The sequence below is a fragment of the Triticum urartu genome, chromosome 3A (assembly GCF_056163025.1).
Source record: "Triticum urartu cultivar PI428250 chromosome 3A, HENAU_Tu73, whole genome shotgun sequence".
Taxonomy (NCBI): domain Eukaryota; kingdom Viridiplantae; phylum Streptophyta; class Magnoliopsida; order Poales; family Poaceae; genus Triticum; species Triticum urartu.
Genome location: NC_141875.1, coordinates 47,240,027 through 47,384,205, shown reverse-complemented (window position 1 = coordinate 47,384,205; position 144,179 = coordinate 47,240,027). Strand labels below are relative to the sequence as shown.

General features: G+C 48.2%; 1 pseudogene; it reads left to right on the top strand.

The window, feature by feature from the left end:
* Positions 1-75,205: 75,205 nt before the first annotated feature.
* On the top strand, positions 75,206-111,386 carry LOC147978397 (uncharacterized; annotated as a pseudogene).
* Positions 111,387-144,179: the final 32,793 nt, after the last annotated feature.

The following is a 144,179-nucleotide window of genomic DNA, read 5'->3' as shown; positions in this document are numbered from 1 at the left end:
AAGATGGCAACGGGGACGAAACCCATCGGGTTTTGCCTTCCCAAACCCATCCCCACGAGAAAATCGTAAACCCGTCCCCATCCCCATCACCATGCGCGGGGTTAGTTTTCCGCCCGTCCCCTAAACCCATCAGGTTTCGGGGAACCCACGGTGAACCCACAGGAAAATCAAAATATTTAAACAAACATAGTGGCGGCAAAGAATAACATTTCAGCAGCAAAACAAGCACATTTCAGCAGCATAACTTGAGCAAATTTCAACAAAAAACAATAGTAGATGATTCAACAGCAATATAGAGTGTATTTCAGCAGCATGAAACCACATTTCAGTAACAAAAATGATCAGATTTTAGCAAGAAAGATGATAAGCCATACATGGTTCAACAAGATGTGCAATTACATAAGTTTTAAAATAGAATTCTTGGTTTGGCCTTCGACGTTGGGGGGTGGGGGCTCGGTCGCTCAGGCTCGATAGCTTTGGTTTGGGCCGCACCGGATCAGTGCTTGGTAAAAATGTATTTTGCCGGGTTTCGGGTTCGGGGACTGCCGAAACGGGTGCAAACCCACGAAACATGTCTGGTTGTATAATGTGCCCAACAATAGCCCCACAGGGATGAAAATACGCCCATCCTCGTCCTCTAATAGGGTAAAAACCCGCGGGGACACGGGTTTCGGGGCCCCATTGCCATCTTGAATCATATATCCAATGTTGTCTACTAGACCTGATGTGTGCCTTGCTATTAGTTTAGCAGGGAGGTACCAAAGTAATCCAGGAGTGGATCACTGGACAACGGTTAAGAACATCTTGAAATACCTGAAAAGGACTAAGGATATGTCTCTCGTTTATGGAGGTGACAAAGAGCTCGTCGTAAACGGTTACATCGATGCAAGCTTTGACACTGATCCGAATGACTCTAAGTCACAAAGCGGATACATATTTTTATTAAATGGTGGAGTTGTCAGTTGGTGCAGTTCTAAGCAGAGTGTCGTGCGGGATCTACGTGTGAAGCGGAATACATAGCTGCTTCGGAAGTAGAAAATGAAGGAGTCTGGATGAAGGAGTTCATATCCGATCTAGGTGTCATACCTAGTTCATCGGGTCCAATGAAAATCTTTTGTGACAATACAGGTGCAATTGCCTTGGCAAAGAAATCCAGATTTCACAAGAGAACCAAGCACATCAAGAGACGCTTCAATTCCATCCGTGATCAACTCAAGGAGGGACACATAGAGATTTACAAGATACATATAGATCTGAACGTTGCAGACCCGTTGACTAAGACTCTCTCACGAGCAAAACATGATCAACACCAAGACTCCATGGCTGTTATAATCATTACTATGTAATCTAGATTATTGACTCTAGTGCAAGTGGGAGACTGAAGGAAATATGCCCTAGAGGCAATAATAAAGTTGTTATTTATATTTCCTTATATCATGATAAATGTTTATTATTCATGCTAGAATTATATTAACCGGAAACTTAGTACATGTGTGCATACATAGACAAACAGAGTGTCCCTAGTATGACTCTACTTGACTAGCTCGTTAATCCAGGATGGTTAAGTTTCCTAGCCATGGACATGTGTTGTCATTTGATGAACGGGATCACATCATTAGAGAATGATGAGATGGACAAGACCCATCCGTTAGCTTAGCACTATGATCGTTTAGTTTATTGCTATTACTTTCTTCATGACTTATAAATGTTCCTAGGACTATGAGATTATGCAACTCCCGAATACAGGAGGAACACCTTGTGTGCTAACAAACATCACAACGTAACTGGGTGATTATAAAGATGCTCTACAGGTGTCTCTGAAGGTGTTTGTTGGGTTGGCATAGATCAAGATTAGGATTTGTCACTCCGTGTATCGGAGAGGTATCTTTGGGCCCTCTCGGAGAGGATTTGTCACATCGTTTTGGATAAGTTTCGGAGTACCGGGGGTTACCGGACCCCCCCCTCGAAGTTATTGGGCCTGATGGGCCTAATGGTGGAAGAGAGGAGGCAGGCCAAGGTGTGGCGTGCGCCCCCTTAGTCCAAACTGAATTGGACTAGGGCTAGGGGACGCCCCCCCCTTTCCTTCTCTTCCTCCTCTCCTTCCTTCTTCTCCTGGTAGGACTAGGAAAGGGGGGAACGTACTCCTACTAGGATTAGGATTCCCTCCCTTGGGCGCGCCCCTTGTGGCCGGCCCTCCTCCTCCTCCCCTCCTTTATATACAGGGGAGGGGCACCCCATAGACACACAAGTTGATCTTTAGCCGTGTGCGGTGCCCCCCTCCACAGTTTTACACCTCGGTCATATTGTCGTAGTGCTTAGGTGAAGCCCTGCATCGGTAAATTCATCATCACCGTCACCATGCCATCGTGCTAATGAAACTCTCCCTCGGGCTCAACTGGATCAAGAGTTTTAGGGACGTCACCGAGATGAACGTGTGCAGATCGCAGATGTGCCACGCATTCGGTACTTGATCAGTTGGATCGGGAAGCGTACGACTACATCAACCACGTTACTAAACGCTGCTGCTTTCGGTCTACGAGGGTACGTAGACACACTCTCCCCCTCTCGTTGATATGCATCTCCTAGATAGATCTTGCGTGATCGTAGGAAATTTTTTCAAATACTGCGTTCCCCAACAGGATTATGGTATCCCATTCAAAATATAGATATGACAATAGGTATAAATATTGTAATATACTCCCTCCATCCCAAAATAATTGAGAGCTAAAACCAGGTCATTTATTTTGGGACGGAGGGAGTAGTTTCCAGTTTTAACGGAGGATTGCCGTCTTCCAAAGAATTACGGATCATATAGTATATGATTCAACTATATATAGAGATGCCAATCTATATAAATATTATGCAACACTCACTATTATCTTTCTCTAAGAGAATACCATATTTAAATCAGCCTACACAAAGTACTAGTTTCTTCCAAAGTTTTAATGTAATGAAATTAAAAGTTACATACTCTCTTCGTTTCATCGTAGATGTGCAAGGGAATACCTAGACAGAATCAAGCATGTTTAGGGCGTCTTGTGCTTTCCACCAACTAATAAGATAACATATGCCTTGTTTTGTCAAACCATTGCGCTTGTTGGGAAGGTATGCCACACAAATATAGTGAAACACATGTATTACTATGCATTATCAACCATGATATGCAAACATAGAGTGTCAACCGTAGCAACAATTTTAATTGTATCATCGGATTTGTCAAGAAAAAGGGTTCATGATTAAAAAAACTAAATTTCTTGCATGTTAATCTGAACTTTTTTTGGGGCGGGTGTTCATATGAACGTTAACCGTACAATTTACTCACTGGAGGTTGTCACGGTTAAAAAATCTAGCTGAACATAATATTAATTCCACAAATAAGATTGTCCTTTCAGATATTAAAATCAAGACCCAACATACGAATAGAGAAAACAACTTGAAGCTTTGATGGCATACTATGTAAAAAAATTAATCCTCTAGGTAGTGCTGCATTTCATATGGGTGGCATGGTGAAGCCGGCAGGGACTCGCGTAGGAGGGGCCGTCGGATCGTCATTGTACGCCTTCTCCATCGTCTTGTCATCCTTGCTCACTTCCGGCAAGCTAGCCGACAAGCAGGTCTCTTTTCATCATGCACGACGGATCTGAGGGAACGTGGTAGCCCTGATCTAGCTAAGATTTGAGATTCCATTCTGTTTCATTTTGATCTTGTTATGAGGAGGTAGGTGAGGCGGGGCTAAGAAAAGATACAGGACATCTTCTTGCCAGCCGTTCACAAGGCCAGCCAAATCGTGCTTCTGTTCCATCGGGAGGCTCTCCCACCTCGCTATAGAGCTCGCAGTCATGGCCAAGGTAGTTAGAGTCGGGATTTGGAGTCGGATCAATTTTCCTCAGACAGAATCGAGTCGTAAGATCCAGTCGTGGAATCGAGGATTCTACTAGATTTACTCAGATAAGATATTTTGTATGCACACAAGAAATTTATATGGATTCTATAGAGTTTTGACAATAAATATGGAGCAAAGATTGTACACATCAATGCTGGTTGTATTCCACTTCTTTTTACAGCTAACCTACCATCTAGCTCGTATGTATGGAACATATATGAGAGGGAAATATATAGAACATTTAAACCTTCAATGCACGAAATTTACTTAGGTTCTTTTTAGAGTGCGTGAATAGTTGATCACTTGTCTATCTGACCTGTAGTGCTAAACCATGAAGGGTCTTATTCTCCTTCTCCGATCAATCTTGAAGCATCCTCCTTTTCACGCCAATTCCATCTGTTGACAAGCTTGATCCTCAATTTTGATCTAGGGTTTCCGAGAGCTAGATCAAAGGTGTCGGCGGCTGGGCGTTTGGGCTTGGGAGGGGAATAAAGGTCCATGAGGTATATGAAAAGGGGTTTGGATGATGGCATACTATTCTACTACAACTAAATAAACGGCTTAGATAAATTAGTAGAATTGTACATAGTCCATAGCATAGTCGGGATTGTACAGTTTTGAACAGGATTCTATGATTTGGATCGCGACTCAACATGGATTCTACCTGATCCGGATTCATAGTGGGATTTGGATCGACATGCTTCCGTAGGGTCGTGAAGTCGTAGGATTCTAGCAGTCGAGTCGGGATTCTTACTACCTTGGTCATGGCAGAGGTGGTGCACGGAGGAGCAAAGGAAGCAGACCTGAAGCTGTGCGGCGTGGCCACGTATAAATAGCGGGCGCCGGCTAGGCCAAGCGACGGATCGTGTCAATGCGAGCGCCAGATATGGTTTCTCGGCCGATGTGCCTATTTAATGCCGGCAGGCGGACGAGCGAATAACCTTTCAATGTTTGTGAAGCCATCCCGTCCATCCCACTCACACCTCTCCGACAGTGAATAGGCATGGAGACCAGGACACGGCACGGGCGATGCTCTTGGTTGGCGTGCCGCTAAAGCCGGCTTGAGTGACCAGTTGCGGCCGCTCTGGATAAGCAAGAATGAGGTGCTCTTGACCAGCATGAATGCAACACGAAAATCGGATCAGGTGCGTTGTGACAGTGTGCGGAGCGAGAGGTATTTTGGGGATGGACTTGGAAGAAATATGCCCTAAAGGCAATAATATAGTTGTTATTTTATATTTCCTTATTCATGATAAACTTTTATTATTCATGCTAGAATTGTATTGAATGAAAACCTAAATACATGTGTGAATACATAAACAAATATCATGTCCCTAGTAAGCCTCTACTAGACTAGCTCGTTGATCAAAGATGGTAATGTTTTCCTAACCATAGACATGTGTTGTCTTTTCATAACGGGATCACATCATTAGGAGAATGATGTGATGCACAAGACCCATCTATTAGCTTAGCATAATGATCGTTCAGTTTTATTGCTATTTCTTTCTTCATGTCAAATACATATTCCTTCCACTATGAGATTATGCAACTCCCGGATACCGGAGGAATACCTTGTGTGTTATCAAATGTCACAACGTAACTAGGTGATCATAAAGATGCTCTGCAGGCATCTCGTAAGGTGTTTGTTGAGTTGGCATAGATGGAGATTAGGATTTGTCACTCCGAGTATCGGAGAGGTATCTCTGGGCCCTCTCGGTAATACACATCATAAGCTTGCAAGCAAATGACTAAGGAGTTAGTCACGAGGTGATGTATTACAGAACAAGTAAAGAGACTTGCCAATAACAAGATTGAACTAGGTATGATGATGCCGATGATCGAATCTTAGGCAAGTAACATACCGATAGACAAAGGGGATTACATATGTTGTCATAACGGTTCGACCGATAAAGATCTTTGTAGAATATGTAGGAGCCAATATGGGCATCCAGGTTCCGCTATTGGTTATTGACCGGAGAGGTGTCTCAGTCAGGTCTACATAGTTCTCGAACCCATAGGGTCCGCACGCTTAACGTTCGTTGACGACATAGTGTTATATGAATTACGATTTGGTGACCAGATGTTGTTTGGAGTTCCGGATGAGATCACAGACATGATGAGGAGTCTCGAAATGGTCGAGAGGTAAAGATTGATATATAGGACGATGTTATTTGGTCACCGGAAGTGTTTCGGGTCGTACTGGAAAGGGGTCCAGCCCCCCCCCCCGACCCGCAAGTTATGGGCCTTATGGGCCAAAGGAGGGGACAGACCAGCCCACAAGGGGGCTGATGCGCCTCCTCCCTTGTTTGGCCAGCCCCAGGAAAGGAAAAAGGGGAGGGCTAGCCCCTCCCGCCTTTCCCTCTCATGAGAGAAAGGAAAAGGGGGGGGGCACCATCCCCTTCCTTTCCCCGCACTCAAAATAAGGAAAGGGGGCGCGGCTTGCGAGGGACCTCAAGTAGGATTCCTTCTACTTGGGTGCCTTCTTTGGATGCTCCTCCCTCCCTCTCACCTATATATATGTGGAAGGGGCGCCTAGCACACAACAGACATTTGCCTAGCCGTGTGCGGCGCCCCCCTCCATCGTTTACACCCCCGGTCATATTTTCATAGTGCTTAGGCGAAGCCCTGCGGAGATCACTCCACCATCACCGTCATCATGCTATCGTGATGTCGGAACTCATCTACTATATCGCCGTCTTACTAGATCAAGAAGGCGGAGGACGTCACCGAGTTGAACGTGTGCAGAACGTGGAGGTGTCGTGCATTCAGTACTTGACCGGTTGGAGCGCGAAGAAGTTCGACTACATCAACCGTGTTATTTAACGCTTCCTGAGGGAGTCCTGGATTAGGGGGTCTCCGGACAGCCGGACTATCTCCATTGGCCGAACTGTTAGACTATGAAGATACAAGATTGAAGACTTCGTCTCGTGTCCGGATGTGACTCTACTTGGCGTGGAAGGCAAGCTAGGCAATACGTATATGGATATCTCCTCCTTTGTAACCGTCCTTGTGTAACCCTAACCCTCTCCGGTGTCTATATAAACCGAAGGGTTTTAGTCCGTAGGACAACAATCACAACATACAATCATACCATAGGCTAGCTTCTAGGGTTTAGCCTCTCTGATCTCGTGGTAGATCTACTCTTCTAACACCCATATCATCAATATCAATCAAGCAGGACCTAGGGTTTTACCTCCATCAAGAGGGCCCGAACCTGGGTAAAACATCGTGTCCCTTGCCTCCTGTTACCATCCGGCCTAGACGCACAGTTCGGGACCCCCTACCCGAGATCCGCGGGTTTTGACACCGACATTGGTGCTTTCATTGAGAGTTCCTCTGTGTCATCGCCGTTAGGCTTGATGGCTCCTACTATCATCGATAGCGATGCGGTCTAGGGTGAGACTTTTCTTCCCGGACAGGTCTTCATATTCGGCGGCTTTGCACTGCGGGCTAATTCGCTTGGCCATCTGGAGCAGATTGAAAGCTACGCCCCTGGCCATCAGGTCAGATTTGGAAGTTTGAATTACACGGCCAACATCCGTGGGGAATTGATCTTCGACGGATTCGAGCCACAGCCGAGCGCCCCGCACTGTCACGATGGGTATGACCTAGCTCTGCCACCGGACGGTACTCCAGAGGCCGCGCTCGGAGCCAGCTGCGCCAATCGAGGACCGGGTGGCAAGACACCGCCTCAGGGGCTGCAGTCTCAATGGAGATCGAGCCGAACACCAGCATAATCCTATGCGCAGCCCGTGACTCCAAGGTGCCGGACTCCTTTTCTGACTCCGAAACGCCCGCGCCCCCGCCAACCGAATCCGATTGGGCACCGATCATGGAATTCACCGCCGCAGATACCTTTCAGCACTCGCCCTCTGGCGACATTCTGAATTCACTAAGGTCTCTCTCTTTGTCTGGAGAGCCCTGGCCGGATTGGGGCCAACAGGATTGGGATGCGGACGACGAAGAAATTCGACGCCCACCCACCACCCGCTTTGTAGCCACTGTCTATGATTTAACCGACATGCTCGAGTTCGACTCCGCAGACATCGACGGTATGGACAACGATACGGGAGCTGAAGATAAACCACCGCCCATAGGGTGTTGGACGTCCACTTCATCATATGATGTATACATGGTGGACACACCAAAAGAAGACGACAACGAGGAACGGAAGGACGCACCGAAGGCTTCTTCCCTCGAGAAGCAGTCAAAGCGGTGGCGCAAGCACCACCCCAAATCCTGCCTCGCCAGAAATAACGATCACACAGACCCAGCGTTGGAGCAGGGAGAACCACTGTCGTACCACAGCAATACGGAGAATCAAACCGAACAAACCAATTCTGTCAAAGATAATAGTCCGGACAACACAACGCCGGACAGGCACCCGGAGCAGCATAATGCCCGTCAAAGGCTTGTTGCCACCACGAGGAGTCTAAAAAAGCAGAAGCAAAGGCTCAAGGCTGCGCAGGACACACTCCAAATCAGATGGAGTAAAGTATGCAACACAGCAGTGAAGTACGGCGACAATCGCCCCAGCAAGAGCTACCCAAAGCGGAAGTTGCTACCTGAATTCGATGAGGAGGCCTCAGACCCCTCACAACCAAAAATCAAAACGGCCACCTGGCCGGATAGACGACCTCACGGCCAACATCAAGCGGCAAACAACGCCACTCACAAGCCAATATGCGATCCACGCGAGGGCTCGCACCAAAAGGACGGCGCAACCAGATCCATCTATGGACCACGCAAGCGCGCCCCAGCTTACAATGTACCACAACAAACATCCGAACAATGCGGCACACCCAGATACAGGGGTGCAGCACACCCCCTATGTTTCACCGATGAGGTGATGGACCATGAATTTCCAGAGGGATTCAAACCCGTAAACATAGAGGCATACGACGGAACAACAGACCCTGGGGTCTGGATTGAGGATTATATCCTCCATATCCATATGGCTTGAGGAGATGACCTCCACACCATCAAGTACTTACCCCTCAAGCTCAAAGGGCCAGCCCGCCACTGGCTTAAAGGCCTCCCTAAAAACTCCATTGGAAGTTGGGAAGAGCTTGAAGATGCTTTTCGGGCAAATTTTCAAGGAACTTATGTCCGACCTCCGGACGCGGATGATTTGAGCCATATAACTCAACAGCCCGGAGAGTCAGCCCGAAAACTTTGGAACAGGCTCCTTACTAAAAACAACCAAATTTTCGACTATCCGGACGCCGAAGCCTTGGTAGCATTTAAACATAGCGTCCGTGACGAATGGCTCGCCAGACACCTCGCCCAAGAAAATTCGAGAACGATGGCAGCATTAACAAGCCTCATGACCCGCTTTTGCGCGGGTGGGGACAGCTGGCTAGCCAGATGCAGCACCAGTGACCCCAGTACATCTGAAGTTAGAGATGGAAACGGGAAATCACGGCGTAACAGCAATAACAAACGCCGGAACAAAGGAGACAACACGAAGAGCACGACAGTAAACGCCGGATTCAAAAGCTCTCGGCCAGGTCAGAAGCCACCCTCTAAAGGTGCCAGAGATGAACTGTCCATCCTGAACAAAATTCTGGACCAAATATGTCAGGTCCATAGCATCCCTGGCAAACCAGCCAATCATACCCACAGAGAATGTTGGGTCTTCAAGGAGTCCAGAAAGCTCAACGACGTACACAAGGGGGAGGATACACCAAGCGAAGATGAGGATGAGCCTCTCAAGGGAGATGCTGGGGAACAAAAGAAATTTCCACTAGAAGTCAAAACAGTAAACGTGTTACACGTGATCAATGGAAGAAACAAAACGACACTCCCAGAAAAATACGCCCGAAGGCCTATCACCGCGGAGTCCTGCCACTGGTCGTCTCAACCGATCACTTTCGACCATCATGATTACTCAGCAAGTATCTGGCGTGCAGGATGGGCTGCCCTGGTATTAGACCCAATAATTGACGGATACCGCTTCGCACGAGTCCTGATGGACGGTGGCAGCAGTCTAAATCTGATATAGCAGGATACAATCCGCGAAATGGGGATAAATCCAACAAAAATTCACCATAGCAATATTACCTTTAAAGGAGTAACGCCAGGCCTTGGGGCTCGTTGCATGGGCTCCCTGCTACTAAAAGTTATATTCGGCCTCCCCGATAACTTCCATAGCGAACATCTAACCTTCCACATCGCTCCGTTCCAAAGTGGCTATCAAGCACTACTCGGACGCGAAGCTTTCGCTCGCCTTAATGCAATACCACACTAAACTTCCCTCACACTCAAGATGCCCGGTCCACGTGGCATCATTACAGTGAACGGAAGTATTAAGCGATCTCTACGCGCCGAAGAGCGTGCGGCTGCCCTGGCAGCCGCACACTAAAAATTGCCTCACCAGCTAAAGCATTTAGCAGGTCGTCACGACCTAGGACACGGCTAGACGAGTACGGCGCAGCCATATGCAATTTATACCGGATCAATGATCACACCCCTATTACAAATACAAGGGGCTCGACGTGCGCAGACAAGTGCCAATTCTTACTTACCTTGAATTATACATGATTTCTCTAAAAACCTATCCTTTTGCATGACAACTTTTTTCACCTAAGCTCCTCTCTTTTACACATAATCTTCATGCTACACCCGTCCAGGATACGACACAACGGAGACACAGGCGCATACGTGCAGCAGGGACCCGCTCCAAGGATTCTTTTTAGATTAAGACCCTGCGTAAACCTTTTTTTACTGTCTCTTGTTGATACATATCCACCGAATTCTCAACACAGTTGAGAAGGATACTGACGTCTTGGCATGTGGCCATGCCAGAATAATGCACGTACCTGGACACAAGGGGCTTTTTACAAAGGGCACTATTTAGGCCTGGTTTATACCATAAGGACCGAATACCTTAGGGAGTGTTCGACGTCGCGAGTTTGGCCTTATATGCATCAGCTCCGAATCATTGTCTTTGGTCAAATGTTGGGTTTTCCCGGCTCTTGTGTTTTGGTGCCTTACGTTCCGCTTTATTGGCTAAGGTAGCACCAGGAGAACTACTGCGATTGTGCCCTGGTTCATCCGGACGAGCACCTCAGTAGAGAAAGCCGAAAACTGACTGTCATGATATAGCGTGAGACTGGTCAACCACTCGATGACCTATCGGAATGTTAGAATTCCTCCGCCTTAACAAAGGGCCTTTTCCTGGCCAGGCATGTACGCACCCCGCGAGCGGGAGAGTGCGCAGCCACCAGGGGCTATCTAGTAGCCCCACTGTCAAACTCCTATGGCTAAGCGAAAGTGTTAAAGCATTATAGTCTGGTTGCCTCGTTCACTAAGCTGTCACCTCCTTAATAGGACCAAGACGTTGGGTTAAGTGTGAACACGTGTTTTTTGCGAGCACCTCCGCATTATATGCGTGGGGGTCGAAGCCGATGGCTGCAATGTTTCAGGTTATACACATGTATACATAAACGGCCGCACAGGAGGCATCATACTACTTTCAGGCAAAAGTATAAACATAGCCTTATAAAAACTTCATAAAAGCATTGTGTTTACAATGAGAATACATATCACTCAAACATAATATTTTTCGAGCACTGGACCTCTATCAAACGAGCACCCTCGAGAACCTCCTCGAAATAATGCTCGGCAGCCACTCGACCTATGGCCGAACCCTGCGCCGTAACAGTGGTAGCGTCCATCTCCGCCCAGTATGCTTTAACACGGGCAAGGGCCATCTGCGAGCCTTCTATGCACACCGACCTCTTCATCGCATCAATGCATAGCACCGCACCAAGGACCTGCTGCACTAAGCTAAAATAGCTATCCGGCTTTGGCCTTTCCAGCCATAGCTGATCCACGACAGACCTCATGGCGAGTCCGGACAATCTATTTAGTTCGGCCCATTCGGCTAGCTGATTAGTCAAAGGAAGCGGATGCTCTGGAACGTTGAATTGCGACCAGAACAGCTTGTCCACCCCACGATCTGCTTGACCTTGGAAGTATTTAGCCACACCGGCAGCGCTCGCCACCAAGTCCATATATGCATCTGCCGAACTCCACAGCTGATCCAGAGGGGCATACCGTGGATCTCCGAACTTCCTCCGTAGCATGAAGGGCTTCCCAGCTGCAATATCCCTGGCTTCCCGCAGCTCCTCCTTCTTCGCTCTCATAGCAGAGCGGGTGTCTTTGTCTGCCATCGTGGCCTTCTCAAGGTTCGTTGCCTTCGCTCTGTTTTCTTTTTCAAGAAGCCGGCAACGGTCGGCAGTGTCTTTTAATTCTACGGCCATCTTGGCCGTCTTCTCTTTGCTCTCGCCATGTGCGGCCTTCTCGGCTTTCAAATCTTCGGCCGCCTTCAAAGCAGCCGCATTACTAATCCTCGCTTGTTCCTTGGCTCGGGCAAGTTCCGCCCGCAAGGCTTCCACGGTGGCAGCTCCATCTGCAGTCACAACTTATTAAAGATACTGGCATTATGCTGCTCTTACTATGTGGCGTTCACCGGATAATAACACTTACCCTGTGCCTCGTCAAGCCTCTTGTTAACAAGCTCGATGTCGGCGTCTGCCGCATCCAGTTGCCGTTTTAATTGGGCAAACTCCCTAGTCCGGCTAGCCACCGGAGCTCCCACCACCTGCACACAAAGGCAAATTGGTTATTGCCTGGGAATTTGATCCTCTGTTCGCCATCGTTCTCGACGACAACCAGAGTCTCAGGGGCTACTATAACATGTGCAGTACTATCACATATTATCTCACATACCTCAAAGCCTGTCAATAGACTCATAAAGGCTTCATGTAATCCGCTTTCAGCGGACGAGATTCTCTCCATCACTGTACCCATCAGCGTACGGTGCTCTTATGAGATGGCCGCTCGCCCCATCAACTCCCTCAGAACGTCCGACCGCACACCAGACGGTGCCGGACTCTTTCGTATGCTCTCTTTGGGAGCCGGAAACTGGGGACCTTGGGGGTCTATAGGATTATCTTCTGGCCTCACCGGATCCGGAGAGGCCCTCCGCGACGACACTTCGGGGTTGCCTGCTTCTGGAGCGGAGGAGTCCGGGGGAGGCGTTTCGCTCTCCATCATCTCTGGAAGAAGATCCCCCGAAGACGAGCTCATTTGAGAGGGGCTGAGGCCCGAACTGCAAGATAGATGCGGTGGTTATTTTCTCAGAGGAAAAAGATAGCATACCCTTACTACTAAAATATTTTGGATCACTTACGACTCATTGGAGGGCTGATCCCCCCGCGGACTCTGCGCGGCAAAAACACCCCCCAAGGCAGGACCCTCAGTGGGAGACCTCTTCTCCCGTTTGGAGGCTTCGGCTTCCGGATCCTCGGAAGCAGTCCTTTTCCTCCCCCGATCATCCTCCTTCGTGGAGACGCTCGTTCCCTCGGTTGGAGCGGATAGCAATGGGGGCCCGCGTCCGCCCGTATTATCCAAGGGGCTCCTGACAAGGTGTGACCTCGAGCATCTTCTCCAATACCGGATTTTCCAAACCCTCAGGGAGGGGATCATCTGCGCCTTTGTTAGCCAGTCCTGGTCAAAAAGCAGACTCTTAGAAATAACTTCGAATAAAAGACAGCATGTTCGGCGAGGGGATTTCTTACTTGTTCGGCGGCGCGGTTACTGCTCAGGCCCGCGTCCTCGGTAATATCCGGACATTCCACTTGGGGTCCGAAGAATGACTTGTACATCTCATGCGTCAGGCCGAGGAAACTTTGAATGGCACGTGGCCCCTCTGGGTTGAACTCCCACAAACGCAGGGGCCGGCGTTTGCAAGGCTGGACTTGGCGAACCAACATAACTTGTATTACCGCAACCAAATTGAAATCTCCCTCGAAGAGATCTCGGATGCGGCTTTGCAGTATAGGAACATCCTTGGCTGGACCCAACTCAGACTCCTGCTAATCCATGACATCAGTTGTGGTGGGGGGCCCGAGCGGAAAGCGGGGGCAGCCGCCCACTTGGTACTTCTGGGAGCCGTGACATAAAACCACTCCCGTTGCCATAATTCGGGCACCTCTGGAAAGGAACCTCTCGGCCATGGAGCTCCAGCCATCTTGCCTATTGATGCACCTCCGCACGTTGATTGTTTCCCCTCGATCATCTTCGGCCTTACTTCAAAAGTCTTGAGCCACAGGCCAAAGTGAGGGGTAACACGGAGAAAGGCCTCACACACGACAATAAATGTCATGATGTGGAGAAAGGAGTCCGGGGCTAGATCATGGAAATCTAACCCGTAATAGAACATCAAGCCCCTAACGAAAGGATCCAGAGTGAGGCCTAGACCTCGGAGGAAGTGGGAGACGAACACAACATTCTCGTTGGGTTCGGGAGTAGGGATGACCTGCCCTCTAGCAGGCAGCCAATGCGAAACCTCCGCGGTCAGATATCTGGGCTCCCTCAACTTCTTAATGTCCTCTTCCGTAACGGAAGAGGGCGTCCATCGGCCTTGAAGGCTGGATCCGGACATGGTTGAAGGTCCGAAGCACCTAACCTGAGTTTGGGTGTTAGAACTCGAGGCGGGGGGAGGGTTTGGTTGAGCACAGGAGGGAAAAAGCAAAAACCATGTCCCCTAATAAAGAGGGTGAATATCAAGCGTCCTCTCCGTAGCCGTTTAGGACTTACCTATAATCTAGGAGACCTAGACACGGTTGGGTTACCCACGAACCATATTAATGAGAATCCCGTAACTAGGGGAACACAATCTCCATTTTGGTAAGACGTGTCAAGAAACCGCCTTGCATTATGTGTGGAGTGGGTTAAGAGAAACGGTTCGAATAATCACCGGGCCATGACATGACGTCATGTTACCAAAACAAGCTAGCGGATTAGATCTGCGGAGACATTTTTCTCTCTACGGTGAAATGTGGAACTTATTTTGCAGGGTCGGACACTATCCTCGTATTCAAATTCTTCTGTGATGTATTCGGAGAAGGAACCCGCCTTGCAATGCCGAAGACAGCTGCGCGCCGGACTCATCGTCATTGAAGCCTGGTTCAGGGGCTACTGAGGGAGTCCTGGATTAGGCGGTCTCCGGACAGCTAGACTATCTCCATTGGCCGGACTCTTAGACTATGAAGATACAATATTGAAGACTTCATGTCATGTCCGGATGTGACTCTACTTGGCGTGGAAGGCAAGCTAGGAAATACGTATATGGATATCTCCTCCTTTGTAATCGTCCTTGTGTAACCCTAACCCTCTCCGGTGTCTATATAAACCGAAGGGTTTTAGTCCGTAGGACAACAATCACAACATACAATCATACCATAGGCTAGCTTGTAGGGTTTAGCCTCTCTTGTCTCGTGGTAGATCTACTCTTGTAACACCCATATCATCAATATCAATCAAGCAGGACGTAGGGTTTTACCTCCATCAAGAGGGCCCGAACCTGGGTAAAACTTCGTGTCCCTTGCCTCCTGTTACCATCCGGCCTAGACACACAGTTCGGGACCCCCTACCCGAGATCCGCCGGTTTTGACACCGACACTTCCGCTTGCTGGATTTTAGTCTATTTTGGGCAGCCCAATAACTATTCAAAAATTCCTAATAAATCCTAGAGGCCCACTTAGCCCATTTGTGCAAGGCAAGGGTACTACTAAAGTTTAGTCCCACATTGCTAGTTTAGTGGGAGTTGGACCTCCTTATAAGGGAGGTTCTTTCCCCACTTGTATGAGCATGAGAACAAGAGGGATATCCACGCGCGCTCCTCCTCCGCCGCCCGCCTCGCCACGCCACGCCACGCCACGCCATGCCTCGACACGACACGACGCGACGCGACGCGACGCGGGTTGCGGGAATGAGCTGAGCCGATATCTAAATTTTTGCCACGCACTACTGGTATACGAAAGATCACACGGAAGCTGAAAAGATTATTGTAAAAGTGGAGTTCGAATGCGAATGGTGCAGCCCTTCGGCTGCTGGCTGTTCGCTTCATCTCCGTCTCTTCGTTTCGCCTCCCGTTCCTGCCCTCTCACCTCCTTCTCTTGCGCCTATAAAAGGGAGGTCACTCCTCCCAGAGAGACGCACCAGAACTTCTCCTTCCCTCTCCATCGGTTCCATCTCTGAGCTGCTGTTGTCTTCCTCATCCCGGCTTGCGGCGTACACCGCACGTTGGAGCAGCAGGCCTCCGAGACCGCACCTTTTGAGTCCTGTACGGGAGAAGGTTGATAAGGTTTTTCGGGAGCGCTCAGCGTGACTACTTGCTGCTTCATCACGGACGATCCGGTTGCCGACGACTACTTTCCCGATGACGACTTCTTTCCTGACGTCCACGACCTCCTCGACGAGATGGCATGTGAGGACACCGACCCCAAGTCCAGCGCTTCTGCTGCTGCTGTGCCGTACGTGTTCTCGTTTCTGTTAGAAGTCCTGCTACAGTTCTTGGCTCTAGTTTCTGTCCTACATATGTTAGGTTCTATGTCGTATAAGCAACTTCGTCTAGTGTCTGTTCTACATGTGTTTAGCTCAAGTTCATATATGCAGACGATGTTTACCTTCTCTCTGTCAGATTGCATGACTTGCTTTATATTTGCTATATTAGTCATGCTTTATTTTGTATTTCTGTTAGCAAAATTATTTGGTAAATTGCTCATATTTCTACGGTTTACGATGGTACGTAGACACACTCCCCTTTCGTTACTATGCATCTTCATGGATAGATATGCGTAGATTTTTTTTGTTTTCCATGTAACGATTTTCAATAGGACTAGAATGTCGGACACATATATGGCAATATATAGCAGTGGTGCGGGTGCGAGAGGTATTTTTGGGATGGACTGGGATGTTGGACATATATGTAGGGATGGTTCAGACGCCCGTAAAGTTTACCCTAATTTTCATCTTGTTTGCATGATTTTGGACAACCGGATTTGTCTGTTGACAAATGAGAAACCACGTTGAATGACAAAGCGTTTTGAGAGCCCTGGCACACCTCGCACCCTCCACAACTTTCTTTGTGCACAGCTAAGAAAAGTCATCGATTCCCTTCACTTTCCCTATGAACAATCTTGACGTACCACTGCCGTCGTCTTCTCAATGTTCATTTGGCGATCTTCCAGTTCCAAACAAAGAAAATTCAACAATTCACTTCGTCCACTTAATCGATATATTACACACATAGGATAAATAGCCAGTATTTCTAAATAGAAAATTGGGAAATATGTGACAGGAAGGGCATGCGGTTGTACTAGAGTACTGTATCCGTATTATACATCGGGCGTAGATTCCCTCTGTCACATGGGCTATTTGGTCTTCGTCTGCCAATCATAGTCGACATTGATTTATTTAGCGTTAAGAGATCCAACGTTTGCTTCCTGTGCGGATATTCGTGTCTTTTTCTGTGTATAAGATGCCAATTTGTTTTCTCAGATGAGCACATAAATACAAAAGAGAGGGACCCACAATAGCAATTTTTTGTAACAAGTGACAGTGTGAGAAAGGAGAGAAGCGCTGCATGCAAACAAGATTCCCTGTCCAACTAAAGATTTACATTTTATTTTTGATATATCATTTTGAATGGCTCATAACTTTTCAACCAAAAAAACATTTTAAAAACATTTTACATATTTGAATTCATGGCAAGAGACCTTTGAAACAAGACGGACCTTGAATATATTTCAAAGGAGTTTAAAAAAATGATTTAATTTATGTCCAAAAAATGATTTCACTCATTTCAATAAACTGATTTCACACATTTGAAACAAACCATTTCAATAATTTTCCAAAACAGATTTTGCATGTGTGAAAATAGATTTCAAGCATTTCAAAAATATTGATTTCACTCATTTCAGAAAATGATTTCACAAATTTATAAACTTATTTCAAATAACTGATTTCCCACAATTCAAAAAATAAATTCACTCATTTCGAAAACGGATTTGACTCATTTGAAAAAAAGCACCTTTCAAAAAAGCACTGAAATACAATTTTAAAATAATCTAGTTCATATAATTGAATTGATCAGTTTCACCCGCAACAGATTTCACTTGTGTCAAATAATAACATCTTTTACTCGGTTCTTTATAAAATATTTCACTCATTTCAAAAAAGATTTCATAATAACATATTTCACTATTTCCATTATATCATATTTCACTCATTTCATAATAACATATTTCACTCATTTAAAAAGGATATAATACCATACTTCACTCATTTCTTACAAAAGTTTCACTCATTTCAAAACTGATTTCACTCATTCGAACCAGATTTCACCATTTGAAACAAACCTTTTCAGTAATTTCCCAAAGTAGTTTTCGCACGTCTCAAAAAAATATTTCACAGTCACATATTTCACTCATTTCGTAATAACATATTTCAATTAATTTATAATAACAAATTTCAGTCATTTCATTATAACATATATAACTGATTTCAGCGTATTTCTAAACACCTTGACGCAAGGAGTCCAAGTATATAAAAAAGTTCCAAAATTGAGTTTATAGTTTAAAAGATACTAGTGATTTAAATTTTGTAAGATAAAATAAAGTCTATGGATTTGTTTGGGAGATAAGAGAGGATAGATGTCGGAGTAACGTACTACACTGACATAAAGTAGTACTATGTACCCCACCAAACTGGAATTATTTTTTCAAATAAACCAGACACTATTCATTAGAGATAACCAATAAATTGTTTATGAGAATAGTTACAATTTCATTCAAGAGGTCCTCAAACCAATTAGAGGTCAAAGAAAATCTAGCTAACCTAGCGAGCTCACGAGCAACTTTATTTACTTCTCTATTACAGTGTTCGAACCTAGTATTAATGAATCACAAGCATAATGAAAATAATCATCTAAAATTGCCACCGATGCACCCGTCGATCGCCCTCCATCCTTCATGGTATCAATCCCCTCCAGATTGTCCGAGTTAATAATAAGGAAATTGCATCCTGACCTTTGCACCAGCAATGGACCGAATTTGAGGGACAAAGCTTCAGCCATCAAGACATATCCGCAGTAGTCTATCTTCCCATTCCCCCGGCGATAAATCTTCCTTTGTCATCTATAAGGACTGCCCGCATCATGCCCCTAAGAATGTCATGGTCAAAAGAATCATCAACATTGAATTTCACAAAGCCCACTGAATGAAAAGACTAGCCCCCCTTTTCATATAGGCCTTTGGAGATGTGGCAGTAACAAAGTTTACCGTAAGAGCTAGTATCCCCATAAAGATATGATATGCATTCTGAGTTGTCTCCTTGTGTGTTCTGCCCTTCCCACCATAGATACCCGGCTGAGAAAGCAATCATTTCACACCCATTATAATGAGCCATAATCCACAAATCTTGGTCTGGTAGAAAAAATAAATACTCCAACACTGCCTCTCCAGCACAAACAACCTCATTGGTTTTATCAATAATATCATCCATCCTCAACCTTTTCCAAACGTCCTTTGCTTTATTATAGAGGAATATCATGTGCTTAGTATCTTCTGGACGAGCAGAGCAATTGGGACAAGTAGGCGATAATTCATATGTTTGTTTGCAAGCGTAACACGACATGTGGGTGTGCCATGTAGCTTTCACTAGATAAATATATTTTAACCTTTGTTGGACAAGATAATTTCCATGCCTGATATATGCTGCAATACGCATCTACATATCTGTGGTGGGCCTCACAATGCATGAATCTCAAAGAATATGGACAGTCTCAGATGTATAGGCAGGTACCGTTTACGCTCAGAATGACTTTGTGGCACATCATAGTAAAAGTGCCCTTCTGATCCTGAGCTCATATGCTCTCTCACAAACATTAAAAAAAATCTGAATTTGTTTCATGATGAACATTGATAAATGTTTTAAATGCGTGCAAATTTTTGTGAAGAAAAGCCTAGACATCCATGTATATCTTTTCGTCACAAAAGTTTACACGCGGATAAAACATTCATCAATGCTTATTGCAAAAAATAAGATTATTTTATATTTTACCCTTCATCAGAGAGCATGTGAGCTTGGGTTCAAAAACTCCATATGAGCATCTAAAGCCGAGCGCCTCGAACCCGCCTAAAACGCTCGGGTGGCCCGCCCGATCACTGACGGGTCACGAAATATCGACCCAGACGAACGCCTCAAACAGCACTCAAACGCCCTGGCTGACCGGCACCCCTCATATCTAGCCCAAATATGGGGCGGATATGGGGTGCCCGGGCGCATCCGTCACGTCGGACCCGGCGATGCTGGCCCACCCGACCCCGCATATATTCATCCCCATTCGCTCACTAGACCAAACCGTAGCCACTTCACAGTCCACTCCCTTCCACTCCTCCCGCCACCCAAGCTCACCTTCGGCGATTTCCGGCTATCTCCAGCATGGTGGGCAGCGGATCTGACTCTGACCTGTCCGGATCCGTCGACTGGGACACTAGTGCAGAACCGGGCTTTAGCGCCAGTTCGTAAGGGCCTTTAGTGCCAGTTCCACAACCGGCACTAAAGAGTGGGGACTAAAGCCCCCCCCCTTTAGTACCGGTTCATCACGAACTATCGATAAAGTGCCACCACGTGGCACGAGCTAGGCCCGGGTGCGTGCAGGACATTAGTACCGGTTGGTAACACCAACCAGTACTAAATGTTTGGGGTTGTTTTGGTACTATTTTGTATTTTTCCTTTAATTTTGTGTTTTCAATTTAATTTAGTGATCATTTTGGTTGTTAAATCATTAGGTGAAAGTACCGCAGATTAGTTTTGACTAGATGCATGTGGATCCTAGCTAAGTGATCAAGTATATGGCATATACTTGATCACTTAGCTAGGATCCATCCAGCTGAAACTAATCTGCGATTTCTTTCATAAATGATATAATAAGTCATCATCATCATATTAATATAAAAACTCTTGCATCATATGATCAACAATAGTATATTAGCTAGCTAAAAGTCATCATAGTCGTCATTACCATTGTTTAATCATCATAGTTATTACTGCTATCTAATCACCACCAACACTAGCTTAATGAAAAAATATTCACTTGTACCAGAAGCAAAGATATCATCGAGTTCAACATGGTCATGATATTATAAGCGTTCATAACGCCAAAAAAGCAAATCACCCTTTGAGATTAAGTTCAGGACGAAGAACACGGACATGAGAGGACAAAAGTACTAAGAGCATGAACTAGCTAAATAACTCATGCTGCTCTCTCAGGTAAAATAGCGTAGAACATGTATAGCTCTCCTAATTCATCATACTGGAGCATGCAGATGAACCTGTCTCCAAATCGTGGGCTGCGCTTCTCATTATTGCTGACCCCTAGTACTTCTCTGGGATCGTTAACAATTTTGCTCCAATCTTTCACTATTAAGCATTCATCGCTTTTAGAAATCCTGAATGCACTCATGTGCAATGTAGGATATCTTGGCCGTAAGCTAACCATTGACATGTGACCTTTAGTCTTGATCCACTGAGGCAGAACTGTCATCGGGAGTCCCTGTTGAAGAACATCGTATAGTAATTAATATACTTAGCAATGAAAGTTTACCAAAAAATAATGTATGCAAAATATGCACTGGGGACAAATAGTAAAAATCTTACCATCTTTCATAAATAGATGTGACCGTAGTTCAATACGATCACTATTGGTTGCACCTTTTGAGTACTAACATTTCTAAGTGCAGGAAGAAAATTTGTCTTGACAGTATGAAGATCCTCAAGCCATGAAACATAATGACTTATGTCCTCGCAATTTAGTTCAGCTCCGGGACAGTAGTAGGTCCTGTCTACCAAGCGCCGGACATGTTTGCTTGAATGGAAATAAGCTGTCAATAGAAATTAGTTGTCAACTATTTTTGAATAAACAATATAAAAGACATAAATATGGTTGAGAATGGTAGAACTGGAGGCGTCTACACATCGACCCAGATGTCTCTATTACCTTCAATATCATCTTCCGGACGAATATCAAAAGTGATAACCATATCAGGCTCAAATGCATAAGCCTTGCATAGTGTTTGCCAAGTTTTGCATTCAAAATAGGTGTACGTGTCTGTGTTGTATAATTTGACGTTGAAAGTATAACCATGCTCGGTCTTCAGGTAAACTCTCTTTACCTTCATAGTTTCCATAGCACTGAAACCTATCTTATCCAAGACAAAAATTCTTGCATGACAGGGGATGCGCTAGTAGAATAGTGAAAATTTAAAATTATAAGTTGAAGCAAATGAAGCATATATAAGTCATGCTTAATTATGAAAAAAATACTTGTCGTTGTGACTTACTGTATCCACTTCGAAGGTCTCATCCAGCTTGATGCTGAAGCGCCTATCATCAACAAGGAAATTTCTGTCGCACAGGTCGCGCTGGTCTTCACAGTATTCACACTTAATGAAATCTTTTTTGTCGTCAGATGACATTTCCTATGTTCATATAGGTGAAACATTAAACACTTACTAGTTCTATTAATTCAACAAATTCAACTACTTCTATTAATTCAACTAGTTCTATTAATTCAACTAATTCAACTAAGAATTTAATAAAAATAAACTTGTTTTATTAATTTTCTTACTAAAATAAAGTAGCTAGTTCTATATAATAATATTTTAATTAGATCATCAAATCTCAGATATCTAAATTTTCTTACTAAAAATAAACTAGTTTTATTAATTCAACTAATTCAACTAAGAATTTACTAAAAATAAACTAGTTCTATTGATTTTCTTACTAAAATATATAAAGTAGCTATATATAGTAATATTTTAATTAGATCATCCAATCTTATATTCCTAAATTTTCTTACTAAAAATAAACTAGTTCTACTAATTCAACTAAGCATTTACTAAAAATAACCTAGTTATATTAATTCAACTAGTTCAAATAATCCCATATACCTAAATTTTCTTACTAAAATTAAACTTGTTATATTAAGTTTCATACTAAAAATAAACTAGTTATATTAATTCAACTAGTTCAAATCTCATATATATACCTAATTAATATCTAGCTAATTCATCTAAAATTGACATTAATATTTAACATCTTTTCCATATAATTCATCTAACATTAACATTCTAACATTCTTATCTACGTAATTTATCTAACATTAATCTAAACAACAGAAAACAGAAAATAAGTAAAAACAATATGTGTGTGTGTACGAGCGGGGGGCGGCGGCGTATGGGCGGCGGCGCGAGACGGCGATGCGACGGGGACGGCGCGATGACGAGCGGCGGGCCGAGGGCGACGGCGCGATCGAGACGGCGACGTAGTACGCGGCGGCGGGGGCGACGGCGGTGACGGCGACGACGGGCGGCGAGGGCGACGGCGCGCAGTGGAGGCGGCGAGGGCGGCGCGCGATGGGCGACGGCAGCGGCGATGTCGCGCGAAGAAGTTGGAGAAGAAGTGGTGGTCGATGAAACTGAATTTTTCGTAAGTGCCATATATATAGGAGGGGCCTTTAGTACCAGTTGGAGCCACCAACCGGTACTAAAGGCCAATTTTTGCCAGGCCAAGGGGCAGGAAACGGCTCCTTTACTATCGGTTCGTGTCACGAACTAGTACTAAAGGTCAACTCATTAGTACCGGTTGGAGCCACCAACCGGTACTAATGGTTGTGCCTTGCCACCGGCGGTGCATAATGTTTAGTACCACCTCGCCGAGCGAAGGGCAGCCGCACTGTTTTATAAACCCAGCAGCGGCTGCTCCTTCGAACTTCTTTATATAGCAGGCTTTTGGGCCTAACTATAGCGCGCTGCCCTATGAGCCTGCTGGCCCTTTTGGGCCTAAATTTGCACACCCTAGGTCTGGCAGGCCCACTGGGCAGCGCCCCAACAAAATTTATATTTATTTTTTTTCTTTTCTGCATATTTATTTTCTTCTATTTATTTTTGAGTAATTTTTTATATAGTTTTTGTCTTTTCTGTTTTATTTATTTTCTTCTATTTATTTTTAAGTAGTTTTTTTGCTCTATTTAGTTTCTTTGTGAATATTTTTGCTTTTCTCGTCCGAAACCCTGATACTCCCACACAAATGATGTCAGAACGTGTTGGAAATTGATGACATCGCTTTGAATGCTGCATACTGAACGCAAAAATAGGCTGGAGTTCAAATAAGTTTAAAAAACATTGAAGTGCCCGTGTAACAGATGAGTTCTCGTCCGAAACTGTGATACTCCGGAGGAGATTGTCCAGTTTGTACACGAGGTGCGTCTAGTTTTCGCCGTGACCCTCTCTACTCTTTTGCACATGCTATGCGGGTGAAATGATGATACCATGCGAAGTTCCAACATTTTCAGAGTTCATTTTGTAGTGATTTTCAATTTCACGGTCATTTAGCTCTCTAAACAAATCGGTAAATGACTGAATAACAGCAAATGATGTCAGAACGTGTTGAAAATTGATGACGTCGCTTTGAATGCTGCATACTGAACGCAAAAATAGGCTGGAGTTCAAATAAGTTTAAAAAACATTGAAGTGCCCGTGTAACACATGAGTTCTCGTCCGAAACCCTGATACTCCGGAAGAGATTGTCCAGTTTGTAGACGAGGTGCATCCAGTTTTCGCCGTGACCCTCTCTACTCTTTTGCAAATGCTATGAGGGTGGAATGATGATACCATGCCGAGTTCCAACATTTTCAGAGTTCATTTTGTAGTGATTTTCCATTTCACGGTCATTTAGCTCTCTAAACAAATCGGTAAATGACTGAAAAACAACAAATGATGCCAGAACGTGTTGGAAATTGATGATGTCGCTTTGAATTCTGCATATTGAACGCAAAAATAGGCTTGAGTTCCAATAAGTTTAAAAAACATTGAAGTGCTCGTGTAACAGATGAGTTCCTGCCCGAAACCCTAATACTTCGGAAGAGATTGTCCAGTTTGTACACGAGGTGCGTCCAGTTTTCTCCGTGACCCTCTCTACTCTTTTGCACATGCTATGCGGGTGAAATGATGATACCATGCCATGTTTCAACATTTTCAGAGTTCATTTTGTAGTGATTTTCAATTTCACGGTCATTTAGCTCCCAAAACAAATCGGTAAATGAATGAAAAATAGCAAATGATGTCAGAAAGGGTTCAAAATTGATGACGTGGCATAGAATGGTGTGTACTGAATGCAAAAAATTCTGGAGTTGTAATAAGTTTTAAAAAAAGAAGTGCCGGTGTAACAGATGAGTTTTCGTCCGAAACCGGCCGTGATACTTCGAAAGAGATTGTCCAGTTTGTAAAGGAAATGCATACAGTTTTTGCCGAACACACAAGAAGTCTGGAGTTATAATAAGTTATTAAAAATAAAAAAGAGGCGCAATGCTCGTTAATTAGCTTCAAGCCTTTTCGAATAGTGTAGACTGCACTGCACATAGCTCCGTGCAATCTATGTTATTCTAGAAGGCTTGAAGCTAAGCAACCTGCAGGTGAGCATTGCGCCTCTCCTTCATCGTCTCTGCACTCACGGCTTATAAACCGCTCCTAATGCCTCTCTCTTCGTGAGGTGGGACTAAAAATCAGCTTACTAAGAAACTCTAGTACCGGTTCATGCCATGAACAGGTAGTAAAGGTGTTCGTGGGGCCCCAGCCTGACCACAGCCTCACACAACCTCATTAGTACCGGTTCGTGGCATGAACCGGTACTAAAGGTTTCCCACGAACCGGTACTAATGATGTCCGCCCGCCTAGCCATTGGAACTGGCACTAATAGACACATTAGTGCCGGTTAGTGTTGGCTCAAAATCAAACCGGCACTACTGTGCTTCACATTTGACGCTTTTTCTACTAACGGGATGTCATCTCGTGCGGGTTAGAGGAGACAATGGCGGTCCGCATTGCACTCCACCGCTCCCGGGAGGACAGCGCCCAGCCGACGGAAGTATCTATCCGGCACGACTCCATAGCATCGGCTCAACAGGCGCTCGGGTCCTCTGGGCTTGGATCATCGCAGTCTTGGCAGTCGAAAAATATGTGCTTCCCCATGATCTGTCGGGCAGACCATGAGCCATTAGCTGTTTCCTTCCTGAAACTTTTTTCACGCCATAGTGGCTGAGGACGAAATATTTTTGAGGTGGGACGGATCTAAGGCATAAAATATCGATGCAAAACTAGTGTGGCCGATATGTACTAAAATGCACACCAATAGTTTTTCCATGTAGAAGTGTTACTTACATATATGCACGCAGAAATGTGACCAATCAATAAATACTTAAACAGTCTGAAAGTCGCATGGCACAATGTAAAATCATCGCTAATTTTACAATATTAAGCCGGAAAACATTTTGGGCAGATCTATTATATGCAAAAAAAGGAAAAAAGAAACTTTACTTTGCAAGTGTAAGAAAAGATGTATACCATTCCATAACCAATACTAACCCTTGGTAGTGCATACTAAACCCTTATTGGCATACAACAAAACGCAACTACGGAATCGCGCACTTACTATCGCAGTCTCTGTTTACTCTATCCATGGGGATGGGAAATCGTTCCATGCATGTCAATCACTTGCTGATCTAGAGCAATAGCATATGGCATATGAACGCAGTCACTAGTAGAAAAACCCCATTCGTCTCGGTTGATAAGGGCCTTTTGTCCCGGTTTGTGAACCGGGACTAAAGGGTCGTTACTAATGCCCTAACCCTTTAGTCCCGGTTCTTACACGAACCGGGACGGATGGGCCTTCACGTGGCCGGTGCACCGAGCACAGGCAGGAGGGCCTTTGATCCCGGTTGGTGGCACCAACCGGGACCAATAGGCATCCACGCGTCAGCATTTCAGGGGCTGGGGTTTTTGTTTTTTTAAAGGGGGGGGGGGGGTTGGGGGTTTTGGGGGTTTAATTTAGGTGTTTCATTTATTGTGTTAGCTAGCTAATTAATAGAGAGAAGTGTCCTCTCTTATGTACATGCTTGGACGATGCTATATATACGTATATATAGAGAGGACTAGACACGCTAGCTAGTAAGCAAATAAAGGAAACAGAAGATCGTCATGAACATATGCATACAGAGAGAAGTGATATCGACCGCCTCTCCTTCTCTGAGAGATTGGTCGAACAACAAGTTCTCGTATATCTATCCGACAGTACAGGCTACATATATACAATAATTATCTCTTACAATACAATCTCCTAATTATATATGAACACAGGGTCCACATAGTATTCTCCGTCTTCAGCGATCACGTGGTCAAGGAAGAATGCCGCTAATTCCTCTTGAATTGCTTGCATACGATCTGGTGCTAGGAGTTCATCCCGCATCCGAAACATCTAATTTGAACAAGGGGGTCAATACATACATACATACATATATATATAAATATATATATATATGTGAATAAATGAAACTCAACACAAATGATGGTAATAAAATAAAATTGTGAATATTATTGCTTACGCACTTCATATTGTTCCTCAGAGTACCCTCGTTCACATGTCGTGCGGCGGAAGGACTTGCAAATGTAGTATCCACAGAAATCATTCCCTTATTCCTGCCACAACCACTTTACAAGAAATAGAGGTTAATCAAACTGATAAGCAGGCATGCCAAATGGTATTGATGAAACTAGCGCTTGAATCACTAGGAGATGCGCGGAACATGTTACTATAGTACTTACTTTAGGGTGTCTAAATTGCAGCTTCTTCGGCAGTCCCGAAGCTTTTTTGGTGAATTTTCTCCAAACCCTGCCAGACAAAGAAACCAATTACTTGATATATCAGGAAATGAACAAAGTTGCTGATATGGTGGATAATGATCGATTTAACTTACTTCTCGAGCATTTGAGTCATGTCCGCATAGTCCTGGGGATCTTTTCGTCTCGAGTCTAAGACGGTTACTAGTCCCTGCTCAAGCTTAATCTCTAGGAGAATATAGTGGAAATTGCACACGCATGCATAACTCATCAATTACATTACTATAACCTGGACTAATAAGGGAAAGCGAATATGCACAAGACAGTAACACTCACTTGAAGTTGTAAGGAAAGAGTATTATATCTGTTTTTTCATTTATTACCAACGATCGTAGCAAGTTGGAAAAAAAACAAGCATATAATATATGAAAAAATAAGGACAGGGGAGGGGCACCGGCCGGACCAAGATGAGGAGGGGCAGGCGTGTGGGTTCGGCGGTGAGGACGGCGATGGGGCAGGGGGCGCGCGCTCAGGGCAAGGGCGATGGCCGGCGAGGAAGGGGGCGGGGCAGGGCGACAGCGACGACGGGGTGGGCCGGGGCGACACACATTGGGCAGGGCGGCGACGGCATTAGGCGAGGGCACGGCCGGGCAACGGCGTTAGGGCAGGGCTCGTCAGCGACGGCGTCGGGCAAGGGCGTGGGCGATGGCGTCGGGGCAGGGCTTGGCGGCGACGGCGACGAGGAGCAGGGTGGGGCGTCGGAGCAAAGAACAAGTGAATTTTGGAGAAACTGCTAAGTGTTTGCTTATATAGAAAAGGCTTTGGTCCCTGTTCGTGGCATCAATCGGGACCAATGTGACCCTTTAGTCCCGGTTGGTGCCACCAACCGGGACCAAAGGTCTCTTTTCAGCAGCCCAAAAGGCGGGAAGCGGCGGCCTTTGCTCCCGGTTGGTGGCACCAGCCGGGACTAAAGGGTGGCATTGGTCTCGGTTGCATTGGTCCCGGTTGGTGCCACCAACCGGGACCAAAGGCCTTGTGCTGCCCCGCGTCAAAAGTTTAGTACCACCTCCCTAGCTGAGAGAGCTCGAGAGTGGTTTATAAGCGCTGCTGTGCCCACCCTCTCGAGATCCTCTCAATTGTAGGCTTTCGGGCTTAACCGTACACTGTGTGCCTGTGGGCTTACTGGGCCTCCTGCGGGCCTGAATCCTGGCCCGTGGTAGGGTTTCTAGTCGTATTCAGGCCGTGGGGCCCCGGTAGGTGGCACTTTTTTCTTTGTTGCTTTATTTTTTATTTTGTTTCTACTTACAACAAAATACTTATTGTTACTATTTTTATTTATTTTATTAAAGTTTATTTTTAATTATTTTTCTTTTAGGTCACAAATAGTATAAACTTTCTGTTAGTGCCATTAGTTTTCAAATTTGTTTTTTTGTTGCTTTATTCTTTTATTTTTTCTACTTACAACAAAATACTTATTGTTTTTATTTTTATTTATTTTATTAAAGTTTATTTTTAATTATTTTTGTTTTAGGTCCGAAAAATTATAAACTTTCTGTTAGTGCCATTAGTTTTCAAATTTGTTTTTTGTTTTCTTTATTGCTTTATTTATTTTATATTGTTTCTACTTACAACAAAATAATTATTGTTGCTATTTTTATATATTTTATTAAATTTTATTTTTAATTCTTTTTTGCTTTTAGGTCAGAAAAATTATAAACTTTCTGTTAGTGCCATTAGTTTTCAAATTTGAATAGTTAAAATTTGAATTCTTTGAAATTTCTGTGAATCACAAGTTTGTGATTAACTTTACTATAAAAATAGTTTTTTTATTTTTTGTTTTGTTTTTTCATTATTTATTTTCTTTTATTTTTTGCTTTATTTTTTTAATTCCTTTTGATTTTAGGTCAGAAAAATTATAAACTTTCTGTTAGTGCCATTAGTTTTAGAAAAATTATAAACTTTCTGTTAATGCCATTAGTTTTCAAATTTGAATAGTTAAAATTTGAATTCTTTGAAATTTGTGTGAATCACAAGTTTATGATTAACTTACTAAAAAAATGAGCATAGATGCGCTTATACAAAAAATTCAACCTAAATTCATAGTAAATTTCTACGAATTTCAAAGAAATTCACTCTCAATTTAGGTTAAATTTCCTGTATAAGGGCATCTATTTTCATTTTGAGAGGAGCTCAACAAGGCAGAGAGGGAAGGGCTTATAAACTGGTTTGAGCCCCCTTCGGTTGGCGAGGTGGGACTAAACTCTGAGGACCAACCCTTTAGTCCTTGTTTGTGGCACAAATTGGGACTAATGCTCATGGGCCAGGGGAGAGGAGCATTGGTCCCGATTGGTGCCACGAACCGGGATGAATGACCCCTTTAGTCCCGGTTGGTGGTACCAACCGAGACCAAAGGCCTTGTGCTGCCCCGTGTCAAAAGTTTAGTGCCACCTCGATAGCTGAGAGAGCTCGAGAGTGGTTTATAAGCGCTGCTGCGCCCACCCTCTCGAGCTCCTCTCAATTGTAGGTTTTCGGGCCTAACCATACGCTGTGTGCTTGTGGGCCTATTGGGCCACCCGCGGGCCTGAATCGTGGCCCATGGTAGGGTTTCTAGTCGTATTCAGGCAGTGGGGGCCCATTAGGTGGCACTTTTTTTGTTTTCTTTGTTGCTTTATTTATTTTATTTTGTTTCTACTTACAACAAAATACTTATTGTTTTTATTTTTATTTATTTTATTAAAGTTTATTTTTAATTATTTTTCTTTTAGGTCACAAAATCACAAACTTTCTGTTAGTGCCATTAGTTTTCAAATTTTAATAGTTAAAATTTGAATTCTTTGATATTTGTGGGAATCACAAGTTTGTGATTAATTTTACTATAAAAATAGTTTTTTTCCAGTTTTTTGTTTTGTTTTTTGCATTATTTATTTTCTTTTATTTTTTGCTTTATTTTTTAATACTTTTTGCTTTTAGGTCAGAAAATTTATAAACTTTCTGTTAGTGCCATTAGTTTTAGAAAAATTATAAACTTTCTGTTAGTGCCATTAGTTTTCAAATTTGAGTAGTTAAAATTTGAATTCTTTGAAATTTGTGTGAATCACAAGTTTGTGATTAACTTTACTATAAAAATAGTTTTTTTGTTTTGTTTTTTGCATTATTTATTTTCTTTTGTGTTTTGCTTTATTTTTTATTTTATTTTTGCTTTTAGGTCCGAAAAAATATAAACTTTCTGTTAGTGCCATTAGTTTTAGAAAAATTATAAACTTTCTGTTAGTGCCGTTAGTTTTCAAATTTGAGTAGTTAAAATTTGAATTCTTTGAAATTTGTGTGAATCACAAGTTTGTGATTAACTTTACTATAAAAATAGTTTTTTTCTAGTTTTTTTGTTTCATTTTTTGCATTATTTATTTTCTTTTGTTTTTTGCTTTATTTTTTAATTCTTTTTGCTTTTAGGTCAGAAAAATTATAAACTTTCTGTTAGTGCCATTAGTTTTAGAAAAATTATAAACTTTCTGTTAGTGCCATTAGTTTTCAAATTTGAATAATGGTATTACGAGGGCCGAACCATAAGACATTAAAGCATTTCAAATGAACTCTGAAAAAGTTGAAAGTTGGCATGGTATCATAATTTCACCCACATAGCATGTGCATGTACAAAACGGACAATGGTATTATACTCGTCTGTTACAAAGTTGGCATGGTATCATCATAATAGTTGCGGGAGAAAGTCTTCACTTTTTCTTCGCTTGTGTCATTTGCTTATTGCGCCGTAACCATGGATAATCTTCATCGTTTATCAGGATGCTTGGGTCAGCCTTGAGTTTGAAGGGAGGAATTTCATGAAACTTTTCATAATCTTTAGACATGTCTGTCTTGCCCTCCACTCCCACGATGTCCCTTTTTCCTGAAAGAATTATGTGGTGCTTTGGATCATCGTATGATGTATTCGCTTCCTTATCTTTTCTTTTTCTCGGTTTGGTAGACATGTCCTTCACATAGATAACCTGTGCCACATCATTGGCTAGGACGAACGGTTCGTCAGTGTACCCTAGATTTTTCAGATCCATTGTTGTCATTCAGTACTATGGGTCTACCTGTACCCCGCCTCCTGACAGATTGACCCATTTGCACTTAAACAAAGGGACCTTAAAATCATTTCCGTAGGCAAGTTCCCATATGTCCACTATGTAACCATAATATGTGTCCTTTCCCCTCTTAGTTGCTGCATCAAAGCGGACACCGCTGTTTTGGTTGGTTCTCTTTTGATCTTGGGCGATCGTGTAAAATGTATTCCCATTTATCTTGTATCCTTTGTAAGTGAATACAGTCAAAGATGGTCCCCTGGACAACAAGTACAGCTCATCACAAACAGTGTTGTCACCTCTGAGACGTGTTTCCAACCAACTGCTGAAAGTCCTGATGTGTTCACATGTAATCCAGTCGTCGCACTACTCCAGGTGTTTGGTGCGCAGACTGTTCTTGTGTTATCGACATACCAGGTCACCAAGATAGAGTTCTCTGTAGAACTGTGTAGTGTGCTTGAGACCAAGAATATCCGTCCCTGCATATTATTGAGTCCCCTCCCAGCGTGCCTTTTCCAGTCAGTCTCCCCTCATACCGCGATTTAGGAGACCTATCTTCTTAAGGCCAGGAATGAAGTCAACACAAAACCCAATGACATCCTCTGTTTGATGGCCCATGGAGATGCTTCCTTCTGGCCTAGCGTGGTTACAGACATATTTCTTTAGGACTCCCATGAACCTCTCAAAGGGGAACATATTGTGTAGAAATACGGGCCCCAGAATGATAATCTCGTCGACTAAATGAACTAGGACGTGCGTCATGATATTGAAGAAGGATGGTGGGAACACCAGCTCGAAACTGGAAGACATTGCGCCACATCACTCCTTAGCCTTGGTACAATTTCTGGATCGATCACCTTCTGAGAGATTGCATTGAGGAATGCACATAGCTTCACAATGGCTAATCGGACGTTTTCCGGTAGAAGCCCCCTCAATGCAACCGGAAGCAGTTGCGTCATAATCATGTGGCAGTCATGAGACTTTAGGTTCTGGAACTTTTTCTCTGGCATATTTATTATTCCCTTTATATTCCATGAGAAGCCAGTCGTGACCTTCATACTGAGCAGGCATGCAAAGAAGATTTCTTTCTCTTCTTTCGTAAGAGCGTAGCTGGCAGGACCTTCGTACTGCTTCGGAGGCATGCCGTCTTTTTCGTGCAAACGTTGCAGGTCCTCCCGTGCCTCAGGTGTATCTTTTGTCTTCCCATACACGCCCAAGAAGCCTAGCAGGTTCACCCAAAGGTTCTTCGTCACGTGCATCACATCGATTGAAGAGCGGACCTCTAGGTCTTTCCAGTAGGGTAGGTCCCAAAATATAGATTTCTTCTTCCACATGGGTGCGTGTCCCTCAGCGTCATTCGGAACAGCTAGTCCGTCGGGACCCTTTCCAAAGATTACGTGTAACTCATTGACCATAGCAAGTACGTGATCACCGGTACACATGGCGGGCTTCTTCCGGTGATCTGCCTCGCCTTTGAAATGCTTGCCTTTCTTTCGACATTGATGGTTGGTCGGAAGAAATCGACGATGGCTAAGGTACACATTCTTCCTGCATTTGTCCAGGTATATACTTTCAATTTCATCTAAACAGTGCATGCATGCGTGGTATCCCTTGTTTGTCTGTCCTGAAAGGTTACTGAGAGCGGGCCAATCGTTGATGGTTACAAACAGCAATGCGTGAAGGTTAAATTCCTCCTATTTCTGCTCATCCCACGCACGTACACCGTTTCCATTCCACAGCTATAAAAGTTCTTCAACTACTGGCCTTAGGTACACATCAATGTTGTTGCCGGGTTGCTTAGGCCTTGGATGAGAACTGGCATCATAATGAACTTCCTCTTCATGCACATCTGTTGGGGATATGACTAGCAGGTATGACCCGCCCAGGAGGCGCCGGGTCAATTCCAATGACGGGTTACTTAAAAGGAAGCCCGAAGAGTATAGAAGGTGACGGTTTATGATAAGGATTGTAGTAGGCCCAAGCCCAGAGGCGGCTTAAGGCCCGTAAGTATAAACCGCCATGTATGAATAAGTTGTAAGATAAGGCATGTAAGAGTTGTCACCGAGCCGGACACATTGTATGAGCCGGCCGGGACTCTATAGGCCACAGGGCCTCAACCCATGTATATAAGGGGACGACCCGGCGGCGGCTTAGGGCAAGAAACAACAGATCAAGATCCAAGCTAGCGTAGTTTTGCACCTTGGTCATCAAATCCTAGCAATACCACATCAACTGGACTGGGCTTTACGTTCACCGTAAGGGGCCGAACCTGTATAAACCTCTCGTGTCATTTGTTCCGATTAACCCCTTTAAGCTTCCTAGTTGCGATGGCTCCACGACTAAGTCCTTTCACTAGGACATATGCCATGACAATTCCATGATAGTTGGCGCCCACCGTGGGGCCAGCACACGCTGGATTTGAGTTCTTGAAGGGCAACATCGAAGGGCTCAAGGGATACGCTGTGGGTCAGATGACCAAGAGTCGTCGCGGCAAGCTCTACAGCGACGACGCAGGCTAGGGCCTCGACGCCGGCTCAATTGAGTACGAGTACCATGTCCCCTTCGGCGGAATCCACGTCTTCATTGGCCGGATCGGCGAGCCGGGCCCTGAGTCAGACATCTGCACCAACCTCATTGAGACGGCTCAGTGCGAGAGTCCCGCCTGGAGTCAGCCCGCTATGAGGTGTGCCTTTGTGGGTTACATCCATGGAGGGGAGTTTTCTGAAGGATCGGTGGACAAGGTGAGATGACCATCTACTCCGACGGTAAGTCGTCCACAGGTGAGACAAATTCATTGTATCAACTACAAGATGGTGGGCTTGGGGGCTATTCCGATGGCAGCAGTATTCCGAACCCCTTTGAGCCGCTGAACAGAGCGAGGGTCTTCATGACTGGTACGCAGCCCGCTCAAAACACTACGGCTGCGGCAGCAATAACCACCGGGTCGGCAGCGGCCGGGTCAGGAGACCCCGCGCGCCCGCCGGCTCAGGTGTTGATGGATCTCATGGACAGGATGACGACCTTATTGACCACCGTGGTTGAACTGGCGGATAAAGCTCAGCATGATGCGGAGGTGACATGCACAGTTATGCGGGGAGGTAGCACAAGCCAAGGAAAACTTGGCGGCAGAGGACGTCAGGATGGCTGCAGAACGGGCGACTTTGGATGCTCGGGCTCAGCAGCTTCAATCAGAGACCTTTCGGCTCATGATGGATCTGAACGCATCAAACGAGGTCATGAGGAGAAGGCACGAGAAGACTCAATCACCTCTGCCTCTGACTTATGATCCTAGGAACCTCTTCTACACACCCGGGGCTGGTCCCAGTAACCCGCCGGAGGCAAACCAAATTACAACACCCGGGGCTAGGGCGCCGGTTCAACCGCGAGCTATGGAAACCCCTCGTATGAATACTGCTATGCCTCATTATGCACCAACACCACTGGGTCATTTTTCTAACCCTTTGGAGAATGTGATCACTGCATCGGCATGTTTGGTGGTTCTCCCGATGGAAGGCAACTCACCAACAGCTTTCAAAACGCGAAGGGTCACAGAACTTCTTCAGACGGCTCTGGCACAGCAAGATGCATACTCTTATAGTCGAGACAGGATCCATTCGACCCCTTGCCCAAGCCGGAACCCGAGCTATAGCAGGCATATGGATTCAGCGGCCGTGTCAAAGGACAAGCCTGCACAAACTCTTATATAGAGAAAAGCGCTCCCGAGGACACATGGGAATATCATCAAGCTAGTTTTCATCACGCTCATATGATTCGCGTTCGGTACTTTGATAATTTGGTATGTGGGTGGACCGGTGCTTGGGTACTGTCCTTACTTGGACAAGCATCTCACTTATGATTAACCTCTATTGCAAGCATCTGGAACTACAACAAAAGTATTAAGGTAAACCTAACCATAGCATGAAACATATGGATCCAATTCAGCCCCTTACGAAGCAACGCATAAACTAGGGTTTAAGCTTCTGTCACTCTAGCAACCCATCATCTACTTATTACTTCCCAATGCCTTCCTCTAGGCCCAAATAATGGTGAAGTGTCATGTAGTCAACGTTCACATAACACCACTAGAGGGGAGACAACATACATCTCATCAAAATATCGAACGAATACCAAATTCACATGACTACTAATAGCAAGACTTCTCCCATGTCCTCAGGAACAAACGTAACTACTCACAAAGCACAAACATGTTCATAATCAGAGGTGTATTAATATGCATATAGGATTTGAACATAGGATCTTCCACCAAATAAACCAACTAGCATCAACTGCAAGGAGTAATTAACACTACTAGCAACCTACTAGCACCAATCCCGGACTTGGAGACAAGAATTGGATACAAGAGAGGAACTAGGTTTTTGAGAGGAGATGGTGCCGATGAAGATGTTGATGGAAATTGCCCTCTCCCGATGAGAGGAGCGTTAGTGATGACGATGGCGATGATTTCCCCCTCCGAGAGGGGAGTTTCCCCGGCAGAACAGCTCTGCCGGAGCCCTAGATTGGTTCCGCCAAGGTTCCGCCTCGTGGCGGCGGAGTTTCGTCCGAGAACATGGCTTCTTTTTTTCCCATCAAAAGACTTCATATAGCAGAAGATGGCCATCGGAGGGCCACCAGGGGGCCCACGAGGTAGGGGGGGCGCGCCCAGGGGGTAGGGCGCGCCCCCCACCCTCGTGGGCAGGGTATGCCCCCCTAGTGAATTTCTTCCGCTGAGTATTTTGATATATTCTGAAAACGTCTTCGGTGAAGTTTCAGGACTTTTGGAGCTGTGCAGAATAGGTCTCTAATATTTGCTCCTTTTACAGCCCAAAATCCCAGCTGCCGGCATTCTCCCTCTTTATGTAAACCTTGTAAAATAAGAGAGAAAGGCATAATTATTGTGACATAATGTGTAATAACAGCCCATAATGCAATAAATATCGATATAAAAGCATGATGCAAAATGGACGTATCAACTCCCCCAAGCTTAGACCTCGCTTGTCCTCAAGCGTAAGCCGAAATCAAAAAATATGTCCACATGTTTAGAGATAGAGGTGTCGATAAAAATAAATTATGGACATGAGGGCATCATGATCATTCTTAGAATAGCAACTTACATAATTCTTGTCATATGGTTTCTTATGCTAGAGTAATAATTCAATCACAATTTATCATAAACTTTATTGAAAACTAACAAACTATAATCTCAGTCATTGGAGGAATTGCAATTTATCATAACATAGGAAAGAGTCAACATATAAGAGCTTTTCAGCAAGTCCACATACTCAACTATCATATAGTCTTTCACAATTGCTGACACTCACGCAATACTTATGGGTATGGAGTTTTAATCGGGCACAGAGAAAGATAGGGGCTTATAGTTTTGTCTCCCAATGTTTTACCTCAAGGGTAATGTCAACAATAATAGTTCATGAAAACTCACATCCAATTAGCCATATATACCAGGATCTTTCCAACATACTGTGCTTGCCAAAGGATAAAATGTACAAAGGAAGGGTGAAGATCACCATGACTCTTATGCAATGTAGGGGATAAAAGTAAAACATAAGCCCTTCGCAGAGGGAAGCAGAGGTTGTCATGCGCTTTTGTAGTTGGATGCACAAAATCTTAATGCGAAAGAATGTCACTTCATATTTCCACTTGTGATATGGACCTTTATTATGCAGTATGTCGCTTTTATTTCTTCCATATCACACAATCGTATAAAGCTTATTTTCTCCCACACTAATAAGTCATACATATTTAGAGAGCAATTTTTTATTTCTTGCACCGATGACAACTTACTTAGAGGATCTTACTCAATCCGTAGGTAGGTATAGTGGACTCTCATGATAAAGGTCCATATCACAAGTGGAAATATGAAAAAAAAATTCTATGACAAAAAATCATGACAGAAAATGGGCTTTTCGTCCTGGGCGGGCCGGAGATGCAGCTGCATGACATTCTTTGGGCCATCCATGACGGAAAAAACCGTGGTAGAAGCGAGGGGGAGGAAAATTTCAGGGAGTTCCCGGTTACGATGGGAGGTCGGTGGCCGAGCGATGCACGTTTCTCTCGTACACGTACTCGTGTGTGTGCGAGGCATTGGCTCTAACTGAACCCGAGCGATTGCACTGCAGGCTACGCGTTACTGAACCCGAGCGATCGATCGATGGCTGTTAACTCAACCCGATCGAGCGATTCCTTCGCTACTGCTGCTAACTAAAGCCGATCGATGTTGCCTCTGGGATGAACAGCAAGCGTTGCGGGGGGTTTGGATGAACTGTGAGCGGTGGCCTTGCCTCTGGATGAACAGGACCCCGTGGTGTGGTGGAGGGTTGGATGAACAGTAGACGGTGGAGGGGTGCCCGTGGAGGGGTGGTTGAACAGGACCCCGTGGTGTGGAGGGCTGGATGAACAGTAGACGGTGGAGGGGTGCCCGTGGAGGGGTGGTTTAACAGTAGCCGGTGGAGTAGCGCGCGGTGGAGTCTGGATGAACTGGAGCCCGTGGAAACTGGAGGAGGTCGACGGTAGCCCGTGGAGGCTGGAGGAGGTCGACGGTGGAGATGAACAGTATCCCATGGAGTCCCGTTTTGCGGTACGCCACACCCCTCCCGATGAATAGGACCCCCGTTTCGATCGTAGGAGGTCTGTTTCGTCCGTTTTGTAGTACGCCACATCGCTCCCGATCAACAGGACCCTCGTTTCGACCGTAGGAGGTCCGTTTCGTCTGTTTTACTGTACGCCACACCCCTCCCGATCAACAGGACCCCCGTTTCGACCGTAGGAGGTCCTCTTCCTCCGTTTTGTGGTACGCCACAGCCCTCCCGATCAACAGGACCCCGTTTCGAATGTAGGAGGTCCGTTTCCTCCGTTTTGCGATACGCCAGGCCTCCTTTCCATCCCCTGTTCCGTCCAAGCCCTCCCGATGAACACGACCATGCATTTCGTTCCGACCCAGCCAGTTGGCTCCCACGCGTTTCGTTGCCTCCCGATGAACACGACACATTCCGTTGCCTCCCCATGAACACGACGCATTCCGTTGCCTCCCCATGAACACGACGACGATGCTATTTCTCCGTTCCGACCCAGCCATGTACAAGAGCCCTGGCCGTACGTATGCGCGAGTAGGCGTTCGAGACGCCGCCCGTATGTACACATACGTGGCCATATTTTCTTTCTTGCACGCTGGCCGCTGTATGTACGTGTACATGCTACGTGCGCGCCTCTACTACGACACGTGCACACCTCTACATCAACCAGTATGTACGTACACGTTCGCGACCAGAATGACAACGCTACGTACGCTTCGACCAGGTGGGTTCCGACTGTCAGGCACTTCCTTGCCTGCGAAGATGTAGATGGTGGGTCCCAGCAGTCAGGGGGGTGAATCGTTTTTTTTTGCCCAGACGCACTTCCTTGCGTGCGAAGATATATGCGGTGGGTCCCAGCAGTCAGGGGGGCGAATCGTTTTTTTTGCCCGGGCGCAATTCCTTGCGTGCGTAGGTGTAGCTGGTGGGTCCCAGCAGTCAGGGGGGCGAATCTTTGTTTTTGCCCGGACGCACTTCCTCACGTGCGAAGATGAAGCTGGTGGCTCCTAGCAGTTAAGGGGAAACGGTTTTTCTGCGAAATACAGTGGCCCGTCCGGTGGGTCCCAGCTGTCAGGTGGAGGAATCATTATTTTCCACGTAATAAGGAGGCACTTCCTTGCTGCGGCCGTGGACCCAGCTGTCAGCGTCTCCACGTGTAGTCCACATCTGATGGAAGTCGTTCCTTGACCACATTGACCAGGCCGTGCCGAGAGCACCACGGCGGTGGACGACGGCGAGGCCTAGGAAGGGGATGATGCAGAGTCGGGGAAGTCACGGCAGTGGAAGCCCGCGCGGAGAGGAGTACGAGGGTTCACTGGTTCGGCTGCGGTGTGAGGCTGCCGTTGCCGCAGGGCCTGGCTAGCGGTGGGAATAGTAGGGGGCAGTGAGGCCTCCGCGGCAGCACAGCCGGCCATGGGAGGCAGGAGCATGCAGCACGACCGATGCTGCTTTGGGCGGCTGGAGCAAGGAGACCAGAGGTTGAAGAAGCACTACGGCCGTTGGATGGACATCGTACGGTCACTTGAGCTAGAATCGTTCATGTTGACTAAGTTGACAAAGCCCTCAGTCCCCGTGAACTTAGTTGGCCCATAAGTCATCCTCCCACTATGGTGGGTCCCAGCTAGCAGGGGGTATTCATTTTTTGTGCGTAATAAGGAGGCACTTCCTTGGGTGCGAAGATATAGCTGGTGGGTCCGACATGTTAGTGGGGGGAATGTTTTTTTCACAAAATACAGAGGCCCTTACAGGGGTCCCAGCTGTCAGGTGGAGTAATCATTATTTTGCGCGTACAGTTCACGGCCGATGGATGTTGTTCATTGCACACGTTGACTAGGCCGCGCTGAGAGCACCATTGCGGTGGACGACGGCGAGTCCTAGGAAGGGAACGACACCGAGCCGGGGAAGACTCGGCAATGGTTTCCCACGCGGTGGGGAGTACGAGGGTTTACTGGTCCGGCTGCCCTCGCCGGAAAATAACAGGAGGTGTGGGTGAGTAGAGGAATGGCCTGGCCAGCAATGAAGTAGGGTGGGGCGGTGCGGACTGTGCGGCAGCACAGCCGGCCACGGGAGGCGGGAGCAGGCAGTCCCACCGGAGCTGGTTTGGGCGGCTGGAGCAAGAAGATTAAATATTGAAGAAGCAGCACGGCCGTTGGATTAACATCCAACGGTCACTGCTGCTAGAATCGCTTGTTGACTAAGTTGACAAAGCTGAAGTACACGTGAACCTAGTAGACTCACAAGTCAGCCTCCAAATCTGTCCCAAACAGCATACAGCCCGAAATTTCTAGCCAGATTCAAATTAATTTTAAATCTAAATATACCTTAATTTAAATTCAATGAAATTTTACCCGCACAAAAACAATGAAATTTAAAATATCAAAATCCGAAAGAAAATAGTATTTCAGAACTAATTGCCTATTTGCTGTATTTTTTCATTTTACAGCCCATTTATTATTACTTATAGCCCATTTCTTATTACTTATAGCCCATTTTCTAGGCAAAATGCATCCCTCCTCGTCTTGAAAGATTTCCGTCACAACAGGGCGTAGAAAAGCAAGTAGGCCTACGTTGGTTATTCTGCAAAAAACAGAATAGTTGGCTACCCATTTTCAGAAAGGAGAAAAAACTAGGCTGGTCATCTGCTAAACATATGAAATAAAAGCCTGGTCTAGACGGGCCACGGGTCCCACACAACCCTGTTGATACCCTTCTCCGTCCCAAAAAAACAAAATTACTGCGCGCACTGCTGGGTCCCTACTGTCATCCTCACCATGTACAGTCATCTCCTTATTCCTCTCGGTTGTTGACCATGTCGACAACACCGGAGGGTGGTGTCGTGGCGAGCGAACCAAGGCGGAGGACGATGGTGAGGCCTCGGACGGGAACGAACAGGAGCCAGCGCTGGTTTGGCTTTGGCGGCTTCAGGAAGAAGAGACTGAAGAAACGCGACAGATGTTGAATGTCAATCCAACGGTTAAGGTTGGCACAATCATTTGTTGACTAAGCGGAAACCAAGTAGCATACTTTTTTATATATAGGAAGAAAACTGCGAGGAAAATGCGTTCGTCTGCCATCCTCCCCACAGGGAACGTTCGCCACATAAGTGACTAGCACCCTTGGTTTTCAACTGAGAGGTCTTGGGTTCTAGTCCCAGGAACACTCAATTTTGTCCTCCTTCCTTCCTTAGCTGGTTCGAAATCTAAGGAAGAAAATAAAAGACTTGGGAAGGCGTACAGAAAATCTAGTGTACCAGTAAAGAGACGTTGTCGAGTTTTAGAAAAAAGAAAGATGTGCTCCTGTAGCTGGTTCAAATCCAAACCTAGACTATGACTATATATGATGCTATGCTACTCTGCAAGTAATGAAACTGACATATGCAATGTTCGCTTCTCCTCTTCTCTACTTACTCTGCCTAGCATCAGAAGCTCTGGCAGCAGCAACCATGTCCGCTGGCTGCTCGTCCACCTGCTCTTCAGCAGGGAACAACCAGATATGCGCCAAGTCGCCACCCGTACCATCGCCTGTGGGTCTCATCACACCCCCACCGGCACGCGCACCGCAGCCGATTGCTCATCGCAACCCGCTGCCGTTGGTTTGGTGCCACTGCTGCAAATCACGCAGGGTCATCTGTAGTGTCTCAACCACAATCCGCAATCCTGGCCTAGTCTTCTACAAATTCCCGAATCATGGGGTAATAATATGTTTAAGTGTTGTTCTGCTGCTTTCAGTTGTTGATTTTTTTTATAGTTTGGTTGATGATCTTCCAATTTGATTCGTGCAAAAAAGGGAAGATTCGTGTGATTTGTATTTCTGGGAACTTGCTGATGTGGGGGAATACAACTACGCTGATTATTTGGTTAGCCGAGGAATCCCAATACTAGCAGGTTGGGGTGTTGGACAAGTAACTGAAGGAACGACAGAAGAGGAAGATGCAGAGTAGAAGGTCAAAGATGCAGTTCCTCTGATCATGGCCAAGCAACAGCTGCTGAACGGCCTTGACAGCAATGAGGAGATGAAAGAGCTTGTGAAGATAATGGGCAAAATCGATGTGTTATGTCGGATGATTGTCTCTTTATTTGCAGTGTATGTAGCACTCGTGATGTATTCAGTGGCTACGACATGAGCACTTTGCTGAAACTAGTAATGAATGAAACCTGTGTAGCAGGTTGGGCGTAGTGTCTAATGATTTCTATTAACGGAAATCAGGGGGTATCCCCTTTTGCTTATATAAATAAATAGCAGAGGCCCTGTCGGGTCAGCTTTGTTCTCATTCGAAGACGTCGAGCAAATTGCAGTCCAACAGCAAACTATGTCATCAAATTCAAGTTTCACAGCCAAATATGAGTACAACTAAACAACAATGGCATCATGTTTTAGTTGTCATACAATCACCAAACACAAATCAGCATACATAACAAGTGATGTTCTCACAGGAAAATACTAAACAACATGTTCATCAGGTTTCAGTTGTCATAGCAAACACAATTTCACAAAGTAGATAAAAAAACGGCCTCTGTCAGGCAAATACGACAAAAGCAATGTAATCATCATCCGCAGCAGCAGCGTCAACATCTTCGCCATGTGTATCAGTCTAAATCATAATTCCCCACGGTGTCATCTTCTTCTTCGTCCTCAACGTCTTCGAACATTGGCTTCTTCTTGATCAACTCTTGTATGTCCACAGCACGACAGACAATCTTTTCGCCGGCGTCATTGACGTGATGGTTCTCAAAGATATTAGGAACATCTGTGTTATCTTGTACATCAGGAGCAGTGAAGCATCATCTTATTGTGCCACTTCATTAAACGAATTCCTCTGCTCAAACCTTTGCAATACTCTCCAATCATTGCTACGTGCAAATGTGTCTTCCAAGAAAAATATCTGCGTTGCTTGATTTGCCAAAATAAAAGGCTCGTTGGTCTGGTACGCTGCCTTGACATTGATGGATTTGAAATAATCATCAGCTCTAGGTTTTGCGATCCTGGAAAACAGGTTATGCCAACGACAGCACAACAGAACCACACACCGATGATCCTCGAAACTGGAGATATACTGCAACTGAACAATGTCTGTTATGTTAACATACATTTCAGTTGTCTCTTTGTCATACGTATCCGTGCTCATGATGGCACTGTTTTGTGTCTTCCTGCCTTCGTCTCGTGCTGGGGTGTTGTAGTGCACATCTCCAACAACGCAATATTCATAATGTCTTACCCGAGTATCAGGATCCATTGCTAGTGAGTAAAGGGCATCATCAACTACGTGCCCATCCTCCCGCATCTTCTTAACCTATGGTTAGAAAATAGACAAGCTGATCATCTTATGTACTCAATATATTAAAAAAACTGACAGTGCACTTCAAAAGCTTACATGGTTCTTGAACCATTTCGCAAATCCTGCCATAACCAGTTTGTCAATGTTTCTTGGATTTTGCGGCAGTAACTCCTCTTTGATGCTGCACAACATAGTGATCACGTCAAACATCTAAATATATAAGAATGTGCTGCAAGTTCAGTAGATTACGATGTATAAGCTGCAGTAGTGCACTTACTTGATATAAGGTAGTATCTCAGGATAGTTATTCAACACATACCAAACCATTTTGTCCAAATCTTTAGGTTTGTCCTCTTGCGACTCTTCCCTGTAGCTCGAACAGAATAATCGAAAACATTGAGCCCGGGATTGTCTTCACCCACCTCTTTGCTAAGCTGATGAGTTGTTTCAATGTATTTTGAGCAGAATGTCAACGCTTCTGTAGCAATGTAGGCCTCTGCAATGGAACCCTTGGGTCTAGCTCTGTTCCTAACGTAGCCCTTGAAAGTGCCTAGCCGCCTTTCAATAGGGTACATCCAGCCATACTGTACTGGACCTCTAAGTAGTGCCTCATCAGGTAGATGAACAGCCAAATGCACCATCACATCAAAGAAGGCTGGAGGATATATCTTCTCAAGGTCGCATAGGATAGTTGGTATCTTGTCTCTAAGACGCTCCAAAGCATCTATCCTGATATTCCTACTGCAGAGTTCCCTGAAGAATTGTCCCAACTCTGCAACTGCTTTGTATAAGTCAGGGCGGCCCAATCCTCTAAGGATAACAGGTAAAACCCTTTCAAGTAGGACGTGGCAGTCATGAGTTTTCAACCCTTATACCTTGTTTCCATCTTCACTGACTCTCCTTTCAGGGTTGGAAGCAAATCCATGTGGGAATCTCACACGTGACAGGACCTCACAGAATTCTTTTCTTTTTACCTTGTCCAAGACGTACACAGCTGGTGCCATATCCCGTGGTTTGCCTTCATCTTGCACCTGCAAATCCTTTCTGATACCCAGGTGTGTCCAATCAATCCTAGATTTTAAGGTATCTTTCGTCTTGCCTTCAATATTAAGAAGTGTGCCGATAATGCTGTCACATATATTTTTCTCGATGTGCATCACATCAAGATTATGCCGCAGATCCAAATCTTTCCAATACTCCAAGTCCCACAAAGTGGACCTACGGGTAAACAATAATGTCTCTTCTACCCTGCCACGCTTCCTTTTCCCGCTACCATTACCAGGATGGTTTCCTGGTGTAATATGCCTGACCTTCTCTAATTCCACTTTCAACTCATCGGCGGTGATCCTCTTTGGCGCATCACGGTTTTCATGCTTTGCATTGAACACATGTCTTCGGTATTTTCTAGGATGCGGCTTGTCCTTGGCAAGGATACGGCGGTGTCCAATGTAACATATGTTGCTAAGTATTGCGTATGACAGCGGATTCCTGTCACAGTGAACACATGCACCAAATTAAAATCATGGATAATCATGGATGCACCAAATTATAACAACACGCAGAAAGAAATCTGCTGGTGGGCTGCTATATAGGTCTCGAGTGAGAACACCCTTCCATAGCTGTTGAAGTTCCTCCACAAGAGGCTCCATGAACAAATCAAAATCCTTTCCAGGACTTTTTAGACCTGGGATGAGCAAGGCCATCATGTAGTTTGATTCTTTGGTGCAGACATTTGGAGGCATGTTGTAAGGGATAACAAGCACTGGCCACATGCTATATGTGGCGCTCTGGTGGCCAAATGGGTTAAAGTCATCTGAAGCTAAGCCAAGTCTAATGTTTCTCGGGTCTGCAGCAAACTCTTTGTGTTTACCATTGAAGCTTTTCCACTCACTACCATGAGATGGATGCCTCATTACATTCTGATATATGTACTCCTGGTTCCTAGAATGCCACAGTACATCCTCTCTTGTTTCAGCATCATGAAACAACCTCTGCAATCTTGGTGTAATTGGAAAATGTCTCAGAACATTATGAGGAATCCTCTTCACAGCATCGCCATCTTTCCATCTTGATGATTTGCATTTCGGGCATTCACTTAAGTTGGCATAATCCTTCCGGAACAGAACACAATTATTCTTACAAACATGGATCATATCATATCCAATTCCAACTGCACGAAGGAAATTCTTCATTTTACTGTAGGTGTGTGGCAGCTCAGACGCATCTGGGAAAGGTTTGCGAAAAGCAGCCAACATTGCATCGAATGATTTGTTGGTCATCCGCTCAGATGTATTCACCTGAAGAAAGGTGACCATAGCTGAGAATACTGACAGCTTATTTCCTGGGGTGACAGCAACGTTGCATTGTTCCAACATGCGGGCCCACCATTTTTCTTCTGCAGGTGAAAGTTCACGGAATGCACGAGCATTTCGTAGCATTGTTTCAATGTTGTTCAAACTCACTGGCTCCGCCACCACCACCTCCTCCTCCTCTTCCACCTGAGCATCAGGTAGATCAAGATGGTGATCTGCTGCTTCCACGTAGTCAATAACATTGACGTTCACAGCTTCACCATGATGAACCCACCTAGTATATGCAACCGACATCCAACACAAGTGTAGATGATTTTGCATAGTTGACTGGGGTCTTGTAACTGAATTCATACAACTGCTACACGGGCAGAGCACATCTGATTTCGGACCACCGTAGTCAGCTTTGACAAAGTTCATGAAGTTTTCAACCCCCTCGACATATGCAGCGGAGAATCTTCGAGCAGAAGTTATCCAAGTCATGTCCATCTGTTAGACATACAAATTATTTCTTCTACTAAATATTACAGGAAAAACATATATGCTTTTTTATGAAGTCCAGAAAAAAATACCTAGGTCGATGTCTAAAGCTATGGCAAGATATTTGGACGAGCAGATCTAAGTAACGAATTATATGTAAAGCTAATTCAGCAAACAGATTTGAGTGCCAAATTATGGCAGGCTGTTTCAGCAGTCAATGAGGCCGAGCACACAACCATCGAACTACCGAAGGCCATCGCAGCAACAAAGATCGAGTATAAAATGGTGTAGAGCTATTTCACCTAACAGATTGGCTACTAGACCATGGCAATCTACGTCACAATAAATATGTGGCAGGATATTTTAGCAACTAATCGGCCTTGGCATCCCATCTCAGCTAAGCAGATTGAGTGTAGAACAGGGCAAGGAAGCTTCTTAAGCAGAGCATATTGACAGTAAACTACTTCGGCAAACAGTGAGATTAACAGCGTTTATCAGCTAACATTCAACGCTATACCAACATGAACAGGGCCTCAGTCTAGAATGCGTCTAACGTGGGAGAAGCTGACCGCCGTGCATCTCCACACGAACGTCGCCAGCCGTGGCGGCGCTGACCGCCGTGCGCCTCCACAAGAACGTAGCCAGAGGTGGCGGCACGGCTAGAGGACGGCAGTCTACGAGAGCATACTATGGGAGCGAGAGGATCATCGAACCGCGGCGCCGACGTATCAGCGTGGCGGGGAGGGTGGCTTTGGCGGAGCAAATGGAGTGGAGGGGGACAGGGGGGAGGGGGGTTGGGGAATATTATTGGCTAGTTGGTCGAAGGGCGGTTGAATCGGATTTGGGGGAAATTTTTGGGTGTGGGGGGGGGGAGGATTTTCACGCAGTGGGCCGGGGGAGTTTGGCGCATGGTCGGTTTCCCCAAGTGCAGTCCCATGTGTCAGTGAAGAGGCAAGCCGAAGCGCGTTACGTTTGCGTGAGTCGTGTGCAGGATCGAACGTGTGTGTGGTGCAATGTGACCGCGACAGGAGTGCTGTGAGTGTACCGCCTTTTTCCTTTTAAACTAGGTGCTTCACCCCCTCAAAAAAAAATTTTGTTGCTTCGCGCGATCCATTGATAGTACTACTAGTAATCCGGTAATCCCGACTAAAACGGCGCGGCCGGGTGTTTTCCGGCGCGATATGCTGGGAGGTTGGCTTAGTTGGTTTTTTAGGACGAGTAATGCTACACCTACGTAATCCCAATTACGTAATTAACATAATGTGAAATGTGTGAGATGTTGATTGTAGATTGGGGGCAGGGGCCCACCACCAAGAAAATCAGGGGAGGAGAGAGAGAGGCAATTTACGTTAACCCTTTCGTAGGTTCCCGTAGACGTAGAAAGATGTGAAATGCGTGAATGTGTAGTGGACGTACTATTGGAGTGCCGAAGATAATTTGTGTATGTATAGACCCTATGTGTTTATTTTACTTCGCATGTTAGATTTGTCTCGGTTCAATAAAAAGCAGAGTTGGTGATGATGGTGTGCCTGTCATCCTGCAATATAGGCCGTCCGATCTATATCTAACGGATAGGAAGGAAACTATGACAATTTACCCGCACTCCTGTCCACATTTGCATATAAGGCTTTCCCTCGTTCATCCTTTTCTACCACAAGATCTTGATCTTCCGTGCAATGCACAGGCATCTTGCTAGTACTCCTACAATATGTATATTATTGTGAAAGTTCATATACACAGGCCGAGATTAATGCAAACACGGTAGATTTTCATTACATTTTGAACATTTATAGGAAAGAAAAATAAAAGAAACCCGATGCTAAACCTATTCTACGGCGGTGACCGACGTCCTCCATCTGTGATCTCTATGTACGGGGCGGGCTTCAAGACCCGTGGAGTGAAGGTGCGGTCACCGGCGAGGAAGAGTAGAAAACGGGATACGGACCGGCCAGTTGGCACACCATGCCCTGCCGCCTCCCATGCCCTACTCATCCTCGGAGGAGTTCCCGACCTCGGCGGTGCCGGACGTTGGATGGTGGCAAGTAGGACGCGTGGCTGACGGTGCACCCGTCGTCGGCCGCCAGCGTGGCCACCGCTTGTGCAGTCGCGTCCGTGTCCGGCTACGCCGCTATTGCGTCGCGAGAGGCGACTTGAGCGAGGGTGGCAACCTCGAGCTTCATCCCCGAAGACAAGCTCTCCCGCAGAGCGTCCGCATTTGCGGTCATGGCGGATGTGGTGCCAGCTAGAAGGACGATACGCTATGGTGTGGAGGTTAGCTGGGCGTTGACGCTTTAAGTAGCGCATTCCGGTGAGGCCAAGCGTCCGGGTGCGTCATTAAGTCGGCGGAATTGGTTCCTCGGGCACCGAGCCTCTTAACGACGACATACGAACGGACGGCATGAATGCGGGCAGCTGGCGCTGGCTGGGAACGCACCACGCGATGGCGCGAGGGACGAGGGTTTTGGTGTGCCAGGGTAGTTAGCTGCGGTCGTGGCAACGTTGGAGATGCCCTTTGCTCACATGTGATCCCTACATGTCAATGAAAACACAAGACGACCCGGCATGGTCTCAGGTCCAGAGGATGCAGTTGGGCGCGCTACACCACTCGGCAGACGCGTCACGGCGCCCCGTGCATCCTCGACGAGCCGGGTGTTGGGGTGTGTTTGGATTGTGGCCAAAGTGCACCTTACCAAATTTTTGGTCATGACCCAAAGATTGGTCTTTGTTTGGATGCTTGCCAATTTTTCATGCATGCCAATGAACTCTAGCCAACTCTAGTTCATTTTTCTTGCCAATGTTGGCCAAATCATGGGCAACCAATACCTCAACCAAAATTTTGGTCATGACCCAAAGATTAGTCTTTGTTTGGATGGTTGCCATTTCTTTGGCATGCCAATTAACTCTAGCCAACTCTAGTTCATTTTTCTTGCCAATGTCGGCCAAATCATGGGCAACCAATACCTCAACCAAAATTTTGGCTACCCAATGCTTTGATGGGGCAACCTTGGGCACAAACCAAACATACCCTTGGTCGTGCCACAACACTAACGCCACCCTCGGCACACTGAAATCGACCGTGGCTAGCGACGATATGAGCGTGTCGCTCACTGCGGCCGCTGTGTCCACAGGTGGCGCTGGAGCTGCGCCCCGTTGTTGGCCCCAACGACCCACATGAACGGTTGTCGGTGGCGTGGAGGTCGTGGGCCAGCTCCTCCATTGGACTAGTCTGCGCTACGTCGTCCCGACGGGTGTGCCCCACATGTCGGTTTCCCTGTTTTCCCGGCCATATTCGAGCGTCAGTGCTCCGCATTGCGCACTAGGCCTTTCACTATGTAGGCCAAGCGAGACAACGTATTGTTTATTTGAGCAGTTCAAGTATAATCATGAGGCGTTTGCTTATTTCTCATTCCTCTCCAACCCTCTTCTCCATCGATTATGTCGCCCTCCAGTCGAGTCCATCCTCCCGCATGCCTCATTTGAACATTCCGCCGAGTATCATTCGCATGTACCCACCCTAGTCCTCTTTCAATAGATCTGCGGACCACGAGATGAAATTGAGAGGGAAGGAGTGGGGGCATGTGATACCTAAGGCGGATTCAAAATTTTGAACCGGTGATCATAGCATCCGCAAATCATATATAAAGGGTATTCAATGTTTGTTTCATTTTTGAACGTACAATATACTCCCTCCTATCCTTTCTAGTTTACATATAAGTTTTATTGTAGTCAACGTATCTCTACTTGATCAAAAAGTTATCAACAATCAACAACGCCCAATCAATATTGTTAGATTCGTACGTACTCCTAGATTTGTACTCGAGATGGTTTCCAATTTGACTATTGATAAGATTAATAGTACATGAGATGTATAATGTGAAAATTATATCATTGGAAACTCCTTTCACATACGAATTTGACCGTATGCTTTGTGTAAGTCGCATGCCATATATTATTACTCTAACATTTGGTCAAAGTTAGCCTTGCAAAACGCATTAGACCCTGTATGCTTTGTGTAAGTTGCATGTCATATATTATTACTCTAACATTTGTGTAAGTTGCATGTCATCTATTATTACTCTAACATTTGGTCGAATTAGTATAGTGGATGTGGATCCTCTGACGTAGGTATCCATGCCTTACCCTCCCTTTCGGTCACTTACTGGCGGACCCCATGCTTGCTACGCCCCACATGTCAGTTACTCAATGGGTTCGGCCACGTCAGGGGATCCTCATCCGTGGTATACTCCCTCTGTTTTTATTTACTCCGCATAAAACTGACGAAGTGGTGGTATAATAAATGACGCAGGCGGGGGAGGGGGAGGGACGTCGGTTTGCTCTCAACTGCGGTCCCACAAGTGAGCGAAAATGCAAGACGAAGCGCGTTCCATTCGGTGAGTGACATGGAGGGTCCAGCGTGCTGGGCTGCCACGCGAACGCGACAAGAGCGACGTACAGTCAAAACCGATTGATCGGTCATCACCGGAACCACTATTCACACCAGAACCTTCGCTGCTCGGCCTACGCCAGCCACTGCCCTAAAACCACACCAAATCTCCAGCCCATTCCCCCACCTTTCGATCCCCTAGCCTGCATCAAGCGTCCCCTTGTTCGCCGGGAAGCCATGGTTCGCCCCAAGATCACTTACTACAAGATGCTGACACCGGAGCGCCGTGCAGAAATCGCGGCGGCAGTCGGTGCCACAGACCTCCGTTCCCAAGCTCACTTTGCGGCGGGCCAATCCCCGAGTTCTCTGGAGCCAAGCTACGAGGAGGAGGAAGCCAATGCAATGTTCATGGCGGAGGTCGCGGCGCAGAAGGCCGCCGATGGGTATGAGACAATGGACATCGACTTCGTGCCGGCATCCGAGTCCCCCATGGTGCAGGCGGACCAGCGGTTCAACATGGCGATACTAAAGGAGGACCGGGAGGCAGAGGCTCAACTCGACGCGGAGCGCACGCATGCCGCTGCCATCGAGGCTCTCCTACAGGCGGAACCGGATGTCGTGGATGCGAACTGGGCGGCGGAGGCTCAACTTGAGGCGGAGCGCGCGGATGCCACTGCCATCGAGGCCCTCCTGCTGGCGGAACCGGACGTCCTGGACTTGAACCGGGTGGCAGAGGCTCGACTCGACACAGAGCACACGGATGCCACTCTCATCGACGCCCTCCTGCAGGAGGAACCGGACGTCCTGGACTTGAACCGAGTGGTGGAGGCTCGACTCGACGCAGAGCGAGCGGATGCCGCTGCGATCGGGGCCTTCCTGCAGGCGGAACCGGACGTCCTCGACTTGAACCGGGCTGTGCTCTTGTCCGTGCAGAGTGCCCGCACGCTCCGCTTGAACGAGTTGCTGGAGGCCAGGGACAACCACGGTGCGGAGACACACGTCGGCAGCGACGGCTGGTTCACGCCGGCAGCCAAAGACGACGAGGCCGTCTCTTTTCCGCGAGCAGTGATAGTTTTTCTTTATGTTGTTGTTTTTATGGATCTTTTGCTGTGTAAAAACATATATTTGTTATGCAAGTCGCCTGACTTGGGTCAGTCTACCATTTTAGGAGGTTGGATGAATATCCTACGTCTCCTAACCCTTCTTTCCTTCGTCCTCACCTCTTCTTCTTCCCGAACAGACCACCGCACGAGCCGTACGGATACTCCCCAACATGCAGTTGGATAAACATACTCTATGAACGAAAATTATGTGTCAGCAACAAGATGGCTGAGTTTGGTTTGTTCACATGCCAAAACATGTGTCAGTGAGGGTGCGTTCCCTTGGTTGGGTTTGCGGCGTGCAGGAGCGACTGTGTGAGGGGGCGATGCGACCGCGGCGTGCAGGAGCGACCGTGTGAGGGTGCGGTGCGACCGCGACAGCCGTGCGCAAGTGTACCTCCTTCTAATTTTGAAAACTTTAGGCAAGCTTGGCAAAAATGTGTGGCGAAGTTTGGCAATGCAAGGCCTAAACCCAAACAGGATAAGTACGTACGTACTAGGAGTACTAGTGTTAAAAAAGAAAGGCGGGGTTTTCCTTCGCGAGATTTAATCGATACAAATCCTCGTTTCACGTGTCATTTAATGCATATTTTTTTCTCCAAAGACCAAAGAGCTAACCATCTCACTCCTCATCGCTTGATTAATGCAGCGCCATGCAAACCAACCTTCTCACTTCCGCATGCATGCAGGGGATATTAATGTCCTTGGTTGCTAACCCCATCAATTTTGCCTCAATTAGTGTTAGTGGCCCTTTGCAAATTGTAATTTTGATATACTGGCCTTGTGTACAAAAAAATGGAGGTAGTAACTATATTTGACTTCCTTCCACTACTAGGAAAAGGGCTATAGATAATATGGACACTAATGGCGCACCACATACAGGTGCGCCATTAGTAATATATTACTAATGGCGTCATTAGTAATATATTACTAATGGTGCACCTGGTGTGTGGTGCGCCATTAGTAGTTTTGAAAAAAAATAAAAAAAATTTGTTACTAATGGCGCACCGTGGGATAGTGCGCTATTACTAGTTGACATAGTAATGGCGCACCACACCCACCATGCGCCATTAGTAGTTTTGAAAAAAAAATTGTTAGTAATGGCGCACTAGTGGGCAGTGCGCCATTACTAGTTTTAACTAGTAATGGTGCACTGTCCACTGGTGCGCCATTACTAAGTTTTTTTCAAAAAAAATTCAATTTTTTTTCAAAACTAGTGATGGCGCACCATGGGTGTGGTGTGACATTACTAGTTTAACTAGTAATGGCGCACCACTCCCACGGTGCGCCATTACTAACTTGGCCCAAAAATTTCACCGAATGCACACACCCCCCTGTGCATCGCCTTTTCAGTTTAAAAAAAATAAAAGAAAATGATGGAAATGTCAAATAAAATAAAATAAAATAAGTTTTCCATGTGATATGTGGTCTACTTGTTGGGAAAATTTACAAATATGAATTTCGACTTTATTTGCAAAATCTCTCTGGAATTTGTAAAATGGGCATAACTTTTGCATACGAACTCGGATTAAAAAGTTTTTATATGAAAAATCATCTACTCGAAAAGTTACATCCAAATTTAATCGGGGGAACCCGTTTAAACATTTTCAAAATCCCCAAAAACCTAACAGAAAAAAGTTACGGGGCTTTTAAGATCTAGAGCGAAAAAATGGAAAAAATTTCAAACTTACTAGTGGCGCACCGTTTGCTAGGTGCGCCACTAGTAACGGATAAAAAATTGGTTTAAAAAAATTCGATTTTTTTTCAAAATATGATACGTAATATGACCGGGAAGTTTGAAATATTTTTTCAAAATTTCATCATACTCATGAACATCAACAAAAGTCCTAGACATCAACAAGGTTTAATATATAGGATTGATATGACAGATATATTAACAAGTGCCTGTGAAGTGAGCTGGTGCTGGGGTTGGATAGAATTGTGAAGTTAACCGTGCTCGGGCTGGAGTAGTGTGAGGATGGGTGACTTTCCGGGAAGTTTGACCACAGAGTGCGATTTGACTTGAGATTAAGTATATTGACCCGAGGTTAATTCATAGTGACCTGAGATTAAGAAAAAAATTCATTTTTTTTCAAAAAACTGTTACTAATGGTGCACTTCTATGTGGTGCGCCATTAGTATACTAGATACTAATGGCGCACAGTAAAAAATACTAATGGCGAGGTACTAGTGGCGCACCTGTAGTGCGCCATTAGTAGCAAAAACAGGTGCGCCACTAGTAGGCCTTTTCCTAGTAGTGTTCCCCATTGCGGTGACGTCGACGATATCTTTTTTTTGGGTGGTTTGGCGAAGTGCGTTCGACGGAGAACACCATTGAGGCAGACCACGGTAAGTCGTTCGCAAGTGCCACCTGTAAGCCTGCCGAGACAACCGTCTTATTTGCATCCAGGAAGTCCTTTACTAGTACTACTAGGAGTACTAGTGCGGTGAGATGGTTTCTTGAAGAAGACGATGGAGAAGCGGAGTCAGCGAAGAGTGAAATGATGGTTGCTTCGTCCGTGCTTTTGTGATTTGACGCCTCACTGCTTTCTTATTTGAGATAGAAGGGACAGGGGAGTAGACTATGTGCTCTATACTGTACTACATGCATCCAAGAATGGGAGAAAGAGAAGAGACATTGCATTTTTCTATTCCTTCAATCAATCAATCATGGAGCTTCGGTTCCATCTTTTTGGCTTTGGAAACACCGTCCACAATGGTTCCCACGATGGCAAAATATATTTTCACATTTGGCTACACATTGTGGATGCCCTTAACCGTACCACTTGGTTTTGCTCCTGTGTGCTATCTATACAAATCTCAATTATATTGATCTAAAAATTTATAGAATCAAGATTAGTAAAAAAGAGGTGATTTTGCCACGCAGATGGCAGGGGAGGTTTCTTACTTGTGCAATGCTACATCCACGTAATGGTTTACATAAAGTTACGAACTGATGTGATGTGGGACTATTTGATTGGATTAAAGGAGAGGATTAGACCCACCCCACCTAAAAATCAGGCGGGAATATATAGATTAGATGGAAAGTATACGTAGCAGCTACGTAGCCCTTTGTAAGTCTAGGATTAGGCTTCTTATTTTCGGAGGATGTTGTCCTGGCGGTTTGCTAACATGCGGTCCCGTGTGTCAGTGCTTTACCAAGCCGATCTGCATCCCACATGAGGCAGAACAATGGCAGAAGCAACATGTGGTTAAGTTGAAGAAGATGAGGGAGAAGCGGATTCAACAACGAGTGAAATGATGGTTGCTTCGTCCCTCCATCTTAACTGCGGGAAAGGTGCAACTTTGTGATTTGACGGCTCATTGCTCATTACTACGCCGGCGCCATGACTGGGGTGCTTCACCCCGGCTACTCTGCACTGTATTCCAGTATGGCACGTGGACCCGATAGCTTGATGTCTGTGAAAGGGACTAGAAGATTTATGAAAGCGAGCGCTCCACTCTTACGACGGAGCAGTAGACGACACGACGGCCCAGTGAACTATCACTTGTACCATATAGTACTATAGTTTTGCTGTTTCGCACGATCCATCGATACAAACCTGATTAAACAGGAAAGGGATGGATTTTTCCCGCGCGGTAGATGATACTGGCCATACATTTCAAAGGCAATTTTAATGTATGCAAACTGAATAATTATAAGTAACAATATGATATTTAGTAAAACTAAAAACACATATGATTTATGGTGTTAGAGTGTAGTAGTAATGCTGTATTGCATAGTTGTTAGATGTAACATGCGAGAATGTGTAGAGATGTAGTTTTGGAGGGCCTACAGAGAGAAAAGCGTAATGCGGTCACCGAACTTCAAAATAAGCTGATTACGGTCACTATATACCTTTTGCGGTGATTATACAGTCACTTGCTCATAGTTCAGCATCGGATTGCACTCTGTTGACCGGCCAAATAGTCTGCGTGGCGCCATGTTGCCTAGTTAAATTGAACACGTTCCTTGTGGGTCCCACCTGTCAGTTCGCATAGGCAAAAGGTCTGATAAACACAAATTTACGCAGGCGCAACAAGGCTCCAACCCGTGCGCGGGAATCACCTGGTTGTGTATGTGTCTGTCAGGGCCTGATGTGTGCGCATGCACGTGTAGGTTGAGCACTTGAGCGTGAGAGTGTGTGTTGGTCGCGTGGTGTACTGGTGTGTGCATGCATGCGTGCGTGTGTGCGTGTGAGTGTTGCGTGCGTGCGTGTGAGTGTTGCGTGTGTGCGTGGCTGCGTGTGTACGTGTGAGTGTTGTGTGCGTGCGTGGGTGCATGTGTTTGTGTGAGTGTTGCATGGATGCAGTTAGTGTGCATGCGTGCGTGTGTGTATAATCACCACACCAGCTCATGTGTGTTAAAACAGACGGCTCAGCATACCAATACAAGGCCACCTTGTCCGCTGTGCCCGCGGTCATGACTTCGAACCACCGTCCAAATATTTTTTTTGCCATTTGTTTTCATTCTTACTAGCAAGATGCCCGTGCGTTGCACGTAACATCAAGATGCATTTGTATGACTTGTTTATCTTGTGAGAGAAAAGGATGAACCAGGGAAGGCCTTATTTGCAAATGTGGGGAGGTGTGTGGGTACCTTTTTGCAAAATTGCCATAGTTCCTTTCCTATCCGTTAGATATAAATCGGACGGCCTATATTGCAGGATGGCAGGCACACCATCATCACCAACTCTGTTTTTTATAAGAGTGTATTTTATGTATTTTATAAGAGTGTAGATGTAGAGTAGATAGAAGTCGACAGGTGGGCACGATGGTAGTGAGATAATGTGATGCAACACTAGAGGTGCCACGTGGAGCATTTAACTGGTCAACTAGTCATGTCATGAGCAAATACAGAGTTGTACGGTGAGCCCGTGACTGTATAATAACCACTAAACGTAAATGGTGACCGTAATGAGTGGATTTTGAAGTCCAATGTACGTATCGTGCTTTCTCTTCAAATACAATGATCGTCATTGCATATATCGCGAGAGAAAGATGAAACATGCATGAATTCTCTGGGGGCTTACTTTTAGAGGACCTGGAGATAGTTTTGTGTGCATATGTGAAAGGGGCGTACAGGGGGGGATGCGATGGAGAGAGAGGTGCTCTTTGTTTCTCTTTATTATGACTAACTTTGTATATAGTATAAAAATATACAAATTCACAGTGCGGAATAAATATCGTTGTGGGCACCATGCAATGCAAATTAGCGTTCGTACTCCTCCATATAACTTTGTAAGGTTGTATATATGTAGAAACTCTAAAATAATTTTTTGGCCACACTTTATTCAAAAGGAATGTTGTATGCGAAATAAACGTGAAGAGAGGGCTTTTTAGATCGATGGGGTACATGATATAACATGTGTGAATGTGTAGTTGATGCATTTGGCGGGGCCTAGAGAGGTATGTGTGTGTATTACGTATTCGAGAGAGGCATGGATAGAGGGGCCGACAGGGGGGCGTGGGAGAGATAGCACGAGAAATGAGAGTGGTCTAGAGAGAGAGACGAATATGACGCCACGACAAGAGATTCCATTCCCTTGAGTGTGTATATGCAAGGGGGGAGGGAATAGAGGCACCAGGAGAAATTTTCTGTGTGTGTGGTGTTTGTGTTGGTATGTGTGGGTGTGAGAAGATAATGAGACGTGGGGGCAGAGGGTATGTCGCCGCATGAGGTCCGGTGGGTCGAGGTGAGGCCCTTCGTTCGGTTCCATCCTGCGCCACATCGGTCGGCCCGTGACGCATTTAGGAAGACCCATGGATGACTTGTCGTACAAGACAAAGATAATAGAATTCTGAAGGACTCTATATCCACTGACAAAGCCGGCTAGGATTTGTAACCCTAGGTTCTCGGACTAAGGTAACCCCTTTATCTCTGATATTACTCTTCATCCACTACAAAAAAATACACTTCCATGATGATACGTGTTTATCACAGTAGGTCGCTTTTTGTCATGCATGTACATCCATGACAAATTTATGACAGAATCAAGATAGTCATACATGTGCTGTCGTAGAAGTGTTCCATGACATTACCAAAATTATCATCACGGAAGTGTCCACTTCCATGATGATAAATCGCGCGTCACAGAAGTGCTTTCGTCAAGGGTGACCGACACGTGGCATCCACCGTAACGGAACGCCGTTAAGCTATCGGGTCGGGTTTTGGATCCAATAACCCATTAACAGCCCCGACCAATGGGAAATTTCCACGTGTAAAATTCTTATTGGCCAGACGAAACACATGTCAGCTCGTCAGTGGGTCAGATAGGCACCTATGATACGTCGACACGTGGCACAGCCCAACAGAGGCCCATTCCTATGAAAAGGCCGACCGTTTGACTTGGTCAAAAGGTGGCGGGCCGGCCCATGGAAAGCCTGTTAACGGCCTATTCACCTATAGCCCATTTATAGCCCGCTAACCCAGGCCCGTTACGCCCTATCCGAGTTAGGCCCAGTAGCATCATCTAGGCCATCCAATATGATTCCAGCCTGTTTTCACTTCTGGCCCATGTATGGCCCATGACGTCTTTCGGCCGATATGATGCCCTATGTAACTCTTGGCCTATTAACGGCCCGTGGTGAAACTGGCCCGTAATGAACAGTGTATCACTTTACACCCATTAACGGCCCGTGGTGAAACTGGCCCGTAATGAACAGTGTATCACTTTATACCCATTAACGGCCTGTTATTCCGTTGGGCCGTTTCCAGCCCATGTTATCGTTCGGCCTTCTCAGAGCCCATTTATTCTTGGGCTCATTTCCAGCATTCGTTTACTTACGGCTCGTTACTGTCATTTTCTGCTTGTGGGCCAAATTCAGCCTGTGGTTACAGTCGGCCCATTTGTGGTCCGTTAATACGTTGGGCCATTTTCATAGCATCATCAAATATGGCCTATTAACGATGGCCCGTTACGGTCGGCCCATGAACGGACGATTCCAACTCTAGCCCGTTTACGGCCATAATGCGGCCTGTTATTGGCCAATGTTTGGCCAATCGATCATATGGCCCGTATAAGGCTCATTGATGATACGGCCCGTAGAAGGCCCATTGTTTCTACGGCCCGTAGAAGGCCTACTGTTTCTATGGCCCGTAGAAGGCCCACTGTTTCTACGGCCCGTAGGAGGCCCAGTGTCACTACAGTAAATATTAGCCCATGGTTATTGTGGCCTAGTTTTAAATAATAGGTTATTGCAGCCACTAGTTAACCGCGAAAAAAGAACTACAATGACTACAAGCAAAGAAATAAACAAGACAAAAAGAAATAAATAAGCAAGCAACTAAGGCTAGTTTATCACGGCTATTACACATATTACATCCACTGGGCATCAAAGTTCACCACCAGTGCAAATATAGGGAACAAAGCAGCATATCATATACACTGGCCGTCAAAATTGGCCACCAGTGCAAATAAACACGGCAGCAAAACAAGAGCATAACTGAAACAACTTCAGAAGAGCTCAAGAAATGTTATCCTGGGTATCCACCATGCTGGCAATAAGCTTAGCAAGCTGATTAGCTTTCTCCTGTTTGGCACTAAAATCCTCCAACGCTTGCTGTTGCACCAGAAAGTATGCATCTGAATGCTCCAAGGACTTCCGCAGTCCTTCCGCTTCTTGTTGCAGCATAGCTGATCGATGTCTTTCAGCTTGTAGTTGAGACTCAAGAAACCGAACTGATTCAGACAGTGAGTTTGAATAGCTTGTGCAAGCGGTAGTGGCCAGTAACTCCAACACTAAACCAAGACAGGATGTGTCACTATCCTGAACCTTATCTGCATTACTTCCTTTATCGTTGCTTAATAAGGCACTCTTCCCCAATATTCTGTCAGCATTCTAAAAGAAGAAACAAGCAGACACATAACAAGTTTAGCATCTACTAGTATATGAAACTCATTTCGGTGAACCAGTTCATTAGTAAGGTGGAAAGGATTAAACTACCAAGTCTTCTATTGCCAAGTACTAGTACATAATAAAAGCATCAAACAAACATATATCTATGTCCTATGGTAGCAATGGAATCTTAAATTAGAACAGTTGTTCTTCAGGTTTAGGCACTTGTTCTACATGAACAGAGTACAATAAGACGCAAAAATATAATACTTCAAAATAGAAAATGAGCTCATAGACCTTAGCACATTCTTGGTTCGGGACCAGTACAGAACAAGGCGTTCCCAGTCATCGTCCAGTAAATGTGTCTCAGTCGAACGTAAGGGAATTTGATGAGTTTCTTTGCCGGTGAAGTACGTTTTCTTCAGGTAATTCCGATACTGCCACCAAGCATTCTTGAAGATAGCAGAGGTATTAGCACAGGTTACCTCATCCTGAGTTTCCAAATCGGTCCTTCTCTATAGAGAAAAATGGGAAAATTTGTTGTATTGTAACCATCATGGAGGTAGGATGTATGGGACGAAGCAAAGTAATTGCCATGAATAACATTACTTACACATAACTCCTGGACAAACACCTGCAACTGGCATTTTCCTTTATCTTCAGTATAACATTTCCAAGATGGGAAGATACGCACATACGATTTAACAACATCAAATGCGATAGATGCTAAACTAGGACTAGCTGGTTGTGCTTCCTCCACAGGAATAAGCGTACTAACTAGTGGAGTTGGGGTTTGCCGTGATAGTACTGGCCCTTTGGGCACTGGAGCTGCCTTACTAACTGCTCTTGTTTGGGAGCTCTGTGGCGGAGATGGTGCTATGTCAACAGGAACTGGGTTACTATCGGCTGGGGTTGGGGTTAGATTGGGTGAAGCTGGTTCTCTGTCCATCGTAGTAGGGGTACAATCTGCGAGAGTTTGGGTTATGTGTGGTAGGGCTGGTTCTTGTGCATGTACAACCGGGGTGCTATCTCCACCAAGAGGTAGCACTGTTTTATTTTAAGACCGTGTTTTTAGTCCGCTAGATACTGGCATCACCCGCTCCAATTCGAATGGCTGATAAACAGGAAACATAGTTGAATGTACAGACATTGTATGAGAGACAGATGCAATAGATAGTGTGGGAAAAAGAGGGCATGAAATAGTTGACATGTATATTGTTTAACTAAAACGGATAGCATGAAATAATTTCACATATATGATGTCTATCTAGACTGGATAGCATAGCATAACATAATTCAAAGATATGATGAATAACTAAACAGGATCGCATGACATAATTCACCTACATGTTATCTAAGTAATCAGGATCGTATCATTTAATTCACATATGTGATTTATATGGTAAACAAAGGGCATTCAATATGATATCTGAACTAAGAACATGGTGTTGAATATTGTGTGTATGATGTCTAAACTATGCAATGCAAGACACCGTATGCATGATATGAGCAGTATAACCGTGCAAAGTTAGAGCATACACCTCAGTGGGGGAATAGGACTGGTCATCTGTCTCTGAATCCATCTCTGAGGAGCTATCGGGACCCAACAAGAGATCTGCTTCGACAGGTAGCACTGTCTGCTATGAAGGCCTTGTTTTCACTCCAGATTTTTCCATCTCCCACCCAAATGGCTGATTCACAGGAAGAGTAGTTTAATGTACAAACATTGTCGACAAATGGAAATGTAATAAAGAAAAGGATGGGCAAGATATCATTCAAATATATGATGCCTGGTTAAACAGGATGGCATTTCACATTTCACATATATTATGGCTGGCTAAAAGACATGAGACTGCATAATTCCCATATATGATATAGAAACTAAACAGGTGGCATTACAGAACATGTCTAAACTAAGCAGATGACATATATGATGTCAAAATTAGGCACTGCAAGGCAACATATGTATGATATGACTAACATCATCATGCCAAGGTAGAGCAAACACCTTGAGGGGTAAATAGGAGTGGTCAGCGGCGTCCAAATCCGCCTCAGAACAGATATCTTCCTCTGGATTACAATCTGGAGAGAGGTGGGGAGGGTTTGCCATTGAACCCACCATGGAGCGATGTCTGCATGACATTGTATTGCCGCGCAAAACTCTTCTCTTTTTCTCTACATGTTCAACATGACTGTGTACAATATCTGACATGCATACGAAAAAAATATGGTGAGATTATGTAAGGAGAGCATGCAGAAATTTAGAGTGATGGTAACAACCAGTGGATCGATGTTTTTCCGTTGAACCAAAATAGCCCTAATGAATCGACGTGAATGTATAGTAATAAGTGATGCAACAAGTGTACAACCTCTTTGTCGTAGCTGTATCGACCTCAGCATCATTGGGTTGGTCGCTGAAGCAGTTGAGGCAGAGGTGGCTGTCAGAGGTATGGAGGAAGATCTGAGGAATCTGTAGACGGCATCCAGGGCACTGCTCTGTTGTGACGGATCGTTCTGTCGTTGGAGCAGCTCCGGTGAGCCGTAAGACGTCAAGGCTGAAGCAGCACAAGACAGACATCGTCAATGTCAAGTGGGATTCTAATAGCATCTCCAATAAATGATGTAAAATGGATGTAAAATTAACATCACCAAAAACCACCTAACTACAACAGATGAGGTAAAAACTATTGACTCTGAACTTAACTGTCGAAACTGAAATTTACTGTGGAATCTGAATGCTACTGTCGAAACTGAACGCAGTGGTAGCAGAGAGGCACTTGACATGTAGTTTAGGGAGGACCTACAGTTCATCTTCAACCTGCACCCCCTAAGCCGCCAGCCACCACTGGCCGAACCGCCGGCCCCACCGCTGCCTCGCCGCCCCGAAACAACTCGCCACCGCCGCCCCAGCCAGCCTCTAGGCCCCCCGCCCCCACCCTGAACCCTAAGATAGATAGTGGGGTACCTCTCCGGCGAGCCCCCATCCCCACTGTGGGTGGTTCTTCCTTAACTCCGGCAAGCCCCCCCAACACCTGAAAATCGACTGACCCAAAAGTTGATTCAGTCGGCTGGAGTGTGGCTTAATCGGAGCAGAGCAGTAGCACGAGCGAGGGGAGAGCAGCAGCAGCTGGGTGAGCGAGTGATCGAGCGAGAGCCAGAGCAGCAGTAGCGGATCCGGTTGGTATGGACGCTGCCGCCGAAGGGGCCTCGCACTGGGGGAGAGCCGCTGTGGAGATGTCGCCCGCGGCGCCAGCTTCAAGGTAGCCGCTCCATGGTGGTGGGGGATGGAGCACCATCGGCACCGGCAGGTTGAGTTAAGGAGAAGGTGCGATGCGATGAGTGTACAACCTCTTTGGTGGTGCCGAGTAGGCCTCGGCTTCGTCTGAGGAGTCGATGAGGATGTTGAGGTTCCGGTGGAGTAGGTTAATATAACGCCCTCAATGCGGCTATATCTCACCCGTGTCGAAGCACGACTTAGAGGCATAACCGCATTGAAACCAATGTCGCAAGTGAGGTAATCTTCACACAACCCAAGTAAAACAATAGGGGAAAAGATACATAGTTGGCTTACAATCGCCACTTCACACAATACATGAATAAAGCATTACATCATTCAAATACAATCAAGGTCCGACTACGGAACCAAAATAAAAGAAGAATCCCAAATGCGACAAGGTCCCTGATCGACCCCAACTGGGCTCCACTACTGATCAACTAGAATGAAACAACACAAAGGACAAGATCTACATCGGGCTCCTCCTGAACTTGGTTGCGTCATCTGCACGGACTCATCGGCACCTGCAAGCTAGTTTTGGAAGTATCTGTGAGCCACGGGGACTCAGCAATCTCGCACCCTCGCGATCAAGACTATTTAAGCTTATAGGAAGGGTAAAAGTTATAAGGTGGAGCTGCAGCAAGCGACTAGCATATATGGTGGCTAAACATACGCAAATGAGAGCGAGAAGAGAAGGCAAAGCACGGTCGATAAAAGTATGATCAAGAAGTGATCCTAGAATAACCTACGTCAAGCATAACTCCAACACCGTGTTCACTTCCTGGACTCCACCGAGAAGAGACCATCACGGTTACACATGCGGTTGATGCATTTTAATTAAGGTCAACTTCAGGTTTTCTACAGCCGGACATTAACAAATTCCCATCTGCCCATAACCGCGGGCACGGCTTTCGAAAGTTCAAATCCCTGCAGGGGTGTCCCAAGTTAGCCCATGACAAGCTCTCACGGTCAACGAAGGAATAGACCTCCTCCCAAGACGTTCCGATCAGACTCGGTATCCCGGTTCTACAAGACATCCTCGACAATGGTAAAACAAGTCCAGCAAGACCACCCGATGCGCCGACATCCCGATAGGAGCTGCACATATCTCGTTCTCAGGGCACACCGTATAAGCTAAGCGTACGGGAGCCAACGTAACTCAAGTTGCCAAGGGACGGCCCCGCACGGTGCTCTGGGTTGGACCAACACTTAGACAAGCACTGGCCCGGGGGGGGTTAAAATAAGATGACCCTCGGGATGCGCGACTCCCAAGGGAAAAAGGCTAGGTGGCGAATGGTAAAACCAAGGTTGGGCCTTGCTGGAGGAGTTTTATTCAAAGCGAACTGTCAAGGGGTTCCCATTATAACCCAACCGCGTAAGGAACACAAAATCCAGGAACATAACACCGATATGACGGTAAACTAGGGCGGCAAGAGTGGAACAAAACACCAGGCATAAGGCCGAGCCTTCCACTCTTTACCAAGTATATAGATGCATTAATTAAATAAGATATATTATGATATCCCAACAAGTAAACATGTTCCAACAAGGAACAACATCTCCATGTTCCAACAAGGAACAAACTTCAATCTTCACCTGCAACTAACAACGCTATAAGAGGGGCTGAGCAAAGCAGTAACATAGCCAAACAACGGTTTGCTAAGACAAGGTGGGTTAGAGGCTTGGTTCAACAATATAGGAGGCATGATAAGCAAGTGGTAGGTCGCAGCATAGGCTTAGCAAAAGAGCGAGCAACTAGCAAGCAAAGATAGAAGTGATTTCGAGGGTGTGGTCATCTTGCCTGAGATCCCGCAAGGAAGAAGAACGAGTCCATGAAGAAGACAAATGGACGTAGGCGAACGGGTCCTCACAACACGACGTTACCGGAACCAACCCGAAGAAGCAAACACCGGAAAAGAAGCACACAACATAGTAAACAACCAACACATGAACATGGTATGATATGCGGGATGCGGTATGCGATGCATATGCATGATTTGCAAAGGAATGAAATGAACCTGGCCTCAACTTGGAAAACCAAGTGTGCCACTAGAAAGATGAGATGAAATCTCTTGAAAATGATATAAATATCACCGTAATCGGAGTTACGGTTTGGAAATGGCAAGCGATTCAAATATGGCCACGTTCTGTGATTTACAACAAGTAACCAACTAAATGCAACAAGATGAACATGCTACAGCACCCACACATGACAACAAAATACATGGCAGGGATGCATTCATGATGCTTAACAAAAGAGGAACACTGAGCTACGGCCAAATCATCCATTAACAGGTTCAAACAAGCATCGCAAAAATGCATATGGTAAACAGATTTCAGACTTAGTGAAATTAACACTTGTCTGGAATCTCAGATCAGATAGCACTCTTTGGAGCGACAAAACTACATGCTACAAGACCTGAACATGACAAAGTAAAGCATGGCATGGAGCTACTCAAAGAGCTTAACAAAAGTCCCTTAGTGACCTTGAGACAAAAGGGATCAGAAAATACAATTGCAAGCATATGAACATGGCAAAAACATAATCAGATCATAAACTTAGTGAAAACTGGAGCATGCTGAAAACAGATATCAAGTAGGCAAGTTTACGAGCTCGATGCACTCACTACAGAGCAAGGCATGACCAACTAAGCATACGCCCATCAAGAATACACATTATACAAGCTAGACATGGCAAGAACAATAACATAGCATGCACGGATCAACTACAACATCCTCGGCAAAATTGCTAACAAGTAGACAATCTGCCCAGATTCATGAAATGACAAAAGTAGAGCTCGATTGACTCAAGCTAGGGTGCTCCATAATTGCAAACAAAGACATGGATGGATAGAGCACTACAAGATTAACAAAACATCCTTACTGATCATCCTCAAAAGAGGCACGGATCACTAGGAAAACAACATGAACATATGGCCATATGAGATAAACAGATCAAGGACTTAGTGGAAATGCTAAGTCCCTGAAATCAGCATTACCAAGTGCCTCACTTTGCAAGCTTGTGCTAGTCACCACACACATCAAAAAAATACATGGGTTGCACCTCTGGAAAGATGGCAAAACACTTAACAAAACATATGAAGAGCTCAGGGGCATATCATGCACATAATAATCATGGCAAAAATGACAAATAGCTATTTGATGCAGCAGATCTGACAATTATCTCAAATAGCACTCTTCCATCAGCATTTCGGACATCAAGATGAACTCAAATGAAAATGATGCAATGAGATGAAATGATGTGCTCTCTGACACGAACATTTTGATATGCTACACGCATGAATTGGAGCTACAGATGCAAAGATACGACATGATGAACATGGGCATATGAATCAGGGAATTTCGAGGACTTAGGAAAAAATATACATTGTTCGAGAACAGTGAACGGGATGGCGGGATCCAGGAAGGACGCGGTCGGGTTTGGTTCGATGGACGAAGTCGTCCAGACTGAGGTTGGACGGGGCCATCCCGGCCGGAGGTTGAAGACGAGGCGGCGGCCGGGGGCTTCTCCGGCGACGCCGACGAGCGTGGTGGCCGGAATGGGGCATGGGAGGAGGACTCCCTCCGGATCTGGCGGCGCTGGCTGGGATCCGGTGGCGAGGAGCGGCCATGAGTGGGGCTCCAAGCTTGGGCGCTCCATGGAGGCAAGGTCGGGCTCCGGCGATGTCGGCGGTTGGCGGCGTCGACAGAAGAACGGCGGCAGCGCAGTGGCGCTCGACGGCGTAGCATCGGCGGGAGCCCATGGCGGAGAGGCGGCGGAGCGGGACTTGCACGGTGGAGCAACAGGCGGCTTGCGGCGCGCGAGACGAACAGCGGCGAGGGAGGCGGCTCCGGCGAGGGGTCACCGGGGATGATGGCCGGCGGAGGAGGCATGCGGTGGCGCGGTGGCGGCGGAGAGAAGAGCCGGGCGGCGCGGGATCCGGGCCGCAGCGGGCGAGCGGCGGCGGCGCGCGGGCCTGCGCGGGCCCGCGATGGGCTCGGCGGGCCGCGGGGAGAGAGAGACCGGCGGGGATGACGTGTCAAGCTGGGACTCGTCGGCGGCGACGGTTGGACATGTCCGGGCGCGGAATTTTTTTTCCGGTGGCGCGAGGTAGGGGAAGGCTAGGGTTAGACCGCAAATTTCGGAGAGGATCACTTATTTATAGGTAGAGGGAGCTAGGACAGTCCAAATGAGGTGCGGTTTTCGGCCACGCGATCGTGATCGAACGCTCTAGATGATGGAGAGGGTTTAGGTGGGTTTTGGGCCAAAATGGAAGGGTGTTGGTCTGCAACACACACGAGGCCTTTTTGGTCCCTCGGTTAACCGTTGGAGCATCAAACGAAGTCCAAAAGGTACGAAACTTGACAGGCGGTCTACCGGTAGTAAACCAAGGCCGCATGACAAGTCTTGGTCCAATCCGGAAATGTTTAACCCCCGCACACGAAAAGAGGTAGAAAGGGACGCCGGAGGAAATAGGATCGTCGGAATGCAAAATGAACAACAGGGAAAATGCTCGGATGCATGAGAGGAACATGTATGCAAATGAAATGCACATGATGACATGATATGCAATGCATGACATGCAAGCAATGACAAGGAAACAACAACGAATAACTGGGCGACACCTGGCACATCGGTCTCGGGGCGTTACAGTTAAGGCCGCGCTGTGGGGATGGAGCAGCCCCGATAGACGAGGCGATCGTCGGAGCAGCTCCTTGGAGGTGGAGGACGGGGCGGCTGAATCGGTGGGACGGCGAGATGGAAGATGGATCCTCATCCAGGGAGGTGGACGAGGGATGTCGAGCTATTGCACTGGACGACGTCGTCGGGGAAGAGGCTCCAGCGGGGCAGCGGTGACGTGGCGGATGGAGGAGTGTGGGGTTTCGCGGCTGGAGCAGAGAGGTTATGGCGGCCTGGGATTTCGAATGGCAAAAAGGGGGCGATGGGAGGGGGTGAAGCATGACTTAGGAACGCGCTTGTCCAAAATGTAGGGTGTGTTACAAAAGTACCCCCCCACCGATTTGAACTAGCGGCGCTTTCGGCTCAGGGTTAGAAGGGGGATTTCGCGTGTTGGGATTTTGTAGCTGGAGGGAGTTTTCGCGCGCGTTGTAATTTTGGGATAGCAAGGCGCGGGTTGTGAAGGCGCCAGTTTTGGGAGCACGATATCTGAATTTTCGGGATATAACAAGACGCGGGTCGAATTTTAGGGACAGGCCTAACGTGTAGTAATATTGTACTTGTACGTACCAAATCAATTCGCACTAACCTCAACAAAAAAGAAAACGAAAAAAATAAAACTATTCACACCACACAAAGAGAGAGTCTTGCCCCGTTTTACTATACAAATACTATTCAAAGCTACTCCCTCCTTCCATCTATATAGGGCCTAATGCATTTTTCGATGCTATCTTTGACCAAATATTAGAGCAATGATATATAACATGCAACTTACACAAAGCACACCGTTAAATTTGTCTATGAAAGGTTCTTTCAATGATATAATTTTTACATTGTGCATGTCATGTACTATTAATCTTGTCGATAGTCAAAGGCGGTCTTAAAAATCTCATTACGCCCTATATAGATGGAAGGAGGGAGTATGAATCCATGTTATGTCCAATTAAATTTTTTCGCTTGCTGTATAATGCATGTAACCTACTCATACCAACATTTTAGTGCATTCCAAATGTCTATACTACCGCTGCAATTCGAACTAAATTTGAATTCGTTTCTCTATTTCAATAAGAATCTACAATCATGATTGTTGCCAACTTCAACCATCATAGTTTCCTTGATATCCGCCAGATATAAATCAGATGGCCTGTAATGCAGGATGGCAGGCACACCATCATCAACAACTCCGTTTTTTATAAGAGTAGAGATAAAACATATTAAATGTAGCATACCATGTTCATAACCACACCATGTGTATCACCGTTATATATATCCACACATCCGTCGGTTTGGAACACTATGATAAATTCTTCAAATATCTGAATTCGCTTTTTAAAATGAAGTATATATGATCTCTATTCGTCTTTTACACCCACACAACCCTCTTATCTTTGTAGCTAGCGCTAACTTTCTCTTGCGCATGCACACGCCCGCATCCCTCTCACCCTCCCTCAGCATTCTCTAGTTCCATCACGCAAATTCGTCTTTTCACTTCAGGTCATTCACCCACGGTGTGTGTAGGCCCCCCAGCTCCTTCTTGATGGCACACATCGATCGATATGCCTCTCTAGCCAAGTGTGCCTAGCACAAACACAAGCTTCCCCTCTTCTCTTGTCACCGTCCATACCACACTCCCACCGCCCTTTTCATCGTTCTCGTACTGGCACACTCCTCCCCCTCGATATAGTATGCCTCTCGTACCACCTCCTACATGCATCCCTCTCTCTCTATCCTTCTCCTCGTGCCTCATTTGCTTCTAACACACACATGCATGTATACCGATCGGTCTCCCAACATATACCTAGATCGACTTTAACTACCCCCCATCGATCGACGTACCTCACAAGTTATGTATCTCCTTTATCTTACAAAGGGCGATTGATCTTCCTATGTAGTTACGTCTGCTTACCACAGCCACATCGTCCCCCCTCATCATTCATGCATGCCTCCTGACCCGTCTCTCACACGCACGTGCACAGACAACAAGCAGCCATCTCCTCTCTTATTGATATTGCGGGCGTGCCCACAATTTGTCTAGCAAGCCTATCCCACCATTTGTTAGAAGCAACTCCACTACCACCCCCTCCAACACTCTAGCTCTGTCTCTCTCCCAACCTTATTCATCTCCTGCACATATGCATGGATGCCGATCGATCTCCCTTAATATATGAGGAAGATCGATCTCCTTAAGACATGAGGTAGGCCTCTATCCTCCTCCACACATATACGAGCCATTGTACCTCTATAGTTAATTGGGCCTCCCTCTTCCCCCACCACACACCGATAGTCGAGTGCTGCAGGTAGGTATCCATGCCATAGAGACAAACTGCACATGTCCCATCTCACGTTCCAGTAGGCCAGCCACTCTATATCTTTGACGTGGGCACACACAAATTTGATGGCACTCTTTATCGATCGCGCGCGCACACACACACACACATCATCATCCCTCTCTTCGATTCTATGGACACCTCAAGCCGATGATACCTCCACTCTCTTCTCGTGGATCGCCCCCTCTATATATATGTTATATCCAGGACTCTATTTCACACACATTGTATATGTAAATTTTTTTGATTGACCCCCCCCCAACAAAAAAATTCTCAAGAACCCACACACTATATCTCTCTAGGTTTGTATCTATCTCACACAACCCCACGTAGGTGGTGTACGTATACAAGAAGAGAATAGGTGCACCGTGCACGTACTCACGCTTCGTGCCTAGCCACACCCGCGCGTGTACATGGTGGAGCCCATTTCTCCACAGAAGCTGAATTTATTTTTGAAACATCAAGTGGCCAGAGACTCGAAAACTTATTTGCCCATTAGTGACTTGTCAGGGCGGTGGATTTTAGTTTGTATGATAATGCTGCATCCACCTAAAGTAACGAAAGTTCTTACATAAACTTCCTAGTAATTCCCTCTTCGTAGGTGCAGCATTAGTCCTAACATTTGTAATATCACTTTGAAACTTGTAATATTGCCGTGTCCTATTCCTGCGTTTTCAAAATCCTGCGAATCAAACAGGTTCTGCGTTGGTGATGATGTTGTGCCTCCCATCTTTCACCAATAGCCGTCGGATCTAGATCTGAGGCATACAAACCAAGCTTCTCCATTTTTGCAAAAAGATGCCCGCACTTGTTCCCTATTTACAAACAACTCCTTGTCTCTCACAATCTAGGAGTAGAAGGCCGTGGAAAAATCTGGCGCGATGGCCGCTGCCGGAGCCGTCCACCCCCAATCTTGGTGTTCCGTGCAATGCACGAGCATCTACACACAGGAAATTATGTCGAACGGGGCTAGTTGTAAGCAGGCTAGCTCTACAGCCATGATGATAGTGACTGCAGACGGTGAGGCTGACTATGGTATGCTGAACACGGTGCCTATACTCAGGTGTCATCTCTGGCGCAGGGTCTTGTCACTTCACTGTGAGGAGCAGCACGAAATAATTTGACCAACGGGTAGTACAGTGCTAGTACTCCTACTACTACATTGGTAGTACTACTACTAGTACTAGTAGCACCACCGTCTAGATTTAGGAGTACTACCACGTCCACCGGCACTGAGGAACATCTCCAGGTAGTATTGCTTGAGGCCGCCAGGGCGAGGGGCCGCTTGGACGACAGCTTCGTCTCATTGTTCGACGAGGTCCTCGTTGGTTTCCTCGACAAGTTCACCGTCGCCAAGAAGCTTGCGGACGACTTTGACGTAAGCCTCCAGCCGACGCGACCAGGCTCTGCGATGCCCGCCATCCTCAACGGCCACTATGGTAACAACCTCTTCGACACACTGGTGGCCCTGCGACTACCCGCCGTCGCGCCAAAGAATGTCCACCTCGAGGTCGCGCTCGCCGCGCAGCGCCTGGCGCAGCAAGACACCATCGACATAATCACCCACGTCTATGTGCAAATCGTCCACAAGGACTACTACATGCAAGAGGAGGATGATAGGACGCTGGCCTTCTTGGAGCGCAGGGCAACCTTGGACGGCACTGTTCAGAAGCATGTTGAGCTCGCCGCCAATGCCGCTGCTCCTCACACGTCAGTTGGTGACCCGGCGCACTAGGGCGTGATGATGTTGTTGAACGTTGATGGATCCGTATGTATTTTTTTCTTTCCGTCAAATCCATGTAGTAGTATATGATACTACAGTGATTATCTTGTCAGATAGCTGAGAAAACAGGAGGGAGAAGAGATGGCCGTGGCACGGACTCCAAGAAAATTGGTGTCGGATGGGACTCGTTTGGGTGGCGTGTGCGGTACTTCTAGACGTGAATGCTACTGAGTTATGGCCCATGCCACCCCACTATATCGAGCCTATCGAGGTACGTAGAACAAATTTCCTTCTGTCTGTGCTCAACCCTCCTCTATCTCTCTTCTCAGCCAGCCAGCGGACGCGTGGAGCCCATCGTTTGTTTGCTCACATGCAGCCCCACATGTCAGTGAAAACGCAAGAGGACCCACTGAACCTGCAAATCTTTCACCTCGACGTGCTGGTGATGAAAAACAAATCCAATAAAGATCTTTAGTGGCCGCTTTTAGAGTTACTCAAGAGTAGTAAGATTCTATTTACAGTTTAACCCAAGAGGCACATCTCGTGGCTTCAACTACCACTCTATTTTCTTTCATGACATGACCTGGATGTTGGATGTCCCACGTGTCGTCAAAAGGAGGAAGAACCCGACCAAATCTTCGGTTCTGCTATCAGATGAGATTGGTGCACTTGTTGATACTCCTACTAGAACAGAGGCTAGACATGAGACTAGATGCGAGGAAGCAACGTCTACTTCTTTACACTCGAAGAAGAAAGAAGCACGCAGGATCGAGCCTCTGCAGATCAACAATGAATGCATCGAGAAGGCACTAATCCAACTTACAGGAGTAGTAAAATGTATTTTTGTGGTTCTTGTTTTCTTTGGTCTTGCTTTTCTAGTCAAAATTATCGTTGGAGTTCGTGCAAAACGGAGGTCCGTATGGGGTCGTGCATTGGAGTTGGCCTTACAATTTGGACCGCAGTTAAGGAAACCGACTATCGGCAAACCCCCACCTCGCCCGCCGCGTGATGGCTGAAGTTAGAGAAATGACGAGGTTGAAGAGATTGCTCTAGCACGGAGTCCAAGAAATAATATGGTGTCAGATGGATGTTGTGGTGGTGGCATGTGCCGTACTCCTGGACGTGAATGCTTGTTCTGGCCCATGCCACCCTACTACTCCTACTACTTACTCCTACTAGTATATAGTATACTAGTATCAAGGATTCGAGGTGCTGGTTACGTACAACGAACACATTAACATATGGCTATAGCAAAAACACCCGCCCGATTCGCGAAGCATGTGAAGCTAGTACAAATTTAGAGAAGCGACTCGAAAGCCATTCATAAATTTAGTAAGTTTATCATAGGCATATCATTTTATTACATACAACAGGTCATCAACCCACATCGACAACGAGGATACATTATAAATACTAAAGTTTTCACCACACAACAAATAACAAGCCATGAAATGAACTTGAACTCAACCATTCCGCGGCGTTGGAAACGCTTGCTTTGAACCACAAGTGATTCTCTGGGACGGGCCATCTGTTGTCGATCTGGAGACCAACGCAGGACCGATCATCAAGGCTGAAGCGGCCTACTATATCAGTACGAGGGTAGGGAACCACCCAAATGTCCGAGGTATAGACACAGTTGCTTCTCATAAATGTGTCAACAGCAGTTGGATCGCCTTTCACCATCATCGGATAGTTTTGTCCAAGGAAGAGCGAGTTTTCTCCAAGACTATCAATTCTGTGCCAGGGAGAAGGAGTTGGCACTAGCACACTAGTATCCATCCCGAATACCATGCAACGGGTGTTGGAATAGGTCCGGAGAGTGCGACCATGGGAGACATTTGCTTCCTTACCAGTAACATCATCAGTGGGTTGTATACACACAAGAAGAGGTGATCCATCGGAATTAGTTGCCAAGAGCCACAGAGTATATCGGCGCTGCTCGTGATCATCACCATCGTCATCTCCCCCTTGGTTATAAATTTTTTCAAGTATAGGTGGTGGGATGTTCACAGGACCTTGGAAACACAAGAAGAATGTTAATTAGTAAAGGGAAACTTGCTAACCTGCATGCATGTGGATGAAACAATTATAATTATGGTGGAAGACAAACGTACCGAAACTACTAGGATGCCATGCAAAAACAGTGCCACGAGCACTACTAGAAAAAGGGCTATAGATGGGATTGACACTAATGGCGCACCAGACAAGCGGTGCGCCATTAGTATATACTAATGGCGCACCACCTTCTGATACGCCATTAGAGTTGAAACTACTAATGGCGCACCTGGCCCAGGGTGCGCCATTAGTATCAATTTTTTTTTGAACTAGTGCGCCTGTCCAAACATACTAATGGCGCATCCAGACACAGTGCGCCATTACTAGTTGTAACTAGTAATGGTGCACCTATCGAAAAGTGTGCCACTAATGTTGTTTTTTTATTATATTTTTTATTCATTTTTTTGCAAAACTACTAATGGCGCACTGTTCCACCGTGCGCCATTACTAGTTTAAACTAGTAATGGCGCACTGTGGGACAGTGCGCCACTAGTATTTTTTTTTGCAAAAGTACTGATGGCGCACCACCAGAAGGTGCGCCATTAGTAACCTGGATTACTAATGGCGCATTTAGAGTTGGTGCGCCATTAGTAAGTGGGCAGCAACAAGATATTTTGGACAGCCTCTCCTACCCACACTCACTTTCTCCCCACTTCATTCTCTCCACCTCCTCCTTGTCTCGGGTGCCTCCTCTTTTTCACCTCATTTCCACCATAGATTCATTCAATTTAAGTGGTTAAATTACCTTGTTTTGATAGGTAAGTAAGGGGGGAAGCTATATTTATGTTGTTCTCCCTACAACAATGTGCACATGCACTTTTTATGGCCTAGCTAGATCTATGTATGTTCGTGGTATTGCATATGTTTGTGGTGTTGCATATGTGTTTGTGTTTGGAGGTGTACCGGTATTTGAAATGCGATAGTTGCCAATATTTTGCCGGAATGTTGATTCATTTCCGTTTCGGCGAGAATTTTGGCATTAAGCATTCTTTCTGGTCCTATTTTTAGGGAAAGTCATGCCAAATTTTTTCTTGGTTCTAAAATATCGTTTTGCTCTACCCCGCAGGCGACCATGGTCCGCACGATGACCGAAGGCATCGTAAATAGGTTTTTGAGGTCCGCGAAGGCCGAGATGCTTCAAAAGAACGAGACAGAGATAAGATGTCCGTGTCGAAGATGCAAGCTGAAGAGCCTTATTGCGGACCCGGAATCCGTGCAGGTGCGGGACCACCTGCTCTTGCGTGGTTTCATGGATGGCTATTGGTGGCAAGGTGATGAAGATGACTACGAAGTCATCCATGGGGGCCGGGAAAGAAATGAGGAAGGGCAGCAAGACAACCACCACGGCTCGGGCGGGCGAGAAGACGAAGAATCCCCAGGAGATGATCACGACGGTGATGCTGTACGCAGTCATCATGTAGAAGATGCAGGACATGATGATGAGGAAGATGCCGGAGCAGACGACGGGCATGATCATGAAGATGATGATGCCGGCGGAGCAGACGACGCTGGACCATCGATGGACTGGGTGCAGGACCCTCATATTCAAGAGCTGCTTCTCAAGCAGATGGATAACGCAAGAGCTACCGCCCAAGAGAAAGCCAAGATGGATCAACTTGAGTTAGACGCGGTTACTCCATTGTATGAAGGATGCAGGCCCGAGGATACCCACCTGAAAGTAACGCTCATGGCTCTGGAGATGAAGCTAAAACACAAAATGACCGACGCATGCTTCGACGAGAACATGTCATTCTAGCACGCACATCTTCCCAAGGGGAACCAGTGCCCGACCAATTTGGAGGAGGCGAAGAAAATCGTGTGTCCTCAGGATTTATCGCACGTGAAATACCATGTGTGCATAAACAATTGCATCATTTATCGGGACGAGCACGCGGAGTCTACCATATGTCCGGTGTGCGGCGTCACTCGATACTAGAAGAGGAAGAAAGCTCCTCGAAAAGTGGTGTGGTACTTTCCGATCACTCCTCGTCTGCAGCGGTATTTCGCGGACCCTAAGGTAGCAAAGCTCCTGCGTTGGCACGCGGATAGGGAAGAGAAGAAGCAAGAAGATGACGCAAATGATCCGGAGATAGATAAAAAAGACAAGATGCTGAGTCACCCTAAGGATGCTAGCCAGTGGCAAGCGTTGAACTTCGAATACCCAGAATTTGGGAAGGATCCAAGGAACATCGTGCTGGGCACGAGCACCGATGGAGTCAATCGGTTTGGCAGCCAGAGAAGCACACATAGCACCTGGCCTGCGTTTGTGTGGATGTACAACCTTCCCCCCTGGTTGTGCATGAAGAGGAAGTACATTCACATGAGTATGCTAATTGAAGGGCCGAAACAACCAGGGAACGACATCAATCTGTATCTGGGGCTGCTGAAGGAGGAGCTAGACACACTGTGGAAAACGCCAGCCAATACGTGGGACGCCGCAGAGAAAGAATATTTCCCTATGAGAGCCGCACTGCTCACGACGGTGCACGACTATCTCGGTTACGGATATCTTGCGGGGCAGTTAGTCCACGGATTTTCTGGATGCGTAAGGTGCATGGATGACACAACGTATCGCCAGCTAGATAGAGATCCCGGGTCTTCGAAAACCGTGTTCATGGGACATCGAAGGTGGCTTCGCGACGATGACCCGTGGAGGAAACGCAAGGATCTGTTCGATGGTGAAACCGAACCCCGAAATCGCCCGTGTACGAGGAGCGGCGAGGAAATAGACAAGCTGTTGAAAAATTGGAAAGACTGCCCACTGCCGGGAAAGAAGCAAAAGGCGCCAGAGACGGGAAAGAAGCGAAAGGCGCCAGGGCCGCTGCTGAAGGTATGGAAAACGAGGTCTGTTTTCTGGAACTTGCCGTACTGGAAGATCCACCGTGTGCCTCACAGCCTTGATGTCATGCATATCACGAAGAATGTGTGCGAGAGTCTGCTTGGTACCCTGCTCAACATGCCAGAGAGGACCAAAGATGGGCCGAAAGCAAGGGCAGACTTGAAATCAATGGGCATCAGGAAGGAGCTTCACGCTATATATGATGATGATGATGATGAGGCGAAGCAGGACACAGAAAGTCGTCGCAAAGGCAAAAAGACCAAGAAGACCGGAAATGACTACCCTCCCGCGTGCTTCACTCTAAGTCAGGAGGAGATCGAGCAGTTTTTCACCTGCCTCCTAGGAGTAAAACTTCCTTACGGTTACCCGGGGAAGATAAGCAGATACCTAGACCCAGCGAAGCAGAAGTTCAGTGGGATGATGTCTCACGACTGTCACGTGCTGATGACGCAGATACTTCCAGTTGCAATCCGTGGGATCATGTACGCGCACGTCCGTGAAACGCTATTTGGCCTATGCAACTTTTTCGATGTCATCTCTCGGAAGTCGATTAGCGTGAGGCAACTCAGAAGGCTACAGGAAGAGATCGTGGTGATACTATGCGAGCTTGAGATGTACTTCCCGCCCGCATTCTTCGATGTTATGGTGCATCTGCTGGTCCATATCATGGACGATATCATCCAACTAGGGCCGACGTTCCTGCACAGCATGATGCCGTTCGAAAGGATGAATGGTGTCATCAAAGGATACGTTCGCAACATGTCACGTCCAGAGGGAAGCATAGCCAGGGGCTTTCTGACCGAAGAGTGCATCTCCTACTGCACGAATTATCTAGGCATCGAGAACCCCGTTGGTCTGCCCGTCAACAGGCACCTCGGCAGGCTCGCTGGATGGGGTCACTGTGAGGGTCGCCGCAAAATGCATGTCGACTTCGAGGGTCGACTCGCCGACTTTGAAAGAGCAAACCTAGTCGCGCTACAACACATAGACGTGGTCGATCCTTGGGTGGTAGAGCACAAAACCTTTATTAAGAAGACGTACAATGACCGAGGCCAACAGAGGACGGACGGAGATATACTCAAAGAGCACAACTCATGTTTCACGCGTTGGTTCAAGCAGAAGCTTCTGTCGTACCCTTTACATGAGGATTCTTCCGCGGAAGAACAACTCATATTCGCCTTGTCACAGGGCGCCGAGCACAATCTGATGACCTATGAGGCATACGATATCAACGGCTACACATTCTACACTGAGGCCAAGGACATGAAGAGCGATGGTTATCAGAACTCCAGGGTAACAATGGAATCCTACACCGGTAACGACAAGGACAGATACTACGGAAGGATCGAGGAGATCTGGGAGCTGAGCTACGCTGGAGAGAAGGTCCCGATGTTCCGTGTGAGATGGGCGAAGAGCGTCCTAAAAGAAGACCGGCATTTCACCACCATGGTTATACCTGAAGCCAAATCCAAGACCGCGGGCGCAAACATCACCGCGAAAAATGAGCCATGGGTACTGGCTTCCCAAGTGGACCAATGCTTCTTCATTACCGACCTGTCAAAGCCCAGTCGTGTTGTCGTGAGGAGAGGCAAAAGGAAGATCATCGGAATGGATGGAGTAGCCAATGAGCAACACTTCGACAAGTACGGCGACCCGAGGATCAAACATGACGACAATGATGAAGTAGCAGCATACACCACAAGAAGAAGCAGGACCACCCTACCTAAAGGACGTTCGTTCCACAGAAGAACTCCATTTGCGAAAAACAAGGGCAAGAAGATTGTGAACAGATAGCTAGCTAAGATCGATTGTATTTAAATCGTAGCCTTCATTTCTTGATTGTATTTCATGGGCACTTTTTGAACTATCATGAATATTTTTAAATTTCATGGACACTCGATCTCGATCCCCTTCCATCTCGATCGCTATCCCACCTTGCCAGATCCGGTCCCCCTCGCCGCCGAGCACCCCCCGGTCCACCGGCCGCCGCCGCCGACCCCCCGCACCCTCGATTCCCCTACTCAACCGCCGCCGCCGACCCCCCGCACCCCGGGCACCCTCCCCCGCTCCACCGGCATTACTGTTTGATGATATTTTTTAAAAAAATTATTACTGTCTTATAAAAAAATATTACTGTTATGATTTAAACAAGTTTGAACATATTTAAACACAAAAAAGTATCAAACAGCATTTTAAATGCATAAAAAAAATTGTGGAGCCTGGGAATCGAACCCAGGACCCCCTGGTGTGAGAACTGGCTGCTGACCAGTCAAGCTAGTAGAGGGAACTTGGTGTGGATCAGGTCGGGTGGAAGATAACCTGTTGGCTCGAGCAGAAATCAAGAAAAATAATAATGGCGCACCAGGGTGAGGTCCGCCATTAGTATGGATGTACTTATGGCGCACCGAGGGGTGGTGCGCCATTAGTATTGTGCCGCCCCCATCCATATTTCCTCCCCGGCCCAAACGTATCCCCTCTCTCTCCCTCGCCCTCGCCCTCGATCCCCTTCCGCTCTCCTCTCCTGACGCCGCTGCCCTGCCGCTTCGACGCCGCCCCGACGCCGCCCCGTCGTCCTCATCTCCTCCCAAACGCGATCTGGATCGGGGCGCCTTGCCCCTGCGCCCATCGCCGGTGCCCCGTCGTCCCTGTCGCCCGTCTCCAACCACCGCCGCCTGAGGCCCCGAAGTCGGCGCCGCTCTCCCCGTCGCCCCACCTCATTGGACGCCATCGCCCCGCCGCCCTTGTCGCTGGTGGCCCGGACGCCGCCCCGTCCACACCACCGTCGCCGGAGCACCACCACCACCCGGACCTCGTCGCCTCCTCCCCTGCGTCGTCGTCGTCGTCCCCGACATCCAACCCGCGCCCCACTGCCCTATCCCTACGGCCCCCGTGAGCTCCCCCTCCTCCTCTCCCCCTCGCGCGCACGCTACATGAATACAGAAATTTCGTTGACAGTTACTTACCATGGGTGCAGTCATCATTTCGTTTTCTGATTAACCGATGTTGCTAGCGATGTACTGGGTTCTGCATTGTGGGGGGAGAAAGCTTTCAAATTGGCTTGTATGTACATGATGATTTTCAAAGGACATGTAGCCTAGTTATAAATTGGTCCTTACAATACATGCTTGTTTGTTCATCGACTGCTCAGGAATCAGTTGCAGTTACCTTGTGTGATGTTATTTGGGTCCTACATTGCAGTACAAGGCTCCAAATTTGGCTTGTAGGTACATGCAGATTTTCCTGGGAGATGTATTAGCTTATGTTGTTGTTTAAGCTGTGTGTGTGCTTATTTATTCAGAATCAGTTGCAGTAGCCATCTGTTTTTCTGTTTTTCTGGTAAACTAGTATTGGTACAAATGCATATGTTTCCCTGTGGAATACGTGTTAGCCTGCATCAGGGAAAGTATCTGTAAAATCAACTGACTTGTGCACTTATGATTTGAATGTCAATGCACAAAATTGCAAGTTAGGGCATAAAACTGGGTCTATGCTTAACTGGAGTAAAACTCACATCTGGGGGACATGCTGCATTGTTGTTTATGTTGATTACATGCTTTTTGACCCCATTGACTGTTTGAGGGAAGAAAATTGCTTGGGTGCAGTCATTTTTTGATTTTCTGTTACACTAATGTTGCCAGTGATGTCTCGGGTCCTGCATTGGAGGATAAAACTCTGAAATCAACTTTTGTGTACATGCTGATTTCAATGGACATATAGCCTAGCTACATTGTTGCTTGTATTATCAGTTGCAGTTACCATGCTATCTTTGCTTGCTTTTATCTTACAATAATGTTGCTATGATGTATTGGGGGAGAAATCTTCGAAATTGCTTGTGTATACTTTCAAGGGGCATGTAGCGTGTAAATTGTTGATAACAGTGCATGCTTATTTATTCATCAACTACATTGCAACGGGCACTCTTCTTGTAAACACAAATTCAGATTTATATACTATATGCTGGCATGACTGTTTTTATTAGGCAGGACAGTGCAGTAGTTGATGTATCTTGGGTTAATATTAACCTAACTATTCATTTTTCCTTAGGTTAATATTAAAATGTCCAGTGTATATATATTTGAAAATGATTGCCGCTAGATGTTAATTTGCTGGTACTATCTAGAATTTGGCACTGAAAAGCAAAAGCAAAAGCTAATTAACTGCTGGGTAATAGCACTGGTACTAGGTAGCTAAAATATGTGTTCTAAAACACTGAGAGCAGAAACACTTACTACATACATATGCTCAAGAAACACTTACTAACCAGAAAAGGTTTTGACTTGAAATGTTAATAGCATAGAGAGCACCACAAGTTAAACACCTCAATCTGTTAGTATTTGTCTGCATTTTCTCACATTCTTCTTGTAGTGGTTTGTCCAAAATGTTGAATGATACTGATTGGAGATGCATATATTGTTTCACCTCTTCACATGCCAATGTATTTTCCATGTTGTGATGGAGGCCTTTTTTTCCTTGTCCACCCGAGAGGCCCTTGAGTTTGCTGGAATGTCGATTAACTTCCGTTCCGGCAAATTCGGGTACTCCATATGAACTATTTTCAGCAAAGGTCATGCTGAAATTTTCCGTGAATTTTAGCATGACTTTGCTAAAAATAGGACACATGGGGTACTTGTGACTAATGCATGGGCCGGGGTATCTTAGTAGTTAATTAAGTAGGATCAAGTGCCCCGGCGTACTTGTGACTAATGCATGGCTTTTAGGGTGCCTCGGTGTCGATAAAAACCGAAATGATGAAAGCTTAGGCCTTTAGGGTGCCTCGGCGTCGAAAAACCCTCAATGATAAAAGCTTAGCTTTTAGGATGCCTCGGTGTCGACAAACCCTAAATGATGAGACCATGATCTTGTTCCTTGACAATAACCAACTTTTTGACCAAAGTTTGTTCCTATTTAGAGAGAAACATGGCCAACAACGATGAGGCCGGGGGTTCGCGCGGCAAGGCATTCTGGGAGCTGTCCCAGGAGATGGAGGAACATCCTCACTTGTATGAGGACGCCGCCTTCCGCACCGATCCTGAGACCACTGATGGTACCGCCGAGGATGACCCCACTGATGCCACCACTTATGGTGCCGCCGAGGATGCCACCACTGATTATGGCGGCGCACGCACAGATGGCAGCCAACCGAAGAAGCAACGGAAGGACCGGCGCCCGACCGTGCTCCGCACCCTCAAGGAGGAAGTTACTGAAGTGGACTCCGACGGGAATCCAACGGCGCCCGAACGAATAGTCAAGGGGTACTCGCTTCTGCTCGGGTGCATTCTCCGGAGCACCGTCTCGATCAACACCGAGAACCTGAGGCATCCTGACCGAGGGAATTTGCGCAACCTCCTCTTCACGAAGCTGCACGAACGATACAAGTTCCCCGTTGAATTTGAAAACACAAGCCTCAAAGGGAATAAAGTGAACAATGCTGCCCTCACGAAGATGAGCAAGGCCCTGTCTACTTGGAAAAGCAATGTGAAGAGAATGATCGAGAAAGGTGAGAGTTGTGAGAAGATCAAGGAGAAAAATCCTTTGATCACCGAAGATGACTACAACGACTTCAAGATCAATTGCTCGAGCACCGCAAACTCCGAATCAAGTAAGTGGGGGAAAGAAATGCGGGAGCTGAACTTAGGGGAACACACACTCGGTCCCGACGGTTACAGAGTGGCGGAGCCTATATGGGACAAGGAGGAGGTGGACCATGCCAAGCAAGGCCTACCACCCCTCTTCGGTAAATACGGTGACAAGCAGACCAGGAACTTTGTCAGGGCCCGGTACAAGAAGGACCCAAAAACAAAGGAGCTTACCATGGATCCGAAGACCAGGGAGCTTGAGCTTGTTCTCGTAAGGAATACACCCCCGCGTAATTAGCTCCATATGGTTGCATTCTAATTAATGAAGCCAAATTTCTAAATGGTTCACATTCCTTCCACAGGCGACTGAAAGCAGTATCATGGGGTCGACTAAGAGCAACACTTGGGACACCACTCTAAATAGGGCGTTGAATGTAATGAAGAACAAGGATAAGCTCAGTAAGCCGACGTCAGCTGGTCGTGTGGCCGGCAAAGGCTTGTCGACAAAATGGTCGTCATACTATAACACTGGTGGGCGAAAGGAGAAAAAGACCAGCTCGGAAAGCCAGGAGCGCGAGGTTCAAGAACTCAAGGCACAGGTGGCGCAGATTCCGGAGATTGTCCAAGAGCAAGTGCAACAACAACTCGGAGCGATGATCACCGCCATTGTGCCTACCTTGATCGAGGGGTTGAGTACGTGGATTGCGGGCGGCCAACAGGGGCCGCCCCCGATTCCTAGCTTCACGGCTAGCAACTTGCAGAACGCGATGGCGGAGCCATTGGTGTCTCTGGCGGAGGCGGCATTGGTGTCTCCGACGCAGGCACGGGAGCTTAATGCACCCGGGTGTACGCCGGCCGGCACCTCTGCAGCAAGCGGCCCCTCCGTCAACTGCACGCCCGCCGTTAGCGGTGCCTCGACATTAGCCGAGCTCGACGCCATCATCACGGTAACTAATTAAGCCTCTCTCGGCCGAGGACTTCATCTCCTTGCCTTTGACTGGGCATCCCTGACGCCCTACATGTTTTCGCAGGGCGCCGCCGACGTTCCGTGCACTCTCCTGCACTTCGTGAACAACGAGTTGGTCGATGTCGCCAAGGGCAAAATCGTTCAACCGGGCAACCCCTTGTTCCACGGTACGCAGATGCCACCCAACTTGTTTAGGGTTCAACTGGTTCGGGTGCTTCCAGGCTGCGACGAGTTGTTACCTCCGATTCGACCCGTCGGGGCCGACGATGATGACGTGATGTCCCTCAGCGCCTGCCTAAGCTGGCCCCTGCTTTGGCCGAAGAGCCAGATTCGTTTGGGGGAGGGGGACACCACCCCAAAGACAACCCGCCAGTCGTGCCGGCGCCAAGTCGGCCCCATGGCAAGACCGCCGCAACGGTGCCGGACATCCCTATGCCACTGGATCCAAACATGCATATGGCACAGGATCAGAACAACGACGACGACGATGCATTTGGCAACGTCGATCAGTACTTTGCCGATCATGGGTACGGTGGCGACTTCATGGGGCCTCCTTCTCAAGAACCCAACCCAACAAAAGACGTGCGCGATCTAGCTGGTACCGCGGAGAAGCCAAGTTGCAACAGGCGTCATCTGCAGTTCAGCTCTCAGGAGACGCCTCCAGCTGCCGACTTCACCGAGCCTCAGATAGGCGAGGTGCGAAATATTATCAGCCCCAACACACTCAAGAAGGCGGTCTGTGAGCAGAACTCGGTCCCATTACAGGAGAAGAAGAAGGCACACAAAAGAAAGACTAACAAGGGTGCGAGCTAGCCAGCACCGAGTACGATCCGTGCTCAGGACGGGCCACCTTAACCTGAGGATTTAATGAGGAGGTTGCATGTGGCGGGTAGGCCGGTGCTACCGAGAAATATGCTCGATGCTGCAACTGGTGCTATGCGGAGTCTGCACGACAGTGTTCTTTCTTTGGAGAAGCGGCGTCTCAGAGAGAAGGATGTGGCATACCCGGTTTTCGCCGCCAAGGTGCCAGAGGGCAAGGGCTTTGTGGATAACTCCATCAGGGGTACGATCGTCCTGCGGTTTGATGACATCCACGCTATGTTGAACCTTCATCTGCTGCACTACACTTTCATTCGGCTATTTTCGCTGAGTATGGAGATGCGGATCATTCGCGACAAGACCCCGGACATCGTGATAGTCGACCCCTTCTACATGTGTGCCAAGATCTTGGGCAGCGCTGGGGACCGGCAAGTCGTGAGTTCTTACCTCGAAGGCATCATTCTGGCAAACCAAGATAAGGATAACTTCCTCGTGCCTTACTTTCCCGAGTAAGTCCTCCCCTCAACCGCCCCGTAACATATGAATTCTTAGATTTCGATCGTTTTTCTTTTAACATTCCGTGTCTTCTGCAGTGATACACATTGCACGCTCATCCTCCTAAGCCCCAAATATTCCATGGCCACGTATTTCAACCCGGACCGTCAGTCGAACGTAGACTACAGAAATGTCAAGAAGGTTCTTGATGATGTTCTCCCCGGCTACGCCAAATCTGGAGGCACCTTCACCAGGCCTATTCGTAAGTACGGCAAGCACGTGTTCTCCCACAATACGACATTTTGCTGCGTCAAGCAGCCGCCTGGCGGTCAGAAGGGTGCCTACTACACCATCCATCACATGCAGGCGATCGTACGGGACCAGCATCAACTTCTGCTACCGAGTAAACTCAAAGATTGGGCCACGAGCGTGTCGGCAATCCAGGACGCGGACATCAGATAAGAATTCTTTCGCATCCAGTCGGAGTTTGCGGAAATCATCCATCAAGATGTCCTTCGTACCTCGGGCCAGTTCTACCTCAGAAATCAACCGTCCAATAGTGACATCGACACAATGCTACAAATGCAGGCTGACAACGATCGCTATTTCATGACTCCCATGATAGACGGCGGCTTCATCCACGCTTCTGAAACATCGATTGGCTCATGTTGTAATTAAACTTTAATGAACTTGTAGTATGTCTCTTTGGTTTCGAGAGTCGTTCAACTTAGATGTAATCGATGCTATTAATGTCTTGCTTTTCTCTTTCGATCGTTCTGTTGCATACTTATATATTGCTTATGTATTGTCTGTGAATTGGTACTAACGTTTCGTTTGGCTAGTGCATAGCGATGCCGTCGTATGTCGTGTACAAGGGTAAGGTTCCCGGAGTCTACGACGACTGGGAGGAGTGTCGGAGACAGGTTCACCGATTCAGCAGTAACAGTTACAAAGGGTACACCACTAGGGCCGAGGCCGAATCTGGATATGCCCGCTATCTAGCGGGAGAGGGGAGGGAGCGTTGGAGGAACCGGATGAAGACGAGTTTCATCGTGATGATGCTCATCGTGATGACCGCAGCTCTCTTCTATGTGATGGTACTTTAGATGATCGATATCGACTTGTAATGTGAAGACAAACTCGCTACTCGCGGTCTCGAGACTTGTAATATAATGTTCTATCTTTGTTCGGTCTTTTCAATTCAGAGACTAATATGATGAATTGTATTCGGAGACTAATATAATGAATTGTATTCAGAGACTAATCTTCTATTGTATTCGATGAATCTGTTGTTGATGTGTGCTGTCTATATTTTGTCCAATTGTACATTTTGTAACCTGTGCAAAAAAAGGAAATTAAAAAATAAAAAAACCTAATATTCATACTAATGGCGCATCACATCACAGTGCGCCATTAGTATGCCAAAGGATACTAATGGCGCATCATTAAACAGTGCGCCATTAGTATGCCGAACTTACTAATGGCGCATCTTGTTGTTGTGCGCCATTAGTATGCCAAAGCACCTGGGTATACATGGCCCCCTGGGAGGCATACTAATGGCGCACTGTTGTATATACTAATGGCGCATCTGAGGTCCGCCATTAGTATACCAGATACTAATGGCGCATCAGTGGTGCGCCATTAGTAAAATATACTAACGGCGTGGCACTAATGGCGCACCACTAATGCGCTATTAATGGCCAAATTAGGTGCCCCATTAGTAGGCCTTTTCCTAGTAGTGAAGTGGTGGCAGAAAACACAAGGCCCTCGTATTGAATGGCATCACAGTACTCCTCCGTGTACAGAAACTGATTTTTGAGCAATATCCATCGAGTCGAACCCCGAAGGATGGCAACAAGCTTGTTGAATATAGCAACAACTTGGTAGTTGTTGTAATTCCAAGAGCGGTTGGGAACTCGACAAATTGCTATCTTCCGTAGAAGACAGTCACCATGATCGTATTTGAACATGCGTACATTACCGGTGTGCTCAGCCTCTGGGCAGTGTGCTGAGATTTTTGGAAGTGGAACCCGGTGACGAGTGTACACATTCACAAGTTCCCACTCGTAGTTGGGCCCAATGTAAACAACCAATCTCCATTTGTGCCCACCCAAGCCTTGCCCTCGAGCGATGGCATCTTAACATCATATGTATCATTATCAAGTGGCATGAACTGGCACAGGGCAAGGCCTCCCTCGTGCCGGCGCTAGTCATCAGGGTCACGGCGAAGAAGAGAGGGGAGATCAAACCGCTCCTTGACTCTTGGGTTCTTTGTAATGATGTTATTAGTTGAGTCGAGAATGGGCTTGAAAGAAGCTGCCATGCTAGCCGAGGTCATGACGTCGCACCGATCAATGAGTTCCTCCACCACGTCATCTTTCAGATCGGGGCAAGAATAACGGGGTCGTTTCCGGCCTGTTCCCCCCATGGAGAGACGACCGAACAATGGCAGAAGAAAGGGTGAAGGGCTGAAGGAAAATGGAGGAGGGAGAGGAAGAGCGTGCGACAGCAATTCCAAATCGAGAGGGAAAGGCGAAGAGTTGTTGGACGGTTGCGAGTTTGCCACAGTTCGTGAAGAGGCGCCCCGGCCTACACGTCCGTTCGGAAATACTCCTACTACTCGCCGTCGTCTCACTGATATGTTCGAATGGGACCACATGTCAACGAAACATGGTGTGTAATTTCTCGTGCAAAATTCAATCTGGCCGCGTTGGCCCGAGGTGCCGCATTAGTTATCGACCTTTAATTTTTTAATGGCGTGCCAATCAGTTTTCAAGCATGACTAACTGGTAATGTACGTGGAGAGGATGACAGCAGGGACCCACCAAGGTCATGGAAGTACGCAGCAAGTGCCTCCTTATTTCAGGCCAATAAAAAATGGCTCCTCCTAGTGGATTTCTGACATCTGGGTCCCATGCCATTGTCAACGTAGTCAATAAACGAGAGAATTGCACAACGAGCGGCTGACACCAGGGACCCAGCAGCTCGCCTAGTTATTTTGGTTTTGGGTTAATTTGATAAATGCCACTCCAAATCTGGTGTATCCGAGAAATGCCACTGCAATTTCCAAACTTTGAAAAATGCCATTTCATGCCATTTGTAGTGGCATTTTTCAAAGTCTGGAGTGGCGTTTTTCAAAGTTTGCAAACTGAAGTGGCATTTTTCAAAGTTTGCAAAAATTGCAGTAGCATTTTTCAAAGATTGGAAATTGCAGTGGCATTTTTACGAATCGCTATAATTGGAGTGGCATTTATCTAATTTTTTTTTGAGACGGAAGCAGGGTGTCAACTGGGCTGTGCGGGACACTCTGGCCTATCTAGACAGCCTTTTCTTTTATGTTTACCACAAACCAGTCCATTATTTTTTTCTTTCTGAAAATGGCTAGCCCGGTATTTTGTGATTTGTCAAGTAAGTCACTTTATTAGGCCTGCTGGGCTGCAAATCTTTCAAGACGAGGAGAGCTTCATTCGGCTGGCCGAGAAAATGGCCTATCAGTAATGAGAAATGGGCTGTACATTTTTAAAACACATCAAAGCAGCAATTATTTTCAAATATCTTTTTTTTCATTTCGAGATTTTAAATTGCATTGATTTTTATGCGTGGACAATTTATTGGATTTTATATTGATATACATTTATTTTTAAAATCAGTCTGAATGTGACTCGAAATTTCGGGATTAAAAATAGTTCAGACCGCACAAACATATGCAAAATTTCGTATAATTTTTTAACCGTGGCCACAATATGGGCTGTAATGCTAACATAAAGAATATGGGCTCCACAAAACCCCGTAAGAATTAGCAAATGGGCTATAAATTATTTGAAATAATGGCAGATGGGATGTATGCTGTTTTCCACAGATTTGAGGCTTTCCACAGATGGCCTGTATACTGCTGGATGTCCATCCAATGGCCATCGTGCTTCTTCAATCTCTGCTCTTCCTGCTCCAGCCGCTCAAACAAGCGCTGGCGGGACTGCCTGCTCCCTCCTCCCCGCGGCCGGCTGTGCTGCCGCGCAGGCCTCATCGCCTCACCATACTCCCATCGCTGGCCTAGCCATTCCTCTACTCACCCACACCTGCTGTTATTCTCCGGTGACGGAAGACGAACCAGTAAACCCTCGTACAGTCATACTCCCCTCCGTGTGGGAAACAAAAACAACGGCCGAGTCTTCCTTGCCTCCGAGTCGTTCCCTTCCTAGGCCTCGTCGTCGTCTACCGCCCTGGTGCTCTCGGCGTGGCGTGGTCAGCGTGGTCAACGACTGACATACATATGAAGTCGACTGTACGTGGAGAGGCTGACAGCTGGGTCCACAACCGCACGCAAGGAAATGCCTCCTTATTACGCGCAAAATAATGATTTCCTCCACCTGACATCTAGGACCCACCAAAACGGCCTCTGTATTACGCGAAAAAAACGTTACCGCCGCTGACAGCTCGGACCCACCAGCTATATCTTCGCACGCAAGGAAGTGCCTCCTTATTACGCACAAAAAATGAATACTCCCCCTGCTAGCTGGGACCCAGTATAGTGGGCGTACTAAGTTGACGGGGACGAAGGGCTTTGTCAACTTACTCAATATGCACGATTCTAGCTTGACTGACCGTACGATGTCCATCCAACGGCCGTAGTGCTTCTTCAACCTCTGGTCTTCTTGCTCCAGCCGCCCAAAGCAGCGCTGGTCGTGCCGCCTGCTCTTGCCTCCCGTGGCCGGTTGTGCTGCCGCGGAGGCCTCACCGTCCCCATACTACTCCCACCACTGGCCAGGCCATCCCTCCACTCCACTCACCCACACCCCCTGTTATTCTGCGGCGACGGCAGCGCAGCCGAACCAATGAAACCTCGTACTCCTCTCCACGTGGGCATCCACTGCCGTGTCTTCCCCGGCTCCGTGTCGTCCCCTTCCTAGGCCTCGCCGTCGTCCACAGCCTGGTGCTATCGGCACGGCGTGGTCAATGTGGTGAACAACCCAATTCCATCGGAAGAATACTGTACGTGGAGAGGCTGACAGCTGGGTCCACGGCAACCACAAGGAAGTGCCTCCTTATTACGCGGAAAATAATTATTCCTCCACCTCACTGCAGGGACCCACCGGACGCCCACAGTATAACGCGAAAAAAATGTTTGCCCCTGACTACTGGGACCCACCCGACGGGCCACCGTATTTCGCGAAAAAAAATGTTCCCCCTGCTGTCAGCTCAGACCCACCGGAAGTGCCTCCTTATTACGCACAAAAAATGAATACCCCCCTGCTAGCTGGGACCCACCTGAGTGGCAGGCTGACTTGTGGGCCTACTAAGTTGACGGGGACGGAGGGCTTTGTCAACTTAGTCAATATGCACGATTCTAGCTCCAGTGACCGTACGATGTCCATCCAACGGCCATAGTGCTTCTTCAACCTCTGGTCTTCTTGCTCCAGCCGCCCAAACCAGTGTCGGTCGTGCCTCATGCTCCTGCCTCCCATGGCCGGCTGCGATGCGGCGGAGGCCTCACCGCCCCCTAGTACTCCCACCGCTGGCCAGGCCATCCTTCTACTCTCCCACACCCCCTTTTAATCTACGGTGACGACAGCCTCACACCGCAGCGAACCAGTGAACCTCGTACTCCTCTACATGTGGGCATCCACTGCCACGTCTTCCCCGGCTCCGCGCCATCCCATTCCTAGGCCTCGCCGTCGTCCACCGCCCTGGTGCTCTCGGCGCGGCGTGGTCAAGGTGGTCAAGGAATGGCTTCCATCGGACGTGGACTGTATGTGGAGAGGCTGACAGTTGGGTCCACGGCCGCAGCAAGGAAGTGCCTCCTTATTACGTGCAAAATAATTATTCCTCCACCTGACAGCGGGGACCCACCAGACGGGGCACCAGTATTTTGGGAAAAAAATCTTTTCCCCCCGACTGTTGGGACCCACCGGACGGGCCACCGTATTTCGTGAAAAAAACGTCCCCCCCCCGCTGTCAGTTCGGACCCACCGGAAGTGCCTCCTTATTACGCACAAAAAATGCATACTCCCCCAGCTAGCTGGGACCCACCTTGCTGGGAGGCTGACTTGTGGGCCTACTAAGTTGACGGGGACGAAGGGCTTTGTCAACTTAGTCAATATGAACGATTCTAGCTCAAGTTACCGTACGATGTCCATCCAATGGCCGTAGTGCTTCTTCTACCTCTGGTCTTCTTGCTCCAGCCGCCCAAAGCAGCGCCGGTCATGCCGCATGCTCCTGCCTCCCCTGGCCGGCTGTGCTGTCGCAGAGGCCTCACCGCCTCCTACTATTCCCACCGCTGGCCAGGCCCTGCGGCGACGACAGCCTCACACCGTAGCCGAACCAGTGAACCCTCGTAGTCCTCTCCGCACGGGCATCCACTTCCGTGTCGTCCCCTTCCTAGGCCTCGCTGTCGTCCACCGCCATGGTGCTCTCCGCGCGGCGTGGTCAACGTGGTCAAGGAACGACTTCCATCGGAAGAGTATTGTACATGGAGAGGCTGACAGCTAGGTCCACGACCACAGCCCAGTTTTTTTGTGATTTGCCAAGTAAGTCGCTTTGTCAGGCCTGTTGGACTGGAAATCTTTCAAGACGAGGAGAGCTTTCATTCGGCTGGCCGAGAAAATGGCCCATCAGTAATGAGAAATGGGTTGTACATTTTTAAAACACATCAAACCAGCAATTATTTTGAAATATCTTTTTTTCATTTCAAGATTTTAAATTACATTAATTTTTATGCATGGAGAATTTGTTGGATTTTATATTGATATACATTTATTTTTAAAATCAGTTTGAATGTCAGTCGAAATTTCAAGATTAAAAACAGTTCGGACCGCACAGAATTATGCAAAATTTCGTATAATATTTTAACCGTTGCCACAATATGGGCTGTAATGCTAACAAAAAGAATATGGGCTCCAAAAAAACCTTAAGAATTAGCAAATGGGCTGTAAATTATTAGAAATAATGGCACATGGGATGTATGCTGTTTTCCAAAGATTTGAGGCTTTCCTAAAAAAAGGTTGATGCACAAGCACTGACTATTGGATGTCCATCCAACGGCCGTCGTGCTTCTTCAATCTCTGTTTTTCCTGCTCCAGCCGCTCAAACAAACGCCGGCGGGACTGCATGCTCCCTCCTCCTCGCGGCCGCTATGCTGCCGCGCAGGCCTCACCGCCCGACCGTACTCCCATCGCTGGCCTAGCTATCCCTCTACTCACCCACACCTGCTGTTATTCTCCGGTGACGGCAGACGAACCAGTAAACCTTGTACAGTCGTACTCCCCTCTGCCTGAGAAACAACTGCCGAGTCTTCCCTGCCTCTGTGTCGTCCCCTTCCTAGGCCTCGCCGTCATCCACCGCCCTGGTGCTCTCGGTGCGGCGTGCTCAACGTGGTCAAGGAACGACTTCCATCGGATGTGGACTGTACATGGAGAGGCTGACAGCTAGGTCCACGGCCGCAGCAAGGAAGTGCCTCCTTATTACACGGAAAATAATGATTCCTCCACCTGACAGCTGGGACCCATCGGACGGGCCACTGTATTTCATGAAAAAAATGTTTCCCCCGGACTGTTGGGACCCACCGGATACATCTTCGCATGGAAGGAAGTGCGTCCGGGCAAAAAAACGATTTGCCCCCTGACTGCTGGTACCCACCAGCTAGATCTTTGTAGGCAAGGAAGTGCCCGACAGTCGGGACCCAACTGGTCGAAGCGTACGTACCGTTGTCATTCTGGTCGCAAACGTGTACGTACATACTGGTCGATGTAGAGGCGCGCACGTGTCGTAGTAGAGGCGCGCACGTAGCATGTACACGTACGTACAGCGGCCATGGTGCAAGAAAGAAAATACAGCCACGTATGTGTACATACGGGCGGGGTCTCGAACGCCTACTCACGCATACGTACGGCGAGGGCTCGTGTACATGGCTGGGTCGGAACGGAGAAACAGCATCGTCGCCGTGTTCATGGGGAGGCAACAGAATGCATCGTGTTCATGGGGAGGCAACGGAATGCGTCGTGTTCATCAGGAGGCAACGGAACGCGTGGGAGCCAACCGGCTGGACCGGAACGGAATGCGTGCTCGTGTTCATCGGGAGGGCTTGGACGGAATAGGCGATGGAAACGAGGCCTGGCGTACCGCACAACGGAGGAAACGGACCTCCTATGTTCGGAACGGGGTCTTGTTGATCGGGAGGGGTCTGGCGTACCACAAAACGGAGGAAACGGACCTCCCACGGTCGAAACGGGGGTCCTGTTCATCGGGAGGGGTGTGGCGTACCGCAAAACGGAGGCAACAGACTTGTGTTGGAGCGCTACGGTCGAAACAGGTGTCCTGTTCATCGAGAGGGGTGTGGCGTACCGCAAAACAGGACTCCACGGCGTATTGTTCATCTCCACCGTCGACCCCCTCCAGCCTCCACGAGCTACTATTCATCCACCGTCGACCTCCTCCAGCCTCCACCTGTGACTATTCATCCACGGGCTCCTGTTCATCCAGCCTCCACTGTGCGCTACTCCACCGGCTACTGTTCAACCAGCCCTCTCCACGGGCTCCTGTTCATCCTGCCCTCCACCGTCTACTGTTCATCCAGCCCTCCACGGGGTGGTCCTGTTCATCCAGCCCTCCACGGGGTGGTCCTGTTCATCCAGCCCTCCACGGGGTCTTGTTCATCCAGCCCCAACCGGCTTGATCGATCGGGGTCCTGTTCATCCAGAGGCAACACCGAGGGGTCATGTTCATCCACCCCCACCAGGAACTGTTCATCCAACCCCCCCTGCACGCGCAACGCTCACTATTCATCCAGAGGCAGCATCGATCGGCTTCAGTTAGCAGCAGTAGCGAAGGAATCGCTCGATCGGGTTCAGTTAACAGCCATCGATCGATCGCTTGGGTTTAGTAACGCATAGCCTGCAGTGCAATCGCTCGGGTTCAATTAGAGCCCAACGCCTCGCTCGGGTTCAGTTAGAGCCAACGCCTCGCACTCACACGCGTACGTGTACGAGAGAAACGCGCACCGCTCGGCCCCCGACCTCCCACCGTAACCGGGAACTCCCCGAAATTTTCCTCCCCCTCGCTTCTACCACGGTTTTTTCTGTCATGAACGGACCAAAGAATGTCATGCAGCTGCGTCTCCGGCCCGCCCAGGACAAAAAGCCCATTTTCTGTGATGATTTTTTGTCATAGAAGTAGGAGCCCACCACATCTATGATGATACCGGGTTTTGTCAGAATTATCGTCATAGAAGTGTCATATGTATGACAGAAAAAAAAATTGTTCGGCCCAAAATGTCACAGATGTGTCTTTTTTGTAGTGATCCAACCTAACTTTAAGGGGCATCCTACAGAATGCTCTGCTAGAATCATACTTGTCAATTAGGAAGAGAGGTGTGAAACAATGCGTGAGAGACAGGCGTAAAGATAATGTGCGTACATGAGACACGTAGGCAGGTCCATGTATATAGAAAGGGTTGATGAGGATTGTGCGGGTGTATGTTTGCGAGAGGAACAGTGCTTGTGATAAAGGTTAGTGAAAATAGTTGTAAATGGTTACGAGAGGGAGGGAGGGGTTATATCTACAGCATGTGTGCGAGAAAGACACCTCGGGAGAGAGTGTGTGCGCATGTGTGAGAGACCACCGATGAAGAGTGAAACTACATGTAAAAGACTGCTCTACACATTGATTAAAGATATAAATTGTATCCAAATATTAGGATGGGATCATGATATTTGCAATTCGCGTAAGGAGCGGTCATTGATCCATCAGACATCTAGATTCTATCAAATTTGAGCATGTTTATGTTATTATTTGACACAATTGATCCACATAGTTAGTATTTTGAACTCCAGACAATGCATCGCTTTAGCAATCGAATATAAATGTGAGTATAGTTCATGTGTGTGTAAAGCACATTATACACACAAAATTTACACAATGGACATTATAAATAGCTACCTATGAACTAGCATACATTTGAATTCAACTTAAGGTGGTTTAAAAAAATCAAATTCAACATGAAGTCCATTCAATTATTTGAATTTGATATCATGGCATTTGTAAACCATACCTAAATTATGGGGGCACCAATCTTTGCTCCGATTTTGTACATAATAGCATATGTAGTCGTGTACAAAATAGATTCAAATTTAGCTCCTCAATTCCAAAATAATCGTAGTTATAAGATTTTCAAGTGTCAAAATTTCAAAAAGAAGTGGATAATTTAATGAGGTTTTCAAACATACAAGATCAAATATAACATTGTCTATTTAGGTCAATCCTCATAGTTCAAGAGTACTCTAAACGTGAATGCTTGTGTTTCAAAATTTCGAACGAAGCGCCAAAAGAGCCTCTACTCGCCCGAAACCGCGTGCGACCAATGTTTGGTATTACAGGGAAATTACTTTTCTACTAACTCCGACCCGTGAAACCTACCGGCCCGACATCCAAAGGTCTAAACCGGGGTAGGTTTGTAGCTTCATCTAGACGCCACGCAACCGCATCCGAAAAACAATCATACACAATGGCCGCCTAAGCACACATGCGCTCTGCCGAAATCGCTCCCGCACACTATTTGCGACACCTAGGATTACCATCCTACCCCCAACCCGCAGTATGTCCAAAATTTAAGAGGGGGGCAAAGTTTGTACTTTTCCCAAATTTCAAACAAGCGCGCCCCATCTTCTATTCAAAAAAGCCCAAAACAAGCGCGTCCCAAACTGAAACATGGTTCCCCCACCCGTCCGATTCCCCATTCGTACTCTGTGGGTGCCAAAACTACCTCTCCACCAGCCGTGAAACCCTGGCGTCCTCTGTCCGCCACCCCATCCCACCAGTCAACCGCCGCCCTCCTCCATCACGCCGGAGCTGATACCCCAACGTCGTCGTCCACCGCAACCTCAATCGCAACGCCCTCCATGGCTAGTAGTTGAAGCCGGGGCCGAGCCGTCCGTACCCGAGCCAGTTCAACAATGTTGTCCTGCGCCTCACCACTGCCGCTCCAACTTCGCCACCCTCCACCACACCAGAGTTGTTCCTGCTACGTCGTCATTCGCCGCCTCGGATCTGCTTCCCCTCCGCTGACATACGGCATTTTGGGGATCGTAGCAGAAATTTAAAATTTTCTACGCATCACCAAGATCAATCTATGGAGTAATCTAGCAACGAGGGGAAGGAGAGTGCATCTACATACCCTTGTAGATCGCTAAGCGGAAGCGTTCAAGTGAACGGGGTTGATGGAGTCGTACTCGTCGTGATCCAAATCACCGATGATCCTAGCGCTGAACGGACGGCACCTCCGCGTTCAACACATGTACGGAACGGAGACGTCTCCCACGCCTTGATCCAGCAAGGAGGAGGGAGAGGTTGAGGAAGAGAGTCCAACAGCAGCACGATGGCGTGGTGGTGATGGAGTGGCAGTTCTCTGGCAGGGCTTCGCCAAGCTCACGCGGAGGAGGAGAGGTATTGGAGGGGAGGGGCTGCGCCCAGTTCAAGGGTGTGGCCGCCCTCCCACCCCTCCACTATTTATAGGTGGGGAGAGAGGGGGCCGGCCCCCCTAGCTCCCATCTAGGGTTGGGGGCGGCGGCCAAGGGGGGAGGAGTGCCTCCCAAGTCAAGTGGAGGCCCTCCCCCTTAGGGTTTCCCCTCTCCCATGCGCATGGGCCTTGGGGGGGCTGGTGCCCTTGGCCCATTAAGGTTAGGGAGCCCCCCTACAGCCCATGCTGCTGTATTGGACGTGGTGGAACATTTTCTGGACCACCGGACCCCTCCGGAATCCTCCGGAACCTTCCGGAAGCTTCCCGGTACAATGCCGGAAAAACCGAACTTTTCCCGGAACCCGAACAACAACTTTCCATATATAAATATTTACCTCCGGACCATTCCGGAATTCCTCGTGACGTCCGACATCTCATCCGGGACTCCGAACAACATTCGGTAATCACACACAAGTCTTCCTAATAACCCTAGCGTCATCGAACCTTAAGTGTGTAGACCCTACAGGTTCGGGAACCATGCAGACATGACCGAGACAACTCTCCGGCCAATAACCAACAGCGGGATCTGGATACCCATGTTGGCTCCCACATGTTCCACGATGATCTCATCGGATGAACCACGATGTCGAGGATTCAATCAATCCCGTATTCAATTCCCTTTGTCTATCGGTACGATACTTGCCCGAGATTCGATCGTCGTTATCCCGATACCTTGTTCAATCTCGTTATCGGCAAGTCTCTTTACCCGTTCCGTAACACATCATCCCGTGATCAAATCCTTGGTCACATTGTGCACAATATGATAATGTCCTACCGAATGGGCCCAGAGATACCTCTCCGTTACACGGAGTGACAAATCCCAGTCTCGATTCGTGCCAACCCAACAGACACTTTCGGAGATACCTGTAGTGAACCTTCATAGCCAACCAGTTACGTTGTTACGTTTTGCACACCCAAAGCACTCCTACGGTATCCGGGAGTTGCACAATCTCATGGTCTAAGGAAATGATACTTGACATTAGAAAAGCTTTAGCATACGAACTACACGATCTTTGTGCTAGGCTTAGGATTGGGTCTTGTCCATCACATCATTCTCCTAATGATGTGATCCCGTTATCAACGACATCCAATGTCCATGGTTAGGAAACCGTAACCATATATTGATCAACGAGCTAGTCAACTAGAGGCTTACTAGGGACATGGTGTTGTCTATGTATCCACACATGTATCTGAGTTTCCTATCAATACAATTCTAGCATGGATAATAAACGATTATCATGAACAATGAAATTTGATATAATAATAACTAATTTATTATTGCCTCTAGGGCATATTTCCAACAGTCTCCCACTTGCACTAGAGTCAATAATCTAGTTCACATCGCCATGTGATTAACACTCACAGGTCACATCGCCATGTGACCAACATCCAAAGAGTTTACTAGACTCAATAATCTAGTTCACATAACTATGTGATTAACACTCAATGAGTTCTGGGTTTGATCATATTATGCTTGTGAGAGAGGTTGTAGTCAACGGGTCATGCCATATTCAGATCCCTATGTATTTCGCAAAACTTTATGTCATATCATAGATGCTGCTACCACGTTCCACTTGGAGCTATTCCAAATTGTTGCTCCATTATACGTATCCGGTATCTCTACTGAGAGTGTCGGTGGGAACGACACCTATGGGATCACAAGAATCCCTACTACGGTTGCGGGGCATGGGGTCGTGAGAAGAGCAGATCAAACAGATAGCACACGGTTTGTTTATCCTGGTTCGGGCCGCGAGGATGCGTAAACCCTACTCCTGCTTTGGTGGATTGTATATTTGTGTTCCTGAGCTAGCTATGGGGCTGAGGAGCCCCAAAAAGTCGAATCCCCCTCCTGGTCGCCTCAGGCCTCCTTTTATAGGAAAGGGGCTGCCACAGTGGCACACAGGAGGTGGAAAGGGAACAGTGATGTGAGGTTATCCCTCGCATTAAATGACAAGGCGCATTTAATGCGTCTTGCCCACGTGTCTTTGCTTTATCGGGGAACGGGGGAGAGCCTTGTCTCGTCCGTCGCCGCCCCCTCTCGCGTCGACACGCGCCCTAGCCAGCGGCGCCCGCGGAGCCATGTAGGCAGGAAGGCAGCTGAGGTGGCACAGTGGTGAGTCTCCACGAAGATCTGCATGCCGCCATGCAGGTGCCTGCCCAGCTGGTTGGATCGGCAGCTGCATGCGAACGGCGGTGGAGGTTTGACCAGCGTGGGCCTGATGGCGGCCCTACGGGTGTTCTTGGCAAGGGCCTTGCCGGGGCCCCGGCAAGGGTCTTGCCATGGCGCCTGCTGTCATCCCCGGCAAGGCTCTTGCCGGGGGCCTTGTGGTCCTCCTTGGTTGGGATCCCGCCAGGGATCATCACCTTCTAAAGGGTGTATCTGATCTTGAATGTCTTCACAAAGATCTGCAAGCCACCACGGGGATGTCTCCCAAATCCTTGCCCCATGGGGGTAGTTGACTCAAGGGTGACTCACTCCGTAGGTGTGGGGCGAGCTGCCACGGTGTCGGAGTAAATAGCCATGGGTAGCCTTGCCGGCTTCCCCTGGCCCTTCTGAAAAAATTACGAGCCCGTCCGGCTCTCGAGAACCCATGACCTGGGGCCACCTTCCCCTTGCCGGCTGTCACCCAGGCCGGCTTTCGGAAGGCGGCCCGACTCTAGCCCTCTTGAAGAAAGCCATGGGAGGGCCGGCTTCGAGAAGCCGGCCGCGAGAAGGCCGACTCCAAGAAGCCGGCTCCCATAAAGCGGTCAAGACCGTACCCTCAAAGTTTGCATCTACCTAGCGGTGATGAGACGGGGCGTGGCTACAGTGAAGCCTGCCACCCCCAAATCCCGGAGCACGACCGGCATAGTGCGCCGTACGGGTAATCATGACCCGCCCGGCGCAACACTGTTGCCATGTCGACCCTGACGCCATCCACGACGGACTACCAGCGCGGCCCACGGGCGGTGGGTCCCTTCGGGCAGAGAGACACCCGAAGGTGGCCACACCTCCCCCAGTCGGCCCAAGAGAAAGCCGGCCCCCTGCAGCCGGCTTGCCATCTTCCTCGAAGGAGATGCCCCATTAAGGAGACAAGACGCGGTGAGGCTACCGTAATCGCCCGCCAGGCGGCGGTACTGTAGCCACGCCTACCACAACAAATCCCATGTCATCAGAATAGAGCAACAGTAACTAGCCACCGACCGGGCCCTGACCTGTGGGGCCTGCCTGTGGACCGAGGAGCCGGCAGCCGGCGGGACCCACCAGTCGGCGGGCCCCAGCGGCCGGCGCAGAAGCCGGCGAGCGCAGTCACATACGGCTGGGCCCCACGCCCAGTCGGATTACCATTGTACCCTCGGGGGGTAGGCCTATATAAACCCCCCGGGGCACCCATGCAAAGGGTTGGACCCCTAGGTAGTTTTAGACACCATACGAGGAGAAGAAGCAAGCTAGCCGTGCCCTTCTTCCTCCTTCTGCCAAAATAGCTCAAGGAGCATTGTGTAGCTACTTGTCCATCTAGTGATCATGTGGAGACCCCGCAGAGCAGCAGTAGGGGTGTTATCTACACGGAGAGCCCTGAAGCTGGGTAAGATCCGCCGGCGTGCATGTCTTCGCCTCATCCCGTTTCCAGGCACCGGCGATGTCTTACTGGCTCCCACAATGATAAGCCACCCGTTGGCATATGTCGCACCTACCACCTGACATTTGGCGCCCACCGTGGGGCCAGGTGCACCGTCGTCCGGAGACCTGTTCTGGACGGGAACCCTCTTCCTCCCCAGCGAGCGTAGCCAGCCTGGCACGCCCGATGGCACTTGCCACGACTCGCTGCAAGGCGTCACCAGCATCTGTGCGGCGAGCAGCCTCGCCGATCTCCTCGACGGAACCCGCATCTCCGACGAGCTCGCCTCCAATGCGGGCACCGACCACCTCGCCAACCTCCTCGGCCAGCTCCATGTCTCCAGCGAGCCCGCTATGGATCTGGAGTCGGTTGGCTCCACCGACCCGATGCCTGTCAACTCCGACTCGGCCTCCTTCGACACCTTCCCCACCAACGTCGTGATCTACTATGACCCGCTTCCTCGGACCGACGGCCGCGATACTGTCACCACCGAGGTGATGGTCATCGGCCATGGCGGCCCGGCCGACGAGAGCGCCCACGACGCCCCGCACGCGGCGGCCCACGAATTATCCATCCCCCTTCCGGCTGATGCCGACGACGAAGCACTGGAGGCACGCCGCCTCGCCCTCCTCGCAGAGGGCCGGAGGCTGGCTTCCGTAAGACGCCTCACTGAGGCCTACCAGCGCGAAGCTGACCACGCCGCCTTCGGCACGCCGGCCCCGGCCGGGCCAAGCCGGGCCGGCGTTGTCAAGCAACGCGGCGGCGTCATCGCCGACATGCTGGGAGTCGACCGCCCGGTCTATGCCACTCCGCTTGAGAACCTGCGTGCCGCCCAGGCGGCTGTGGACGAGTTGGACGGCTTGGAGGCCGAAGAGCTCCCCCACATGACCCGGCGCATCCAGCAGCTGATTGAAGCGGCCGCACGGCGGCACGAAGCCGACGTCCGCGTGGGAAGCCCTCCCCCGCGCCGACATCACGGCATGACGTCCCAGACGCCGACTACGAGCAACACCCGTGCGCGGCGCGAGAGAGAGCCGGCGACCAGCCGAAGCCGGACCCGAATCTCCATCGAGCGAGACGCGGACGGCCATCCCCGAGCCATCGAATGGCGGGGCAACCCGCCTCCGCCTCGACCCCGTGGAGAGAGATATCCCACCCCGCCGCCAGTGGCGCACCCGACTCTCAGCGGCCGACTAGCTCGCGGCGAAGGAGTCGGTGAGAACGACGCCCGCCATCGGATCGACCGCCTGGCGCGATCCCTGGCGCTGGAAGAAGAAGACGATGTCGGCCCGCCTTGTTTCGGCCCCCGCATCTGCGACGAGCCCTTCCCCAAAGGGTTCTCGCTCCCAAGAGACACGCCCAAGTACAATGGCTCCGTGAAGCCGGAAGATTGGCTGATCGACTACTCCACAGCGGTCAGCATAGCCAACGGCAACCGGCGCGTTGCCGTGAAGTACGTGCCCCTCATGCTGCAAGGCACGGCGCGGACCTGGCTCAACAGCAAACTCTTGACGCCCCGTGCAAGTTCCATAGCGGCGCGAAGCCATCTAACCACACAACCCGGAAGTGCCATTGGCTCACATGAATCTCCAAAGGCGAAGGGCTCGCGCCGCCTCCGCCTGCCGGCCCGCCGCCTCCGGCCGCTCGGCCCGCAGTCGGAGCCGTGCACGACGAGTTCCCCGACGAGCAAGCAACCTACATCGTCTTTACAAGCCAGCTTGAAGACCGGTGCGGCAAACGCCGAGAACACCAGGAAGTCAGCGTGGTCACTGCCAACCCTGCCGGACACATGCATTGGTCAGAAAAGCCCATCAGCTGGAGCCAGGCCGACCACCTGGAGGTGATGCCCTCTCCCGGCTCTTATGCGTTGGTCCTGGAAGCCACCCTCGCGAGACGCGCAGCCCGCTTCTCCCGCGTGCTGATAGACGGCGGGAGCAGCATCAACATCCTGTACCGTGACACCCTAGAGAAGCTAAATGTCAAGACGAAGCAGCTCATGCCAACTCGGACAGTGTTTCACGGCATCGTACCCGGCTTGTCCTGCGCCCCCATTGGCAAGATCAAGATTGATGTACTCTTTGGGGACAAGGAGCATTTCCGCTGGGAAGTGATCTGGTTTGAAGTGGTGAACCTGGAGAGCCCCTACCATGCATTGCTTGGCCGACCCGCCTTGGCCAGGTTCATGGCAGTTCCCCACTATGCATACCTCAAGATGAAGATACCGAGTTCCAAGGGCGTCATCACCATAGCCGGCGATTACAAGAAATCTTCCGAGTGCGCCGCCGCCAGCAGCCGGCTGGCCGAGTCCCTTGTGATAGCCGAGGAGAAGAGCATGTTGGACCGGGTCGTGGCCATGGCCAGCAAGCAGCTGAACCAGTCCCCCGACTCCAAGGAGTATGATGCCCAAGGATCTTTCCAGCCGGCAAAGGAAACCAAGAAGATACCCCATGACCCCGAGCACCCCGAGAGGTTTGCCGTCATCGGGGCAAGCCTGAACAGCAAATAGGAAGGCGAGCTCACCGATTTCCTCCGTGAGAATCGGGACATCTTTGCATGGTCCCCGAAGGACATGCCGGGTGTTCCAAAGGAATTCGCCGAGCACAAACTGCACGTCCGAGAGGACGCGAAACCGGTCAAGCAGCCCCTCCGCCGACTATCAGAGGAGAAGAGAAGGATTGTAGGGGAGGAGATAGCCCGGCTTCTGGCAGCCGGCTTCATTATGGAAGTCTTCTTTCCAGAGTGGCTTGCCAACCCGGTCCTCGTGCTAAAGAAGAACAACAAGTGGCGCATGTGTATAGACTACACAAGCCTCAACAAGGCCTGCCCTAAGGATCCCTTTGCCCTGCCGAGGATTGACCAAGTGATTGACTCCACGGCCGGATGCGAGCTGTTGAGTTTCTTGGATGCTTACTCAGGATATCACCAGATAAAGCTAGATCCAGCCGACCGCCTGAAGACCGCCTTCATCATGCCATTTGGAGCCTTCTACTACCTGACTATGACATTCGGCTTGAGAAATGCCGGTGCCACTTTTCAGCGTTGCATGCAGAAGTGCCTCCTCAAGCAACTCGGCAGAAATGCTCACGTCTACGTGGACGACATTGTGGTGAAGACGGAGAAGCGCGGCACCTTGCTGGAAGACCTCAAAGAAACATTTGAGAACATGCGCCGGTTCCAAATCAAGCTCAACCCCGAGAAATGCGTGTTTGGAGTGCCAGCCGGCCAACTCAGGCTTCCTGGTCTCCGAACGCAGCATCGAATGCAACCCAGTGAAGATCAAGGCCATCGAGAGAATGGCGATCCCCACCAAGCTTCGAGAAATCCAGAAGTTCACCGGATGCTTGGCCTCCTTGAACCGCTTCATCAGCCGGCTCGGAGAGAAAGCTCTCCCCCTCTACCGCCTCATGAAGAAGAGCACTCACTTCGAGTGGAACGACCAGGCCGACCAAGCTTTTCACGAGCTGAAGAAGATGCTGGCCACGCTGCCTGTCCTCGCGGCGCCGACTGAGAAAGAGCCCATGCTCCTTTACATTGCCGCAACCAGCCGGGTGGTCAGCACCATCATCGTAGTCCAACGCCCAGAGGAAGGCCGAGCCCAGCCGGTCCAGAGGCCGGTGTATTATTTGAGCGAGGTGTTGTCCGCCTCAAAGCAGAACTACCCGCACTACCAGAAGATGTGCTATGGCGTCTACTTCACCGCCAAGAAGATGAAGCCCTACTTTCAAGAGCATCCCGTCACGGTCGTATGCACCGCCCCGCTGGCTGAGATCATAGGCAGCTGGGATGCATCCGGCCGGGTGGCGAAATGGGCCATTGAGCTGGCCCCTTACACGATCTTCTACCAGCCCCGCATCGCCATCAAGTCCCAAGCACTGGCCGACTTCCTCGTCGACTGGGCCGAGACCCAGTACCTGCCGCCGGCTCCCGACTCCACCCATTAGCGCATGCACTTTGACGGGTCCAAGATGCGCACCGGCTTGGGAGCCGGCGTCGTCCTTACCTCTCCCAAAGGCGACAAGCTCAGATACACGTTGCAGATCCACTTCGCCGCCTCCAACAACGTAGCCGAGTACGAGGCACTCATACACGGGCTCCGGCTTGCCAAGGAACTCGGCATCCACCAGATCCTATGTTATGGCGAATCGGACTTGGTGGTTCAGCAATCATCCGGCGACTGGGACGCCAAGGACGCGAACATGGCAAACTACAGCTTCCTGGTTCAACAACTCAGCGGATACTTTGAAGGATGCGAGTTCCTCCATGTACCGCGAGCCGACAACGAGCCAGCCGATGCCCTGGCTCGAATAGGCTCCACTCGGCAAGCAATACCAACCGGCGTCGCTCTACAACGCCTCTTCAAACCGTCCATTAAGCCGTCTCCAGAGTCTGACTCCATCTTCGTACCGCCTGACCCCGACGCGGCCGGGTCCGGCTCGAAGAACCAAGCAGGCGACCCCGGGACTTCAGTAGTCGGCCCGGGGACTTCGGCAACCGGCTCGGGGACTGCCGCACCCGGCTCGGGGACTGCTGTAGCCGGCCCGGGGACTGCACCAACACAACAGCCGGCGGCCGACTCCAGCATTTCATCACCCAGCCCGCCCACCCTGGTGGCAGTAGCCACATTGGCAGTAGGAGAAGTCGCGGCTCCATCATGGCCTCGGTCCATCCTCAACTTCCTAGTAAACCAAGATTTGCCGGCTGACGAAACAGAGGCAAGACAAGTCCAACGTCGAGCCGGATCATACACGATCGTCAACAGAGAACTCGTCAAGCGCAGTGTCACTGGAGTCCTGAAACGGTGCGTCGAGCAAGAGAAGGGCATTGCAATCCTCAGAGACATTCACCAAGGAGAATGCGGCCACCATGCGGCTTCAAGATCACTCGTCGCCAAAGCTTTCCGCCATGGTTTCTTCTGGCCGACTGCTTTGGATGACGCCAAAGAATTAGTTAAATATTGCAAAGGCTGCCAACTCTTCAGCTCCAAGCAACACATGCCGGCTTCGGCACTCAAGACCATTCCCCTCACCCACTACAAGAAATATGTCAACTTATGACCTTCTGTCAGTGACCCTCGAAGAATTGGTCATAAATTTATGACCATTTTAGACCAATTGGTCAAAAGCTGTTCAGGGGGCTCCAAACCCTAAACCATTGCTACCATTTTGGTTAGAAAGGTCGTAATTTCCTTACACGAAATGGTCACAAAGAAAATAGTGCCAGTCCACTGCCTTATTTCTAGTTGTTAATGACCAATATAGATGGTCATAGCCTTGTAGATTGTGGTGGGTTGTGATGACTAGGCGCCATCTCATCAGTTTTGCCTATGTGTCATCTCTTATTTCTAGTTTTTGCCCTAGGTTGTAAAGCAACCTATATTTCTATCATTCCTAAAATTCCCAAAAAAATCTCATAAATTCTTTGGGGCATATCTTCATCAAATATGTAAAAATCCTTCCTTGCCTAGTTCAAAACTAATTCAACAATATTCATTTTCCTATTCTGTTCACAACAACACTTTGTGAAGGAAGTGCTATTTATATATTCTTGATTGCCCTTGGAATTTTTGGTCACTCTTTCCTATCCAAATCATTACCGCAAGACAAAATTCAGCTCCATTTGCCTAGCAAATCTTCCTTGGCAAATTTCCAAAGTTTTTGTCCACCTAGAAGCATTGTGAAGCAAGTACCTTTTTTATATCTCTAAATGACATGAAATTTATACAGTTCCTTCATATGCCCAAATTATCACCCTCCTCCAAATTGCAGCTCAGTCAAATCAACTATGTGAGCCCAGGTTCAATTTATATTTTATGGCCAAATTGGCACGTTGCAAAGCAAGTGTTATATAGACCCCTCCTATTACCCTCAAACTTTTCGGGCACTCTTCCATACCCAAATCATTACCACATGATAATATTCAGCTCAATTTTCCTTGTAAATCTTTCTCGGGAAATTTCCAAAGTTTCTACCTCGAGAGAAGCTTTGTGAAGTAATTACTAGCTAGGCTTACCCAAATGATCTGAAAATTTACCAGCGCATGACCATACCTAAGTAACTTACCTACACCAGTTTTGAGCTCATTTCATTCATCCAATCTCTCTCACTAGTTTTCCCAAGTTTCTGTCCATAGAAGAGCATTGTGAAGGAAGTACTACATTGGCATGTCCAAATTGTATCAATTTTCTACAATGCTTTACTATGCCCAAATAACCATCCTCCACAAAATTTCAGCTCAATCCATTCATTATTTTGAGCCCAGCTTCAACATTCATATTTTTGTCCAGCGTGGTACTTTGCAAAGCAAGTACCACCTAGGATCCTCCTTTTGAGCTAAAAAATTGTGAAGACATTCTCCTTAGTAGATGATCATCCTCAGCCAAAATTCACGCCCATTGGCCATGTGCATTTCCCGTACCGCTAATCAAACACTTGGCTGCTAATTCATGTTTGAGCATCGGTCGGTCTCCTCTTGAGAATCTTATGTTCTAATTTTCGTCCTAGCACCAACCTGGGGAGTTCCCAACCCATTAGACATACCTAGGCCGCCCAGAACACAGAGCAACATTACGGTCACGCGGTGACCACGCGACGGGCATGCGAGTTTACGCGCTCTAGAGTTGGGGCCCTCGGCCACCGCCCAAACCTCGACGTATCGCCACCAAACCATGTATTTATGATTAAATAGGTCCTTATGTAACTAGAAATGATTTTTGGAAAAAATAAATAGCAAACTATGAGGCAGCTGCAGTTCAAATTTGACCCGCTTCCAACTGAATCGGCAGAAATTTGTCTTTTTCACGAGAGGTGGATCAAAAAATTTTACACCCAACCATTTTGTCAATTGTGCATTAAATATGGCCTAGTATTTTATAAAAATGATTTGGTCCAATTTTGCAACAATTATTTGGTAGTTCCTTCACAAAAAAACCTTCTTTCGGGCACTCGAAAAATGGAAAATGGTTTTTTCGTCCAACGAAAATGAAAACTTCCTTAGGCAACATTGTTTGCCACTCCAATATGCACCCTTGTGCACAATATGAGATCATTTGAACAAACTACGCCATGGATGTGGCCATAAGATTGATCATTTGGTTTGAAAGCCAATGATCTCCACACGTGATAGCTCGTTTCTGAGAACACTTTTTAAAAATAATTGCCATATTAAAAGTTTATTATTTTTCCTAGGAACTTGTCCACATATAATGACACAATGCGAAGGGTTCCCAATTTTTTGATTTTTTTGAATTTTTTATGCCCGTTTCAAAATGCGGTCAAAACGGCGGGAATGACCGTTCCTAGCTAGTGGTTGAATCTTGGAATTTTTTTGGTGTTTCTCTGATTAAATAGGTACTTATGTACCTAGAAATGATTTTTGGAAAAAATAAATAGCAAACTATGAGACAGCTGCAGTTCAAATTTGACCCGCTTCTAGCTGAATCGGTGGAAATTTGTCTTTTTCACGAGAGGTGGATCAAAACTTTTTACACCCATCCATTTTGTCAATTGTGCATTAAATATGGCCTAGTATTTTATAAAAATGATTTGGTCCAATTTTGCAACAATTATTTGGGAGGTACTTCACAAAAAAACCTCCTTTTGGGCACTCGAAAAATGGAAAATGCTTTTTTCGTCCAAAGAAAATGAAAACTTTCTTAGGCAACATTGTTTGCCATTCCAATATGCACCCTTGTGCACAATATGAGACCATTTGAACAAACTATGCCATGAATGTGACCATAAGATTGATCATTTGGCAGGAAAGCCATTGATCTCCACACGTGATAGCTCGTTTCTGAGAACACTTTTTTAAAATAATTGCCGTATTACAAGTTTGTTCTTTTTCCTGGGAACTTGGCCACATATAATTACACAATGCGAAGGTTTCCCAATTTTTTGTTTTTTTTTTGAATTTTTTATGCCCGTTTCAAAATGCGGTCAAAACGGCGGGAATGACCGTTCCTAGCTAGTGGTTGAATCTTGGAATTTTCTTGGTGTTTCTCTGATTAAATAGGTACTTATGTACCTAGAAATGATTTTTGGAAAAAATAAATAGCAAACTATGAGGCAGCTGGAGTTCAAATTTGACCCGCTTCTAGCTGAATCGGCCGGAATTTGTCCTTTTCACGAGAGGTGGATCAAAACTTTTTACACCCAACCATTTTGTCAATTTTGCATTAAATATGGCCTAGTATTTTATAAAAATGATTTGGTCCAATTTTGCAACAATTATTTGTGAGGTCCTTCACAAAAATACCTCCTTTTGAGCACTCACAAAATGAAAAATGAATTTTCCGTGCAAAGAAAATAAAAACTCCCTTAGGAAACATTGTTTGGAATTCCAATATGCACCCTTGTGCACAACATGAGATCATTTGAACAAACTATGCCATGAATGTGGCCATAAGATTGATCATTTGGCTTGAAAGCCATGAATCTTCACGCATGATAGCTCATTTCTGAGAACACTTTTTAAAAATAATTGTAGTATTACAAGTTTATTATTTTTCCTGGAAACTTGGTCACATATAATGACACAATGCGAAGGTTTTCCAATTTTTTGATTTTTTTTGAATTTTTTATGCCCGTTTCAAAATGCGGTCAAAACGGCGGGCTTGACCGTTCCTAGCTAGTGGTTGAATCTTGGAAAACTTTTGATGTTTCTCTGATTAAATAGATACTTATGTACCTAGAAATGATTTTTGGAAAAAATAAAGAGCAAACTATGAGACAGCTGTAGTTCAAATTTGACCTGCTCCCTACTGAATCGGCAGGAATTTGTATTTTTCACGGGAGGTGGATCGAAACTTTTGACACCCAACCATTTGGTCAACCGTGCATTAAATTTGTCCTAGTATTTTAGAAAATTGATTTTGTCTAATTTTGTAACAAATATATGGTAGGTCCTTCACAAAAGAGCTCATTTCGGGTACTCGGAAAATGGAAAATTGATTTTTCGTGCAAAGGAAATAAAAACTCCCTTTGTCAATATTGTTTGCAAATCCAAGATGTAAACTTGTGCAAAATATGAGATCATTTGAACAAATTATGAGGTAACTGTAGTTAAAATTTGACCGGCTTACTAGTGAACCGACAAAAATCCCACCTAGTATGAAACCTCATCTAGTTATTCGAGGGAACCGTACTTAAACATTGTCATAAAAAGAGAAGGGGTGGTGCTGTGTTGGAGCTCCCTGACACTGCAATGCAGCTTCGCCGGGCACCGTGGTGCTGCGTTGGAGCTCTTGGCACAGCGCAGATGTTTTGTAGACAAAATCATCTGGCTGACTGGTAGCGGCCGCCTATTTTAATCGTACGACCAATTTATATGGTCATAACGTCGTCAAAACTTATACTTTGTTATGATTGGTTCATGAGCATGTCACGCGGATCAAGCATCAGAGACCGTCGGATACCCTCATATCCAATAGCCCACACCCCCTCACCCTCTCACCCACACACACCCACCCATTGCTAGCTCCTCTCTCCCCGCACACCACTCCTCTCTCTCCCCCGCACAGCGAACCCTAGTGTTCCCCGACCCAGATCCCTCCCCTCCCCTCGCCGCCATCCATAGCCGCTCGCCGCCGGCCTCAACCCCCTCCCCTGCCTCCGGCCAGATCCACCGCAACCCCCTCCCCGCTGCCTCCTCCTTCCTCTCCAACCTCTCGCTTCGCCGCCCCGCGCCCTAGCCGCCACCCACACCTCCCCTCGCCGCTACCCACCTCTGCCACACCTCCCCTCGCCACCACCCACCTCTGCCACACCTCCCCTCCCCACCTCAGATCCTCGTCCCCTCCTCTCTCTCCCACTCGACTCAGATCCAGATCCAGATCGATAGATCCTTCCTCCTGGCAGGTCCTCCGCCGCCCAGCAGCCACAGTGTCGTGGCCGGCTGGCTCGCCGGCGTGCGCATCTAAACACATGGGGTCCAAGCTGGGCATGGCGCTGCCCGACCAAGCCCCCGGGCTGGTGAGTCGCTAGATCTTCTCTACCCCCGTTCGATTCGCTCGAGATTTCGCGAGGCGTTATGCGTATGTGTGATGCGTGTGTGTGTGCGGTCAGGTGATGCCCTTGAAGATGAAGACGGAGGTGGCTACGGTTCGAACATGCACGCGAGCGTCAAATAGGAACCACCCAGTGGAAGCACCGACAGAGGAGGAGGAGGAGCCCTCGAGGAGGAGGGGATGCTGCCGGAGGAGGGAGGAGGGGATGCTGCGGAGCGGGAGCGGGTGGCAGGGATGCGGGCGCGCGAGGACTGCCGCCTCCCGCCCAGGCGCTTCGCCAGCGCCGCCAGGGCCTCCGAGGTCCGTCCCCCTCCCAATTCTCCCACTCTGCCCGAGCCACCCATTCGACCTTCAAATCCAGCAGCATTAGGCACTGGCGCGTTGCCAGCTCCAGCAGAGAGCTGCTGCGCGGTTGATCTGATTCTCATCTAGGCTTGGTCAGTCTCTCCAACCCCAAGTTAGTCTGCAGATTTTTATTTTTATTTTGAGAAAAAAATAAAGAGATGTCAAGTCAGTGGGTCTTGTTTTGGAGAATTTGTGCCATGGAATGTTCAGTTAATATTCAGTACCCTCTTGTAGAAATGCCGAAGGCAGGTTCGCATACTGAAATCAAACAGCGCTAATTAATCAAGCGGTCGTATGATGTCCAACCCGATCTATCATAGGATATTATTAGCAGGGCCTTTTTCTTTTCATTCGAGTCGATGGTAAAATTGAGCTTCTGTTTGGCTTGCCATGTAGGACTTTGTGCACTCGCTGGGCATCCAGAAGAGGAGGCTGCGGAAGCACAAGGGTGCTGTCAACACCATAAGCTTCAACAGTAGCGGGAGCTTGCTCCTGTCTGCCTCGGACGACGATTTCTCTCTGAGATCCAACAATGGCGTTCGCGGTGCCACCTGACATGTTCAGTCTCATCTTCTTGGCTATGTGATGGGGACACCACCTTTTGGGTGTTTCGTTTAGTCATGTACTCATAAGTGGTGACGATTTCTTTCCTGTTTGGGCACACACACACGCCCTGAATATGACTGCTGGTTATGCGTCACTGTCAGCACAAGAACAGGAGCTCGCTACTGGTACCAGCTAGCTATCGTGTTTACATCAAATTATTTTGATCCATAAAGCCTGACGGTGTGCTAAATGTGTACTAGTGAATCAAATTAGCTGGCTTTGTTCATGGTGTAGTGCTCAGATGGTCTCTGTGATGTTGTCGGTTAGATCCATGCTCAGATTAATTACTTCTAGTAGTACTATTATTGACAGGGTCAAGGTGCACATGTTTGGCTAAGTATTTGCCTTGCCTGCTAATCTTGCCCTTCTAGATTAGATCATGCTTATGAAATGGCTATGTGTCCTGCACAATAAGTGCTTGTTCATGTTTGTTTTTCCCTAAACTTTGTTTGTATGCTGGAGAGCAAATTTAGTTGATTCTTTGATGGAGCACTAAGACTATGCATGGAACATTAGTTTTTAAGATCTAAAACTGCTCGTCCTTCCTGTGATGATGTAGTTTAGTAGATCTCAACTGAACCATGTCTGTATTATGTGCCAGTGTAGCTGTACTGATTCTTTGGTTTTCATCCGTGCAGCAGAGGACAAGGGCGTCTTGGCCAACCAGGGCGCATGGTGCTCGCAAGCGATGAGCAGAGGTTGTTTGACATCGGCACGGAGGACGAGGACGGGCACGGACGGAGGACAGAGCACCTCTCTTCTTACAGGTTCTTCTCCTTATCTTCACTTAATGTATGTGCCTGTGTTGCAGCTCACCCATGGTCTTGTTTGTCTTGCAGGTTAGTGAGCAGCTTCAGGAGGAGCTCAAGCACGACCACCAAGAGGCACCACCGCAGCAACAGGTAGCACGTCCATCTCCACCTCCCTCTCCCTCTGCTCCCAATCCTTTTTATTAGATTATGTTGAGTACATTCTGAACCACCTGATGTGACACAAGTATATGCACATGCTATGATTTAAGTGTTGCTTGTGTATGGTAAATAGGTTGAGCACCCACCGCTGTTTGATACTATTTTGTTTAGGATTCTGTTCCTCTATGTGTGTAATCTCTAGACCATGATCAAGCATACACACGGTTGATTTGCATGGAACGATTACTACTAACTAAAGAAGGAAGCAGACTTCTTCACATAAAGGAAGATATGTCTGTTTTAGTAATATAAACAAATAAAACAAGATTGTTTGCATACAATTAGATCATTCTCACTTATTAGTTGAGTTCTAAGTATGTAGAATCTTTAGTTCTCTGGTTATATTATAGTCGGAATTATACTGTGTGACTGAGTTCTGTTGGGAGTGTGCATGATTTTATCCATAGCTGGCACTATCGATAGAGCTTTGTGTGTAATCTGGAGTTGTTCCCGTTATTGTTCTATCCATTTATTGGTGTTACATGTGTAGCCAGTAACCAGGACCTGCACTTGTGCCATGCATATTCATATAGTCTCTATTGTCTTGTATGAATATCTCATTTTAACTAGCTCGGCTAAAAAAGCTTGGTACTAGCTGAAATCTGTTTATCATTATATAAAGAATTGTCCTTTACTCCTTTACTACTTTTTTGAATGGAATGTTCATATTATATTGGCTCCAGTTTTTCTGATTCTTCTCAGCCGATTCATGTAACAGGGCGACTGTGGAAGGCATGTTGTATTTCTATCAGCCCAGTCCTGACTATGTCTGTCCGTGAGTCCGACATTTGATCGCTGTTGAAGGAGCTCAGATGTTTTCTTTTTGTTCTCTTTTGAATGCTTAGATGTTTTGCATCAGCTTGTCATTGCTAAGGGAGAAGCGGGACTTGGAGAAGAAATCTTTCCATTAAGCAGATTACATGTTTGGTTGCTGTGAAGTACCAGATAGGCTAGTTCTATTTTTTTCTTCATGTAAATGCAAATGTAGCAGCGCCATGCAAATGCAGCAGCGCCATGTAAAAACTTCCCGCAGTAGTAGGTTGGAATAGCTTAGGCTTAGCGTTAGGCTCAGCCAGCCAGCCTCAGTGTTGCTTTGAAAATGTATCAAAACTGGGCTAGGCCCAAGATAGCTTGTGGTGTGATGTGTTGTAATGCCAATGGCATAATATTTTTTTTTGGATTGGATCAATTTTTTCGGAACTGGGCTAGGCCCAAGTAATATTGGACAATTATTTTTTAGGGAAAAACATGAGAGGCCCAACAAAGAAATGGCCCAGAAAATACATGATCAAAAAGAAAACCTGCTGTTAAAAGGGCCATGCAAAGAAATCAAAGGCTGAATTATTGGGCCAGACCCATGTAGCTAATAAAAGCATAGGAAAAAATATATTAAAAAGGCCGAATTGTTGGGCTAGGCCCATGTAGAAAACCTAATTGGACCGGGCTGAATCTTGTGCCACGTTAGATTGCCACGCTGGATGCCTACGTGGCCTGGGGAGGTTGCTAGTGACCAAATTGCCGCAGTAGACGTATTTTGGTCATAAACATCTATGGCCATTCCAGAAGAAAGGTCGCTATAGTCAGTTTACGACGGCCAGCTTTTGACCTTATGTTTTTGGTCACAAAAAGGTCACAAATGGAAATTTGTGACCATTCAGTGACCAATAGTGGTGGTCACAAGTTGACATATTTCTTGTAGTGACCTGGCCCTTCGCTGTTTGGGGACTGGACATGGTGGGCCCATTCAAGATGGCGTGCGGCGGCATGACGCATTTGCTCGTCGCTATGGACAAATTCACCAAGTGGATTGAGGCAAAGATGATCAAGAAGCTGAATGGGTCGACTGCTGTGACATTCATCGCAGACATAACAACTCGGTACGGCCTCGAGGTACAACCTGGGAGTTGAAGGCGGCAGCACGGGAGTTATGATATTCCTAGAAGTTCAGACAGAAAGCAAAAATAAGGTTGTCATCAAGAAAGATCCGACCCGACTGCTCAGCAGTCGGCCCGGATCTCGGGGACTACACCCAGTGGGTGCGCTGACGCGCCCCCACGGAAGAAATCTAGAGACCAGAGCGGTCAAGAATGAAAGACTTACTCGGATGGCGGCCCGCGTCGACAGGAACTCCTGGGTATACTGCTGCAGCAGGGCGGCCTGAGCTTGAAGCCGGCTCCGGACCTCTTGGGCCGCCACACTCAGCTCGCCAGTCCCCCCGCTGGGAGTCCACTCGGACGTGGCGGTGCTGGCCGCCTCCAGAGCCTCCGCCGACTGGCCGGCGCCCGCAACTCAGCGCAACTCCGGCGGAGCGGCGCTTCCCCCTGCGTGCTGACGCATCACCGGCTGTACCTCGAGGCCGGCTCCGACCTCCGGCTCACCCCCGGTCGGCTTCTCTGGCGCCGCTGATGACTGGCCGCCTTGGCCCGCTCTGGTTGGCGCTGCCGGTGGCGCCCTCCCCGCGAAGACCACGAAGAGCTCCCCCTTTGCACCAGCGGCGGGTCTTGGACGATCTCCTCCACCAGGGGCAATGGGGTGTACGGGGCCACGGTTCGGAGGGGGATGGCGAGCAGCGGAGGCTGGTTGCGTGAACCCTCCGCCTCTGTCTCCGCGGTCGCCGCCTCCGCCTGGGCCTTGGCTGCCGCGTCAGTCCGCTCCCTCGCCGCCTGAGCGGCTGCCCGTTCCGCCGCCTCCCGCTCCTCCCGCGCCTCGCGGGCGTTCCGCTCCGTGGCCTCCCTAAGGTCGGCAAGGGGGTCCACGCGGCGGGGGCCTGAAGACCTTCCAATCGGCCCAACCACAGAGCCGCCTGGGCCCCGCCCAAGGGAAAGTGGCGCCCTGTCCAGCAAGCGGAGAAAGGTTAGGAAGAATGTTCAAAACAGAAGAAAACAATGAAGAGCATGCGTACAAGCAATCGACGACTTACGCTGAGACCGCCTAAGGCTGCTTCACCGCTTTCCAGAAGCGGGCCGCCTTCGCGGCCGCCTCGTCTCGTTTGGTCGCCACGGCGGAGGCTTGGGACTTCTTCGGCCGACTGCCGAAGAGGGTAGACGCGGCCCGGCGCTTCTGTGCGCCGTTGCTGGAAGCCGGCGCGGTGGATGAGCCCGCACCTTGATGGTCGGCCGCCGGCTGGCGACGTGGGGCGACTTCGGCTTCAGCACCATCCAGCCAGTCCTCGAAGCTGGCGGTGAGCCCTGTGCCTCCGGGCTCGGCGTTGTCCCCCACGACGGCGTCTTCCATGGCGGCCGCCCCCAAATCCGGGTCGTCAACATCGTCCACCGTGCGGTCGTGGGCGTACTGGCGTTCTATCCCTGCCGCCCCGGTCGACGGCGGAAGAAGGGGGTTCTGCTAAAAAGAACCGACCGATCAGAAGCCGGCCGTCACGAAGTCGGCTATCAACAAAAAGAAGAATGAGAGGAAAGCTAACCACGGGCGGAGGGTTGGCGCGAGAATACGGCGCCTTGCCGTATTGCCAGTCCGCGGCGAGCTTGCAATTGGCGATGTAATTAACCATGAGCGACACCTCCGCATGAGGCATCTCCCAGGTGCTCAGCCGGCTTGGGTCGAAGCGGCCGATCATCTGACACATCATATGGGGCCGGCTTTGGAAAGGAAGAATCCGGCGCTCCACAAAGGCGGCCACCAAGTCGGCCCCGCGCAGTCCTTCCGACTAGATCATCACCCGAAGCCGGGAGACGGCAGCATTCCCGGCCTGAGACAGGGACCTGGACCGGAAGCTCCATGAGGGTTGCCTCCCTTCCGGCGGGCCGGCTACATACGGCGGCAGGTTGACGTGGTCTCCTTGCGGGGCGGCGTTCTTCACGTAGAAGTATGACTTTTGCCAGACCTTCACCGACTGGATTAGGGTGATGGGCGGGAACGGATTGTTCTCGACTGACCTCCTCATGGCGATGTAGGCCCCGCAGGGGGCGGGCACGCCGGCGACGACGGTGCCGAGTTTGCTCTGGAAGAATTCTCCCCAGAGCTCCAGCGTGGGGAGCACCCCCAAGAAGCCTTCGTAGAGAGAGACGAAGGCCGACAGCAGCATCACCGCGTTGGGCGTGAGGTGATGCGGCTGGAGGTTGTAGAGCTCGAGGAAGGAGCGCAGGAATCCGCTCGCCGGAAGGCCGAAGCCGCGCAGGAAGTGCGAGCGGAAGACGACCCGCTCGCCCTCCTCCGGCGCCGGCGAGATCTCAGTCTCCGGCGCTAGGCGGACCCGCACGAGGTTGGCGCCGGGCAGGCGCTGAGTCTGGCGGAGGAACTCCACATGGTCTTCATGGACATTGGAGCCGTCCCACGAGCTTGACAACGCCATGGGAGCAGGACGATGTGGGGGTGCTGCGATGGGAAGCTGCGACGGCAACGAGAGGAAGAAGAAGGAAGACGAGGAGGGACAGAGTGGGGGAGAGCGAGCGAACCTCTGCCTCTCCCCCTCCTCCCCCTACTTGTAGGCTCGCATGGCGGAGCCGAGGAGGCGCGGCGTGGGGGGACGTGGGGATCGATCGTGCCCACTCCCCCCACGTCCCGCGTTTATTACGCCGTAAGGACGAAATAAAGTTGCCATAGGAAGGCGAGCGGTCCACCTGGGCCGCAGAAGATCAGTGCTCGGGCCAAGGCCAAGGAGTGGCGGGCCCGGGCCTGCGGCGGCGTGCCGTCACGCGCGTGCACTGGCAGGTTTCCGCCGCCACATGGCCGGGCCCGCGGTCAGTACGTGGGTCAACCACCATCCCGTCTGCAAGACGCAGGAGCTCTCTGAAATCGGCCTACACCAGCAAAGCCGGCTCCTCAGCGTAGGAAGCTGACCAAGCTTCTCGTCCCCCTGTCCGCCTCGAAGCTCGATCAGCTTCGGGGACTACTGTCGGAGTAAATAGCCATGGGTAGCCTTGCCGGCTTCCCCTGGCCCTTCTGAAAAAATTACGAGCCCGTGCGGCTCTCGAGAACCCAAGACCTGGGGCCGCCTTCCCCTTGCCGGCTGTCACCCAGGCCGGCTTTCGGAAGGCGGCCCGACTCTAGCCCTCATGAAGAAAGCCATGGGAGGGCCGGCTTCGAGAAGCCGGCCGCGAGAAGACCGACTCCAAGAAGCCGGCTCCCGTAAAGCGGTCAAGACCGTACCCTCAAAGTTTGCATCTACCTAGCGGTGATGAGACGGGGCGTGGCTATAGTGAAGCCCGCCACCCCCAAATCCCGGAGCACGACTGGCACAGTGCGCCGTACGGGTAATCATGACTCGCCCGGCGCAACACTGTTGCCATGTCGACCCTAACGCCATCCACGACGGACTACCAGCGCGGCCCACGGGCGGTGGGTCCCTTCGGGCAGAGAGACACCCGAAGGCGGCCACACCTCCCCCAGTCGGCCCAAGAGAAAGCCGGCTCCCCGCAGCTGGCTTGCCATCTTCCTCGAAGGAGACGCCCCATTAAGGAGACAAGATGCGGTGAGGCTACAGTAATCGCCCGCCAGGCGGCGGTACTGTAGCCACGCCTACCACGACAAAGCCCATGTCATCAGAATAGAGCAACAGTAACCAGCCACCGACCGGGCCCTGACTAGTGGGGCCTGCCTGTGGACCGAGGAGCCGGCAGCCGGCGGGACCCACCAGTTGGCGGGCCCCAGCGGCCGGCGCAGAAGCCGTCGAGCGCAGTCACAGACGGCTGGGCCCCGCGCCCAGTCGGATTACCATTGTACCCCCGGGGGTAGGCCTATATAAACCCCCCGGGGCACCCATGCAAAGGGTTGGACCCCTAGGTAGTTTTAGACACCATACGAGGAGAAGAAGCAAGCTAGCCGTGCCCTTCTTCCTCCTTCCTCCAAAACAGCTCAAGGAGCATTGTGTAGCTACTTGTCCATCTAGTGATCATGCGGAGACCCCGCAGAGCAGCAGTAGGGGTGTTATCTCCACGGAGATCCCCGAAGCTGGGTAAGATCCGCCGGCGTGCATGTCTTCGCCTCATCCCGTTTCCAGGCACCGGCGATGTCTTACTGGCTCCCATAATGATAAGCCACACGTTGGCATATGTCGCACCTACCACCCGACACACGGCAAGGGTCTTGCCGGGTTTGCTAAAACCACCTCCCAGCAAGGATCTTGCCGGGGGGGAATCCGTTTCATCCCCTTTGCTCTTTGTGGTCTTGGTCTTGGCGCCGTTCTGCTTCTCCTGAGCTTCGGCCTTACCTTGGCTCACCTCCCTTGCCTTGCTTAGTGTGGTGGTGCCCGTGGCTCAGACTGCCCGTGCATAGTTATAGGGGTACAAAAAACGTACCCCTCCTTTTGTACACCGACAGGAGCCCCTGGGCCTGGGCCACACGTAAGCGCAATCGTGTCGTTGGGCTAGGCCCAAAAACGGTGCGCGGGCAGGCGGGGCGGTTTTTACCGCGGTAAGTCTCTTCGCGCGCTGTGCTTCCCATGCTTCCCACGCATGGCACGGCGTGGGGAGGCGTGTGTGACGTGGGTAGCATGCGTGGGGTTGAGTTCTGCATGCATGCGTCACGTCGTAGTAAAGGGGGCGGTTCGCGCCTTCCCCATAAACGGAGGGAGGCATGGAGGCGCGGCCCATTTACTGAACGGGGCCGAGGCATGGTCCTCAAGGCGTCCACTCCCCACGATCACGAGGTGGGGAGAGGTCGCCTCACCCGTCGCCTCGGTCCTGCATGCCTGCCACGTGGCTCTCATGCACTTAGGGTGGTGAACGGTGGAGGCGGGAAACCGGGCCACCGCGAGCTGGGGCGGCGGGTCGGTCCCAGTCCCCTGCGCCTTCCGCGTCTTGATTGGCTGAGCGGGGCGGCCGAGCCCCCACCCCATTCCTTTATAAAGAGCGGGAGGGGGATGGCGTCCCGCATTCCTTCATCTCCTCCTTCCTTCAGCTTCTGCTCCCCCCTTCCATCCGTCATGGAGAGAGGGAATCCTGGTCCTTCAACGATGGCGGCGAGGGTCGCTGCTCGACAACGCGTCCCTCCTTCTCCTGCACCCGCGGTGGCAGAGCCAGACGCGAGGGGAAGGGGGAGGGGGCGAGGCCGTGGGCGAGGCCAAGGCGCTCGGGGAAGAGGAGGATGGGGCGGCGCGCCGGCCTCGCCTCCGCCAGCAGTTCCTCCCCCTGTGGAGGGCCACGTTGGGGATGACACTTGCGAGTTCTTCATCAGGCTACGCCGGCCGCCTCGCCATCGCCTTCGTCTCCCGACTCCATTTGCGCGGGAGATGGAGCTGGATCTGCCGGAGTCGTTGTGGCTGCACATGAGGGGCTGCGCGATCAGCGGCACGCGGGCCCGCGTCGATTTCCCTGCCCCTCACATGATGTATCTCCGTCGGGGATGGAAGACGTTTTCCCATATCCACCTCTTGACGGAGGGGCTCACTCTCCATTTTAAGCTGATGGAGGGTGGCCTTCTCTCCGTCAAGGTCTTTGGGTGCTTTGGGACCCGTGCTAGGTGCTGCGTGGAGAGCTCTTCTGATAGTGAAGACTCCTCCTCGGGCAGGAGTGACTAGGAGGACAGTGGCAGCGACGACGAGGGTAGTAGGCGGCAGGATGACGGGTCCGATTAGGTGTCGGGCGCCGCTCCGTGCGGCAACGGCGACCCCATCATCCACGTCACCGGCTCCCTGAACTTCTCGGGGTCGTCTCCTTGGGCGGCTGGCGTTGGGAGGCTGCGGAAGAGGAAGAGGGCGGGCGGCAAGGCCGTCAAGTTGGAGTACTCGGGCACCGACGCCTTCGACGCGTGCTGACGTCCTGCCGCCTCGTCTTCGAGCTCTACTTCCGGCACCGCCATCACCATCCAGCCTTCGGACGGCCACCAAGATGTTCTCTTGGTGTCTTCTGCCACCCGTAGCTCGCCTAGGTGCCCCTTTTGCCCTTTTCGCCTCCTTGACCTGCCTCCTGAGGAGAGGGATAAGAAAAGGATTACGGGCACCTTATCTCTTTTTAGTTTGTAAGCCTTCGGGCCTTAGCTGAATTTAAAACTTGTAATCCCATCATTCATGTTTTTCATTCCCTATGGACTGTACCTGAGTGGAATGTTTTTTAATGAAAAAGGGATGCTAGCCGGGTCATTTGTTTGTGGGTAGAACCCACGACAAGGAGTAAATCCTTGATATCCTTAAGATAAACATTTCCTTGCCCGGCAACAGGCCTTGCCATCTGCCCACTTCGCTCAACCTTTCTCACGCCTTTGGCGGAGGCAGGGATGTGGTGGGTTCAAGCTCCTTGTTTCATCCTCTCACTGCCGCGACTACTACCAAACCTGGCCCCAGGAATGAGCCCTAGGGCCTAGAGTAAGGGGAGCATGGTAGTTTTAGGAAAAAACGAGGTCTCACATACCTCAGTCCATAAGGGAATGCATGATAAGGGATGAAGAACTTATCTGAAGCTGTAGCCGCCGGCAACTCTGGTTTGCCGTGGGTGAATCTTTGCTCTTGCAGCCCCCGGCAAAGCTGGCTTCCCGGGGGCTAGATGCTGGTCTGCTCATCTTCTTTTCCTCCCCAAGTGGTTCAGCTCGGATATCCGTGTGTCCTGTGAAGCAAAGAAGACAAAAGAAAGACAAAGAGACGCACACTCGACCTCTAAGCTAGGGGTTAGTCGCCGCTAAGCACTATCAACCCTAACCAAGGACGAGACTCGACCTAGCATGCACGCTATAACTTAGGGCGCCAGCGCTTCATTTATTTATGCTCAGGGTCTGCGCCTGGCTTTGTACAAAGGGTTACATGCATCATCGGCAATGCTTGTACAAAAGGTGGCTTGCCGGGGGGCCCGACAAGCCGCGCCTTACGGGTAAAACTGGCGAAGATTCTCAATGTTCCAGGAGTTACTCACCGGAACGACATCTTCGGTCTCTAGGCGGACTGCGCCGGGCCTGGTGACTCGTATTACCCGATAAGGGCCTTCCCACTTTGGCGTCAACTTGTTGGAATTCTTGGCCGATTGAACGCGCCGAAGAACAAGGTCGCCCTCCTCAAGGCTTCGGGCATGAACCTTGCGGCTATGGTAGCGGCGCAAGGCTTGCTGGTAGCGTGCTGCTCTCACAGCCGCCCGAAGACGATCTTCCTCAAGGAGCGTTGCGTCATCTTGCCGCAGTTGCTCTTGCTCAAGCTCATCATAAGCGAGCACTCGAGGTGACCCGTATATGAGTTCAGTGGGGAGAACTGCTTCTGCCCCGTATACCAGGGCAAAGGGTGTCTGGCCGGTGGCTCGATTTGGCGTCGTCCTGATCGACCAAAGAACCGTCGACAGCTCATCAATCCAGCGCCTTCCACTCTTGTGCAGCCTATCAAAGGTCTTGGTCCTTAAGCCTCGCAGTACTTCAGCATTTGCCCTATCAGCTTGACCATTGCTTCGTGGGTGAGCAACGGAAGCGAAACAGACTTTGTTGCCGAGGTCTTGGATATATTGCATGAAGGTGCGCCTTCTGAACTGTGTGCCGTTGTCGGTGATGACCCTGTTGGGTACACCAAAACGGCACACTAGTCCCTTGAAGAACTTGACGGCTGACTGAGCTATGACCTTCCTCACTACCTCCACCTCCGGCCACTTTGTGAACTTGTCGATTGCAACGTACAAGTACTCAAAGGCCCCGACAGCGCGGGGATAGAGCCCAGTATGTCGAGCCCCCAGACCGAGAAGGGCCAGGAGAGAGGAATGGTTTGAAGGGCTTGAGCTGGCTGATGAAGCTTCTTTGAATGGAACTAACACGCATCACACCTGGTGACTAGTGTCATCGCATCCGGGAGGGCGGTGGGCCAGAAGAAGCCTTGCCGAAATGCCTTGCCGGCAAGGGCCCTTAACCCGATGTGGGATCCACATATGCCTCCGTGTATCTCTGCCAATAGCTCCAGTCCTTCCTCCCGAGGGATACACTTCAATTTCACACCGTTCGGCCTCTTTCTGTACAAGACGTCATTGACGAATTGGTACATGGTAGAGCGACGGGCTACTTTTCCGCTTCTTCCTGCTCTTCAGGAAGTTCCCCTGTTTGGAGGAATCGGACGGTATGTTGTGCCCACGCTGGAGCCTGAGGCTCGACGGCGAGGACTAAAGGCATTTCCTCCGCCATAGGAGCGGCTGTCTCAACGGCAAGAGCTTGACGCTCCGCCGGAGCTAGCCGTCCCGTGGCGGGCTCAGTGTCCCCGGCAACATCCTTGCCGGCGGCTCCGGGGAGCTCGGCGGGAAAGTACTTCCCGGGTCCTGATTTCCTCCTCTTGTTCTGCTCTGTTGATGGATCAACGGATGGCTGAGTTAGCTGGAGCACGAAGGTACCTGGTTCCACAGGTAGCTTGAGGGCAGCGCGTTTTGACAACTAATCGGCGATATCGTTCTCCGCTCGGGGAACGTATTCAGCCTGTATACCGTCGAAACGCTCTTCGAGCTTTCTCACTTCATCGACGTAGGCCTTCATCAATGGGTTCTGGTAGTCCTTGTTGACTTGCTTGACGACGAGCTGCGAGTCGCCCCTAACGATGAGCTTCTTGATTTCGAGGTCCGCCGTGATCCTAAGACCGGCAAGCAGCCCTTCGTACTCTGCCGTATTGTTTGTTGACACCTCCCTGGGGAAGTGCATCTGGATCACGTATTTGAGGTGCTCTCCGGTGGGCGCGACAAGCAGTACTCCAGCCCCGGCGCCGTGTAAGGAGAAAGCTCCATCAAAGTACATGATCCAACTGCAACTTGCCTCCTTGCCAGGGAGAGCAGTATCTTGGGCTTCTTCGTCAGGCGTTGCGGTGCATTCTACAATGAACTCCGCCAGGACTCGGCTCTGAATCATCGAAGTGCTTTCAAACTTAAGGCCAAAGCTGGACAGCTCCACTACCCATTCCACAATTCTTCCCGTTGCATCTGGATTGTGCAATATCCGTTGCAGAGGGAGGCGAGTGACGACAGTGATCTCGTGTGCCTGGAAGTAGTGACGCAGCTTCCTCGAGGCCATAAGAAGGCCGAAGAGCAGTTTCTGCACGCCGGAGTACCTTGATCTAGCTCCCTACAGGAGGGAACTAACAAAGTAGACCGGGTGCTGCATCATTTTCTTCTTCGGCGACACTTCAACTGGCTGTGTCGTCTCTGCATTGGTGGTGTCGGGCTCTGTCGCTGCCATTACCTCGTCGTCAACCTCTCTCTGCGCCACTAGTGCGGAGCTGACCACCTGGTTCGTTGCCGCCAGGTATAGCAGCAACGGCTCCTGTGGTCTAGGCGCAACTAGTATTGGCGCGGAGGAGAGGTACTTCTTCAAATCTTGCAATGCTGCTTCGGCTTCTGGCGTCCACTCCATCGGGCCCGCCTTTTTCAGGATCTTGAAAAAGGGAAGGGCGCGCTCGGTAGACTTGGAAATGAATCTCCCCATGGCGGCGACGCAACCAGCAAGCCGACGCACATCCTTGATTCGCTTGGGTGCTTCAATCTGCTCTATAGCTTTGATCTTATCCGGATTGGCCTCAATCCCACGCTCTGATACAAAGAACCCGAGAAGCTTGCCGGACGGGATGCCAAAGACGCACTTCTCAGGGTTCAGCTTGAGGTTGATCTTGCGCAGGTTTGCAAATGTTTCATGCAAATCCGGTATGAGGGTTGCCCTGTCCCTTGTTTTGACCACTATGTCATCCATATAAGCTTCCATATTTCTATGGAGCTGGGGTTCAAAACCAATCTGGACCGCCCTTGCAAACGTCGAACCAGCACTCTTCAGCCCGAAAGGCATCCGCACGAAACAATACGTACCACATGGGGTGATGAATGTTGTTTTCTCTTCGTCTTCTCTTGTCATGAAGATCTGGTGGTAACCGGAGTAGGCATCGTGGAATGACAACAGATCACACCCAGCTGTGGAGTCAACAATCTGGTCGATGCGCGGCAACAGGAAGGGATCCTTAGGACAAGCCTTATTGATATCTGTGTAAGAAACACACAGCCTCCACTTCCCATTAGCGTTGCGCACTACGACCGTATTGGCCAACCATGTTGGATGGAGCACTCCTCTTACCAAACCCGCTGCTTCCAGTTTCCGGATCTCCTCTGTGATGAACTCTTGTCGTTCCAAAGCTTGCTTTCTGACCTTCTGCTTGACGGGCCACGCATGAGGACAGACTGCAAGGTGGTGCTCAATCACCTCCCTGGGAACGCCGGGGATGTCAGAAGGTTGCCATGCAAACACATCGACATTCGCCCGTAGGAAGGTGACGAGCGCGTCTTCCTATTTGTCGTCAAGGGTGGAGCTTATGGTGAAAGCCCCTCCCGTGCCGTCCTCATTGACAGAAACCTTCTTGGTTCCGACGGTATGGCCCTGAGCTTCTTGTTTCCGCCGGTGGAGCTCTCTGGCACGTCCTCGATGGGAGCGCTATACTCCGAAGAGGTGCGCTTGCCGGAGTGGGTGTCCGAGGTCTCACCGGTCTTCTTCTTCTTCTTCCCTCCCGGGGCCCCAGCGGCAGGAGCAAGTGCCCTAGTGGCGGCAGCTGCTGCAACTGCTTGCTGGTATAGTTGGTGAGCGCAAATTAGCGCATCTTTCATATCGGAGGGGATGGTGATGATCGTCACAGGTCCTGGCATCTTCAGGGTGTTGTAGGCATAGTGTGACGCCGCCATGAACTTGGCCAGCGTTGGGCGGCCAAGGATCCCGTTGTAAGGCAAGGGGATCTTGGCAACATCAAACACGATCCTCTCCGTCCTGTAGTTCAGATTGCTTCCAAAAGTCAGGGGCAGCGTGACCTTTCCCTTAGGTTGGCTTCTTCCCGGGTTGACCCCCTGAAACATGCCCGTCCCTTCAAGGTCTCCATCAGGAATCTGCAGTTTCTCGATCACAGCAGGCAAGATCAAGTTCAGACTGGCCCCGCCATCGACTAGCATCTTTGTCACCTTGAGGTTGCATATTGTTGGTCAAACCAACAATGGCAAGCACCCGACCGCAGTAGTGCGATCAGGGTGATACTTAGTGTCAAAAATGATAGGTGTGCTGGACCACTTCAGCGGCCTTTGGGCATCAAACGACGGCTCTGCCGCTGTAATCTCTCGCGCCCACTGTTTAATCTGGCGGTGAGAAGTATGCAGCGAGGCGCCACCGTCGACGCACATGGCCTCTGTAGCTTTCTGAAACTCTTGGTCGCCAGATTCGTCGTCCTCTTCGTGATCGTCGTCTTCTAGCTTTTTGTCACGGCCCCGGGCGGGCCTCTCTTGTTGTTTATCCTTGCCGCGATGGCCCGCCTGGCCGTCACGCTTCTTGCCGGACCCCTCAGCACCGTCTTGGCCCTTGTCCTTGTCCCGCCTCTCATATTCAGCCCTCTGCTTCTCAGCGAGGATCTCAACCTGTCGGCAGTCTTGGAGAGCATGGCCTTTGGTGCGATGGATCTTGCAGTATCGCTTGTCGGAGTTTCCTGGCTTCTCGGCAACCGACAAGGCCCGGCAGGCGACACATCCGGCAATTTCCTTGTCAGGGTCATCTGCCTTGGTTTTCTTGGTGGAGCCGGTGTCACCAGATCCCTCGACGGCAAGCACGACTTTACCTTTGCGCTTCCTGTTGCGGCACCGGCCCTTCTTCGCTGGGGCGGCAGTATCTTCATCTGAGGAGTCGGTTTCCACGCTGGCGTTTTCGCCGGGGTACTTCCTTCCCTCTTCAGCCCGGGCACATCTGTCAGCAAGAACATAGAGTTCTGCTACATCTTTCACCTTGTTCATTGCCAGCTCTTCGCGTATCTTGCGGTTACGCATGTTCTGATGGAACGCGCTGATGATCGCGGCAGGGTGAACATCAGGGATATTGTACTGTATCCGGCTGAACCTCTGTATATACTTGCGGAGACTCTCGCCTCCCTTCTGGGGAATGACATGCAGGTCGCTCGCTTGCCCATGGGCTTGGTGGCCTCCAGTAAAGGCGTCCACAAACTCGTGGCACAAATCCGTCGACGGCAACCATGACCAGGAGGAATCCGACCAGGAGGAAATAGAGTCTACCGGCAAATGCATCAACCGTTGGGTTTCAGAGCCAACAGAAAGTAATTCGCAAGCACCTTATCATCGCGGGCTCCGGCAGCTTGCATCGCAATGGTGTAGATGCTGAGGAACTCGGACGGGTGGGTCTTGCAACTGTACTTTTCGCCCACGTCAGGTTTGAAGGTGTGGTGAGTGGGCCACTGGAACTGCGCAGCTCATGGGTAAAAGCTGGACAGCCTATCTCGTAAGGTAGGCCTCCAGGGTTCTCCGGTGCCGGGTGGTTCACGGCAGGCCCTGCTCGCCTGTCTGACTGGTGGCGCGCTACGCGCCGGCGCTCGATAGTGGTTCGAGCGTCTTCAAGTTCTCGTTCCCGAAGGACTTGCCGCTGGTCACAATGGGTCCGCGGGTCGGATGACGCTATGGAGATTTCGTCGCTCGTAACGTCGCGACGTGCTGGCGTCCGCGGTACCGGGCAAGGAGGTGGCGAGTGCACCGTGGTCGCGGCACCGCCGACTTTCCTACCACTGGTGCGTGGGACTCCGTCGGAGCATCGACCCGGGGGCTCCACGGGACTCGGTTCGTCTTTGTTGGCCACTGCAACCAGGCTTCGGATAGTGGCTCTCCATTCGTCGAGTTTCCCCGTAGTGGGAGAAAAATCGAGGAGCAACTGCGCGCGCGCCAGGGCTTCTGCTGGCGTTGGTGGCAGCGAAACCTGCACGGATCGCGATGTGCTTCGACTTCTAACTATGTCAAAAGGAGCTCTATCACGACCCCACGGTCGCATGCCATCTCCACCAGCGCCTCGGCGAGCAGACAGGTCTTCTACCTCCCAGGAGTGGCGCTCGGGGCTCTTTCCGCAGCGACGCCCAGGGTCTTTGGCGTGATTATGCCGTTCGTCGCGCGCCGCTTAGAGGAGCGCGCCGTTGGCGCCGGCGTGGGAGTCTTGGAGGCCCTCGCATCGCCTTCGGGCAGGGTGGCAGCGATCATGGAAGGCCCTGCGCCACCCGCGGAGGGCCTGGCACCGTCTTTCGATTTGGCGGCGTGCGGCCCATTACCAGGCGCACGAACATCGCCGCCTCCCAAACTCCGGCTGCTGGGACGGTGTTGGTGTTCGCGAACGGCGCCCCGGGTCCTTTCTGCGACCGGCCCGCTGCTCGCCCGTGTCGGGACGGGATGTCCGGCTTCCGACGGGCCAACCACCACCGTCGTCTTCTTCTTGGGCGCCATGATGATGAAGAAGCGTCGAACTACCTGCTAAAGCCGATTCTCAAAACCGCACCCCCTACCTGGCGCGCCAAAGATGTCGGTGGGAACGACACCTATGAGATCACAAGAATCCCTACTATGGTTGCGGGGCGCGGGGTCGTGAGAAGAGCGGATCAAACAGATAGCACACGGTTCATTTATCCAGGTTCGGGCCGCGAGGATGCGTAAAACCCTACTCCTGCTTTGGTGGATTGTATATCTGTGTTCTTGAGCTAGCTATGGGGCGTGAGGAGCTCCAAAAAGCCGAATCCCCCTCCTGGTCGCCTCGGGCCTCCTTTTATAGGAAAGCGGCTGCCACAGTGGCACACAGGAGGTGGAAAGGGAACAGTGATGTGAGGTTTTCCCTCGCATTACATGACAAGGTGCATTTAATGCGTCTTGCCCAGGTGTCCTTGATTTATCGGGGACGAGGGAGAGCCCTGTTTCGTCCGTCGCCGCCCCCTCTCGCGTCGACACGCGCCCTGGCCAGCGGCGCCTGCGGTGCCATGTAGGCAGGCAGGCAGCTGAGGTGGCGCAATGGTGAGTCTCCATGAAGATCTGCATGCTGCCATGCAGGCGCCTGCCCAGCTGGTTGGGTCGGCAGCTGCATGCGAACGGCGGTGGAGGTTTGACCGGCGTGGGCCTAATGGTAGCCCTACGGGTGTTCTTGGCAAGGGCCTTGCCGGGGCCCCGGCAAGGGTCTTGCCGTGGCGCCTGCTGTCATCCCCGGCAAGGCTCTTGCCGGGGGCCTTGTGGTCCTCCTTGGCTGGGATCCCGCCAGGGATCATCACCTTCTAAAGGGTGTATCTGATCTTGAATGTCTTCACAAAGATCTGCAAGCCTCCACGGGTATGTCTCCCGAATCCTTGCCCCATGGGGGCAGTGGACTCAAGGGTGACTCACTCCGTAGGTGTGGGGCGAGCTGCCACGGCAAGGGTCTTGCCAGGTTTGCTAAAACCGCCTCCCAGCAAGGATCTTGCCGGGGGGGAATCCGTTTCGTCCCCTTTGCTCTTTGTGGTCTTTGTCTTGGCGTCGTTCTGCTTCTCCTGAGCTTTGGCCTTACCTTGGCTCACCTCCCTTGCCTTGCTCACTGTGGTGGTGCCCGTGGCTCAGACTGCCCGTGCACAGTTATAGGGGTACAAAAAACGTACCCCTCTTTTTGTACACTGACACAGAGCAATCCAGATAGGTGTTAAGCTTGCATCGACGTAACTCTTTACGTCGAACTCTTTATCACCTCCATAACCGAGAAACATTTCCTTATTCCTCTAAGGATAATTTTGACCGCTATCTAGTGATCTACTCCTAGATCACCATTGTACCCTCTTGCCAGACATGTGGCAAGGCACACATCAGGTGCGGTACTCAGCATGGCATACCGTATAGAGCCTATGACAAGAGCATAGGGGACGACCTTCGTCCTTCCTCTTTCTTTTTCCATGGTCAATCTTTGAGTCTTACTCAACTTCACACCTTACAACTCAGGTAAGAACCCCTTCTTTGACTAATCTATTTTGAAATCCTTCAAAAACATGCCAAGGTGTGTGTTCTTTGAAAGTATCATCAGACATCTTGATCTATTTCTATAGATCTTGATGCCCAATATGTAAGCAGCTTTATCCAGGTCTTCCTTTGAAAATCACTCTTCAAACAACCGTTTATGCTTTCCAGAAATTCTACATCATTTAGAATCAACAATATGTCATCCACATAGACTTATCAGAAATGTTGTAGTGCTCCCACTCACTTTCTTGTAAATATAAGTTTCTAGCAAACATTGTATAAACCTAAAAGCTTTGATCACTCCATCAAAACATATATTCCGATTCCGAGATGCTTGTTGTAGTCCATAGAAGGATTGCTGGAGCCAGCATACCTTTTAGCATCCTTAGGATCGACAAAACCTTTTATTGTATCACATACAACTTTTCTTACGAAAACTGGTAAGAAAACTTGTTTTGACATCCATTTGTAAGATTTCATAATCGAAAAATACAACTAATGCTAACATGATTCCGACGGACTTAAGCATCACTACGGGTGAGAAATTCTCATCGTAGTCAACTCCTTGAACTTGTGAAAAGACTCTTTCCCACAAGTCGAGCTTCATAGACGGTAACATTACCGCCCACGTCCGTCTTCTACTTAAAGATCCATTTATCTCAATGGCTTGCCAATCATCGGGCAAGTCCACCAAAGTCCATACTTTGTTCTGATATATGGATCCTATCTCGGATTTCATGGCTTCTAACCATTTGTCGGAATACGGGCCCACCATCGCTTCTCCATAGCTCGTAGGTTCATTGTTGTCTAACAACATGATATCTAAGACAGGATTACCATACCACTCAGGAGTAGTACATATCCTTGTCGACCTATGAGGTTCGATAGCAACTTGATCCTAAGCTTCATGTAAACTATCATTAACTTCCTCTTCAACAGACGTAGGCGCCACAGAAAACATCTTTCTGTGTTGCATCACTCTCTGGTTGAAATAAAGGTTCGACAACCTCATCAAGTTCTATCTTCCTCCCACTCAATTCTTTCGAGAGAAACTCCTTCTCGAGAAAGGACCCGTTCTTAGTGACAAACAATTTGCCCTCGGATCTGAGATAGAAGGTATACCCAACTGTCACCCTTGGGTATCCTATGAAGATGTTTTTGTCCGCCTTGGGTTCGAGCTTCTCCGGCTGAAGCCCTAAGCATTGCATCCCCAAACATTAATAAACGACAACTTTGGTTTCTTGCCAAACCAATGTTCATATGATGTCGTCTCAACGGACTTAGATGGTGTCCTATCTAAAGTGAATGCAGCTGTCTCTAACGCATAACCTCAAAATGAAAACGGTAGATTGGTAAGAGATATCATAGATCGCACCATATCTCATAGGGTTCGATTACGACGTCCGGACACACCATTACCTTGTGGTGTTCCAGGTGGCTTCAACTGTGAAACAATTCCACAATGTCTTAAGTGATTCCCAAACTCATAACTCAGAAAATCCCCTTTTGATCAGATTGTAGGAACATGATCTTATTGTTATGATGATTCTTAACTTCACTCTGAAATCGCTTGAACTTTTCAAATGTTTCAGACTTGTGCTTCATTAAGTAGATATACCTATATCTACCTAAATCGTCAGTGAAGATGAGAAAATAGCGATATCCACCGCACGCTTCAATTCTCATTGGATCACACACATCAGCATGCATGATTTCCAACAAGTCACTTGCCCGTTTCATTGTACCTGAAAACTGGGTCTTAGTCATCCTGCCCATGAGGCATGGCTCGCATGTGTCAAGTGATTCAAAATCAAGTGACTCCAAACATCCATAGACATGGAGTTTTTTCATGCATCTTACGCCAATATGACCTAAGCGGCAGTGCCACGAGAAAGTGGTACTATCATTATTAACTCTACATCTTTTGGCGTGAACATGTGTATTACCACGACCGAGATTCAATGAACCATTCACATGGGGTGCATGACCATGAAAGGTATAATTCATGTAAACAGAATAACCATTATTCTCTAACATAAATGAATGACCGTATTACAATGAACATGATCTAATCATATTCATGCTCAACGTAGACACCTGATAACATTTATCTAGGTTCAATACTAATCCCGAAGGCAGATGGAGCGTGCGATGGTGATCTCATCAACTTTGGAAACACTTCCAACACACATCGTCACCTCGCCCTTAGCCAGTCTCCATTTAGTTCGTAGCTTTTGCTTCAAGTCACCAATAATAGTAACTAAACCGGTATCCAATACCCAGGTGCTACCAGGAGTACTAGTGAGGTACACATTAATAAGTTGCCAGCCTTCTTATCTACCATGCATTTGGGGTAATTCCGCTACCAGTGACCGTTCCCCTTACAATAGAAGCATTTAGTCTCGGGTTTGGGTTCAACCTTGGGTTCCTTCACTGGAGCGGCAACTGGTTTGCCATCCATGAAGTTTTCCTTCTAGCCCTTGCCCTTCTTGAAACCAGTGGTTTTGTCAAACCATCAACACTTGATGCTCCTTCTTGATTTCTACCTTTTGCGGTCTTAAGCACCGCGAACAGCTCCGGGATCAACTCCATCCCTTGCATGTCATAGTTCATCATGAAGATCTAGTAGCTTAGTGATAGCGGCTAGAGAACTCTATCAATCACTATCTTATCTGGAAGTTTAACTCCCACTTGATTTAAGTGATTGTAGCACCTAGACATTCTGAGCACACATGCTCACTAGCTGAGCTATTCTCCTCCATCTTGTTGGCAAAAGAACTTGTCAGAGGTCTCACACCTCTCAACATGGGCATGAGCCTGAAATCCCAATTTCAGCTCTTGGAACATCTCATATGTTCTATGGCGTTCAAAACGTCTTTGGAATCCCGATTCTAAGTCGTAAAGTATGGTGCACTAAACTATCAAGTAGTCATCAGGATGTGTCTGTCAGGTGTATACAACATCCACAGACGACATTGTAGGGGTTTGCACATCGAGCGGTGCATGAAAGACGTAAGCCTTCTGTGTAGCAATGAGGACACTCCTCGGACTACGGACCCAGTCCGCATCATTGCTTACAATATCTTTCAACTTAATCTTTCTCTAGGAACGTATTGAAACAGGGAGCTACAACATGATCTATTTATCTACAACATATTTGCAAAGATAATTTACAATATGTTCATGATAATTGAGTTCATCTAATCAAATTATTTAATGAACTCCCACTCAGATAGACATCCCTCTAGTCATCTAAGTGAAACATGATCCGAATCAACTAGGCTATGTCCGATCATCACGTGAGACGGACTAGTCATCAACGGTGAACATCTCATGTTGATCGTATCTTCTATACGACTCATGTTCGACCTTTCGGTCTTCCGTGTTCCGAGGCCATGTCTGTACATGCTAGGCTCGTCAAGTCAACCTAGGTGTTTCGCATGTGTCCCGAGGCCATGTCTGTACATGCTAGGCTCGTCAACACCCGTTGTATTTGAACGTTAGAATCTATGACACCCGATCATCACGTGGTGCTTCAAAACAACGAACCTTCGCAACAGTGCACAGTTAGGGGAAACACTTTTCTTGAAATTTTAGTGAGGGATCATCTTATTTAAGCTACCGTCGTTCTAAGCAAATAAGAAGTAAAACATGATAAACATCACATGCAATCAAATAGTGACATGATATGGCCAATATCATTTTGCTCCTTTTGATCTCCATCTTTGGGGTTCCATGATCATCGTTGTCACCGGCATGACACCGTGATCTCCATCATCATGATCTCCATCATCGTGTCTTCTTGAAGTTGTCTCGTCATCTATTACTTCTACTACTATGGCTAACGCTTTAGCAATAAAGTAAAGTAATTACATGATGTTTAAGTTGACACGCAGGTCATAAATAAATTAAGACAACTCCTATGGCTCCTGCCGGTTGTCATACTCATCGACATGCAAGTCGTGATTCCTATTACAAGAACATGATCAATCTCATACATCACATATATCATTCATCACATCCTTTTGGCCATATCACATCACAAGGCATATGCTGCAAAAACAAGTTAGACGACCTCTAATTGTTGTTGCAAGTTTTTACGTGGCTGCTATAGGTTTCTAGAAAGAACGTTTCTTACCTACGCCAAAACCACAACGTGATATGCCAATTTCTATTTACCCTTCATAAGGACCCTTTTCATCGAATCCGATCCGACTAAAGTGGGAGAGACGGACACCCGCTAGCCACCTTATGCAACTAGTGCATGTCAGTCGGTGGAACCAGTCTCACGTAAGAGTACGTGTAAGGTCGGTCCGGGCCGCTTCATCCCACGATGCCATCTAATCAAGATAAGACTAGTAACGGCAAGTAAATTGACAAAATCGACGCCCACAACTGCTTTGTGTTCTACTCGTGCATAGAAACGACGCATAGACCTAGCTCATGATGCCACTGTTGGGGATCGTAGCAGAAATTTAAAATTTTCTACACATCACCAAGATCAATCTATGGAGTAATCTAGCAACGAGGGGAAGGAGAGTGCATCTACATACCCTTGTAGATCGCTAAGCGGAAGCGTTCAAGTGAATGGGGTTGATGGAGTCATACTCGTCGTGATCCAAATCACCGATGATCCTAGCGCCGAACGGACGGCACCTCCGCGTTCAACACACGTACGGAACAGAGACGTCTCCCACGCCTTGATCCAGCAAGGAGGAGGGAGAGGTTGAGGAAGAGAGTCCAACAGCAGCACGATGGCGTGGTGGTGATGGAGTGGCAGTTCTCCGGCAGGGCTTCGCCAAGCTCACGCGGAGGAGGACAGGTATTGGAGGGGAGGGGCTGCACCAGGTTCAAGGGTGTGGCCTCCCTCCCACCCCTCCACTATTTATAGGTGGGGAGAGAGGGGGGCCGGCCCCCCTAGATCCCATCTAGGGTTGGGGCGGCGGCCAAGGGGGGAGGAGTGCCTCCCAAGTCAAGTGGAGGCCCTCCCCTTAGGGTTTCCCCTCTCCCATGCGCATGGGCCTCGGGGGGGCTGGTGACCTTGGCCCATTAAGGTTAGGGCACCCCCCCTACAGCCCATGCTGCTGTATTGGACGTGGTGGAACATTTTCCGGACCACCGGACCCCTCCGGAATCCTCCGGAACCTTCCGGAAGTTTCTCGGTACAATACCGGAAAAACTGAACTTTTCCCGGAACCCGAACAACAACTTTCCATATATAAATCTTTACCTCCGGAATTCCTCGTGACGTCCGGGATCTCATCCGGGACTCCGAACAACATTCGGTAATCACATACAAGTCTTCCTAATAACCCTAGCATCATCGAACCTTAAGTGTGTAGACCCTACGGGTTCGGGAACCATGCAGACATGACCGAGACAACTCTCCGGTCAATAACCAACAGCGGGATCTGGATACCCATGTTGGCTCCCACATGTTCCACGATGATCTCATCGGATGAACCACGATGTCGAGGATTCAATCAATACCGTATTCAATTCCCTTAGTCTATCGGTACGATACTTACCCGAGATTCGATCGTCGGTATCCCAATACCTTGTTCAATCTTGTTACCGGCAAGTCTCTTTACTCATTCCGTAACACATCATCCCGTGATCAAATCCTTGGTCACATTGTGCACATTATGATAATGTCCTACCGAGTGGGCCCAGAGATACCTCTCCGTTACACGGAGTGACAAATCCCAGTCTCGATTCGTGCCAACCCAACAGACACTTTCGGAGATACCTGTAGTGAACCTTCATAGCCACCCAGTTACGTTGTGACGTTTGGCACACCCAAAGCACTCCTACGGTATCCGGGAGTTTCACAATCTCATGGTCTAAGGAAATTATACTTGACATTAGAAAAGCTTTAGCATACGAACTACACGATCTTTGTGCTAGGCTTAGGATTGGGTCTTGTCCATCACATCATTCTCCTAATGATGTGATCCCGTTATCAACGACATCCATTGTCCATGGTTAGGAAACCGTAACCATCTATTGATCAACGAGCTAGTCAACTAGAGGCTTACTAGGGACATGGTGTTGTCTATGTATCCACACATGTATCTGAGTTTCCTATCAATACAATTCTAGCATGGATAATAAACGATTATCATGAACAATGAAATATGATATAATAATAACTAATTTATTATTGCCTCTAGGGCATATTTCCAACACGGCCATGGCAACATAGTCAACAATTTGGCCATGGGTTCGTCCAAGCCTGCACCCTCCAGAACATTGTTTCCCCGGTAAAAATAAGAAGATCGGCGCGACATGTGGAGGTGACCACACCGGCAACCGAAAAAGGTACTCCTCTTCCCTTATTCGTGCAAATCTTACGTCTCTGTTTGCACGGTATTCATCCCATAGAAGACACTAGTTGACCGCTTCTTCTTGATACTAGATGTTCTTAGTAACTCGCGATGCACAAGGTTTCTCCTCATATACTATTTCACCTTAGCTAGAGCTCCGTCGCCCCCCTGAATTTCAATTTCTGGCCAGTTGATTCCCAATTAACAGAAGCATTCCCCGGCGTAAGAGGCGCTAGTACGCCCATTACGCCGGGGAAGCAGCGCGTTGGTGTTTATCTTAGGGGCGTGTGCGGCCTAGAGCTACTGGCACCCGATCTAGAGGTCTGCCGGGATTAAAGGGATGGCCTGGGGGCGCTGCCAAGCACGGCGGTGGTGTGAGGTCAATGGGAGGGCGGAGCGGCGGAGGCACGGGTCTGGGCCGGTGGTCGCTGGCGGTTCGAGAAAGATCGTCAATAGTGACTGGCAGGAGGTAGACGAAGGCCATCTTCCCGTTCCTTATAGATCGGACGGTTCATTAAAAAATTGACTGACCTATTTATTTTCAGTTGACTGTTATCTTAGATATGACAACATGTGGTGGTGTGCTGGAGGAGTACCTGCATTTCCTGTGCTCATATATTACAAAATCATACGGAGTAGAATCTCATTTTGTTTGCCATGGAATGTTGTAGAGCTATCATATGTCTCCTGTCATTTATTTTTCAGCCGCCTGCTATCTGCAACTTTTACAGTGCACTAGTTCTGCACACACTTCACCCTTACTCTCACTATTGTGTTTTTATGCAAGGGTATTTCAGACTCTGCTGCCATGAGAGAAGCCAAAAAGAAAAGAGAGAAGTCGCTCCAGCTTCGTATGCGGGTAGGCAAGACACGTTACAGCGCTACAAAGGGTGCAGTGTCAGTAGATGGAGATGGTAAACATAGCTCTAGAGTTGATGACCTCGCTCGCAATGAACCGCCATCCCAGGTGCTTGCTTTAACTTTGCGGTGTCATATGTGGTTGCATGTTCCATATGGTGTCTAGCTTGTATTCGAAAGGCCAAAGTGGGTAAGATAAGGAAAGATATTTTTTTACATGAACTACCATCCCGTGAGCACCAGAAGACAAATACCTAGTCAGGGCACTGGCCGAGCCAGTGACAAGCCCAGCAAAGATAGGCATCACCTGGAAGCCAACTAAAAAGCTGCGATGGTGGCGAAGCAGCCCGCCTCCCACCAGGCTCTCAGGTCCTAGATGATCATGCTCACCACTCCAGCCGGATGTCTAGCTTGTATTGCTTCCAATTTGGTTAAATTGCATCTGCTTAGCTTACACATTATACCTTTGAATATGACATGCCTTTCTGTTTTTGGTACATACTAGTACATCTGTGTATTAACCATGTTCTTACATCAAACAAATGTTCTTGTGTATCCCTCATCAATCACTTATGAAGAGGCAGGCTGGCAAGGGGACTACTCCTCATTTAAAGAATGCAGCATCCGCCTCCCGACATGATTCTCAAGAAACAGAAATGCTAGATGAAGATATTGAATGTACCTCTGTAGTTGATTACAGCATTTCCCCTACACTAGCATCGCAGGTGCTTTCTCTAACTTGGCAGCGTGATATGTGGTTGCATGTTGCTTATGGTGTCTAGATTGTAATTCTTCCAATCTGGTTAAACTGCATGTGCTAGTCTGCTTAGCTTATACATTATACATGTTAATGTGACATGGCTTCCTATATTTAGTACATAGTACATTTGTCTATTAAGCATGTCCTTACATAAAACTATTTTTTTTGCATCCCGCATCAATCAACATGACGAGACACCTTTAGTATATGCAGTGCGATATTAGTTGCATCTTTCATATGATTTATAGCATGCGCTGCTTCTAATTTGTTGAAATTCCATTTATGATGGGACGCTTTTAACTTGGCAGAGTCATATTGGTTGCATCTTTCATGTGGTGTCTAGCTTGCATTGCTTCTTATTTGCTGGAATGGTTTCTGCTTAGTTTACACAAACAGTTGTGAACATGCCATGTCGTCCTGTTTTTCGTATATATTCCATCCTGGTGTCATGTGTTTGCCTTACATCAAAGTAGTGATTGTCAGTATCATGCATGAATGAGTTCTGAAGAGAGAATTTCATTTCTTTTTCTTGTCGGTTTTACTTGACAATTCAAAATCAATAAACCAGAAGGAAGTTAGCAAGGCAGTGGATAAAGGTGCTCCTTCCGAACGGAGGGCCTCTACAGTTTCTACTCCTCCACACCCCCAAGATGATTTCCAAGACAACACATGCATAGACACTCAACAAAGTTGTGTTTATGATGAGCATGTCTCCCCTAGTGCAGCATCACCGGTGCTCCCTCTAACTTGGCACTGTTATATGTGGTTGCATGTTATGTGTGATGTCTAGCTTGTATTGCTTCTAATTTTGTTGAATTCCATCTGCTTACTTTACACATTATACTTGAATAAGACATGTGTTCCTGTTTCTAGAACATACAATATCTGTCTATCACACTATGTTCTTACATCAAATTACTACTGTTGTGTAACCTGCAACAATCACTTATCATAAGACACGTTTGACTTCGGAGTGTGATATAGGTTACATCTCACATTCTTTTCTAGCTTTTACTACTAATTTGTTAAAATGGCACTTATGACGAGACAGTTTTAACTTGGTAGAGTGATATTCATTGCATCTTTCATATGGTGTCTAGCTTTCATTGCTTCTAATTTGCTGAAATGCCTTCTCCTTAGTTTACACATCATAAGCTGTGAATATGCAATGCTGTGAATATGCAATGGCACTAATGACGAGAGACCTCTAACATGGTAATGTGATGTTGTTTGCATCTTGCATATGATTTATTTCTTATACTGCTTCACATTTGTTTAAATGCCATTTATGATGACACACTGTTAACTTGGCAGAGCGATATTTGTAGCATCTTTCATATGGTGTCTACCTTCCTTTGCATTGCTTCTAATTTGGTGAAATGTCTTCTTCTTAGTTTACACATCATAGTGCTGGTTATCTCTTTCGTCTTGTCTTTCATGTGGTTGTCTAACATCAAAGTTCAGTTCATCTGCATCACGCATCAATTTGTTCTAAAGAACTAAATTGTTATTCGTTTTTCTTGTCGGCTTGACTTAACATGCCACAGAGAAGGAGGAAGAAACACAGAATGGCAGGGAATGAGAAGCGGATGAATCCTGCAGATTCTGCTGGTACTGATGGTGCAATAGAAGGTCAAAGTCCAGTGGAAAATTCTACAAACACGACATCCCATGCTACACGAGTTGCAAAAAAAGCCAAAAGAAGCAAATAGCTGCCACCAAACAAGCAGAGACAACCCTAGTTCTTGCAACACCTACCACAGTACTACCAGCTGCACGACTTACTCGTGCGTCAACTGAGCTAGCAGCATGTTCCCAAGATCCCTTGACACCAGACACTACTTCCCAAGCACTCTTGACACAAGACGAGTTGGCAATATCAGATGAACCTTGTGAGCTTCAACAGCAAGAAGGTAGTTGCTGGAGTCAAGTTACAGTTGCATGCTTCTTTATATGTAGTCTCACAGTTTGATGTACACTAACACTTCCTATGTCCGTTGTTGGACTAGCACCTAGGCGCAAGAGGAAACAAACATCAGGGATAATGCTCGATAGGTTAACTAATCTAAAGGAGTAAGAATGGAGATCCGTTTTGAGGCAGGTTTAAAAAGGCCACGTGATGCTACAGAGTCAGCCAAGTTAGTATCAGAGGCAACGGTTGCCGTTAGGTGTCATGTACGTATCCTCCCAACATGGATTCAGTACAGGAATGACATAGAGGAAACCCAGTTCAACACCGTCCTCGACCATTTATCTATAAGTATGGTTATGTATGGAAACTAGTAATATCGTCTTGCTCTGTCCCATACTTTCTAGGTTGCTGATAATGAGACTCCCAGAATTTTCAACAGATGAGGTTCTAGTTGGATAGCCAAGATGATGCAACCAGACAAGCTTGCACCCATGTTTTCAAGTCTGCTCTGCGACAGTATCGGTATAACTTGCGGAAAACTCACTTTGAAGGCAAGGCTAACAGTGAACATTCCCAAACATCTCCAGTGGAAAATATATCGAATGAAGACTGGAGGGGCCTTGTTAAACACTGGTTTGATCCAAAGTATCAGGTACATTATATATATATATATATGTGTGTGTGTGTGTGTGTGTGATCAGATCACATGTTGAAGTCCTATTTACGCATGTGCCACACAAATCTATCTTCTTGTAGGTGAACTGTTCAAAGAACAAGGCCAACAGTACGAAAGTGAAATTCCAACAGACGACAGGATCTCGTAGCTATATTGCACACTACGAGGCTCTTGTAATTAGCTTTTGTTTCACTCTTTTTGCTGCACCATATTATCAGATCTATATTGACTTGTTCGAAATGCGGAGGAAAGCCCGCAAGGACCAAAAAGTACCTGAACCAAATGCTGTGGAAATCTTCAAGCACTGTCACACCAGCAAGAAGAAGGGCATGACTACACCATTCAAAGCCGATGTTGTAAGTCCTTAATCCTCATGCCTTTTAACTACTACTTACTCTAACTTGTGCCTTGAACTGCATGGTTTGCAGCCAATGTCTATTACTCGTTTCAATTTTATACACAATTGTCTTAGCGTATCATTGCACCTTACAAGGTTTAAAAGAGAGGAGTGATGTTCCTTTGATCTTGACCCGTAATCTAGTTCCGTGCTGGACTTGCCCACACAACGTTACAATTGCATGTTTGTCTGTTCTCAGTTGTTTTGTGATATGAATGATGTCATACTATGCTTACCGTATTATAAACTTTGCCTCTTTATCCTTAGCCCTCAATACAATGTGAAGAAATAGACAATACATTAGCGATGGTACATGGTCATATGTTTGGAACCTGCTTTTATTATGTACTTTGCAATAAAATACAACTAATATTTTACATGGGTTCACCAGAATAAGTTCTGTATATAGACCAAAGCTATTTTGTTTGGTTTTGCTGCCTCCTTAATATCTTCTGTTCTGGTACTACTAATGTAAAACCTCAACTTTTCAGCGAGCTATGGAAAAAATGGTGGAACTGCCACCTTCTGAAGGTGGCGAGGCAACTATAACCGCAATGTCATCTCTTCTTGCAGTCGGTCAGTACCTATCCACCAATAGGGCCAAAAGCACATTCCTACGTAATACTGGGTTGGTTGTTAAGGCAATATCGTCCAAACTGCCTCATGATCACGATATGCAAGCTCAAAGCAATGTTGTATCTACGCTCCAGACACAAGTCCATTCCCTAACAGAGACCCTTTGTGAAACAAGGAGAAACATTGCTCAATGTCATCAAGATATGCATTGTTTTGAAACCAGACTATCAGACATTTGCTATGTTGTTCAGGAGCCTAGGGGAAATGAAGGCGAGGGTTATGGTGCTCCATCGAACAATACAACATGAAAATGTAACAGTCAGGTCAAATGAACTGAGCTTCTGAACTTCTAGTGGTGCATTTATCTGCTAGACTGTTAAGTTTTATGCCAACCTTCCTTTTGTTATATAGTTGTAATTTGTTTTGGTGCGATACAAAATTTATTCTTAACATGCAGCCACCGGCTGAAGAAAACAGCAAGCCATTTTTGTATAGTTTAGGGTGTTCCCTATATTTGCACTGGTGGCAATCTTTGATGTCGAGTGGATGTAATCTTTGCAATTGCCTTAATAGCCTAGCGTTAGTTTCGGCCTTATTTATTTCCTAGTCTTCTTTTCCCCTGGTTTGCTAGTGGACGCAACTACCATGGGCCGTATACGGGCCGTAGGATCCATGGGTCTACTATGGGTCGTCGATAAATGGGCCTGTAATCGGTAGGCCTCGGGCCGTCGGACAAATGTGTCTACATGGGCCATAATCGGGCGTAATTGGTATCAGCCCAGCATGGTAATAGGCCGTTAACAGGCTGTAGGACAGCAAAGCTTAATTCTATCACAGGCATAACGGGTCGTTAATGGGCCAGAATATAGGACGGGCTGGAAACGGCGCAACGGGTTAACAGGCCAGAAACGGGCCGACACTTGCCATGGGCCGAATTTGGCCCATTAGGGTAACAGGCCAGTAATGGGCCGACTCTTGCCAGGGGCCGAATTTGGCCCATTAGGGGAATAGGCCAGTAACGGGCCAACTCTTGACATGGTCCGAATTTGGACCATTAGGGGAACAGGCCAGTAACAGGCTGGAAGTAATCGAGGGCCGAAAAGGAGCCCAAGAACGTGTGGGCCGTCAATAGGCCGAAAGCTAACACGGGCTGGAAACGGCCCATGTAAATCACGGGCCGTTAACGGGTATAAAGAAAATTACTGTTCATTATGGGCTAGAGTCACCGTGGGCCTGTAAAGGGCCGAAAGATACGAAGGCCTCATATGGGCCGAAAGACGTCGTCGGCCATACATAGGCCGAAAGTGAAATGGGCCGGTGTTATATTCGACGACCCACATGACGTTGTTGGGCCGATTTCCTTTAGGGCCTAATGGGCCGTGAGTTAACGGGCCGTAAAATGGGCTATTTGCGAAGAGAACGTTAACAGGCTTTTCATGGGCCAGCCCGTTAACTTTTGACCATGTCAAACGAGCCGGCTTTGTAAGCTAAATGGTCCAGTGGTGGGCCATGGCACGTGTCGACATATCATAGGGGCCTATCTGACCCACTAACGAGCTGACACGTGTTTCGTCCGGCCAATAAGAATTTTACACGTGGAAATTTCCCATTGGTCGGGGCTGTTAACGGGTTATCGGATCCAAAACCCGACCCGATAGCTTAACGATGTTCTGTTACGGTGGATGCCACGTGTCGGTCACCCTTGACGAAAGCACTTCTCTGACGCATGATTTATCGTCATGGAAGTGGACACTTCCATGATGATAATTTTGGTAATGTCATGGAACACTTCTACGACAGCACAGGTATGACTATCTTGATTCTGTCATAAAATCGTCATGGATGTACATGCATGACAGAAAACGCGACATACTATGACAAACACGTATCATCATGGAAGTGTATTTTTTTTGTAGTGTTGGTGCGATGAATTTGGCTAGCATGAGAGGAAAAGGCAAGCTCAACCATGTTGGATGATCCATGACAATATAATTTATCTCAGATGTAAGAAAACATAACCCATTACGTTGTCTTCCTTGTGCAACATCAACTCTTTAGCATGTCATATTTTCATGAGTGCTCACAATCATAAAAGATGTCCAAGATAGTATATCTATATGTAAAGACCTATCTTTCTTTATTACTTCCTATTAATTGCAATGATGACCAAAACTATGCTTGTCAACTCTCAACAACTTTTATTCATCATACTTTTTTTATGTGCCTAAAAGAGAGCATATCCATCCCAACCTGTGCGGTCTGCACATCCAGCAACCTCATTACTCTCCATAAGACTCACATGATCTCTTTGTTCCTTTTTATTTCTTTCTCCTTTATTTTATTCCCTTAGGATCATGGCAAAATAAGCAAGCCCTTGACTCAACACTAATCTTTATTATATAGCTCGCGGACTCGATTACATAGAAGAATTTTAAAGCAAAACTCACAACTAGATTATACTAAGAATTCTTATTCTACTAGATAAAGATATTACCAAAAGGATCGAACTAAGAAAAACGGTAAAGGTAAAAGTGATGGTGATACGATATCGGGGCACCCCCCAAGCTTGGCAGTCACCAAGGGGAGTGCCCATACCAGATACTCAACTCTTCTTTGTTGGTGGAGACAGTGGTGATTTTGTTGATGGCGTAGGCTTGTCGTCCTTCTTCCAAGGCATAGGCTCACCATCATAGAAGGGTGATCGAGTCTCCTGAAACTTCAAATCTGCAGCCAAATTCATCCTCTTGAATCTATATTCATACTCACAGTTTTGATGTTGCAAGTCATAGATCTGGGCTTGGAGGTGCTCGTTTTTCTCATGAAGCTTGAAGATGGCCTCCCAAATGTCCTTGACGTCTAGCTTGTGGTTGTTGGTGAACTCCGTGATCATAATGTGATTGGAATCGAGTCCACGCTCCACCATCTCCTGACACTTGAAAACTTCTTGCTCGAATGCCTCAAGCCTTGCCTCCATGCTTCCGGTCTTCCTCGCACTACTAGGAAAATGCTTATAGGTAGATATTTAGCAGTAGTGTTGGTTAGAGACCCCACACTACTGCTATTTAGCAGTAGCGCCGGCCAGCAAGAGCGCTACAAGCGCACGTTAGCAGTAGCGCTATATTTCACGGCCAGCGCTACTACTAATGGGCCACGCTCTCGGCCCCCTGTTGCAGCTTTAGCTATAGCGCTGGGCATCCTCCCCCACGCTGCCGCTAGGCCCACCTCTGCTTCCTCTCCCTCGCCGGCCCGTGCGCGCACCCCTCTCCCCTCACTCACACTCACATGCTCACACCAGATCGAATCCCTCCCCCGATCCGGCCGCCGCCCCTGCGTCCTACTCCGGCCGCCCTCCCCGCACGGGCCCCTCTTCCTCCGTTGGTCGCCCTTCCCCGCGTCGGCCCTCCTCCCCTGCCCCCCCCCTCCCGGGCGTGCACCGGCCATCCTCCTCCGCCGGTCGCCCCCCCGCGCCGGCCCCCCTCCACCGAGAGGTACTCCTCCCTCCTTCCTTCTCCCTAATTATTTTGAATCCTAGTTAAAAAAATGTAGGTTCTTAGAATAATGTAGGTGTTTTAGTTGAATTTGTAGGTGTTTTAGTTATATTTGTAGGTGTTTTAGTTAAAAATGTAGGTTTTTAGAATAATTTAGGTTATGCATGATCGAACCCTTGCTTGGACAGATTAGTTATGAAGCCTAGTTAATTCGTATGAACCCTAGGTTTTTGAATTTAGCTAGGTTTTAAAGTTAGGATTGAAATTTAGCTAGGTTTTTAATTAGGTGTAGTTAATAGAATTTAGGTGTTTTAAGTGTATTTAAAAGATTTTTAGGTGTTTTAGTTGTTTTAGGTGTAGTTAATAGAATTTTAGGTGTTTTAGTTGTTTTAGGTGTAGTTAACAGAATTCTAGGTATTTTTTTAGTTAAAGCAATTGTTGTTATTTTTTTAGTTAAAGAAATTTTCCTTGTTAATATGCAAATTTGCAGTGGACATGTCATGCATATTTTGAAGAGAAAATTCCTTAAATGACACTGTTTTAAATGTTGTTTCCCTATTTGACACCGAAAAACTTTTTCTTCCCTATCCGACACCGAGTCTAAAATTTATGCCTTTTACGACACTTTTATCCATTTGGAGACTTAACGATGCTAAATGACACCTGAAAAGACCTATTTACCCCTTATGTGATATGTGATTAAAATTGTTATGTGGTAGTTTAGCTTCATTATACGACTCTATCTGGATGTAGTTTAGCTTCAGTACTTCCATATAAAGATGTCGGCAATGCATAATAAATTGCACGCGAGGACATGATGCGGACATGTTAGAGGGCACAGATCTCATGCAGCGAGCGGCATGGGGGCAGCAAAATTGTAGCAGGCAAGGTGCGTGGTTCAGCTGTGTGGAGGCATACGACAGCTGAGGGCAGCGCGTTTGGCAACGGCAGGACGCACGGGTTAGCAGGGTGCCCGGTGTACATCAATACTAGTACATGGCACAGTACATACTCGATCGATAGTATACACAAGTCAGTACAATTAATATTGTAGTCAGTGCTTGTACTTTTTTGTGTGAAAAAACAATTTCCTGTACACGGTCGATAGTAGTATACAACAAGTCAGTAAATTAATAGAGTTGAGATTGAACCAAAGAAAATAAACAGGACCGACAAGATCATGTGCCCATCACCTGCCTCGTGTGTTTGTGTTGTGGCCATCAGCCAGCCAGCGGGAGATCGGCTGCTTAGCTAGCTTCGTCTAGTACGTATATCTTGGAAAATACTCTGAGCTAACCCCAT